General features: G+C 43.9%; 9 protein-coding genes and 1 non-coding gene across 10 annotated transcripts; 5 read left to right on the forward strand and 5 right to left on the reverse strand.

Moving 5' to 3' along the window:
- Positions 1-1,668: 1,668 nt before the first annotated feature.
- Positions 1,669-4,296, reverse strand: LOC130020497 (tripartite motif-containing protein 75-like). The gene is made up of 2 exons (XM_056111094.1): positions 3,100-4,296; positions 1,669-2,007 (listed from the first exon to the last, which is right to left on the reverse strand). Exons 1-2 carry the CDS (start codon positions 4,294-4,296, stop codon positions 1,669-1,671), a joined length of 1,536 nt encoding a protein of 511 aa, XP_055967069.1.
- Positions 4,297-15,380: 11,084 nt separating this feature from the next.
- On the forward strand, positions 15,381-16,781 carry LOC130020498 (tripartite motif-containing protein 60-like). Its single transcript, XM_056111096.1, has one exon. It carries the CDS (start codon positions 15,381-15,383, stop codon positions 16,779-16,781), a length of 1,401 nt encoding a protein of 466 aa, XP_055967071.1.
- A 7,019-nt stretch (positions 16,782-23,800) lies between these two features.
- Positions 23,801-24,247, reverse strand: LOC130020499 (putative tripartite motif-containing protein 61). The gene has a single exon (XM_056111097.1). It carries the CDS (start codon positions 24,245-24,247, stop codon positions 23,801-23,803), a length of 447 nt encoding a protein of 148 aa, XP_055967072.1.
- Positions 24,248-28,050: 3,803 nt separating this feature from the next.
- LOC130020500 (tripartite motif-containing protein 75-like) lies at positions 28,051-37,165 on the forward strand. The gene is made up of 4 exons (XM_056111098.1): positions 28,051-28,087; positions 28,614-28,740; positions 35,735-36,146; positions 36,182-37,165. The coding sequence occupies exons 1-4, from the start codon at positions 28,051-28,053 to the stop codon at positions 37,163-37,165; spliced, it is 1,560 nt and encodes a 519-aa protein (XP_055967073.1).
- Positions 37,166-58,676: 21,511 nt separating this feature from the next.
- Positions 58,677-60,077, forward strand: LOC130020501 (tripartite motif-containing protein 75-like). Its single transcript, XM_056111099.1, has one exon. It carries the CDS (start codon positions 58,677-58,679, stop codon positions 60,075-60,077), a length of 1,401 nt encoding a protein of 466 aa, XP_055967074.1.
- Positions 60,078-79,816: 19,739 nt separating this feature from the next.
- LOC130020523 (small nucleolar RNA SNORA2/SNORA34 family) lies at positions 79,817-79,952 on the forward strand. Its single transcript, XR_008792009.1, has one exon. It is a non-coding gene; the product is annotated as a small nucleolar RNA SNORA2/SNORA34 family (small nucleolar RNA).
- Positions 79,953-89,041: 9,089 nt separating this feature from the next.
- LOC130020502 (tripartite motif-containing protein 75-like) lies at positions 89,042-100,510 on the reverse strand. The gene is made up of 2 exons (XM_056111100.1): positions 100,032-100,510; positions 89,042-89,363 (listed from the first exon to the last, which is right to left on the reverse strand). Exons 1-2 carry the CDS (start codon positions 100,508-100,510, stop codon positions 89,042-89,044), a joined length of 801 nt encoding a protein of 266 aa, XP_055967075.1.
- A 14,934-nt stretch (positions 100,511-115,444) lies between these two features.
- Positions 115,445-124,412, reverse strand: LOC130020503 (tripartite motif-containing protein 75-like). Its single transcript, XM_056111101.1, has 5 exons — positions 124,376-124,412; positions 123,723-123,849; positions 116,456-116,867; positions 115,737-116,420; positions 115,445-115,672 (listed from the first exon to the last, which is right to left on the reverse strand). Exons 1-5 carry the CDS (start codon positions 124,410-124,412, stop codon positions 115,445-115,447), a joined length of 1,488 nt encoding a protein of 495 aa, XP_055967076.1.
- Positions 124,413-128,231: 3,819 nt separating this feature from the next.
- Positions 128,232-128,678, forward strand: LOC130020504 (putative tripartite motif-containing protein 61). The gene has a single exon (XM_056111102.1). The coding sequence runs from the start codon at positions 128,232-128,234 to the stop codon at positions 128,676-128,678; it is 447 nt and encodes a 148-aa protein (XP_055967077.1).
- A 7,019-nt stretch (positions 128,679-135,697) lies between these two features.
- LOC130020506 (tripartite motif-containing protein 60-like) lies at positions 135,698-137,098 on the reverse strand. The gene has a single exon (XM_056111103.1). It carries the CDS (start codon positions 137,096-137,098, stop codon positions 135,698-135,700), a length of 1,401 nt encoding a protein of 466 aa, XP_055967078.1.
- Positions 137,099-143,464: the final 6,366 nt, after the last annotated feature.

Consider the following 143,464-nt stretch of genomic DNA (forward strand, 5'->3'; position numbering starts at 1 on the left):
GAAATTTATATACAAGTGGTACAACATGGAAAGTATCATGCTAAGCAAAATGAGTCAGAAAGAGAGGGATAGATATAGAAAGATTGCATTCATCTGGGGGATATAAAGTAACAAGATATGAGATTAATGACCAAGAATAGCTGAGATCAGCACCAAGAGGATTACTCCATAGCTTAGAGGCCAGCCGGGCATTCTAGGGAAAAGGGCAGCTCAGATAGAGAAGGGAGCACCAAATAAATGGTGTTTGGAGGATCCTCCCAGGAGGGGAGATGCATGTAGAAAGTAGACTATGGACTGAACATGTTTGCTACTCAATGCCTCTTTTGCAGACCACAACACCCAAAAGGAGAGAGAGAACAAAAGGAATGCCCTGGCATAGAGGCAGGGTGGGATGGGGGGGATGGGGGTGGGAGGGATATTATCCATGGTGATGGAAAATGGGCAGTGATGGAGGAATGGGTATTTGATCATTGGATAATCGAAACCCAAGCACAAAAAATTGTAAATCTACAACTATACCTCATGGTGTTTCACTAATTAAAAAAAAATCAGTCCATTGCTGTGGTCTTTCTTGTCAAGAAGAGCCTTAAACTTTTGATGATCAACATTTATGTGCTTCTCACAATTTTAGACATGCTCGGGCACTTTTCCAAGGGTCCAGGATCCTATAGGTCTGTACTGGTGTCAATTAAAGTCTTATCTGCCTTACTTTCTGTGACCAAAAAATGGTTCTGTTCTTTAAAACTTGCTCATTTAGGACTAGTGAAAGTTACTTCTTCAATCTCATCTTGACTATATTAATTCTAAAGAACTCATTGCCAGTATACACCATTCCTCTTTTTTCTAAAAAACATGACAATAGAATGGACCCATAGAATAGCTGGTGGGGTATTTGCTTTGCACACACTGTCCCAGGTTCAATCCCTACGATCCTATCTGGTCCCATGTGCAGTCAGGAGTAATTTCCAAGAATAGAGCCAAAAGTAAGCCCTGAGCATCACCTGCTGTGGCCACAAAAATAAATAAATAAATAAATCACTGTCACTGTCCTCCCATTGTCCATCAATTTGCTCTAGCAGACACAGTAAAGTCTCCATTGTGACACTTGTTACTCTGTTTGGCATATCAAATACGTCGCGGGTAGTTTGCCAAGCTTTTTTTGCAAGCGGGATACTCTCAGTAGCTTGCCGGGCTCTCTGAGAGGTGTGCAGGACCCAAATCGGCCACGTCAGCCGCATGCAAGGCAAATGCCCTACTCACTGTGCTATCGCTCCCAACCTTTACATAACAGTAGGAAACAGAAATTAAAAAAAGAAATGAGCATAAGACTTTTCTCATATTATAAAAGGAAATATGACTCAATCCATGCTCCAGGTGGATGCTAGTCTTCAAGACTGTGCTGTATGCTGTCAGAGGAATAGAACGAACCAGAGCCTCCAGTTCTTTCCTCAACTTTCTGTACATGAATCATTCAGTACCTAACATGACCCAAATTGAGTTGCTCTTTCTGCTGGCAAAGGATTCACAAGTAAAACTTCCTTCTAGGAAGTTGGAGTGAAGGGTGATTATTTACAGGTGTGTTGTGGACATAATACAGGCAAATAGACACGTGGGGGCAGCCATTAATGAGGTTTTCCTCTGAAAAAGAAGTCTACCTAATCACATTCCCTATTGCTGCTCCAAAGCAGGACTATTGAACACCTCTGAGGTGGAAAGACTCAGCACCTTAGAGTGGGAGGGAAAACAACGTGAGCATTTTGGAGCGGTAGTGAACTTGGCCAGGTCAACCAGCCTGCCCAGCTGGGCAATGGCACTGACACTCTTCTCCTGGCGGGGCTGCCCGCAGACAGGGCAATAGTATCTGTCCTGCATGTCCTTTCGTGAGAGGCTTATGCAGCAGTCACAGAAGTTGTGCTCCAAGTCGATGGTGACTGAGTAGTCCAGGTAGATGGGACAGATGAGCTCTGCCTGCATTTTGGCCAGTTTTGCCAACACCTCCATTCTCAGCTGTGGGAAGGGCAGAACTGGAGTTTTATTCCTCACAAGGCAGAGCTCCTTGGGCTCTCTCTTGCCAGGAGGAGAAAAAGGTATTTATATAACAAGGCTCAAATAAATTATTATTATTATTATTATTATTATTATTATTTTTCTTTTGGGGGTCACTCCCGGCAATGCACAGGGGTAACTTCTGGCTCTGCGCTCAGGAATTACTCCTGGCAGTGCTCACAGGGCCATATGGGATGCAGGGAATCGAACTTGGGGCAGCTACGTGCAAGGCAAAAGCCCTACCCGCTATGCAATTGCTCCAGCCCCAAATAAAACATTTCTGAGTGGGGGAACTGCAAAAGTGTGTGACATCTGATTCGTAATTTTGTTTGTAAGTGTAGCAATATATTAATAACAAATTCAGATCTTTGTTTTTATAATTATTTATTTTATTATTTGGTCCTCATCAAACTGGGCAAAGTGGATAATCCTTGATCCATGCTCAGAGGAAACTGCTAAAGTGTTACAGAATTGAGGAAAACTGGTGAAATACACATATTCTCTAAGAATAAACAACCTGTGTTAAAAATAAGCCAAAAGTCCCAGGGACCTCCCACCTCCCAGGTCTAGTAAAACTGGATCAGAAAAGTTTGCAATGTCTTTGACAATAACATGTTGAGGAAAGGAAGTATAACTTATTAACCATTAAATTTTTATTTTATTAGAAATAGATATAAAGATATAAAATAGTTGGCATTAAAAATTACAAAGAGTTACAAAATGGGAACAGTTCTTCACATCAACCTTAACCATCGACACCTAATGCAAAGAATTCCAAATTTACAAGAACACAAGCTGACCACATGATGCATGGGGGAAGCCCAGGATATGCTCACCCATCCTCAGCCCCACCAGGGCCCACAGAGAGAGGGGCGGAGTCGGGCCCCAAGCAGAAGTAGGGCTTGAGCTCTTGAGCAAAGGGCTCGGTGAATGAGTGCAGGTGAGACCCGTCGGGGAAGTTGTAGAAGGAAAGCTGGCCCAGCTCCCAGTCCGGGTAAACGCCGATGGCCGTGGGCTGGTCCCTGAGAGCCAGAGGCACAGCCCCGCACTCACGGCCAGGTAGTCGCCGTCCTGCAGCTGCAGCGTCCAGCATCTCTTGGGAGCCGCCAGAGGCCGCGAGGTCTGTGCCGAAGGGACCACGCTGCACACGCCCACGGCCCACTCGGGCTTGGCACCCACCTGCACCTCCCAGTAGTGGCAGCCAGAGGCGAAGCCCTCCCGGCCCAGGACCACCAGCTGGGCGGTGTCATCCCAGGGCCAGGGGTCGCCATCCCCTTTGGAACTCTCCCTCACGCAGGTCACCGACTGGAGGTCCTGGGACACGCGCAGGTTGGGGTGGGCCGTGTCGGGGTCCAGGCTAATGCGCTCTCGGAATCTCCGGATGATGCTGTTGAGCAGCGGGTGCAGAGGAGGGAGGCTGTAGGCCACGGGCCAAAAGCGCAGGGGCTGCACGGCCGGGGGCTGCAGGCCCGCACAGCACTGCTGCAGGCCCCTCACGCCCCTCAGCACCATCTCCTCAGACATCACACTTCGCTCCGCCACCTCCCGTCTGAGGTCCTTCAGCTCTGAGATGTGGTCCGAGTAGGCCTCCAGGTTGTCCCTGAGCTGCTGCTGCAGGCGTTTGTCCTCTTCTGTCAGCCTGCAGAGCACGGCCTCGTGCTCACGCTCCACAAACTGGGTGAGCTGCTCAAATTCCAAGGCCAGCTGATTCCTGTGCTTTCCCATGTCCTCTCTCAGCTGCAGGATGTTTCTGTCTTGGGCGACTTCTAGCTTCTGCAGCTCTACCAGCTGCTTCTTCAGGGACTTGATGCAGTCACCAAGCCTCTGTCTGTGATGAGCCGCTGCCTCGCCTATGGACCTGACCTGGTGGCCCTGGTGGGTAGGGCCCTGGGCGCACTGGGGACACACCAGCTCCTGGTCATCCTCGCAGAAGAGGCTCACTCCCTGCCTGTGCTCCTCACACCTGCCCTCCTCTGCCACTGCCATCTCGCTGCTCCTGGAGCTGTGCAGGAGCTTGGCCAGGTCCACCAGCCTGCCCAGCTGGGCGTTGGCACTGACGCGCATCTCCTGGCGGGACTGCGGGCACACGGGACAAGGGAATGTGTCCTGCAGTTCCTTCGATGACATGTGGATGCAGGAGTCGCAGAAGCTGTGGCCGCAGTCGATGGTGACAGGGTCATTGATGTAGTCCAGGCAGATGCGACAGATGAGGTCTGGCTGCATTTTGGCCAGGGCTTCCCACACCTCCATCCTTGGGTGTGGGAAAGGGCAAGTCGGGGGTGATTTTCCTCAGAAAGTTGAAACCCTCAGGCTCTCTCCTGCCAGGAAAACAGTTACACACTCAGTCATTGTCCTGAACTCAATATGGGTTTCTAAGGGATGTGTCTCTCTGATGACCAGAACAGTTCTAGACTCAAGGGCTTCTCCAAGTTTACTCTCCTAAGACCAAAGGAACTGCTCGTGCAATAGGGTCCCTCGTGCATTAGGGTCCCCTGTTTCAAGTAATATTGCTCCACAGTTGTCAAGTCTCCGTGAATGGGAAAATGACCCCATTCATATTAGAGGAGGAAAGGGAACTTAATTCTGGGACTCAGTATAAGGAAGATAGACACCAGCTAGTCAGAAAGTTGCCCTCTAGAACCTCACACAGTGAGCACAAAGGAAATTGTGGGAGCTAAGCTCTGGTCCAGCAAGAAACACAACCCCCCTTCCCTCCCCATCCCCACTTTGATCTCTCTGGCCCACCCCTGCTCTACATAAGGCAAAACCCCTGATTGATCACTACTCACCTTGGTCCTGATTCTGGTCCTGCACAGTGCTTGTTGCTGTTGGTGAGCTGCTCTCCTTGGAGGATGCAGACTTCAGTCTGGCAATGCTTGCCCTGCACTCAGCACAGCATTTATATACATCCTAGGGTAGGGCTCAGGAGAACCACCCTCAGATAGGGTGGGGCTGGATTAAAGGATTTTTAGAGAGGGAAGTGATTCCCCAGAGCTCTATTTTGTCACAAGGAATGCCATGTTCAGGGAACTAGCTTTCAGGGGAAGCAAGCCCTTCTTCAATTGTCTTCATGTTCCACATCCCATTCTTGTTGAGGAAAAGTAGAAATGATAAAAAAAAAACTAGAAACGGAGCGCTGTTGGCATCAGAGAGATAGTGGAGGCTGTAAGGTGTTTGCCAGGTGTGATCCTTGAGCCCAGAGGCAGGCAAGTACCCCCAAGCACTGTAGGGTGTGTGTTCCCACCATAAAACAAATAAACAAAGAGAATACTGAAGTGCCAGACAACCAGGAAGGTTTGTTTGTTTTGCTTAGTTTGGGGTCACAAAGAGCTGGGATCAGGATTTAATCTGGGCTCTGTGCTCAGGGTTTTCTCCTGGCAGGGTTTAGTGTACCTACCATTTGTTTCCAGCAGAGTAAACTGGGTCAGCTGTGTGGAAGACAAGAACGTTGTTCTCTATTATATTGCTGAACTCAGAATTTTTTTTAAAGTTTTTTATTAGTGAAACACCATGAGGTACAGTTATAGACTTACAAATTTTTGTGCTTGGGTTTCAGTTAGTGCTGGAGCGATAGCATAGCGGTTGGGCGTTTGCCTTGCAAGCAGCTAACATGGCTGACCTGAGTTCGATAGCTCTGCCCCTCTCGGAGAGCCTGGCAAGCTACTGAGAGTATCTTGCCTGCAGGGCAAAGCCTGGCAAGCTAACCGTGACGTATTCGATATGCCAAACACAGTAACAAGAAGTCTCACGATGGAGACGTTACTGGGCCCTCCTGAGCAAATCAATGAACAACGGGAGGACCGTGACCATGGGTTTCAGTTATACAATGATCAAGTACCCATTCCTCCACCAGTGCCCATCCATCACCACCACGGATCCCAGCATCCCTCCCACCCCCCATCCCCCCATCCCACCCTGCCTCTGTGGCAGGCATTCCCCCTTGTTCTCTCTCTCTTCTTCTGGGTCCTTTGTTTTACAAGAGAGGCATTGAGTGGCAATCATGTTTGGTCTACAGTCTACTTTCAGCATGCTTCTCCCACCCTGGGAGGATCCTCACAACACCCTTTACTTGGTGTTCTTTTCTCTATCTGAGCTTCCTTTTCCCCTAGCACGTGTGACTGGCCTTCAAGTCATGGAGCAAAATTCCTGGTACTAATCTCAGCCACTCCTGGGTGTTAGTCTCCCATTTTGTTGCTTTATGTTCCCCAGATGAATGCATTTTTTTTTATTTAATTTTAAGATCAGTGTGTTTTAAGTTACCCTGAGAGACTTTTGTGTTATTTCTTTTTATACCACTTTTAGCAGTGCTCAGTGCTTATTCTTCAGTTATCACTCCTTATGGTCTTGGGGAACTCTCTGAGGTCCCAAGATTCTATATGTGTAGGTCACATGCATGACAAGTTTTATCAGTCCTTCCTAGTGAGTTTTAATTTTTTCCCAATAAATCACCAATATTTTACAGTGATAAAGCTTTTCTTTTCTTCTTGATCAATAATATTTTAAGACTTATTTTATGTTTAAGAATTGTCACTCATGAAGAACTTTGTAAACCACTGTGTTTATATAAAGTTTGAAAGGAAATTTGGAAAAACTAAGTAAATAAAGTTAAACAAATAGAATCTTGAAAGAGGGAAAAAAAATCTGAGTCGTCTCATACATGAGGAACGTTGTTGAATAACTGCTAATAAACAATGCAAACGTTTTCATCAATTTCCTTGGTAATCTACAATTCTAATTATCATTCCCATTTAATAAAAATAAAAAAAAATATCGCGTGCTAGTGTAGCCCAATGGCATCTGCTCGCTCCAGGAACATGAAGAGCCTCAGACAGACCTGACCATCTCATAAGTGGGCAGTCACTCCATCGTTTGACGTCCCATGGAATCCATTTGGTAACAGCTCTATTCCAGCGGTCCCATGCATGGTCCATTATCCCTAGCCTTTTGAGGATAATCTCTGTGCTCAGATATCAGGTTCGGCTTTTTAGAGAATTATTTAGGATTTTTTTTTTCTTTTTGGGTCACACCCGGTGAAGCTCAGTGGTTACTCCATACGGGATGCTGGGAATCAAACCAGCATCGGGTGCGTGCAAGGCAAATGCCCTACCCGCTGTGCTCGAACCCCTCAGAGAATTACTTAGACTTGCAGCATTCTATGAGCACACAGAGCTTTTTGGTTATCAACAAAATGGTGATTATTTGGTTTCTCTTCAGCCGCTTCTGACATTTTGACATTTCTATTAAAAGGAAGGTTACATAGAAAATGTTCAGGAAACAAAACCAAGTTCTTTCAAAACTCAAAAAAAAAAAAACAAAACAAAACTACAAGTTATTTTCTAACATCGCATTTTTCAGGTTTCACAAATGTGCTTGTAGCATCTACATTTTTCCTACTAGTTTCATTTCTTAGAAATTCTTGAGTTTAGTATGTTACAAGTTCCATGCTTTTCTCACATTGAAAAGAAAGTTCTTATTTTTCCTTTTTTTCCCCATTTTGTTACAAAATGGGGCTGGAGAGATAGTATAGCGGGTAGGGTGTTTGCCTTGCATGCGGCCGACTGGCTGACCAGAGTTCAATTCCTCTGCCCCTCTCAGAGAGCCTGGCAAGCTACAGAGAGTATCTCGCTCACATGGCAAAGCCTGTCAAGCTCCCTGTGATGTATTCGATATGTCAAAAACAGTAACAACAAATCTCACAATGGAGGCGTTACTGGGCCCCCTGGAGCAAATCAATAAACAACGGGAGGACAGTGACAGTGACAGTGATACATATATAATTATTATATAATAACAATTTTTAAGTGCACCATGCGTTTTGGGATAAAAACATTCCAAAAATAAAAGGTTTTAGAAAATATGTCAAGTAATTTTATGAGCTCATGATCAAGAATAATCAACCTCTTACCAAAATATGTTTCTTTTTATGGAGTCAGAGAGAGAAAATACAGTGGGTAGGGCGTTCACCTGCATGAAGCTCACCAACGTTGGTCCCTAGTACCAATTAATCCTATTCCACATATCCCTAGTCCCCATCAAATATGAACCTGAGCACAGTGCCAGAGTTAAGCCTGGAGCACTGCTAATTTGGGGTGAAAGCAATCAAACAAAAAATATATTAAGAAATGAAATAAAATTGATTATTTTTTTATTTGTTTTCTTTTTGGTCCATACCTGGTGATGCTTGAGTGGGCCCAGTAACATCTCCATTGTGAGACTTGTTGTTACTGTTTTTGGCATATAGAATATTTCCATGTGGCAATAGAAGCATGCTGAAAGTAGACTATAGACTGAACATGATTACCACTCAATGCCTCGTTTGTGGGCCTAGTGTCCCTACCAACCAATCAAATTCATGAAATCCCTCCAGCATTTCAACCCCTTCCTACAGTCCATTAGTCATTCCTGGATGAGTCTCTCCAGCTCCACCACTGATGTATATAAACACACCGCTGGGTGAAGAGCGAACAGTGCCCAATGCAAGGCTGAAGTCTGCATCCTGCAAGGAGAGTAGCTCTCCCATAGCCTCAGGCACTGTGCTAGGCCGGTCAGGACCAAGGTGAGTAGGGATCAATTAGGTGTTATGGGGGAACTGGAGTGGGGTATTGAGATTAACCAGATAATACTTTATACTAGAACCCAGAGTTGAGTGAACACTCCTGTGATGTGAATGAGGTCATTTGCTCATCACAGAGAGCTGTGCTGTGAAACAGTATCAGGTGAAACAGGGGACCCTAATTTATGAAGGCCCAGAAGTTGATGTGCTTATTGGTAAATACCATTTGGAGGGTGTCGAGTCCAGACGTACACTAGATTCTCAGAGACCATCCCTGAGTAAATATTAAAAATATGAGGAATGTGGTCTGGAATCAGAAAACAACTTAGTGTCTAGAGAAATTGCCTGAAATGCTGGAGTGCCTGCCTAGCAGGGGAACATAGGGGTTAATTTACTCAGCAACACTTAAAGCTTTGAGCACCCTTAGCAGCAATCCTGAGCAACACATCAAGAGCTAGGAACAAGCACTGAGCACTGGCACTGGGTCTGGTGTGATCCCAAAATTAACAACAACAACAACAAAAAGAAGAAGATAATTATATAGTAAAAATATCCCTAGTAACACAGGTATAGGAATTACCAAAAAGTTTAGAAAAGAACAATCTAGAACTAGAAAACTGGGATGGAAAATTATTTTTGGAGGACTGCTGTCTTGCAAGTTTTCATCCTGTGAACTAAGAATTCCAAGCTTGGCTCTGGTCACCCCGGTGTTTTGCAGTGATGGCAGTTACAGGAAAGGCACTTCCTGAGCACATGGTTTTCTCAGGCAGTTCCTTGTGGCCCAGATCTCTCCCTGGACCCCACACACCCCAGGACCCCTACTTACTGCTGCCAGTCTGCAAAGGACTTGCCCCCAAACCCCGAGCGTCACTCATTTCCACTCCAACTACAGTTCTGATTCTAATCTGACTGTGGGGAAATACATTTTTCCAAAAACTTCCTTCAGGTGGTTAAATAATATTGATTATTATTTTTATCATCATCATCATCATTAGAATCATATTTGTATTATTTTGAAGTGAGGACTGCAGGTGAGAGAGTAGGATAGAGAAGCCCACCTCTCCTTCACCGTACAAGTAGGCCCCAGCTCGGTTTGCTGTCAAATGTCCCCAACAGTCACTTTTCCTGGAGCTGTTCCCATGCCCTAGAGGGTAGGCGTGGGGTTTTGAAGTTGCTTTTACTTTAATTGTATTAGATTTTGAGATTCCAAGCCTGGTTAACCTTAAGCAATATGTATTCTGGCAGGTTTTTGAAAAGAACAGTTATGTGGGAGCTCAAAGGGGAAACTGAGGTAAGGGAAATAGCAAACGATGCTCTAAGCTACTGGTGTGAAATGTTTCACTGTGATGTAGCTTCACATTGAGTCAACAATTATTATTAACCTGTAGTTAAGGAGTAAGCAGATTCATAACCTTTCGAACCTTGTCACTCCTTAGTGCGTGTGTCTGTATATACACATATATGTATATATATATATATATATATATAGTCACGGTCACGGTCATGGTCCTCCCGTTGTTCATCGATTTGCTCGAGCGGGCACAGTAACATCTCCATTGTGACACTTGTTACTGTGTTTGGCATATTGAATATGTCACGGGGAGCTTGCCAGACTTTGCTGTGCAGGCAAGATATTCTTGGTAGCTTGCCGGGCTCTCCGAGAGGGGCAGAGGAATCGAACTCAGGTCGGCCATGTTGGCTGCATGCAAGGCAAGTGCCCTACCTGCTCTGCTATCGCTCCAGCTCTATATAATAGAGTATAATATTATATACCCTAATAATAGTTATAATATATATGCATATATAGAGAGAGAGTTTGGAAGAAATTAAAATCTCTATATATATAGATAAATACATATCTGTCTATCTATACACACACCCAACAATACACACACATATGTAACGGTGTATGTATATGTGTGTGTGTGTCAGATGAAGACGTTTTCTAGTGAAGAGTTATTACCTATTAGATGAACCCTCATTTCAAATGGGTCTAGGCAGGAGAAAACTGCCAATCGTGGACTTGGGTGGAAGTTAGGATTCCAATCAATGCTTCAGTGGTGAAAGAAAGAACATGTCTTTCCAGTGTCTTTGTAAACTAAGAGAACTTGGTGGCACTGAAAGGATTAAGTGAAAATTAAAGGTGCAACGGTTTCTCTAAATCTCCCTTTAGCTCTAGGCCAGTCCACCGGCTGTTTCTTGGAGGTTGGGTCATTGCTCTTTCCTGAGATTGGTTGCCATAGTTGGAAGACCCACCGAGTGGAGACCCACCTAGTGGAGACCCACCCTGGCCTTTAAATGAGCTGGCCAGCTCAGAGACCGCACACTGCTGCCAGGGTGCCCTCACACAGCGTCCAGTAAATCCACTGCAGACTGACCCCAGAGGAACTCAAGACCTTTACAACTGGCCAACCAGGCAAGCATGGGATTGAGACCATGTGGGGAGGCAGAATTTGAAGGGACACGTACTCTGGAGATTTCTAGCCCTGTAGAGACAGAGATCTGCACCTATAAAGGAAACACACCCTCTGTTCAGTTTCCTGGAAAAGATTTTCCATTCATGAGAAATTCCAGTTCCTCTACCTTTCTCTTCTTCATCACATATATTCTTGCTAAACTCAGATAGCAATTTGCACCGTGACATAGATCAGACACAGTGGAGAAATGTGATGGATGGGCTCACTGTGGGAATTGGGGTGCAGAGGGGACGCAGTGACTGACACCTGATATGTGATGAACCATCTGAAGTAGCTGGTGTTAGTCACCATTCTAATCCCGTAGAAACTCTGTGTAAAGAATATCAGACTGGAGGTGACTATGGGGTAGAACTGGACAGTAGTGGGTACTTTGTCATTGAGAACATTCACTTTGTATACCAATTCCATAGCTTTCCACCACTGTCATATTACATTAAGTAAGTAAAGTCCCTCCTGTTGATCATCGATTTGCTCGAGCGGGCCCAATAACATCTCCATTTGAGACTTTTGTTGTTACTGTGTTTGGCATATTGAATACGTCACGGGGAGCTTGCCAGGCTCTGCCGTGCGAGCGAGATACTCTCGGTAGCTTGCCGGGCTCTCCAAGAGGGGCGGAGGAATCGAACTCAGGTCGGCCATGTTGGCTGTGTGCAAGGCAAACGCCCTACCGCTGTGCTATTGCTCCAGTTAATATTACATTAACCTTATTATCTGAAGCATAACATTTTTTGTCTTTAAAGAGAGGGCCATAGAGGCATCACAATTGCCTCATATACATCTAACCATGGTTTGATCCCAGGCTCCACATAAAGTCTCCGTGGCACACACACAAAGAGAGAGACAGAGACAGAGATACAGACAGACAGAGAGAGAGAGAGAGAGAGAGAGAGAGAGAGAGAGAGAGAGAGAGAGAGAGAGAGGAGTACAGTTTTGAATTAAAGTAAAAAAGAAAAGCACTGACATGGAAATTGGCTTGTTAAGTGTGTGGTTAGAAAAACAGTAGTAGTTTTGGTTGGACATACGTAGTTTTTATATCAATTTTTATCCTGATATACCATCACCCGCATTGCATCCTCAGTTAAGTTATGTGGACAATATTGAAGGGTTTGTTTAATTGTGGTTTGTCTATTTCCTTGCTTTGTTTCTTTATACTCCACATATGAATAAAATAATGTTTCTTTTTTCTTTTTTTTTTTAATTGTTCTCTGGCATCGATCTTTACTAAAGGTTTTAAACTGATGTTTGAGCATCTATCTGTGTTCAGGGTTTACTCCTGCCTCTGCGTTCAGGGATTACTCTCAGCTGGGTTCCGGTGACCAATGGGCTTCTGAGGATAAAACCCTCATCAGACACATTCAAGGTTAGTTCCTTACTCACCTTACTCTCTCCCAGCCCAATTGTGATCTTTAAGAGAGCTCCCTCATACGTATTTTTTGCCCTGCTTCTATATTCTTAGGTATGATTTAGCTTTCACTCTTCTATATGATGTGTTTTGAAGTTTTTCTCCTTGAACTTATTCTATTTGGAACTTCTAAAGCTTCCAGTGTGAACGTACAGTGGGAGTAGCATTTTCCTTACATTCAGCTGACCTGTATTCGATCCCCAATATCCTATTCCTAGGTCCCTGAGCCCTGGAGAAATAGTTCCTGAGTGCAGAACCAGGAGTAATCCCTGAGCACCACTGGGCGTGGCCCCAAAACAAAACAAACAAACAAACAAACAAACAAACAGCGTTCAGGATCTGTGTGTGTGATTCAAGCCTTGCCTTGGAGATGTTCTTAGCTTCAATTCTCCCTCCAAAATGTAACACCCTATTCTCTTTTCTTTGAGACCCTTATTATAGGGATATTTCTCTTCATGCCAAACCACCTCTGGTATTTTCTTCTTTTAACATGTTTGCGGTTTTTAAAAATTTTTTTTTCGATCTTGGAATTCATCTTGTTCAAACACTCAGATTTTTTCCCAGCTTCTGTCATTCTGATGTTTATTCATACTGGGTATTTCTCTCCTTCTTTATTATCAAGGTTTAGTCAATCAGGGGGTTATTCATTACTAAATAATTACTAGATTTTTCATGACTAAATTTCTGGTTCTGACCACATGACCACATTGAGTATCTGTCCAGATTTCTGATAGTTCCGCTAGGGAGAGAATGTGTGCATGTTAGTCATATATGAGAAGAGGGGGGATGGTGAGTTGACAACCCTCATTCTACTCTCTGATTCTCTATTTTAACTAGGTCTACTCTCTCTCTCTCTCTCTCTCTCTCTCTCTCTCTCTCTCTCTCTCTCTCTCTCTCTCTCTCTCTCTCTTCCTCCATCCCTCTCGTTACTTCTGAAATCACCTATCAGGCCTGGCAGTAAGCACTCACCCAGGCTTCTCCGCCCAACTCTATGGGTAGAACAGCCAAAAGTGAGAGGCAGGGCTAACTAAGGGAGTGATGTGGTGGCTTTGCTTTGTCACCTTATTGCTCATGAGGCCACTCTCAGTTCCTCCTGCGAGTCTCTCAACAGTGAGGTATGAGCAGCTTGGTTCCCAGTTTAAACTTTTTCATTAGAAACCATATTCAAATGATAAGAGGACAAAAAGGCATATTCTAAACCTAATCAATCTAGCCATACAACATTGTGCCATTTTATCTCTTCTCTAATATCATGAAGCAAATTCCACACTACAGGTGACCTTCGGTGGAAATCCTCCACAATATTCACAGTCACTGTCACTGTCACTGTCCTCCTGTTGTTCATCGATTTTCTCGTGCGGGCCTAGTAACATCTCCATCGTGAGACTTTGTTGTTACTGTGTTTGGCATATCGAAAACATCACGGGTAGCTTGCGAGGCTTTGCCAAGCGGGCAAGATACTCTTGGTAGCTTGCCGGGCTTTCCGAAAGGGGGCAGAGGAATTGAACTCGGGTCAGTGATGTTGGCTGAGTGCAAGGCAAACGCCCTACCCGCTATGCTATCACTCTGTTCTAATATTTAAATCATAATAGCATGATTTGATTATAAGTAAAATCAAATAAGATGCTAAGTTGCATTTGGTTATCATTTTATATGCTCTATATACATATATAGGCTGGAATTATAGCACAGTGGTAGCATTTGACATGCAAGCTACTGCCTGGCTGAGCCGGGTTTGATTCATCGCCCCTCTCAGAGAGCTTGGCTAGTTACCGAGTCTTTTGCCCACACGGCAAAGCCTGGCAAGCTACCCGTGATGTATTTCATATGCCAAACACAGTAACAACAAGTCTCACAATAGAGATTGTACTGGGACCGCTGGAGCAAATCGATGAACAATGGGAGGAAGTAATATATATATATATATATATATATATATGTGCTATATATACATATATGCTATATATATATATATATATATATATGGCTGGAGCGATAGCACAGCGGGTAAGGCGTTCGCCTTACACGCGGCCAACATGGCCGACCCGAGTTCGATTCCTCTGCCACTCTTGGAGAGCCAGTCGGAGAGCCCGGCAAGCTACCAAGAGTATTCGATATGACAGACACAGTAACAACAAAGTCTCCAATGGAGACGTTACTGGGCCCGCTCAAGCAAATCGACGATCAACGGGAGGGCCTATATATATATATATATATATATATATATATATATATATATATCTGTCACTGTCCTCCCGATGTTCATCGATTTGCTCGAGTGGGCCCAGTAACATTTCCATTACAAGACTTGTTACTGTGTTTGGCATATGGAATACGTCACGAGTAGCTTGCCAGGCTCTCCAAGAGGGGCGGATGAATCGAACTCATGTCTGCCATGTTGGCTGCTTGCAAGGCAAACGCCCTACCTGCTGTGCTATATATATTTGTTTCAGACAATTTATACTTTACATTGACCTATCTCCACTTGTCTATATGTATTTTTTTTCTTTTGACAGTATATGGTAAAATTATCAAACTAAAGTTACTTGGATATCCTTGACGTGGCATAATTTCTTCACTTTCTTGATCTTGTGCCTGTTTTGTAAAAAAAAAAAAAAAGGCCAAAATGCCAAGATAACTGAGTGAAGGGGAACAAGACCCCCAGAAATTGTCGACGGTGATCATCTGGCCACACTCTCACTTGGCAGCTGCAAAGATCTCAGGATCTGCAAAGAAGAAATCAAAAACAAGTTTGTGGTAGTGGAACTTCCTGAGAACCTGAAAAGAGGTCAGCTTTCCTCAAAGCGTGAGGGCTAAGAAGAACTTTGCTTCTGACCTTAGAGTGGGTAGAGAACCAGAACATTCTCAAAGGAACTTCTTCAGGTATCCTTATTCCTGACCAATGGAATTTTCAGCTTCCCTGGCTGAGATCCCAGCAGAGGCCATCTGCCCTCACTGTCTGGATTACTTGAGAGACCCAGTGAACCTTGAGTGTGGGCACAACTTCTGTGACTCCTGCATCCACCAGTGCTGGGTTGACCTCCAATACGTCTTCCTGTGTCCTGTCTGCCTCCACCACTGCCCTGACAGGAACCTCAAGAGGAACAACCAATTGTGTCACATCACAGAAATCCTTAAGCAGCTCCCCACTGGAAAGAGCAAAAGGAAATGGCAGGCAGAGGAACCCCTGTGTGAGAAGCACAATGAGGCCCTGGACCTGTTCTGTGAGGAGGACCAGCAGCTGTTGTGTCCTCAGTGTCGAATTTCCACTCACCACCAGGGTCACCACCTGATCCCCACTGACAGAGCTGCAGAGAGTCAAAGGAAGAAGCTCAAAGGATTCATAGAACTTCTGAAAACAAAGATAAGCGATGCTGAAAAGGAGTGTGAAAATCAAATTAAAAGAAGTGTGGAAGGAAGGTGGAAAATACTGTCTTGGAAAGAAGAACTACAAGCTGAATTTGAGCAGTTCAAACTTTCCTTGAGTGAAGAGCAATTTTCCATTCATGCCAGCTTGCTCAACAGAGAGAGAGAGATGGAAGAACAGATAGCGCAGAATAAGAGCCAAGGTTTAAGCAGTATGAACACGGTGAAAATTCTCTTGGGTGACATAACAGAGAAGTGTTTGCAGGCTGACCAGGATTTTCTAGCAACTGCTAAGAACCTTCAGCATAGGTATAAAAACCCACTCTTCCCTACAGTCTCCTCATATGAATTCAAGAATGAGAGCTATACTCTTCCTCCCAATTGTGTTGGTCTGCACAAAATAATGAGCAAATTCCAGGAGAATTTGAAACTGGATCCTGATACTGCCCATCCAAGTCTGACCATCTCCAAAGATAGAAGTAGTGTCCACATTGGATCAAGTCACCCTCACCTGCTTGACCACCGCCATGTTGACAACATTGTTCCTTTCCCAGCTCTCCAGTGCTGTGAGTCTTTTGATGGAGGCAGGCATTTTTGGCAGGTAGAAGTGAGAGGCATAGGCAAATGTTCCCTCGGAGTGTGTAAAGCATCCTTCCATGATCATATTTGGACACTTCCCTTCTCTCAAAGTGACTTATGGCAATCAGATATCACCTTGACTCTCCCTGGTAATATGCGCATTGAAAGGCCAGAACAATTTGTGAGAATGAGAATTGGTGTTTTTCTGGATAATGAAATGGGAGAACTTTCTATTTTTAATATGAATAACAGGTCATGTTTGCATAGGCTCACTGGTACACTCTCAGAAAAAGTGATACCCTATTTTGCTATTGGACCTTTATCAAAATCTCTTACAATGCATATGGTTATAGACTAATGATGTGAGCATACTGGAGGATAATGTGGTCTGTGGTGTGTCTCTTCCCCCTGTTATTGAAGGTTCAATGTAAATAAAGATTTTCACACAACTGCTAAAAGGCTTCTTTGATTTTTTTTTTCCATTTCATCTTTGCCTGGGAAAACGAAAAGACGAGCCTTTCATATCAAGTGAATCTCTGTAGACAAGCAAGTTCCTAGTATTGCTAGAATAATCACCGCATGCCAGCCACTACTCCCTAGAACACCTAAAATACTTGTTTTGGGCAACTTTTCATTTTTGACGACCTACTGTGTATTTTTACCTCATGAGTTTCAAGCTTATCATTATTTTCCCATAGTCATCTCTGCTTCCAAAACTCCTAGACATTTTCTACTTTGTTATTTTGTACAGAATTTGCAGATTTCGCCTCACTCTCAGGAATTACTCCAGCTTTTTATGCTATATCCTCTACCTTGTTACTGAAATTAAGAATAATGTTATGGATTGAGCTTCTTAATGTGTCTCATGTGGATCAAGTGTTTTAACCAGGGATATTTCAAATGTGTGACAATGAAGCTTATTTTAAGTAATGGTATAAGAAGCATGGAAGCTAATATTATTCAGATTGATCTTGGCATATGAGTTTAAATTTTCCTGGAGCAATAGCACAGCAGGTAGGGCATTTTGTGTTGCAAGTGACTGACCTGGGTTCTATTCCTTTGTCCCTCTTGGAGAGTCCAGCAAGCTTCTGAGAGTATCTTGCACACACAGCAGGGCTGGGCAAGCTCCCCATGTTGTATTCAATATGCCAAAAACAGTAACAAGTCCCACAATTGAGACGTTACTGATGCCTTTTTAAGAGTATCTATGAACACTGGGACAAAAGTGCTACAGTGCTATGAATTTAAATTAAATTTGGCAATGAAATTCAAAATATCCTATAAGTATTATCTACCAGGTAAGAGTTCTCTTGTGTCCAGCAGGATAAAACTTTTCCCCAGGCACTGATGTGGCCCTCAGAAGATCTGAGGAGGTGGTTATAAGGCAGAGGGCACAGGCCAGGGGCATACACAGGATGCACTGGGTGAAGTTTTGGAATGAGAAAATTCAAAGATTATTCAAGGAAAGAATTAGGAAATAATTACTTGACGAGGATGACATGTCAATCAAAATATAATTTCCATACTAGACAGAAAACAATTTCACAGGCCCCACACATCCCCGGATATGGTTGTTTTGTGAAGGTAGTGAGATTTGTACAATCACTCACCCTTTCTAATGAGAAATTGATACTTCCTAGTAAAGACTTCCGGATTTCAGTTTGTTCCTAATCAAACATTGAACAAAGATACAAGAAGTCAGGGAAAGCCCTAAAAGTGCAAAGAAGATCAAACATGTCCACAGCCCTGGCTCCAGGACTTCATTATTTTTGTTTTTTTAGTTTTTGGTTTTTCTTTTGGGGTGATACTCAGCTGTGCTCGAGGTGTACTTCTGGCTCTGCCCTAAGCTATCTCTCATGGTGGGCTTTAGGGAACAACTATATGGGCTGGGTGCAAGGCAAATATCTTTCCTGCCTTACTATGCCCTGGCTGCTTCACTTTATTTTGGGAGAGTCCCTCCCTTAAACCTGTATCTTTGTGTGTTCTCTTAGCTCAGCTGGAGGCCAACCTTGCATGCACTCCCTCTGCTGAAGTCTTTGCTGGTTGGAATCTGCATAGTCCCACCCACCTTGTGGAAATTCCTTCATGGTTATCAAAAGATTTCACACTTGCTTTGAGAGGCCTGAATGTTACTATAACCATTAAGGCTGGTTATGCATGCGAACCCATATTCAGTTCCTGTCACCCCAGTATTTTACCATGCATTGTGAAAAGGGATCCCTAAGTACAGAATGCAAAAATAAGCTGTGAACAATGGTGGATGTAACCCCCAAACTACTTTATATTTCATCACTTGATCACTTGACATCCCATTACTCATCGATTTGCTCGACCAGGTTTCAGTGACGTCTTCATTTGCCCTGTTGTGTGCTAGTATAGCCAAATGGCCTCTGCTCGCTCCAGGAACATGAAGAGCCTCAAACCGTTCGGCCAAGGTCTTCACAATGAAGTCTGACCATCTCGTAGGTGGGCAGCCATGCGATCTTTTAACGTCCCGTGGAATCCAGTCAGTAATGGCTCTAGTCCAGCTGTCATCTCCAAATTGCATTACGTGACCAGCTCATCTGATTTTTGATGCCTTGGCAAATGAGACAGCATCCCTGATTCTCGATCATCAATGGAGGTCGGAAGTATGGATTCCTTCTCTCACTTGAGTGAATCTTGATACTCCAAGCATAGCTCTTTGGATTCCTCTTTGGGAAATACTGATAGTGTTCTGATCCTATTTTCGTAGGAGTCCGGTCTCTGAGTAGTATGTAGTGCAGGAAGAAAGGTGGAGTCAAAGAGATGTGCCCAGAGCTGGAGGTTCTTTATCCTCTTATCTGTTTCTTCAATGCTCTTCAAGGCATTTCAAGCAGCTCTCTTCCTCCTGCGCATCTCAGGTGCCAGGTTGTTTTTCATGTTGAGTTCTAGATCTAGGTATACATTACTGCTGCATTCAGAGATCTTCGTTCATTGAGAGTGAATGGAATGTCAGGAGGTAGTCCATTTCTCATAAAAATTGTCTTCATGAGACCCAGCTGCAGTCTGACCTTTCCATACTCATGGTCGAAGTCGGCCAGCATTTGTACTGCTTGGCTAATGTTTGGTGTTATTAGTACAATGTCTAGGGCTATCATGATAGCACAGCAGCTAGTGCATTTGCCTTGCACGCGGCCAATGTTTGTTTGATTCCCAGCATCCCATATGGTCCCCTGAGCATCACCAGGAGAAACTCCTGAGTGCAGAGTCAGGAGTAGCCCCTGAGCACCACCAGCTGTGACCCAAAAATCAAAGCAAAAAAATAAGTCAAAGAATGATGTCAACAGTGAAGCAGAGGTGTTGTAGTTGCCAACTGTCTATCTTCACTCTCATTCCTTCCCATTCCAGTTGTCCTACGATGTTACCAAGGGTGGCTATGCCAGGACTAAGCCAGGAACAACAAGCGTTAATTGAAATACTTTCTTAAACCACTTTCAATTTTTGTTTATATCATTTTCCCCATATCACCATTTTTTTTGCTTGTATTTTAATCACTTATCACTGAACATCCTGTTAGTAGTCAATTTCCTCGAGCGGGCGCCAATAACGTCTCCATTTGTCCCTGCCGTGTGCTAGTGTAGCCCAATGGCATCTGTTCGCTCTGGGAACATAAAGAGCCTCAAACCGATCGTTCATGATCTTGACAAAGAAGTCTGACCATCTGGTAGGTGGGCGGCCACGCGGTCTTTTGACATCCCGTGGAATCCAGTCAGTAACAGCTCTAGTCCAGCGGTCATCTTTAAATCTCATTATGTGACCAGCCCATCTGATTTTTTTTTCATGATATTTTATTTTATTTATTTTTTTTATCATTTTTTTTTATTAGTGAAACACCATGAAGTACACTTATAGACTCACAAATTTTTGTGCTTGGGTTTCAGTTATACAATGATCAATTACCCATCCCTCCACCAGTGCCCATCCTCCCCCACCACGGGTCCTAGCATCCCCCTGTCCCACCCTGCCGCTGTGGCAGGGCATTCCTCCCTGTTCTCTCTCTCTGTCTGATTTTTGACACCTTGGCAAATGAGACAGCATCCCTGATTCTTGATCGTCGATGGAGTTCGTAACTCCGGATTCTTTCTCTCATTTGAGTGAAACGTGATATTCCAAGCATAGCTCTTTCTATTCTTCTTTGGGAGACCTGAATAGCATTCTCATCCTGTTTGCGTAGGGCCGAGGTCTCTGAGGCATAAGTTAACGCAGGAAGAACAGTGGAATCAAAGAGATATGCCCGGAGCCGGAGGTTCTTCATCCTCTTAGCTATTTCTTCGAGGTTCTTGAAGGCGTTCCAAGCCGCTCTCTTCCTCCTGCGTAGCTCAGGTGCCAGGTCATTATCCTCCTGTGCAGCTCGGGTGCCAGGTCATTTGTCATGTTGACTTCTCTACCTAGGTACACATAGCTGTTGCATTCGGAGATGGTCGTTCCGTTGAGAGCGAATGGGGCATCAGGAACAAGGCTGTTTCTCATAAACATTGTCTTCGTAAGATTCAGCTGTAGTCCTACTTTTCCACACTCACGGTCAAAGTCGGCCAGCATTTGTGCCGCTTGGCTGATGTTTGGTGTTATTAAAACAATGTCATCAGCAAAGCGGAGGTGGTGTGGTTGCCGAACATCTATCTTCACTCCCATTCCTTCCCATTCCAGTCATCGCATGATGTTCTAGAGGGTGGAACTGAAGAGTTTCGGTGAAATGGTATCACCCTGCTGTACCCCTCTCTTGACATCAACGATCACTTCTTTGTAGAATGGTGAGATCCTGGTAGTGAATCCGCAATACAGCTCATGAAGGATCTTGATGTATTGGGCTTCAATGCCCTGATTGACTAGGGCTTCAATGACCTCTTCCATCTCAACAGAATCAAAGGCCTTCTTTAAATCAATGAACGTTAATCAGAGCGGCATCTTGAACTCTCGAGAAACCTCAATGAGCTTGGTTATTGTGTGGATATGGTCAATGGTGCTGAATCCTTTGCGGAACCCGGCTTGCTCGCATGGTTGTCCTTCATCTAGTGTTCTGCCAATCCTATTCAGGATGACTCGAGTGAACAACTGGTAGATGACCGACAATAGGCAGATTGGGCGATAGTTGCCAATGTCATGGATGTCTCCCTTCTTGAACAGTAGTACGGTCCTGCTGGTTTTCCTTTGGGACGGAACCTTGCATTCAGACAGGTAGTGAGTGAAGAGCCGAGCCAGTGTATTGATGAGTACTGACGGCAGGTTCTTCAGGTGTTCAAGTCTGACCTTGTCTGGGCCAGGTGCTGTTTGTTTCTTTACCGACGAAATGGCGTGTCAGATTTCGGAAGGGAGAACGTTGGGAACGACATATCCATCCTCTGGAATTTGGTATGTCGGCAAGTGGACATGGCTATTGAAGAGATTTGAGTAGAAGTCATGGATAATCTTCTCCATTGCTGTTCTGGAGGTTGTGATGGATCCTTCAGGATGTCGGAGGGCAGTATAATAGTTGCTTGTATAATAGTTGTATTTAGAGATTACTAGAAATGAAAGAAAGAAAATAACATGCTCAGAGAGAGCATAGTCTCTCCACGATGAGAGCTGAGAGCAATACCTGAGTTGGAGATGCAGGGGAGGAAAGCACTTGCCTTCACAATAACTTTATAGTAGTTTTATAGGTTTTCTCCTCAGCTGCCTGCAGACAACTTTTCTACCTGGCTAAAAGTCTGTTCACTGCTATGGTATTGTCAAAAAGAGCCTGAGGCTTTTTTGTTTGTTTGTTTTTGTTTTTGATTCACATCCAGGGATGCACAGTGGGTACTTTACCCCTAACTCCTGCACTCAGGAATTACTCCTGGTGCTGCGCAGGGGACCAGATGAGATGCTGGGAATTGAACCTGGGTTGGTTGCATGCAAGGCAAATGCCCTACCGGCTATACTATCACTCCAGCCCCGAGCGTGAGACTTTTGATGATCCACCTTCATGAGCTTATCACAACCATTGATCATGCTGGAGCTTCTCTGCAACGGGTCCAGGCCTTCGCAGGGGCCAATTAAAATCTCATCAGACCTTAACTCCTCGGTCTAAAAAATTGGCTCCGACCACATTGAGTATTAAGAATTTCTTTTTTTCCTTTTTTGGTCACACCTGGCGATGCACAGGCATTACACCTGGCAGTGCCTGGGAGACCATATGGAATGCTGGGAATCAAACCCTGGTCACATGCAAGGTAAACGCCCTACCCATTGTACTATTGCTCCAAACCTGACCGTATTGAGTCTTCTATTTTAGAGCTAGTGATAGTAAATTCTTCAGTCCCATCTTAGTTATATTCCTTCCAAGGAACTCATACCCAGTGAGCCCACAAAATACCATTCTTACTTTAAAAAAAAGAAAGAAAATAGTGCTGAAAAGTAAAATGAAAGAAATATTCTCCATGTGTGGAAGTTAACTTAGCATGTTTGGGTTTTTTTTTGAGGTAAATTTGAAAAAAATTAATAAATAGAATATTGAAGAATTATTAGAAAGATTCTAATGAGAGCTTTAAGCCTGCTTATGACAGACATGTCAACAGAAGGAGGAATGGTTACATAGAAAGGTCTTTGACCAATCATTAATGAGTGGGGTAATTATGATGGCATGTGATATTTTAGTTCAAATTCCCTTTGTAAATACAGCAAATATATCAAAACTAAATCCAGAACTGTTTTTCACCTTTTTATTTACTTGTTTTAGTATTTGAACCTGACTGATCAGGGCTTAGGGGATATTCCTTGTTCCATGTATAGAGATCACTACTCCTAGGTTTTATATAATTGAGGGAAATTTGTTGAATGTGCGTACCACCAATAAAATACACTGCAGATATAAATTAATTAGCGGGAACGGATATGAGACCTGTGTAATACCTTTTAAAACATTTTTCTGCTGAAAGGAAGTAAAACGTTTCTTCGCTGTAAAAATGTATTTTATTAACACATGCATATAGATGCAAAATAATCAGAGATATATTACAAAGAGTTACAAGAAGAGATCATCTCCCTCATCTCCCCCGAAATTGAAGACTTATGCAACCAGTCCCATATGTATAAGATAACCCGCGGTCCACACAAGGCAGCGGGAAGCCCAGGCTGTGCTCATCCCTCATCAGCCCTCTTTGCTGCTCCCAGAGCTGGCCAAGCTCCCGTGTCTGTTTATGTTTAGTTTTTCCTCCACCTCTTTCTCTCCCAAAAGCAAACTAACTTGGGTTGAATCTTGCTGTTTTCTCAAGAAAATTTGAATTTTTTCGAATTCAGGTTGCAATTCTTCCTTCCAGTTTTCTATTTGCTTTCTCACTCCAAAAGATTTTAAAACCTGACTATCCAAACTCATTTCAGCCTCTTCCATCTGTTTCTTCACAATCTTTGTGCATCTTCTGAGCTTCTTTCTTGACTCACTGCAGCTCTCTCAGTGGGGATCAGGTGGTGATCCAGGTCCTCCTCTGACTCCAGGTCCTCCTCCGGCTCCAGGTCCTCCTCACAGAACAAATCTGGAATCTCATTGTGTTTCTCACACAGCGGTTCTTCTTCCTGCCAATTCTGCCTAGTGCTTCTGATGGGGAGCTGCTTAATGCTGTCAGTGAGGTTACACAATTGATAGTTCTTCCTGAGTTTCCTGCCACGGCAGTGGTGGAGGCAGATAGGACAGGGGAAGACATCCTCTAAATCTTCCCAGCGCTGGCGGATGCAGGAGTCACAGAAGTTGTGCCCACAGTCAAGAGTCACCGGATCTCTGAAGTAATCCATGCAGAGGGGGCAGCAGGCCTCTGCATGGAGTTCAGCCAGGAAGGCTTCAAATGCCATTGTTCTAGACATGGTGTGATGAAATATTTTTTCAGAAATTCTGATTCTCCAACCACTGTGAGAAGAGAGAAGCAAATTGTTTCAGAGTCTTTATTCTCCTGAGGAGACTGTGGTACTTTTTAGGTTATCAGCAAGCTCCAACCCCAAAAACCCATTTCTCATTACATCCCATCAGGTCAAGAAGCAACTGGCCAGATGATCACTGATCCTCTTACTCTGAATCACTGTTGCCCAAATTGATCCTGATCAGTGGATTCTCTTAGACAAAAACATCTATTATTTTAAGAAAGGATGAAATTCTGCCATATAGAGGATCTCCATAGAATAATTGTTCTGATCACTTCCATTCAAACTGAGAAGGAATCTCTCTCTCTCTCTCTCTCTCTCTCTCTCTCTCTCCACACACATATATGAATATAAAATTAACAAACAAAGTGATATACATACAGGGTATGTATATCAAGGAATTAAATCTCTCTCTCTCTCTCTCTCACTCTCTCTCTCTCCCCCTCTCCACACACACATATATGAATATAAAATTAACAAACAAACTGATATTCATACTGGGTATGTATATCAAGGACTTAAATCTCTCTCTCTCCACACACATATATGAATATAAAATTATCAAAGAAACTGATATACATACAGAGTATGTATATCAGTAAGAAAGACAACTTTATTGATATAAATATATGAATTTTTTTTTGCTTTTTGGGTCACACCCAGTGGTGTTTAGGGGTTGCTCCTGGCTCTGCAGTCAGGAATTACTCCTGGCGATACTTGGGGACCATATGGGATGCCAGGAATTGAACCTGAGTCGGTTGCATGCAAGGCAAATGCCCTGCCCACTGTATTATTGCTCCAGCCCTAATACATGCCTTTTTTTTTTTTTGCTTTTTGGGTCACACCCGGAGATGCACAGGGGTTACTCCTGGCTCTACACTCAGGAATTACCCCTGGTGGTGCTTAGGGGACCATATGGGATGCTGGGAATAGAACCTGGGTCAGCGGCTTGCAAGGCAAAAGCCCCACCGGCTGTGCTATTGCTCCAGCCCTCAATACATACATTTCTTACTCAAAAATTATAAACATTTGGAATGCTAAATAACTCAATAAAATAATTTTATTTATGATGAGCATTATGATATTATGGCTTGGTGTCGGGCATATCTAGTATAGAATTTACACGTGAAAATAGTATACATACAATGCTGGAGAGACAGCATAGTGGGTAGAGCAGTTGCCAGACCCAAGTTTGAGCCCAGATACTCTATAAAGTCACCTGAACCCCATCAGAAGTGATTTTGAGTGCAGAGCCAGAAGCAATCCTTGAGTACACAGGGTGTCACCCAAAAACAAAAAAATAAATTAAATATGCAGCATATATAACTAAACTGCACGTGTCTTGAATTGCTTCATTATACTGAGGAAGAGACAGAAGAGGGCAAAGGTTTGTAAATTAATTCATTTCCTCTATTATTTTGTCGATTACTGTCACCTAATAAAATTAAGTAAACTAATCATTAGTGTTGTGTGCCCCTATTCTAACCACTCCAACTTCTGCCATACTCTTCTTTGTCTCAGCTTTCTTTTTCCCCTCTTTTTTTCCTTTCTCAGGTAATTTATTAGTATATTGCTAATACCCAACAAAGACCTGCAAAACACATTTTCATTAAATTGTTCCATCTGTTAAATTCTAAGTCTTAATCTGAATTTTCCAAAGGAGCTTAGAAGGGTCACTAATTTTTTTTATTACTATAAAAGTATCTCTTATTTACCTTGATTAGTATTTTCTTGAATTCATAAGCCCGGCAAGCTACTGAGAGTATTCGATATGCCAGACACAGTAACAACAAAGTCTCCAATGGAGATGTTACTGGGCCCGCTCGAGCAAATTGACGATCAACGGGAGGGTCTTTACCTTTACCTTTACCATAAGTGAAACAAATGAAGCATAGTCCTTTCTAGTTCTTACACAGCCAATTTTAAAGGCTAAAATAAAGACCCTAAGGTACATAAAAATAGTGTCCCCATCTTTTCAAGGTACTATTTCTCTTTATAGTTTCCCCTGTATGGCTTAACCTGGTATCTCTCCAACTCTTTCTCATTCCTAGTCGTCATTTCTTAAATGTAAATGGCTTATTCTAGTTCAATTGTGTAGAAAATCAAGCAAGACCTACTAGTAGGATTCTACTGACTCATTGTGGAGTAACAGTTGACAATCACCTCTTAAATATCATTTATTCCATTCTCCTCCAAACCTGCAAACATTCACCAGCTCTCAATTTTATGTTCCTTCCAAATTAATGCCATCAATACTCCTCGTAAGTATCTTTCAGCCTCCACAGCCCTCACTGAAACAGTTTGTCTTTTGTTTTGTTTGGCTTTAGTTTGTTTTCATTCTCCCTCTGCCTTTCCCTGGGGCCTGGTCCCTGGCAGAGTTGTATGGACTCCTCTGGCATGGTTAGCATCTCACACACCTAGCTGTCCTGCCGAAAGCTTGCGTCTCATTCTTGATTCCACTCAAGATCAGAGTTCACAGTAAAACTAGTCCCACAGTTATAATGCTTTCATCAATCCACTCTCCAAATATACACAATTAACCCCAGTGTGATATTGTAGAAGACACAGATGGCTTCAGATCCTTACTTAGGATATTACTCTAAACCCTTGTCCACACATCAAACACACACACACACACACACACACACACACACACACACACACACACAGAGTTTCTGGTCAAAGAACAGACAATTGGTATCAGTAACTAACAAGAATTTATGTAAGTTAGGACAAATGTCTTTGAATGACTGGAATGCACAATGAGTGTATATAATCCTGACATTACATAGAAATTGACTATCCTATGAAAATGCAGATCTCTACCCCTGAATGACACAGGAATCCCAAGAAGTGGGGACTCCTCAATGCTCCTGTATCCCTGTTGCCCACACTGGCATTTCCTGCTTACCTTTGATGACAATTCTGGGATGGCTCTTGTTTCCTAAGACTGGTCCATGAGGCAAATGTTTGAATTATGTAAAACCAGTAAGGAAGCGGTTTATGTGATCTCTTAAGGTGACCATGGAGTTTATATAATACTAGCTGGTTGGGGCAATTGAGATCACACCCATGAAAAAAGGGTGGTTCTTCCCTAGGAAAGGAGATTGGGCTTGCCTGGAATGGGGATGGGAGAATTTTTTTTAATGAATCACCTTGAGATGATTCACAGTTACAGATGTACAAACTTTCATGATAATGTTTCAGTCATACAGTGATCACGTACCCATCCCCCCTACCAGTGCTCATTCTCTACCACCAATGTTCCCAGTATCCTTCCGATCCCCCCTCCGCCTCCACACCACCCTCTTCTCTGTGACAGGCCCATTCCCTTTTACTCTCTCTCTTCTTTGGGGTTTTATAGTTCACAATACAGATACTAAGTGGCTATCATATTCAGTCCATAGTCTACTTTCAGCACACATAAGGATGGGAGAGTTTAAGGTTAATTGCCAGACCTCTTAGGAAATTACTGGAAGTGATTTCAGTGGAACTTTAAGCTTTAGTGCCAGATCACTAACTTGATGTATGACAAGAACTAAAAATCAGCTCTTCAAGTCATCCACCTTTAAGTATCCAACCAACAAGAAACAACTATTTAAGTCAACTTTATCAAGATTCAGTTTATCCCTAGTGTATGTCATACAGATAGTGAAATTAATCACACAGTAGTATATAACATATATATTTAGTTTATAGAATGTGTATGTTATACTCAGGAAAAATGTTCATGAAGCATGGAAGTTAAAAGTGCCTATATTGTGGGCTTAAAAGGTGATGAGACATGAATTATTTGAAACTGGAAGAAACTGGAGTTCTATTGCATAGTAGAGAAAATGATAGTGTCCATCTTATGTGTGGAAAACAGCATTTTCCAGTAAAGAACTTGGATATATAGCTGAGATTTCTAAAGAAAATATCGGTGTGTTTGGGTTTTTTTCTAAATTTCATACTTAATTGTTGATGTAAATAAAGAAATTCAACAGCTAAACACGAAGAAATTAGTCCTTACTATTTTTGAGATTATTAAGTAAACCAATTTCAAAAATCAATAAAATGAAGAGAAAGGAATTTAGAACTTAGAATTTAGAATTTAGAATTGTGCACTGGAGAGGTAGCAAGTCAGTGACTTCTCTCTGCTCCTCACCTATGAGGTGTCTCCCATGCTGGTCTGATGAAGGCCTTCACTAAGTTCTCTCTTTACTCCACCAGACATCAGGGCATGGCCACTGACCAGGCAGGGTCTAGAGAGAAGTTTGAGAGCTGTAAGTACTGGTTATTGCAATTCTTGTATTTGCAGTTTACTATGCATTTCAGATTTGGAAACCTCTAGAGGTTTGTCACAGAAGCCACAAGTTGTCACAGAAACTACAAAGAAGACATAACCTCTTCGACTTTCAAGAAGACTATGAAGAGAAGAGGAACAGGTTAGATGGTAGTATTACTTTGGTGTAGCCCAACTGTTAGGAAGACCAAGGTTATGCTAGCTCATAGGAAAATCAAGATTTTTCAATAACCCAGATAAAAGAGGAATTCTTTCCTTAGTAACCAAAGTAAATGGAAGCAAAAGACTTGCTCATAGCAACCACCAAGTGTTAACTGATGTTCAAGGACCATTCTGAATACATATTTGGGGAAAAATAATCCTGTAAATTCCTGAAGATGAATTGGATCTACAGCCTTCATAACTTTCATATATCTAAAGATCAATGTTGCTGGGCCCTGAAACTGAAATTTATACTACTCACCAGTCATGCATAGGAGAACTCTATGTAGTATAGTTCTATACACGTGTATAGCTGTGTGTATTTCTTATGACACCAAATCTCAATTGCACCACTGACTTTCACCTTGTTCCCCTAGTGATTTATGGAGCTCCTGACACTTATCAACATAAGCCTTTACCAGCTGAGAGTGTCTTGTTTACTTTCTTAGCAACTCTGTTCTTAATCATTCCTCAATGAATCTTTTAATAAATCATGGGAATATAATAAGAAAAACAATATAATTATTTTGTATCAATTATGTTTAAGCCTTATTTTACTGAGAAGATATATTTTTCTATGTGAAGAAAGTGTTTGAGTAACACCTATAGGAGTGAGGAAAAAAAGTATCAGTTTTTATTTTGTACTTGTTATAATTGGCAAGTTTTAGTTTTGCTACTCACAGTAAAAATAGATTTCATAGTTGCCCTTTGGATAACATTGAGTTGTCCTTGATCCTCCCACAGGGAACTTTAGATTTATTGACCTATAGCACACCGTGAAGGGCATATGCCTTGCATGTGGCCAACCCGGGTTCGATTCCCCCATCCCTCTCAGAGAGCCTGGCAAGCTACTGAGAGAATTCTGCCCACATGGCTGAGCCTGGCAGCTCCCCGTGGCATATTCAGTATGCCAAAAACAGTAACACCGAGTCTCACAATGGAGATGTTACTGGTGCCCACTCAAGCAAATAGATGAACAATGGGACGACAGTGCTACAGTTTTACTCCCACAATAGTGTCCCTAAGACACACCCAATTTCATCAAGCACTAACAATTCTATATTGCTTTTCTCTTTCCTTTATGTCATTTGCATGGTTGATTTAGCAATGTCCTTTTTGTATAGACACAGGAAGACAGTTCACACTATGCTTTGTAACATGGGAGTTCATTGAGTCCAAATAATATTTTCTCCTGGGCATCCATATTTACTTGACTCAAGCCTCAATTGCCCTTAGTTCCAAGCTTTCCAAAAGCAGGATCCTGACAAAGGGACTAAATGGACCTACAACAAGATAGAAGCTACTCTGGCATTGAAAAGAGACAAGCTAAGTGCCACAAGTATAATAAGTTAAGAGCATGGTCATGAACAAATTCTGTTATGACCCAAGAAGTAGTAACCCATTAAGGACCCTGCTGGGGTAAGGAAAGACTAACTTGGCCTGAGGACTGTGGTCTGGAATATATATCAAGATGTCCCCAGGAAGAGCCAACCTTTAAGCTTAGTATATTTCCTATAGTGTCCATACAAAATGACTAGAAACATAAGAAGTAAATTTATTATAATTAGTTAAATGGACTACTAACTGAGGAAAGGTAACAGCAATACACCCTAGATGGAACCTTGCCCTTGAGCGATCTCCTAATAATCTAGAATTCTGAACCCTCAGCTTAGACTTTGTCTTTGAGTAAATCTCCGGAAGGAGTGGCTTTACGTCTGTTTCTTGTTATGACAATGTGTAACTCCACCTATGCGTACCCCTTCCTTCATGATTGCGATATAACTATGCTGTAAGGGGAGGATGAGAACTGAGACTTTGGAGACTTTGGGACTTCGGGGTCTTTGAGGACTAGAAGGACTAGATGATGACGATGACTGGAAGTAGAGGACTTTAAGACGATGATGAGATGAGGAAGAAAATGTTAACTAGGTGGAGTACTTTAAAGTCTACGAGGAGACTAGGATGATGGAACTATGATGACTGGGACTACGACCAGAACTAAAACTGTGCTGTAAGTGGAGAGATTGGACTACACTGGGGAGGAAAGAGAAATAAACTGACTACCGACAAGCTTGGGGCCTTGGGCCAAGTTTCTCTGTTCCCCAGTCCTTCTTTCATCTATTCATCACTGTGAGCAGGTTGGGGAACATTTCCTGTCCACCAAAAGCTTGAGTGCCCTGTGTGCCAGGCACCCACCCACTTTTTCTTGGAAACTCACAGTTGCCTAATTTGGTATCGTGGCAATGAGGAACCACACAAGACAACAAGATAAATCAATGGACTCAGACCACACAATTCTAATTACCAGAGAGGAGAGGAAAGGGGGAAATATTAGGAGGGGAATGGGGTCAAATGAACTAGGATGCAAAGATATGGATTCTTTGTTGTTGGAGTTGGTGTGCTAACACATACTTTGAAGAGGAATGAAACTATACTATTAAAAGACACCCACAAACACACACCACACTATAGATACTAATAGCATTCAATTTTAAAATGTAGAGAAAGGAAACTAAGGTGAATGTACTTCATCATTTATAGAAAAGTGTTATCACAGATCTGGGGGTTAGTTTTATAAATAGTCTTATTGAAAATTAAAAGAAATAGAGCACATGCAATATAATCAGCTATTTCAATTATGGTTATACTATAATTGTTGACAATATCTCAATAAATATTAAAAGAAGAGCCAGGGAGATAGCACCCCATGTAGGACTTGTATGCAGCTGACCTGGATGTGCCCTGCACCACCCCCTCCCCCCCAAAAAAAGAAAAAAGGAAAGGAATAGCATTTTTTTTTTCGTTTTGGGTCACACCCAGCGTTGCACAGGGGTTACTACTGGCTCTGCACTCAGGAATTACTCCTGGGACCATATGGGATGCTGAGAATCGAACCCGTGTCCGCCGCGTGCAAGGCAAACACCCTACCTGCTGTGCTATCACTCCAGCCCCAGAAGTGGAATTTGTAATAACGGAAAGTCTTTTCCAATAAACTAAACAGAGGCTGCATTTCCTTTGCAGGTGCAGAAATCTTCGAATGTGTGTCCCTTCAATGTTCTGCCTCCTTACATTCCACATTATCTAATTTCTCTGTTTACCTGGATGGTCAGTTGTAAAGGTCTTGAGTTCCTCTGGGGTCAGTTGGCTGCGGATCTCCTAGATGCTCTGTGAGGGCAAGCTGGCAGCTCTGCATGGTCCCTTACTCCCCAAGCTCATTTATAGGCCACTGGGTGGGTCTTCCAGCTCCAGCGACCAATCCCAGGAAATAGAGATGACTCTGCCTCCAAGTAACTGGGGCTAGACTGGCCTGGAGCTAAAGGGATATTTAGAGAAACACTTACACCTTTAATCCTCACTTAATCCTTTCAGTGCCTCCAGGTCTTCTGAGTTTACAAAGAAAATGGAAGGACAGTTCTTTTGTTCACCACTGAAGCATTCACTGGATTCATAACTTCCACCCTAGTACACTGTTGGCAGTTTCCTGCTGTCTGGACCCACTTTAAGTGACTGTTCATCATATAAATATCTCTTGACTAGAAAACTTCCTCATCTAGGGGAAATGTTAAGTCTCCAAATGGGATCTCTGCACTCTCTGTGATTCCCCAAGGGCAGGAGGAGTGATCCCTGAGGGGTAAGCACTGAGCCCTGATGGGTGAGGCTTACAACAAACAGAACTAAAGTCTCTCAAGGTAACGTCTAACGCATTGAACTTAAAAATAAAGTAAAATAAGAATTCTCAGGTCAGCAATATAATAGAGTTTAAGGTCCTGTCTTGACACAAGGATGTTTTCTCTGCAGGAACAGAAATGGTAGGTGCTTCAAACTCTTCGAGGAGCATGGAGTTTCCTCAGAGCCAGGAGTCAGCATTAATCTCAGCTGGGTCTGGCCACAAAGTAAGCAAACAATAAACTTATAAACCGAAAAAACCCTCTTAACTGGCAAAGCTTCTGTGAATAAGCTTCCAGGAACTTCATAATGGCTACAGTGACAGGACCAAAATCAGGGCTGGGGTGGAGGTTTTGTTAGAATACAAGCACACACAACAAAAGCACAGAAAATGTTTCCCTTAAAATGGTCTGAGAAACACAAAATTCCCTATATATCTAGTTAAAAAATAAAAATTCTCTACTGAAAACCTTATACTGTCAGTGGTTGTTTAACAAACACTCTCTAGCACAGAGGATTAATTTCAGGTTTTAAAACATAATAGAAATTGCTCTGCTCTCAGGTTAACAATTTACCGTGGATCAATGTTCTTCATACAGTTATTTATTTGTTTGGGAAGTGGATGGGTGGAAAGAGAGAGAGAGAGAGAGAGAGAGAGAGAGAGAGAGAGAGAGAGAGAGAGAGAGAGAGAAACTAAAGAGAGAACAACTCAGGCTTCTCCAAAGGCAGAAAGAGCCCCACTACATAACCCTGCATTCAAGTATGAAGGTATGAAAAGCACATCTCAAGAAGAGACATGCAGGCAACATGTGTGCTCAAGTGGCACATACATTTGGCCATGACACATAGACAGAAGCAGCACCTGGGCTCATGCAGTGTACGTGCACACTAATATAAAGGTAAAGGTAAAGGCCCTCCCGTTGATAGTTGATTTGCTCGAGCGTGCCCAGTAACGTCTCCATTGGAGACTTTGTTGTTACTGTGTCTGGCATATCGAATACTCTCGGTAGCTTGCCGGGCACACTAATATACTTTTCTTAATTTTGATTTCTTTCAAGGAAATTACCATGGATCCAACCCACGGCTGAAGCTAGTCCTGATCATTTTAGGATTAACAAGACGTGCAGCTACAACCTTCATCTCCCCAATGTGGATTCTCTAGGAGTTGAGTTTTTTAGTTTGGGGTAATTAAAAAAAAATTATCTGGGAACGAGGATCTTTGGACTCATGATTATTATTTCTTTTCTATTCTCTTTTATTTTAATTTGCTTTCTCTCCAACTTGTCTCGTTACTGTCACATTCTCCTATGAGCAGCAAAAATAAATCACATAGCACATTACATTCACTTGAAAATTTCAGCTAAGCATTGAAATTTTCACAGTCAACATAACTATTGGACACTGTTCAGCTAAAGTTTCTACCACTTTAAAGCAAAAATCTCAATTAGACTACCGTAAAATAATACATCTCATATTCTTTTTGTCCCAATAAAAGCTCTTAGAATATCCATATTTCACCCTGGATGTTCCTGAGGATAACACTGAAGTTTAGTAAGAAAACTGAAATTTACATACAAGTGGTACTACATGGAAAGTATGCTAATGACATGAGTCAGAAAGAGAGGACAGACATAGAAAGAGTGCATTCACCTGGGGAATATAAAGTAACAAAATAGGAGACAAACACCCAAGAATAGTTGAGATATGTACCAGGAGGTTCACTCCATGGCTTGGAGATAAGAGCTTTCCAGTGTTCTTTAGGACAAAGCTCTTTCCCTGGCACTGATGTGTCACTAAAGGAGCTGTGAGGAGAAGGTGAGAGAGCAGAGGCAAAGGCCCGAATGTGGCTATTGCAGGAATAGGTTCATGGTACTGAGAACAGGGTTAGCTCTTGGTGGACTTGCTGAGATATTCGAATAAGATAATTTAAGGATGATTCCAACAACTTTCACAAGTACTGATAGAACGTTAGTTAAATAAATGGTGTCTCAATCAGAGAGCTGTGGACACTTATAATATCATTTTAGCTGTGGACACTTATAATATCATTTTAAAAATTATTTTATTTTTTTATTTATTGTTAAAATTTTGGGGCTGGAGCAATACCACATCAGATAGGGTGTTTGCCTTGCCCACAGTCAACATGGTCGACCCGAGTCAATTCCTCTGCCCCTCTCAGGGAGCCCGGCAAGCTGCTGAGAGTATCTTGCACGCACGGCAAAGTCTGGCAAGCTATCCCTGACGCATTGGATATGCCAAACACAGTAACAGCAAGTCTCACAATTTCTTATGAGATGTTACTTGTGCATGCTGGAGAAAATAGCTGAACAACGGGAGGGCAGTGCTATACAGGACTATAATTAGTTTTGTTTTGCCACACCCTACAATAAACAGGGCATTCTGCTGACTCGGTACCACACCTGGCAAACACCTTACAGCCTCCATTATCTCTCTTAACCCAATAACACTTTCCTTCTAATTCATAAACATTTTCTAATTTTTCTCACCGAGAATGGGATAGGGAACACAAAGATGGTTAAGGAAGGGCTTGCTTCCTGTGAATGCTAGTTCCCTAATATGGAGCTCCTAGTGACAGGTTAGAGTTCTGGGGAATCCCATCACTGCTCTGAAAATCCCATCTATCCAGCCCCACCCGACCTCCCGTCAGTCATTCCTGGGTGGGTCTCTCCAGACTCACCCTGTGATGTATATAAACACGGTGCTGAGTGTGGGCACACAATGCCTAGTGCAGCCTGAGTCTGCATCCTTCAAGGGAAGTAGCTCACCAGTAGGACCAAGCACTGCACCAGCCAGAGTCAGGATCAAGGTGAGTTAGCGATCAATCTGGGGTTTGTGGTAACTGGAGGCAGAAACCAGGGACAAGAAATCAATCAGGGAATTTGTGGTTCTTATGGGGCAAGAGCATTATTTCTATAGCTTCCTTAGTGTCTACTGTGTGCAGGCTCTAGAGGGCCTCCGTTTGACCATCTGAGCTCTATTTTCTTTATACTATACCCCAGAGTTGAGTGACCATTCCTCTGCTGTAAAAGGGGTCATTTCCTCATCACAGAAAGTGGTGATCACTTGAAACAGGGGATTCTAATAGACGAAGCCCCAGAGGTTGGTGGGCTTATTTGTGAAAACAGTTTGGAGGGCCTTGAGTCCAGATGGGAGCTGTATTTTCACAGAGAAAAATCACAGAGAAAACCATATTAAATTTCGAACAGAGGCTGAGTTTGTGATTTTTTAATTTTTATTTTTTCTGGCAGGGGAAAAGCTGAGGAGCTCGACCTTGTGAGCAAAAACTTCCTTGTCCTGCCCTTTCCACACCTAAGGATGGAGAAGGTGTCAGCAGCCCTGCCGAAAATGCAGCCGGAGCTCATCTGTCTTGTCTGCCTGGACTACCTCAATGATCCCGTCACCATCGACTATGGCCACAACTTATGTGACGCCTGCATCCGCATGTCATGGAAGGACCTGCAGGACACATTCCCTTGTCCCGTGTGCCGGCAGGCCCGCCAGCAGATGCGCATCAGTGCCAACGCCCAGCTGGGCAGGCTGGTGGACCTGGCCAAGCTCCTGCACAGATCTGAGAGCAGCGAGATGGCGCGGGCAGAGGCGGGCAGGTGTGAGGAGCACAGGCAGGGAGTGAGCCTCTTCTGCGAGGATGACCAGGAGCTGGTATGTCCTCTGTGTGCCCAGGCCCTGCCCACCAGGGCCACCAGGTCAGGTCCGTGGCCGAGGCAGCGGCTCATCACAGACAGAGGCTTGGTGAGTGCATCGAGTCCCTGAAGAAGCAGCTGGTAGAGGTGCAGAAGCGAGAAGTCGCCCAGGACACAAACCTCCTGCAGCTGAGAGCAGACATGGAAAAGCACAGGAGTCAGCTGGCCTCGGAATTTGAGCAGCTCACCCAGTTTGTGGAGCGTGAGCACGAGACTGCGCTCTGCAGGCTGGCAGAAGAGGACAAACGCCTGCAGCAGCAGCTTAGGGACAACCTGGAGGCCTACTCGGACCACATCTGGGAGCTGGAAGACCTCAGACGGGAGGTGGCGGAGCGGAGCGTGATGTCCAAGGAGATGGTGCTGAGGGGGGTGAGGGGACTGCAGCAGCGCTGGGCAGGCCTGCAGCTCCCAGCCGTGCAGCCCCTTTGCTTCAGGCCGGTGGCCTACAGCCTCCCTCCTCTGTGCTCGGCGCTCAGCATCATCCGGAGATTCCGAGAGCGCATCAGTCTGGATCGCGACACGGCCCACCCCAGCCTGTGCGGGTCCCAGGACCTCCAGTGGGTGACCTGCGTGAGGAAGAGGTTCAAAGGATATGGGGACCCCGAATCCTGTGATGACACCGCCCAGCTGGTGGTCCTGGGCCTGGAGGGCTTTGCCTCTGGTCGACACTACTGGGAGGTGCAGATGGGGGCCAAGCCAGAGTGGGCCGTGGGCGTGTGCAGTGTTGCTCATTTGGCCCAGAACTCGCGGTCCCTGGCGGCTCCCAAGAGATGTTGGACGCTGCAGCTGCAGGATGGCGACCACCAGGCAGTGGCCGCGGGGGCCATGCCTCTGGCTCTCAGGGACCACTCCGCGGCCATCGGCGTTTACCTGAACTGGGAGCTGGGCCAGCTTTCCTTCTACATCGCCAACGACAGGTCTCAACTGCACTCGTTCACCGAGCCCTTTGCTCAAGAGCTCAAGCCCTACTTCCGCTAGGGGCCCAACTGCCTCCCTCTCTCTCTGTGGGTGCGGGGAGGGATGGGAAAGGGTGAGTACAGCCTGGGCTTCCCCCCTCCCTCATGTGGACTGCGAGTTACCTTGTTAATATGGGACTGATTGCATAAGTGCTCAATTTCAGGGTAGCTGAGGGAGATGTTCTTTTCTTGCAAATCTTTGTAATATATCTCTGACTATTTTGCACCTATATGCCTGTGTCTAATAAAATACATTTTTACGCCAAAGAAATGTCTCTGCTTCCTTCCAGCAGAAATATGTTTTAAAAAGCATTACACAGATCTCATATCCATTCCCGCTAATTAGTTTATATCTACAGTGTATTTTATTAGCGGTATGCACATTTAACAAATATCCCTCAATTATATAAAACCTAGGAGTAGTGATCTCCATGCATGGAACAAGGAATATCTCCTAAGCCCTACTCAGTCAGGTTCAAATACTAAAATCAGTATATAAGAAAGTGAAAAACAGTTCTGGATTTAGTTTTGATATATTTTCTGTATTTACAAAGAGAACTTGGACTAAAATATCACGTGCCATCATAATTACACCACTCACTAATGACTGGTCTTACACAACTCATTAATGATTGGTCAAAGACCTTTCTATGTAAACATTCCTCCTTCTGTTGACATGTCTGTCATAAGCAGGCATAAAGCTCTCATTAGAATCTTTCTAATAATGATTCAATATTCTATTTATTAATTGTTTTCAAAATTATTCGAAAAAACAAATATGCTAATTTAACTTCCACACATGGAAAATATTTCTTTCATTGTGCTTTTTCATCACTATTTTCATTTTCTTTTATTAAGAATGGTATTTGGTGGGCTCACTGGGTATGAGTTCTTCGAAAGGAATATAACTAAGATGGGATTAAAGAGTTTACTATCACTAGCTCTAAAATAGGAAGACTCTATACAGTCAGGGATGGAGCAATAGTGCAACGGGTACAGCGTTTCCCTTGCATGCAACCTGGGTTTGATACTCAGCATTCCATATGGTCTCCTGAGCACTGCCAGGAGTGATGCCTGTGCATCACCAGGTGTGACAAAAAAAGGAAAAAAAAAAAACCTCTAAATACTCAATATGGTTAGACCCAACTTTGCACGCAACCAACCCAGGTTTGATTCCCAGCATATCACATGAACTCCTGAGCACTGCCAGGAGTAATTCCTGAGTGCATAAGCCAGGACTAAACCCTGTGCATCGCCAGGTGTGACCCAAAAGCCAAAAAAAAAAAAAAAAATGTTCCTGGCTCTTTTTGACAATACCATAACAGTGAAAAGACTTTTAGCCAGATAGAAAAGTTGTCTGCAGGCAGCTTAGGAGAAAACCTATAAAACTACTATAAAATTATTGTGAAGTCAAGTGCTTTCTTCACCTGAATCTCCAACTCAGGTATTGCTCTCAGCTCTCATCTTGGAGAAGACTATGCTCTCTCTGAGCATGTTATTCTCTTTCTTTCATTTCTAGTAATCTCTAAATACAACTATTATACAAGCAAAAAAATGGTGATTTGGGGAAATGATATAAATATAAATTGAAAGTGCGTTAAGAAAATATATCAATTAAAGCTTGTTGTTCCTGGCTTAGTCCGGGATTCTGTTCTTTGGGATCCTTCCTGACAATCCCTGTCATCATTTAAAGTGACAGGGGTCAAACCCAGGTTCTGTGTAAAGCTAGAGCTTTACCCACTATTCTTTCTGTCCAGCTCTTAAAGAGTTTCTTGATGCTACCCTGGAGTCTATGGAATTAACAATTTATAAATCCAGTCGTGATTGTCTCCATTTACCTATTCCTCATATTGTGAGGTTGAGAAAGAACCTCATATGCACCGTGACAGGCTGCATTTCAACAAACGAGCAGTAGGCCTAAGTTTCTGTCCGCCCCCCCCCCCCCCCCCCATCACCCCAAAGAATTTCCTGAGACTGTCCTTGGCGAAGCTAGAGATCCCTTTTGAAAGGCCTATGATAATAGGATGGCTACCCCAGCTTTTTTATGGGAGCTGTTTGCCTGTAGGATTGTTTTCCAGCCTTTGACTCTGAGTCTGTGTTTGCTTTGACTATTGAGATGTGTTTTTTGCAGGCAGCAGAATGTTGGGTTCAATTTTCTAATCCATCCTGCCACTCTATGTCTTTTAATTGGTGTGTTTAGCCCATTGACATTGAGAGAGATTATTGTTATGGGATTTTGTCCCATTATTTTGTTGAAATTTGGTGTATTTGAGGGGCCTTTCTTGCCTTAAAGTAGCCCATTTAGTTGTTCTTGTAACCATGGTTTTGAGTCTATGAAGTTCCTGAGCTGTTGTTTGTCTGTGAAACTGTGTGTTGTTCCTTCTATTATGAATGAGAGTCTCGCTGGGTAAAGTATTTTTGGAGAAGCATTTATTTCATCGAGATTTTTCACTATGTCCCACTACTGTTTTCGGGCCATGAGTGTTTCATCAGAAAAATCAGCTGTGAATTTTAAGGATGCTCCTTTGTAAGAGATTTCTTTCTTCGATCTTGCTGCTTTCAGAATTTTGTCTCTGTCTAAGGTTTTGGTCATTTTGATCAGAATGTGTCTTGAGGTACTTTTATTCGGATTTCTTCTAGCTGATACCCTTTGGGCCTCCTGAATGTGGTCACAAGTTTTCTTCAGCTCTGGAAATGTTGTAGCAATGATGTCTTTGACAGTTTCTTCTTCATCAAGGTTTTCTTCCTGTCCCTCTGGGACTCCAATAATTCTTATGTTAGCCCTCTTGGCTTCGTCACGATCTTCTCTTGGCATCTGATTCCAAATAGTGAGTCTCTTTTCCATTTTCTGCTCTTTCCTGGAGAGTCTCTGAACTTCATCTTCGAGCTCACTGATTCTGTTCTCAGCGGCTGTTACTCTGCTGCTGAGGCCTTCCACTGAGTTTTTCAATTCGCCTACCAGGTTTTTCAGGTCTGACATTTCCGATTGCATTTTCCTCAGTTCTGCCTTCAAATCCTCTTGTCTTTTATTGGCATTGCTTTCCATTGTTTCTTTTAGTTCCCTAAGCATCCTAAGTAGCTCTCTTCTGAATTCCTTGTCAGAGAGGTTGTCTAACACTACAGTACTGTTGATATCTTCTGGGTTAGTCAATTCAATAAGAAAGTTTGGTGGGCTTTTGCGTTGCTTTACTATTGTGACAAGTGTGGTTTAATCCTTCATGTTCACTGTTACTATTCTGATTGATATGCAGTGTGAGTTTAGATGCGCTTATGAGTTATTGGCTACTGAGTACAAAAGCAACCGATGCTGGCGTGGATGTGGCAAGAAAGGGACACTCCTTCACTGTTGGTGGGAATGTCGACTGGTTCAGCCCTTCTGCATAACAGTATGGATGATGCTCAAAAAATTAGAAATTGAGCTCCCATTTGACCCAGCAATACCAGTCCTGGGAATATATCCCATAGAGACAAAAATGTATAGTCGAAGTAACATCTGCACTTGTTTGTTCATTGCAGCACTCTTTACAATATCCAGAAACTGGAAGAAACCTGAATGCCCAAGAACAGATGACTGGTTAAGGAAACTTTGGTACATCTACACAATGGAGTACTATGTAGCTGTTAGAAAAGTTGAAGTCATGAAATTTATGTACAAGTGGTATAACATGGAAAGTATCATGCTAAGTGAAATAAGTCAGAAAGAGAGGGATAGTCATAGAAAAATTGCATTCATCTGAGGAATATAAATTAACAAAATATGAGATTAATATCCAAGAACAGCTGAGATCAGTACCAGGAGGATTACTCCATAGCTTAGACGCCGGCCAGGCATTCTATGGGATACGGCAGCTCAGATAGAGAAGGGAGCACCAAATAAAGGATGTTTGGAGGATCCTCCCAGGAGGGAAGATTCATGTTGAAAGTAGACTATGGACTGACCATGTTTGCCACTCAAAGCCTGTTTGGCAGACCACAACACCCAGAAGGAGAGAGAGAACACAAGGGATCGCCCTGCCACAGAGGCAGGGTGGGATGGGAGGGATGGGGGTGGGAGGGATATTATCCATGGTGGTGAAAAATGGCACTGGTGGAGGGATGTGTATTTGATCATTGTATAATCTAAACCCAAGCACAAAAAATTGTAAATCTAAAGAAAAAAAAAAGAAAATTTTTGTAACTCTGAAAAAAAAAAAGTCCTATGATAAGTAGGATATCTCTGGGCACAGCAGGTGGGAATGACCAGTTAGCTCACAGACTTGTGACTGGTTCCTCGAAATTTGGTAAAACTGCCACCTTTGCTTCTATCACCATATGCGATAAAATGTCCCCTGGAACTAGGGCCTGTCCTTGTCAAGACTCTGCTGCATTGGATTAGGCTTGGGCCCTAGCTGGAGCTAACAATAAAGATTCCTTTGCTTTTGCATTCTCACTTGTGGAACGGGTCTCTCTGTGAACGGGACACCCAGTTCCCGGGTATAACAACATATATTTATTTTCCTCTTTCATATCTGCCTGCAATGTTTTGAGCAGGATGGAATAGCTAATTTTACTGAAGGTCCAGTTACACTGTCTCTGCAGTGAAAACCAATTCAAGAGGTGATGTGATAAGTAGAAAATGAACTTAATTGTCAACAAACTGGCAGGTTGGAAAATGGGAAATCCAGGTCCTTCAAGTTAACATCTTGTCTTCCAGTCATGAGAAAGGGTTTTTGTAAAAAAAATGGCAGGGAGCCACATCATTTTCTAGAAATAATTGTTCAGGTAGGTCAGATTATTAATAAACTCTTTTGGATTTATTAAAACCCCAGTAAGGTGTTGACAGCACCAACAGTTCTCAGCTTGGTACTCAAAGGGTCTTTCTCAGTCCCGACGCACTTCGGCACCACCCCCATTGACCAAAGAAGGTAGAAAGGAAAGTGGCAGAATCCCATATCATGTCTAGTGGCTCTCTTCTCAATCTTCACATAAGTCACTTTCAACAGGTCAAGCTAAAATGGTGATATTAACTAAAAAAAATATATGTAACAAGTGATCATACATATTTTGGGAAATTCGCATAGAAATGTATGGCACAAAGAAACCAAGTAAAGTAGCTACATCTTCTATTAGAGTTTCTTATAATGTGTTTATTAATATAAAGTTATACAAAGGACCTTGAGTTGCTAATTTGATACAAAAAAAATGGATGCATGCTGAAAGTAGACTATAGACCAAACATGATTGCCACTCAATGCCTCTTTTGCAAACCACAACATTCAAAAGGAGAGAGAGAACAAAGGGGAATTCCCTGCCACAGAGGCAGGGTGGGATGGGGGAATGGGGTGTGGGAGGGATACTGGAATCGGTGGTGGTGGGAAATGGGCACTGGTAGAGAGATTGGTATTTGATCATTGTATAATTGAAACCAAGCACAAAATTTGCAAGTCTACAACTGTACCTCATGGTGTCTCACTAATAAAAATTTTTTAAAAAATGGATGTTAGCTAATGCTGAAATTTGAACCTTTTCTCTATTACAGAGGCACAAAGAATAAAACCACTGATTTTATTTCTTTTTTATTAAAAAAAACTATTTAAACTCTGTGGTTTACAAAGTTATGATAAAATAGTTGTTTTTGGCATTCAGTGTTCCAATACCCATCCATCTAACAATGTACATTTCTCAACACTAATGTCCCCAATTTCCACCCCCAATAGAGATCCCCCTTTATTTTCATAAACATAAACAAAATGTTTTTGTTTTGGGGAGCAGGGGTTGTTGAGGTTGGAGTTGGTTGGACCACACCTAGAGGTATCAGGGCTGGCTCCTAGCTTAGAGATCATATGTGGCAGTGCTCAGAAGACCATATAGGACGCCAGGGATACAAAGTACGATGATCATGTCCAAGGAAAATACTCCTCCCACTGTATGCTTGGTTGGCCCCAAATTTTCATGACTCCTTGTAGATCTTAATATTCTGGGGTTTTAAATATGACAGAAATTAATCGCATCAGTATGACACTGTGTGGCGCAGGGTGTGGGTATTTTATTTTCTATAGCCCTGATAACAAAATCTTTGTTATGATAAACGTAAGCAGCTGTGCAGTGTTAGCAAAGATATTTTATAGGCATATAGACATCATTGGAGTGATAGCACAGCGGTAGGGCGTTTGCCTTGCTCGCAGCAAGCCCTGCTGAGCTGGGTTCGATTCCTCCACCCCTCTCAGAGAGCCCAGCAAGCTACCTCGCCCGCAAGGCAAAGCCTGACAAGCTCCCCGTGACGTATTCAATATGCCAAACACAGTAACAACAAAGTCTCACAATGGAGACGTTACTGGGCCTGCACGAGAAAATTGATGAACAACGGGAGGATAGTGACAGTGACAGTGACAGTGACATAGACATCAAAACAGTTGAATATTCATATAATGATGGGTAATTTATAAGAGAATGTACCTGTTTCACAGGAAACATCATAGAGTAAAATATTTTAACTAGACTTGTTTCATCCCATGAGGTCTGTGTAGAACAGGGGTCAAGGTCTGAGAGACAGGAGATATTCCTTGTTCCATGCAGAAATCACTACTCCTAGGTTCTATATAATTAAGGGAAATTTGTTAAGTGTGCATACCGCTAATAAAATACACTGTAGATATAAATTAATTAGTGGGAATGGATATGAGACCTGTGTAATGCCTTTTAAACACTTTTCTGCTGAAAGACAGCAAAACGTTTCTTGGCTGTAAAAATGTATTTTACTAGACACAGGCATATAGATGCAAAATAGTCAGAGATATATTACAAAGATTTGCAAGAAAAGATCATCTCCCTCAGCTACCCTGAAATTGAACACTTATGCAATCAGTCCCATATTTACAAGATAACCCGCTCTCCACATGAGGGAGGGGGGAAGCCCAGGCTGTGCTCACCCCTCCTCTGCCTCCCCGAGCCCACAGAGAGAGGTGTGCAGTCGGGGCCCACGCGGAAGTAGGGCTTGAGCTCTTGAGCAAAGGGCTCGGTGAACGAGTGCAGGTGAGACCTGTCGGCAGCATTGTAGAAGGAAAGCTGGCCCAGCTCCCAGTCCAGGTAAACGCCGATGGCCACAGTGTCATCGGGTCCCTGAGAGCCAGAGGCATGGCCCCCGTGCCCACGGCCAGGTAGTCGCCATCCTGCAGCTGCAGCGTCCAGCATCTCATGGGAGCCGCCAGAGGCCACGAGTTCTGGGCCGAAGGGGCTACACTGCACACGCCGACGGCCCACTCTGTCTTGGCGCCCACCTGCACCTCCCAGTAGTGCGGCCAGAGGTGAAGCCCTTCCCGCCCAGGACCACCAGCGGGGCATAGTCTTCACAGGGCCCGGGGTTCCCATCCCCATTGGGCCTCTCCCTCAAGCATGTCACTGACTGGAGGTCCTGGGACACCCGCAGGCTGGGGTGGGCCGTGTCGGGGTCCAGGCTGATGCTCTCTCGGAATTTCTGGATGATGCTGTTGAGCGCGGAGCACAGAGGAGGGAGGCTGTAGGCCACCGGCCTGACGCAAAGGGGCTGCACGGCCGGGGGCTGCAGGCCCGCCCAGTGCTGCTGCAGTCCCCTCACCCCCCTCAGCAACATCTCCTTGGACATCACTCTCCGCTCCGCCACCTCCCGTCTGAGGTCTTTCAGCGCCCAGATGTGGTCCGAGTAGGCCTCCAGGTTGGCCCTGAGCTGCTGCTGGAGGCGTTTCTCCTCTTCTGCTAGCCTGCTGAGCGCTGCCTCCTGCTCACGCTCCACAAACTGGGTGAGCTGCTCAAATTCCGAGGCCAGCTGACTCCTGTGCTTTTCCATGTCTGCTCTCAGCTGCAGGAGGTTTGTGTCTTGGGCGACATCTTGCTTCTGCACCTTTGCCAGCTGCTTCTTCAGGGACCCGATGCAGCCGCTGAGCCTCTGTCTGTGATGAGCCGCTGCCTCAGCCACGGACCTGACATGGTGGCCCTGGTGGTCAGGGCCCTGGGCACACATAGGACACACCAGCTCCTGGTCATCCTCGCAGAAGAGGTTCACTCACTGCCTGTGATCCTCACACATGTCCTTCTCTGCCGGCGCCATCTCGCTGCTCCCAGAGCTCTGGAGGAGCATGGTCAGGTCCACCAGCCTGCCCAGCTGGGCGTTGGCACTGATATCCATCTCCTGGCGGGACTGCCGGCACACGGGACAAGGGAATGTGTCCTGCAGGTCCTTCCATGACATGCGGATGCAGGAGTCACAGAAGCTGTGGCTGCAGTCGATGGTGACGGGGTCATTGATGTAGTCCAGGCAGATGTGACAGATGAGGTCTGGCTGCAGTTTGGCCTGGGCTGCCGACACCTCCTCCATCCTCGGGTGTGGGAAGGGCAGGTCGGGGGTGATTTTCCTCAGAAAGTTGAAACCCTCAGGCTCTCCCCTGCCAGGAAAACAGTTACACACTCAGTCATTTTTCCTGAGCTCATCTAAGGATGTGTCTCTCTGATGACCAGCACACTTCTAAACTCAAGGGCTTCTCCAAGTGTACTCTCCTAAGACCAATTGCACTGTTCGAGCCTCATGCATTAGGGTCCCCTTTTCAAGTAATATTGCTTCATAGATGCCAACTCTCTGTGAATGGGAAAATGACCCCATTCACATCAGAGAAAAGGGAACTTAATTCTGGGACTCAGTGTAAAGAAAATAGATACCAGATAGTCAAATAGGTGCCCCCTAGAACCTGCACCAAGTGCGCACAAAGGATGCTGTGAAGTTAAGCTCTGGACCAGCAAGAAGCACATCCCCCCCACCCACTGTTTGATCTCTCTGCCCCAGCTCTTCCCCACATAAGGCAATACCCATGATGATCACTACTCACCTTTGTCTTGATTCTGGCCCTGCACACTGCTCTGTGCTGTTGGTGAGCTGCTCTCCTTGCAGGATGCAGACTTCAGCCTGGCACTGCTTGCCCTGCACTCAGCACAGCATTTATATACATCCGAGGGTGGGTCTCTGGAGGACCACCCTGAGATAGGGTGGGGCTGGACTAAAGGGATTTTCAGAGAGGGGAGTGATTTCCCAGAGCTGTATTTTGTCACAAGGAATGCCATGTTCAGGGAACAAGCTTTCTCGGGAAGCAAGCCCTTCTTCAATTGTCTTCATGTTCCACATCCCATCCTTGTTGAGGAAAAGTAGAAATGATAAATAAACTAGAAACTGAGCGCTGTTGGCATCAGAGTGATAGTGGATGCTGTAAGGTGTTTGCCAGGTGTGATCCTTGAGCCCAGAGGCAGGCAAGTACCCCCAAGCACTGTAGGCTGTGTGTTCCCATCATAAAACAAATAAACAAAGAGAATACTGAAGTGCCAGACAACCATGAAGGTTTGTTTTTATTTTTGCTTAGTTTGGGGTCACAAGGAGCTGGGATCAGGACTTACTCTGGGCACTGTGCTCAGGGTTTTCTCCTGGCAGGGTTTAGTGTACCTACCATTTATTTTCCAGCAGAGTAAACTGGATCAGCTGTGTGGAAGACAAGAACCTTAGTCTCTATTATATTGCTGACCTCAGAATTATTTTTTTATTAGTGAAACACCATGAGGTACAGTTATAGACTGTGCTTCGTTTTCAGTTATACAATAATCAAGTACCCATCCCTCCACCAGTGCACATCCTCCACCACCACGGGTCCCAGCATCCCTCCCACACCCCATCCTCCCCATCCCACCCTGCCTCTGTGGCAGGGCATTCCCCCTTGTTCACTCTCTCTTCTTTTGGGTCCTGTGTTTTGCAAGAGAGACATTGAGTGGCAATCATGTTTGGTCTATAGTCTACTTTCAGCATGCTTCTCCCACCCTGGAAAGATCCTCACAACACCCTTTATTTGGTGCTCTCTTCTCTATCTGAGCTTCCTTTTCCCCTAGCACGTGTGGCTAGCCTCCAAGTCATGGAGCAAAATTCCTGGTACTAATTTCAGCCACTCCTGGGTGTTAGTCTCCCATTTTGTTGCTTTATGTTCCCCAGAAGAATGCAATCTTTTTATCTAATTTTAAGATCAGTGTGTTTTAAGTTACCCTGAGGGACTTTTATGTTGTTTCATTTTATGCCACTTCTAGCAGTGCTCAGTGCTTATTCTTCAGTTATCACTCCTTGTGGTCTTGGGAAACTCTTTGAGGTCCCAAGATTCAATCTGTGTAGGTCACATGCATGACAAGTATTATCAGTCCTTCCTACTGATTTTTAATTTTTTCCCAATAAATCACCAATATTTTACAGTAATAAAGCTTTTCATTTCTTCATGATCAATAATATTTTAAGACTTATTTTATGTTAAAGAATGGTCACTCATGAAGAACTTTGTAAACCACAGTGTTTATATAAAATTATAAAGGTAATTTGGAAAAACTAAAGAAATAAATTTAAACAAATGGATTCTTGAAAGAGATAAAAAAAATCTGAGTTGTCTCATACATGAGTAACGTTGTTGAATAATAAACAATGCAAACATTTTTATCTATTTCCTTGGTAATCTACAATTCTAATTAGCATTCACAAGAAAAATAAAAAAAATATCGCGTGCTAGTGTAGCCCAATGGCATCTGCTCACTCCAGGAACATGAAGAGCCTCAAAGAGATCTGACCATCTCATACGTGGGTGGCCACTCCATCTTTTGAGGTCCCATGGAATTAATTTGGTAACAGCTCTAGTCCAGCGGTCCCTAGCCTTTTGAGGATAATCTCTGGGCTCAGATATGAAGTTCGGCTTTTCAGATAATTATTTAGCTTTTTTTTTTTTCTTTTTTGGTCACAGCCGGTGATGCTCAGGGATTACTCCTGACTTTTCACTCAGGAATCACTCCTGGCGGTGTTCGGGGGACCATATGGGATGCTGGGAATCAAACCAAGGTCAGGCGCGTGCAAGGCAAATGCCCTACCCACTGCGCTATTGCTCAAACCCCTCAGAGAATTACTTAGATTGCAGCATTCTATGGGCTGCATGCAACAAAATGGTGATTATTTGGTTTCTCTTCAGCTGCTTCTGACATTTTGATATTTCTATTAAAAGGCAGTTTACATAGAAAATGTTCAGGAAACAAAACAAAGATCTTTTGAAATTCCAAAAAATAAATAAATAAATAAACTACAAGTTACTTTTCAACATTGCATTTTCCAGGTTTCACAAATGTGCTCGTAGCGTCTACATTTTTCCTACTAGTTTCCTTTCTTAGAAATTCTTGAGTTTAGTATGTTACAAGTTCCATGCTTTTCTCACATTGAAAAGAAAGTGCTTATTTTTTTGTTTTTTCCCCCTTTTTGTTACAAAATGGGGCTGGAGCAATAGTATAGCTGGTAGGGTGTCTGCCTTGCATGCAGCCGACCGGCTGACCCGAGTTCGATTCCTCTGCCCCTCTTGGAGATCTTGGCAAGCTACAGAGAGTATCTTGCTCACATGGCAAAGCCTGTCAAGCTCCCCGTGATGTATTCGATATGCCAAAAACAGTAACAACAAATCTCACAATGGAGACGTTACTGGGCCCGCTGGAGCAAATCGATAAACAATGGGAGGACAGTGACAGTGACAGCGATAGAACAGCGGTAGGGCATTTGCCTTACAAGCGGCCAACATGGCCGACCCAAGTTCGATTCCTCCGCCCCTCTTGGAGAGCCGGCAAGCTACCGAGAGTATCTCGCCCGCATGGAAGAGCCTGGCAAGCCACCCGTGATGTATTCGATATGCCAAACACAGTAACAACAAAATCTCCAATGGAGACGTTACTGGGCCCGCTCGAGCTCGAGCAACAATTTTAAGTGCACCATGCTTTTTGGGATAAAAACATTCCAAAAATAAAAGGTTTTAGAAAATACGTCAAGTAATTTTGTGAGCCCATAATCAAGAATAATCAACCTCTTACCAAAATGTGTTTTTTTTAAAGGAGTCAGAGAGAGAGTACAGTGGTTAGGGCATTTACCTGCATGAAGTTCACCAGCTTTGGTTCCTAGTACCAATTATTCCTATTCCACACATCCCTAGTCCCCATCAAACATGAACCTGAGCACAGTGCCAGAGTTAAGCCTTGAGCACTGCTAATTTGGAGTGAAAGCAATCAAACAAAAAAATATACTAAGAAGTGAAATTAAATTGATTACTTTTTATTTGTTTTCTTTTTGGTCCTTACCTGGTGATGCTTGAGTGGGCCCAGTAACATCTCCATTGTGAGACTTGTTGTTACTGTGTTGGGCATATAGAATATTGCAATGTGGCAATAGAAGCATGCTGAAAGTTGACTATAGACCGAACATGATTACCACTCAATGCCTCTTTTGCAAACCACAACACCCAAAAGGAGAGAGAGAACAAAAGGGAATGCCCTGCAACGGAAGCAGGATGGGATTGGAGGAATGGGGGGTGGGAGGGATACTGGGACCCGTGGTGGTGGAAAATGGGCACTGGAGGAGGGATGGGTACTTGATCATTGTATAACTGAAACCCAAGCACAAAAATTTGTACGTCTACAATTGTGCCTCATGGTGTTTCACTAATAAAAATAAGTCACAGTCACAATCACAGCCCTCCCGTTGTTCATCGATTTTGCTCGAGCGGGCCCAGTATCGTCTCCATTGGAGACTTTGTTGTTACTGTGTTTGGCATATTGAATATATCACGGGTAGCTTGCCAGGCTCTGCTGTGTGGGCTAGATACTCTCAGTAGACAGCCAGGCTCTCCGAGAAGGGCGGAGGAATTGAACTTGTGTCGGCCATGTTGGCTGAGTGCAAGGCAAACGCCCTACTGATGTGCTATAAAATAAAAAAAAAAAAGAATATTGCCATGTGGGCAGATTTGGTATATTGAATATGGCACGGAAAGCTTGCAAGGCTTTGTCGTGTGGGCTAGATATTCTCGGTAGCTTGCCGGGATCTCCGAGAGGGATAGAGGAATCGAACACGGATCGCCTCAGTCAGCCATGTGCAAAGCAAACACCCTACCAGCTGGAGCAATAGCACAGCGTGTAAGGCTTTTGCCTTGCACACAGCTGTCCTGGGTTTGATTCCTCCGCCCCTCTCGGAGAGCCCTGCAAGCTACCGAGAGTATCTCGCCCGCACGGCGAAGCCTGGCAAGCTCCCCTTGACGTATTCAATATGCCAATAACAGTAACAACAAGTCTCACAATTTGCTGTGAGATGTTACTGGTCCCCACTCAAGCAAATCGATGAACAACAGGATGACAGTGCTACAGTGCTACATGGCAATTCTCAATATTATTCCAGGCTTTGCATTTAGGAATCACTCATGACAGTGCTCAGGGACTATTTGAGATGTTAGGGATCAAACCTGGGTTGGCTGCATGCAATGTTAGAACCCTCACAGCTGTGGACATGGGCAGGAACATGGCCAAAGCAGGAGCAGTTTCATGCTACTGAGCGCAGGGTTTGCTCTTGGTGGACTGGGTGAAGTTTAGGAATGAGAAAATTCAAAGACAATATTAAGACTTTCACATAGGCAAAGAGGTAAATAAATGGTGGCACAATCACAGAGTGGTGAGGACTAATCAACGTCATTTTAAAAAACAGTTTACTTCATTTGTTGGGCTGGAGCCATGGAACACCAGTAGGGCGTTTGCCTTGCATGCGGCCAACCCAGCCGACCCGGGTTCGATGTCTCTGCCCCTCTCAGACAGCCTGGCAGCTACTGAGAGTATCTTGCCCGCAAGGCAAAGCCTGGCAAGCTACCCAGGACGTATCCGATATGCCAGACACAGTAAAAACAAGTCTCACAATGGACACGTTACTGGGCCTGCTCAAGCAAATCGATGAAAGGGAGGACGGTGACTGTGGCTTCCAATTATGGCACCACAATCTACCAAGGCGTTTGTAGTAGAAATTGTGGCTATGCCATTCTGACACCAGCCCCATCTCCAATTTTATTGGCTGCTCCCAGAGTTAATGTATGCATATTTGAGAAAAAATATTTTCGAAACCTCATTGCAGCACTGCAGACTCTGAAAAGGGGAAATTGTGGGCCTAGTGACCCTTCCCCAGGAAGAGAATCAACCCACGGAATAGTTTGATACTTTGGTATTTTCTTTGTTTTGTCACATGACAACACTACATTGCTGAGGCCATTTTCCTGGCTCTGGTTGAGGGATCACAGCTGGCTGTCACCTTACAGGCTCCACTGTCTCTCTGACTCCAACACTGTTTTGGTTATAGTTTATGGTACATTTCTACTTTTCCTCAAAAAAAAGATGGATTCGGTGTATGAAGTCAAAGAGGAAGGGCTTGATTCACAGTTAAAACTAGATTCCTGAAAGAAAGACAGGTTCCCTCCACACATAATTCTGTGGAGTCAGAATAGAGCTATGGAGAAACCATCATCAACCAATTACTGAACCAACCAATCAAATTGATAAAATCCCTTCAACAGTTCAACCCCTCCCTACACTCCATTAGTCATTCTTGGATGAGTCTCTCCAGCTCCACCACTGATGTATATAAACGCACTGCTGGGTGAAGAGCAAACAGTTCCCAATGCAAGGCTGAAGTCTGCATGCTTCGAGGAGAGTAGCTCTCCAGTAGCCTCAGGCACTGTGCTAGGCCAGTCAGGACCAAGGTGAGTAGGGAACAATTAGGTGTTATGGCAGACCTGAAGGGGTATTGAGATTAACCAGATAATATTTTATACTGAAACCCAGAGTTGAGTGACCACTCCTCTGATGTGAATGAGGTCATTTGCTCATCACAGAGAGTTGTGCTGTGAAACAGTATCAGGTGAAACAGGGGACCCAAATGTATGAAGGCCCAGAAGTTGATTTGCTTATTGGTAAATACCGTTTGGAGGTCGTTGAGTATGGACGTACACTAGATTCTCAGAGACCATCCCTGAGTAAACCAAACTGAGTTCAGAACAGAGGTCTGAATAGGTGATTTTTTTCTGGCTGGAGGAAATGTGGAGCTCTGCCTTGTGAGGAAAAAACACCCTAGTCCTGCCCATCCCACACCTGAAGATGGAGGAGGTGTCGGCAGTCCTGGCCAAAATGCAGCCAGAGCTCATCTGTCACATCTGCCTGGACTACCTCAATGACCCCGGCACCATCGACTGCAGCCACAACTTCTGTGACTCCTGCATCTGCATGTCATGGAAGGACTTGCAGAATACATTCCCTTGTCCCATGTCCCGGCAATCCTGCCAGGAGATGCGCGTCACTGCCAACGCCCAGCTGGACAGGCTGGTGGACCTGGCCAAGCTCCCACACAGCTCTGGGAGCAGAGAGATGGCGCGGGCAGAGGAAGGCAGGTGTGAGGAGCACAGGCAGGGGATGAGCCTCTTCTGTGAGGAGGATCAGGAGCTGGTGTGTCCCTTGTGCGCCCAGGGCCCTGCCCACCAGGTCCACCACGTCAGGTCAGTGGCTGAGGCAGTGGCTCACAGACAGAGGGTCGGCGAGTGCATCAAATCCCTGACGAAACAGCTGGCAGAGGTGCAAAAGTGAGAAGTCACCCATGACTGAAACCTCCTGCAGCTGAGAGCAGATGTGGGAAAGCACAGGACTCGGCTGGCCTTGAAACCTGAGCAGCTCACCCAGTTTGTGGAGTGTGAGCAAGATGCTGCTCTCTGCAGGCTGGCAGAAGGAGACAAGTGCCTGCATACGAGAGAATGCCACACACAGCACCAGGAAAGCGGCATGCTCAGAAAAGCTTGGCAGGTTCCAGAAGGGAAGTTTTCACTTAAAGCAGCATTCTAGACTGAAAGAATTTCTACTTCATCAGTGAAGTCCATTGGCAGAGAGCCAGTGTGATAATGGAGACAGGGCGATTTTTCCAAATGCTTGTTGCATCCAACAGTGACAACAATAAAGCCAGAATACATATTACAAAATGAGGAATGTGGTCTGAAATGAGGAAACAACTTAGTGTCTAGAGAAATTGCCTGAAATGCTGGAGTGCCTGCCTAGCAGGGGAACATAGGGGTTAATTACTCAGGAACACTTAAATATTTGAGCACCCTTAGCACAAATCCTGAGGAACACACCAGGAGCCAGGAACAAGCACTGAGCACTGGCTCTGGGTCTGGTGTGGTCCCAAAATTACCAACAAAAAAAAAAAGAAGAAAATTATATAGTAATATTATCCCTAGTAACACAGGTATAGGAATTACCAACAAGTTTAGAAAAAAGCAATCTAGAACTAGACAACTGGGGTGGAAAATTAATTTTGGAGGACTGCTGTCTTGCAAGTTTTTATCCTGTGAACTAAGAATTGCAAGCTGGGCTCTGTCAACCCAGTGTTTTGCAGTGATGGCAGTTACAGGAAAGGTATTTCTTGAGCACATGGTTTTCTCAGACAGTTCCTTGTGGCCCAGAGCTCTCCCTGGACCCCTAACAACCTAGGACCCCTATTACTACTGCCAGTCTGCAGAGGACTTGCCCCCAAACCCCTAGCATCACTCATTTCCACTCCCACTGCAGTTCTGCTTCCAATATGACTGGCATTTGGGAAAAACATTTTTCCAAAAACTTCCTTCAGGTGGTTAAATAATATTTATTATTATTTTTATCATCATCATCATTAGCATCATATTTGTATTATTTTGAAATGAGGATTGCAGGTGAGAGAGTAGAATAGAGAAGCCCACCTCTCCTTCACTGTACAAGTAGGCCCCAGCTCTATGTGCTGTCAAATGTCCCCAACAGTCACTTTTCCTGGAGCTGTTTCCATGCCCTAGAGGGTAGCCGTGGGGTTTTGAAGATGCTTTTGCTTTAATTGTATTAGAGTTCGAAATCCCAAGCCTGGTTAACCTTAAGCAGTATGTATTCTGGCAGGTTTTTGAAAAGAACAGTTATGTGGGAGCTCAAAGTGGGAACTGATGCCAGGGAAAAGCAAAGGGTGCTTTAAGCTACTGGTGTGAAATGTTTCACTGTGATGTAGCTTCACATTGAGTCATCAATTGTTATTAACCTATAGTTAAGGAGTAAGCAGATTCATAAACTTTTAAACCCTGTCACTCAGTGCGTGTGTCTGTATATACATATATATGTATATATGTATGTATATATATGTATATATATATATATATATATGTATATATATGGTCACGGTCACAGTCACGGTCGTCGCATTGTTCATCGATTTGCTCGAGAGGGCCCAGTAACGGCTCCATTGTGACACTTGTTACTGTGTTTGGCATATCGAATATGTCACGGGGAGCTTGCCAGGCTTTGCTGTGCAGGCAAGATACTCTTGTTAGCTTGCCGCACTCTCCGAGAGGGGCAGAGGAATCGAACTCGGGTTGGCCATGTTCGCTGCTTGCAAGGCAAGTGCCTACCCGCTCTGCTATAGCTCCAGCTTTATATAATAGAGTATAATATTATATAACATAATAATAGTTATTATATATAGAGAGAGAGTTTGGAGATGAAAATCTCTCTATATATAGATAAATACATATCTATCTATGTATACGCACACTCAACAATACACACACATTTGTAACGGTGTATGTATATGTGTGTGTGTGTCAGATGAAGACGTTGTCTAGTGAAGAGTTATTTATTACTTATTAGATGAACCCTCATTTCAAATGCGTCTAGGCAGCAGGAAACTGACCAAAAGTGGACTTGGGTGGAAGTTAGGCATCGAATCAACGCTTAAGTGGTGAAAGAAAGAACATGTCTTACCAATTTCTTTGTAAACTAAGAGAACTTGGTGGCACTGAAAGGAGTAAGTGAGAATTGAAGGTGCAAGGGTTTCTCTAAATCTCCCTTTAGCTCTAGGCCAGTCCACCGGCTGTTTCTTGGAGGTGGGATCATCGCTCTTTCCTGAGATTGGTCGCCATAGTTAGAAGACCCACCCAGTGGAGACCCACCTAGTGGAGACCCACCCAGTGGCCTTTAAATTAGCTGGCCAGCTCAGAGACCGTGCACTGCTGCCAGGCTGCCCTCACACAGCATCCAGGAAATCTTCTGCAGACTGACCCCAGAGGAACTCAAGACCTTTACAACTGGCCAACCAGGTAAGCATGGGATTGAGATGATGTGGGGATGCAGAACTTTGAAGGGACACATACTCTGGCCCTGCAGAGACAGACATCTGTACCTGTAAAGGAAACACACCCTCTGTTAGTTTCCTGGAAAAGATTTTCCATTCATTAAAAATTCCAGTTCCTCAACCTTTCTTTTCTTCATCACATATATTCTTGCTAAATTCAGATAGCAATTTGCACCTGCACCGTGACATAGATCAGAATCAGTAGGGGTATGTGATGGACGGGCTCACTCTGGGACTTGGGGTGCAGAGGGGACGTAGTGACTGACACCTGATGTGTGATGAACCATCTGAGGAAGCTGGTGTTAGTCCCTGGTCGAATCCCCTAGAAACTCTGAGTAAAGGATATCAGACTGGAGGTGACTTTAGGATAGAACTGGACAGTTGTGGGTACTTTGTCAGGGAGAATATTGACTTTGTATACCAATTCCCTAGCTTTCCACAGCTGTAATATTACATTAACCTTATTATCTAGAGCATAACATTTTTGTCTTTAAAGAGAGGGCCATAGAGGTATCACAGTTGCCTCGTATGCATCTAACCATGGTTTGACCTGAGGCTCCACATAAAGTCTTCGTGGCACACACACAAAGAAAGAGACAGACAGAGAGAGAGAGAGAGAGAGAGAGAGAGAGAGAGAGAGAGAGAGAAGATTGGAGTACAGTTTTGAATTAAAGTAAAAAAGAAAAGCACTGACATGGAAATTGGCTTGTCAAGAGTGTGGTTAGAAAAACAGTAGTACTTTTGGTTGGACATACTTATTTTTTATATCAAGTTTTATCCTGATGTACCATCACCCACATTGCATCCTCAGTTAAGTTATGTGGACAATATTGCAGGGTTTGTTTAACTGGGGGTTGTCTATTTCCTTGCTTTGTTTCTATATACTCCACATATGAATGAAATAATGTTCATTTTTTCTTTTTTTTTTAAATTGTTCTCTGGCATCGATCTATGCTAAGGTTTTAAACTGATGTTTGAGCATCTCTCTGTGTTCAGGGTTTACTCCTGCCTCTGCGTTCAGGGATTACTCTCAGCTGGTTTCCTGTGACCAATGGGCTTCTGAGGATAAAACCCTCATCAGACACATTCAAGGTTAGTTCCTTACTCACCTTACTCTCTCCCAGCCCAATTGTGATCTTTAAGAGAGCTCCCTCATACGTATTTTTTTGCCCTGCTTCTCTACTCTTAGGTTTGATTTATCTTTGACTCTTCTTTGTGATGTGTTTTGAAATTTTTCTCCTTGGACTTATTCTATTTGGAACTTCTAAAGCTTCCAGTGTGAACGTACAGTGGGAGTTTCATTTTCCTTACATTCAGTTGAACTGTATTCGACCCCCAATATCCTATTCCTAGGTCCCTGAGCCCTGGAGAAGTAGTTCCTGAGTGCAGAACCAGGAGTAATCCCTGAGCACCACTGGGTGTGGCCCCCAAACAAAACAAACAAACAAACAAACAAACAGCTTTCAGGATCTGAGTTGTATGATTCAAGCCTTGCCTTGGAGATGTTCTTAGCTTCAATTCTCCCTCCAAAATGTAACACCCTATTCTCTTTTCTTTGAGACCCTTGTCATAGGAATATTTTTCTTCATGCCAAAACATCTGTGGTATTTTCTTCTTTTAACCTGTTTGTGGTTTTTTAAAAAATTTTTTTGATCTTGGAATTTATCTTGTTCAAACACTCAGATATTTTCCCAGCTTCTGTCATTCTGATGTTTATTCACAACGGGTACTTCTCTCCTTCTTGATTATCAAGGTTTAGTCAATAAGGGAGTTATTCATTACTAAATAATTACTAAATTTTTCATGACTAAAATTCTGGTTCTGACCACATGAGTATCTGTCCAGATTTCTGATAGTTCCACTAGGGACAGAATGTGTGCATATTAGTCATCTATGAGAAGAGGGGGGATGGGGAGTTCACAACCCTTATTCTGCTCTCTGATTCTCTATTTTAACTAGGTCTACTCTCTCTCTCCCTCTCTCTCTCTCTCTCTCTCTCTCTCTCTCTCTCTCTCTCTCTCTCTCTCTCTTCTTTCCTCCCTCTTGTCTCATCTGAAAACACTTATCATACCTGGCAGTAAGCACTCACTGAGGCTTCTCTGCCCACCTCTATGAGTAGAACAGCCAAAAGTGAGACGCAGGGCTAAAAAAGGGGGTGACTTGGTGACTTTGCTTTGTCACCTTATTGCTCATGAGGCCACTCTCTGTTCCTCCTGGAGTCTCTCAACAGTGAGGTATGAGCAGCTTGGTTCCCAGTTTATACATTTACATTAGAAACCATATTCAAATGATAAGAGGACAAAAAGGCATATTCTAAACCTAATCAATCTAGCTGTAAAACATTGTGCCATTTCATCTCTTCTCTAATATCATGAAGCAAATTCCACACTACAGGTGACTTTCGGTGGAAATCCTCCACAATATTCACAGTCCCTGTCACTGTTACTGTCACTGTTACTGTCACTGTCCTCCCATTGTTCATTGATTGTCTCCTGCGGGCCCAGTAACATCTCCATCATGAGACGTTGTTGTTACTGTGTTTGGCATATCGAATACGTCATGGGTAGCTTGCCAGACTCTGCCGTACGGGCGAGATACTCTCGATATCTTGCTGAGCTCTCTGAGAGAGCCGGAGGAATCAAACTCGGGTTGGCTTTGTTGCCTGAGTGCAAGGCAAACGCCCTACGTGCTATGCTCTCACACTGTTCTAAAATTTAATTTATAATAGCATGATTTTATTATAAGTAAAATCAAATAAGATGCTAAGTTGTATTTGGTTATCATTTTATATGCTCTCTCTATATACATATAGGCTGAAGTGATAGCACAGTGGTAGGGGATTTGCCTTGCAAGCTGCTGCCTAGCTGAGCTGGGTTTGATTCCTCCGCGCCTCTCAGAGATCCCGGCAAGCTACTTAGAGTATTTCGCCCGCACAGCAAAGCCTGGCAAGGTACCCGTAATCTATTTGATAACACAGTAACAAGTCTCATAATGGAGACATTACTGGGCCCACTGGAGCAAATCAATGAACAATGGGAACAAGTGCTATATAAATATATATATATATATTATGCTAAAATATATATTTGTTTCAGACAATTTATACTTTGTATTGACCTATGTACCACTTTTTCTATATGTATCTTTTTTCTTTTGACAGTGTGTGGTGAAATTATCAAACCAAAGTTACTTAGATATCCTCGACTTGACCTAATTTCATCACTTTCTTGATCTTGTGCCTGTTTTGTAACAAAAAAAGGCCAAAATGCCAAGATAACTGAGTGAAGGGAACCCAGAGCCCCAGACATTGTCGATGGTGATCATCTGGCCACACTCTCACGTGGCAGCTGCAAAGATCTCAGGATCTGCAAAGGAGAAATCAAAAACAAGTTTGTGGTAGTAGAACTTGCTGAGAACCTGGAAAGAGGTCAGCTTTCCTCAAAGCGTGAGGGCTAAGAAGAACGTTGCTTCTGACCTTCGAGTGGGTGGAGAACCAGAATATTCTCAAAGGAACTTCTTCAGGTAGCCCTATCCCTGACCAATGGCATTTTCAGCTTCCCTGGATGAGATCCCAGCAGACACCAGCTGCTCTCAATGTCTGGATTACCTGAGAGACCCAGTGACCCTTGAGTGTGGGCACAACTTCTGTGATTCCTGCATCCACCAGTGCTGGGTTGACCTCCAGGACGTCTTCCCGTGTCCCGTCTGCCTCCACCACTGCCCTGACAGGAACTTCAAGAGGAACAAACAATTGCGTCACGTCACAGAAGTCCTTAAGCAGCTCCCCACTGGAAAGAGCAAAAGGAGATGGCAGGCAGAGGAACCCCTGTGTGAGAAGCACAGTGAGGTCGTGGACCTGTTCTGTGAGGAGGACCAGCAGCTGTTGTGTCCTCAGTGTCGAATCTCCACTCACCACCAGGGTCACCACCTGATTCCCACTGACAGAGCTGCAGAGAGTCAAAGGAAGAAGCTCAAAGGATTCATGGAACTTCTGAAGACAAAGATGAGCGATGCTAAGAAGGAGTGTGAAAATCAAATTGCACAAAGTGTGGGAGGGACGTGGAAGATAGAGTCGTGGAAAGAAGAACTACATGCTGAATTTGAGCAGTTCAAACTTTCCTTGAGAGAAGAGCAATTATCAATTCATGCCAGCTTGCTCAATAGAGAGAGAGAGATGGAAGAAAAGATAGCACAGAATAAGAGCCAAAGTTTAAGCAGTATGGACACGGTGAAAATTCTCTTACGTGACATAACAGAGAAGTGTTTGCTGGCTGACCAGGATTTTCTAGCAAGTGTTGAGAACCTTCAGAGTAGGTATGAAAACCCACCCTTCCCTACAGTCTCCTCATATGAATTCAAGAATGAGAGCTACACCCTTTCTCCCAATTATGTTGGTCTGCACAAAATAATGAGCAAATTCCAGGAGAATTTGACACTGGACCCTGATACCGCCCATCCAAGTCTGACCATCTCCAAAGATAGAAGAAGTCTCCACATTGGATCAAGTTACCCTCACCTGCTGGACCACCACCATGTTGACAACATTGTTCCTTTCCTAGCTGTGCAGTGCTGTGAGTCCTTTGACGGAGGCAGGCATTTTTGGCAGGTAGAAGTGAGAGGCATAGGCGAATGTTCCCTCGGACTGTGTAAAGCATCCTTCCGTGATCATATATGGACACATCCCTTCTCCGAAAGTGACTTATGGCAATCAGATATCACCTTGTCTTTCCCTGGTAATATGCACATTGAAAGGCCAGAACAATATGTGACAATGAGAATTGGTGTTTTTCTGGATTATGAAATGGGAGAACTTTCTTTTTTTAATATGACTAACAGGTCATGTTTGCATAGGCTCACCGGTACACTCTCAGAAAAAGTGATACCCTATTTTGCTATTGGACCTTTATCAAAATCTCTTACAATGCATATGGTTATAGACTAATGATGTGAGCATACTGGAGGATAATGTGGTCTGTGGTATATTTCTTCCCCCTGCTATTGAAGGTTCAATGTAAATAAAGCTTTTTACACAACTGTTAAAAGGCTTCATTGATTTTCTTTTTCTCATTTAATCTTTGTCTGGGAAAACTGACAGGAGAGCCTTTCGTATCAAGTGAATCTCTGTAGACAAGCAAGTTCCTAGTAATTCTAGAATAATCTCACATTCCAGCCACTATTCCCTAGAATACCTAAAATACTTGTTTTGGGCAACTTTTCATTTTTTTGGCGACCTACTGTGTATTTTTACCTCATGTGCTTCCAGCTTATCATTATTTGCCCATAGTCATCTCTGCTTCCAAAATTCCTAGACATTTTCTACTTTGTTATTTTGTACAGAATTTGTAGATTTCGCCTCATTCTCAGGAATTACTCCAGTTTTGCATGCTATTTCCTCTACCTTGTTACTGAAATTAAGAATAAAGTTATGGGTTGAGCTTCTTAATGTGTCTTACGGTGATCAAACATGATATCCCAAATGTGTGGCAATGAAGCTTAATTTAAGTAATGGTGTAAGAAGCGAGGAAGCTAGTATTATTCAGATTGATCTTGGCATATGAGTTTAAATTCGCCTGAGCAATAGGACAGCAGGTAGGGCATTTTGTGTTGCAAGTGGCTGACCTGAGTTCTATTCCTTTGTCCCTCTCAGAGAGTCCAGCAAACTTCTGAGAGTATCTTGCACAGACAGCAGGGCCACACAAGCTCCCCATGACATACTCGATACGCCAAAAACAGTAACAAGTCTCACAATGGACATGTTACTGGTGCTCACTTGAGAAAGTCTGTGAACAGTGGGACAAAAGTGCTATAGTTCTATGAATTTAAATTAAAATTGGAAATGAAATTCATAATATCCTTTAAGTATTATCTAGCAGATAAGAGTTCTCTTGTGTCCAACAGAATAAAACTTTTCCCCAGGCACTGATGTGGCCCCCAGGAGATCTGAGGAGGTGGTTACAGGGCAGAGCGCAGAGGCCGGGGGCATGCACAGGATGCACTGGGTGAAGTTTTGGAATGAGAAAATTCAAGAATTCTTCAAGGAAAGAATTAGAAAGTAATTACTTGATGAGGTTGACTTGTCAGTCAAAATATAATTTCCATACTAGACAGAAAACAATTTCACAGGCCCCACACATCCCCGGATATGGTTGTTTTGTGAAGGTAGTGAGATTTGTACAATCACTCACCCTTTCTAATGAGAAATTGATACTTCCTAGTAAAGACTTCCGGATTTCAGTTTGTTCCTAATCAAACATTGAACAAAGATACAAGAAGTCAGGGAAAGCCCTAAAAGTGCAAAGAAGATCAAACATGTCCACAGCCCTGGCTCCAGGACTTCATTATTTTTGTTTTTTTAGTTTTTGGTTTTTCTTTTGGGGTGATACTCAGCTGTGCTCGAGGTGTACTTCTGGCTCTGCCCTAAGCTATCTCTCATGGTGGGCTTGAGGGAACAACTATATGGGGTTGGTGCAAGGCATATATCTTTCCTGCCTTACTATGCCCTGGCTGCTTCACTTTATTTTGGGAGAGTCCCTCCCTTATAACCTGTACCTTTGTGTGTTTTCTCAGCTAAGCTCCAGGCCAACCCTGCATGCACTCCCTCTACTGGAGGAATCTGAGGTCTTTGCTTGTTGGAATCTGCATAGTCCCACCCACCTTGTGGAAATTCCTTCATGGTTATCAAAAGATTTCACACCTGCTTTGGGAGGCCAGAATGTTACTCTAATGATTAAGGCTGGTTATGCATGCGAACCCATATTCAGTTCCTGTCACCCCAGGATTTTACCATACATTGCCAAGAGGGATCCCTAAGTAGAGAATGCAGAAATAAGCCGTGAACAACGGTGGGTGTAACCCCCAAACTACTTTATATTTCATCACTTGATCACTTGACATCCCATTACTCATCGATTTGCTCGACCGGGTGTCAGTGACGTCCCCATTTGTCCCTGTTCCGTGCCAGTGTAGCCCAATGGCCTCTGCTCGCTCCAGGAACATGAAGAGCCTCAAACCGTTTGGTCAGAGTCTTGACGAAGAAGTCTGACCATCTCGTAGGTGAGCGGCCACGCGATCTTTTGACGTCCCATGGAATCCAGTCAGTAATGGCTCTAGTCCAGTTGTCGTCTCCAAATTTCATTACGTGTCCAGCTCATCTGATTTTTGATGCCTTGGCAAATGAGACAGCATCCCGGATTCTCGATCATCAATGGAGGTCGGAACTATGGATTCCTTCTCTCACTTGAGTGAATCTTGATACTCCAAGAATAGCTCTTTTGATTCCTCTTTGGGAGACACTGATAGCGTTCTAATCCTATTTTCGTAGGACTCAGGTCTCTGAGTAGTATGTAGTGCAGAAAGAAAGGTGGAGTCAAAGAGATGTGCTCAGAGCTGGAGGGTCTTTATCCTCTTAGCTGTTTCTTTGATGCTCTTGAAGGCATTTCAAGCGGCTCTCTTCCTCCTGCACAACTCAGGTGCCATGTTGTTCTTCATGTTGATTTCTAGATCTAGGTATACATTACTGCTGCATTCAGAGATGTTCGTTCATTGAGAGTGAATGGAATTTCAGGAGGTAGTCCATTTCTCATAAAAATTGTCTTCATGAGACCCAGCTGCATTCCCATCTTTCCACACTCATGGTCGAAGTCGGCCAGAATTTGTGCTGCTTGGCTAATGTTTGGTGTTATTAGTACAATGTCTAGGGCTATCGTGATAGCACAGTGGCAAGTGCATTTGCCTTGCTCCCGGCTGACCTGGGTTCGATTCCTGGCATCCCATATGGTCCCCTAAGCATAACCAGGAGAAACTCCTGAGTGCATAGTCAGGAGTAGCCCCTGAGCACCACCAGCTGTGACCCAAAAAGCAAAGCCAAAAAAAAAAAGTCAAAGAATGTTGTCAACAGTGAAACAGAGTTGTTGTAGTTGCCAACCGTCTATCTTCACTCCCATTCCATCCCATTCCAGTTGCCATATGACATTCTTGAGGGTGGCATTGAAGAGTTTTGGTGAAGTGGTATCACCTTGCTGAATTCCTCTCTTGATGTCGATGATCACTTCCTTGTAGAATGGTGAGATCCTGGAGGTGTATCCGTAATATAGCTCACGGAGGATCCTGATGTATTGAGTTTGAATGTCCTGTTTTGCTAGGGCTTCGATAACCACTTCAGTCTCAACAGAATCAAAGGCCTTCTTTAAATTGATGAAGATTAGACAGAGTGGCATCTTGAACTCCTGAGAAACCTCAGTGAGCTTGGTTACCATGTGGATATGGTCGATCATGCTGAATCCTTTTCGGAACTCGGTAAGCTTGCTTGGTTATCCTTCATCTAGTGTTCTGCCAGTCCTATTCAGGATGACTCGAGTCAACAGCTTGTAGGTAACGGACAACAGGCAGATCAGGTGATAGTTGTCGATATTGTGGATGTCTCCCTTCTTGTACAATAGAACTGTTCTGCTGTTTTTCTATTGGGATGAACCCTGCATTCAGACATGTAGCGTGTGAAGAGCCAAGCCATTGTATTGATGAGTACTGATGGCATATTCTTCACTACCCAGCCGCCTCCATGCTCCAGGCTGCTTTCCTGACCACTTGGGCCAAGCCTCACGCATGAGTGAAGTTCCACAGAACCAGGCAAAGCAGAACTTTGTGACCTTGGACTCTAGACTTTATATTCATATCATACTCCCCAAATCATCATCCTTTTTTTAAGTTAAATTCCTTCATATAGAGATTATAAAGAATGTAATAAGAGAATAACTCATTCAAGGCAGAAAATGGGCTTCTCTGGAGAAGAGAGCTGGGAGCGCAATCTGAGTTTGGCGATAGAGGGGCAGAGGAGTTTCATAAGATTTTTCCTAAGCTGCCCCCAGACCAAGCTTTATACCTACCTAAAAGTCGATGCATTGCTGTGGCCTTGTCAAGAATAAGAGCTTGAAACTTTTGATGATCCACCTTTATGAGCTTCTCACCCCTTTAGTCCAACTGGAGCATCTTTCCAAAGGGCCAGGATCCTATGGGCCTGTGCTGGTGTCAATTAAAGTCTTATCTGCCCTGACTTCCTGTGGCCAAAAAGTGGGTCTGCCCTTTAATATTTTCCTATTTAGGAGTAGTGACAGTTATTTCTTCAATCTCTTCTTGACTGAATAAAGAACTAAAGAATTCATTACCAATGTCTACCGTTCTTTATTAAAAAATACATGAAAATAGATTGGAAGCATAGTATAGCTGGTAGGGTGTTTGCTTTGCTCACCCTGTACCAGGTTCAATTCCTAGCATCCTGTCTGGTCCCCTGTGCACTGTCAGGAGTAATTTCTGAGGGTAGAGCCAAAAGTCAGCCCTGAGCATCACCTGCTGTGGCTATAAAGCCAAAGATAAATAAAAATATACAAACCACTAAAATAAAATAAATATAACGATGAAGAAACGAACTGAAAGAAATGTTCTTCATGTGTTGATGTTAAACTGGCATTTACGTGTGGAGGGGGTGAGACTGCATTGTGTTGGCCACTCTGCCTGGCAGGGCACAGGGATGATCCCTTCCTCTGTGCTGATGTGTAATTGATAGATGTGTCAGATAGCAAAACTGGGCTGTCCTTATGTGAGTAAAATGCCTTTAACCCGATATTAGCTCTCTAACTGTCTCAAATTAGCAGTCTTAAAAATGTAATCATATAATTTACCTGGCAACATGGAATTTTGAACAACACGGAGAACCTCACCACCCTAATTCCAAACAAAACAATTAGGAAAGCAGGTAATGTTAGATTACTTGAAGCTGATAAACTTCTAACCAATATTCACCTTGAAAAACATGAACATAGAGCAAATCCACGGTGAATATACTATGACGGATGGCAGAGATTGGAAGAGGAATAGAACCTGACCCACAAATAAAAGCATTTTTATATCAGTATGTTCATCCGGAAGAATGAGAGGTTTCACAGAGTTTCACATCACGAGGTGCAGGCTTTGCATAAAGAACACTCAGTTTCGATCCATGGCACTGTGTAGTCTCCCCCTGAGTATGATGAACAGAGATCATCAATAGAGAGTTCTGAGTCCCAAGCCAGGAGTACCATTTTACCACCACCAGGTGTTATTACAAATGACCTTTACTCATATTGTGACACTGAAGCACTGTCTTCCCATTGTTCCTAGATTTGCTCGTGCAGCCACCTGTAATGTCTCCATTGAGAGACTTGTTATTATTGTTTTGGCATATCTAATACGTGGTAGGGAGCTTGCCAGGCCCAGCCGTGCAGTTGGGATACTCTCGGTAACTTGCCAGGCTCTCTGAGAGGGGTGGTGGAATCGAATCCAGTTGGGCCACTTGTAAGGCAAATGCCCTACTCCTGTGCTATTGCTCCAGCCCTGACTCATATTATACCATGAAATTTGCCTTAATCCATGACCAGGTGAATGTCAATACTTGAGGCTGTGCTATATGCTGTCAGAGGAATAGAATGAACCAGAGCCTCCAGTCCTTTCTCAAATTTCTTTCTGTAGATGAATCAGTCAGTACCTAACATGACCCAAATTGAGTTGCTCTTCCTGCTGACAAGAGATTCACAAGTGAAAACTCCTTCTAGGAAGGTGGAGTGAAGGATGATTATTTGCAGGTGTGTTGTGGATAAAATACAGGCAAATAATCATGTGGGGGCAACCATTGATGAGGTTTTCCTCTACTAAATAAGATTACTTAGGGGCTAGAGCGATAGCACAGTGGGTAGGGCTTTTGCCTCTCATGCGGCCAACCTGGGTTCGAATCCAGCATTCGAATTGGTCCCCTGAGCACTGCAAGGAGTAATTCCTAAGTACAGGAGTAACCCATGTGCATCGCCAGGTGTGACCCAGAATCATTAAAAAAAAAAAAAACTACTTAGTCACATTCTCTAATGCTGCCCAAAGCAGGACTGTGGAACATCTCTGAGGCTCTGAGGTGCAAAGACTGAGCACTTTAGGGTGGGAGGGAAAACAATCTGAGCATTTTGGAGCTATGCAGAATCTTGGTCAGGTCCACCAGCCTGCCCAGTTGGGCGTTGGCACTGACGCCCATCCCCTGGCGGGATTACTGGCACAAAGGACAAGGGAATTTGTCCTGCGGGTCCTTCCATGACATGCGGATACAGGAGTCACAGAAGTTGTGGCTACAGTCCACGGTGACGGGGTCATTGAAGTATTCCAGACAGACGGGACAGATAAGCTCTGCCTGCATTTTGGCCAGGGTTGCCAACACTTCCACTCTCAGGTGTGGGAAAGGTAGGACTGGGGTGTTTTTCCTCACAAGGCAGAGCTGCTTGGGCTCTCTTTCCAGAAAGGAGAAAAAGATATGTATGTGACGAGGCTCAATTAAATCATTTCTGAGTGGGGGAACTGCATAAATATGTGACATCAGATTCATAATTCTGTTTGTAAATGTAGTGATATATTCATAACAAATTCAGATCTTTTTTTGTTTTTATAATTGATTGTTTTATTATTTGGTCCTCATCAATCTGAGCTAAGTGGATAATCCTTGCTCCATGCTCAGAGGTCACTGCTGAAGTCTTACAAAATGAGGAAAACTGGCTAAATACAGATATTCTCTAAGAATATGCAAACCCTGCCAAGGACCAAGAAAGATGTCCCAGGGCTAGAGAAAAAGCACCTAGTAAAACTGGACGTGAAAATTTTGCAATGTCTTTGAAAATAACTTTTTAAAGAGGAAGTATAAGTTCTTCGCCAGTAAATTTTTATTTTAATAGAAATGGACATAAAGATATAAAAGTAGTGGTATTATATTACAAAGAGTTAGAAAATGGGAACAGTTCTTCCCCACCAACCTTAAGCATGGACACCTGGTGCAAAGAATTCCAAATTTACAAGACCAGGAGCTGTCCACATGAGGCAGCAGAGAAGCCCAGGGTGTGCTCATCCCTCCTCAGTCCCGCCAGCGCCCACAGAGAGAGGGGCGCAGTCAGGCCCCACGCAGAAGTACCACTTGAGCTCTTGAACAAAGGGCTCAGTGAACGAGTGCAGGTGAGACCTGTCAGCGGCTTTGTAGAAGGAAAGCTGGTCCAGCTGCCAGTCCAGGGAAACGCTGATGGCCGTGGGCAGGTCCCTGAGAGCCAGAGGCATGGCCCCCGCGCTCATGCTTACGGCCAGGTAGTTGCCATCCTGCAACTGCAGCGTCCAGCATCTCTTAGAAGCCTCCATGGGCCGTGAGGTCTGTGCCGAAAGCGAAACGCTGCACACGTCCACGACCCACTCAGGCTTGACGCCCACCTGCACCTCCCAGTAGTGGCGACCAGAGCTGAAGCGCTCCCCGCACAGGACCACCAGTGGGGCGTAGTCATCCCAGGGCCCAGAGTCTCCATCCCCTTTGGGCCTCTCCGTCACATAGGTCACAGAATGGAGGTCCTGGACATGTGCAGGCAGGGGTCGGCCATGTAAGGGTCCAGACTGATGCTCTCTCGGAATCTCCGGATGATGCTGCTGAGCACCGAGCACAGAGGAGGGAGGCTGTAGGCCACCGGCTTGAAGCGAAGGGGCTGCAGGGTCTGGGCTGCAGGGTCTGCTGCTGCAGACCCCTCACCCCCCTCAGCACCATCTTCTCCGACAACAAGCTCCGCTCCACTCCGCCACCTCCCATCTGAGGTCTCTAAGCGCCCTCTAAGCGCCCAGATGTGGTCTGAGTAGGCCTCCAGGTTGGGCCTGAGCTGCTGCTGAAGGCGTTTGTCCTCTTCTGCCAGTTGTGGGAGTTAATGTCCCCTTAGCCCTTCCTGTCACCCCTGAATAATGGTAAATTCCCGGATTAATCGCTACTCAATTTGCTCCTGATTCTGGCTGGCCCAGTTCCTGGTGCTGCTGCTGAGCCACTCCCCTTGCAGGATGCAGAATCAGGCTGGCACCAGCACATTGTGTGCCCTGCACTCAGCACCGTGTTTATATACGTCACAGAGTGGGGTTGGAGAGACCCGGCCAGGAATGACTGATGGGAGGTAAGGGGGGGCTGACCTTTGAAAGGATTTTTAAAGGGGTGATTGATTTCCCCACACTAGTCGGAATATCTGGAACTACACATGCAGGGAACCTGGATTCATTTTACAATCTACTTATTGTATGAAGCAAGTCCTTCCTTTACTGTCATCCTGCTCCCCGATTTCATTCTTTCAGAGAAAAATAGAAATGCTCTATGAAGTAGAAATAAAGCGCTGTTGGATCAGAGACTTGGTAGCGCCGTAAGGTGTTTGCCATGTGATCCCTGCCTTAGTTCCAGAGTCAGGAGTAGACCCCTGAGCACTGCAGGGTATGTCTGCAGAACAAAACAAACAGAATACACAAAGAACCGGACTGTGCTGCTCTCTCTCCCCAGGCAGTATAGCTGCTCCCACTATTTGTTCTTTTCAAAATTGCTGTGCTGCAAATGAGGTCATTGAGAACATTTTCCCTCTAACATGTATGAATTATCTCCCAACTAAATCCAAAATTTCTGGTGGTCGGATCGCTGCTGGAACAGTATATGCTGGAAACTTGACTATAAATAATTTGTAAATCATGGTCTCCTAATAAAGAGCTTAAACAATCAATCAAATAAAGAAATTTTAAAATGACATTCATTACTCTCCCCAGCTCACTGATTGCTACATCGTTCATTTACCTAATTGCTCATCTGCACACGTGAAAATCTTCGGAACTGTCTTTGAATATTCTCATTCCAGAACTTTACCCAGTCAACCAAGAGCAAACCCTGTGCTCAGTACCGTGAAACTTTTCCTGCTGTGACCATGCCCTGGCCTGTGCCCTCTGCCTGCTCCTTACCCTCAGATCTCCTTTGGGGGGTGGATCAGTCTGAGTGGAAAAGCTTTGTTCTGATGAACACTGGAAAGCTGTTGAAAGATAGAAAGGCTGAGGGATGGGCACTTGATCATTGTATAACTGAAACCCAAGCACAAAATTTGTAAGCCTATAACTGTACCTCATGGTGTTTCACTAATAAAAAAAGAAAAAAAAAAGATAGAAAGGCTGAGGCAGCGCCATGAAGAACTGGCTCAGTGAAGAACTTGGCCCGACTAAGCCTAAGTTTTGGTTCCCTAAACTTGCGTTGCACTTTCCCGGAAATACAGTGGCGGGGTCACCAGAAGAACTAATTAAACATGATGACAGCCAGAACATCTAATCTAATCAGACCCACCATGTCGTCACGTAACCTTGCCTCCACCGAAGTAACCTCAGCCTTCACCCAATCAGAAGTTACCAAGTAATAGAAAGTCCCCTAGACCATTGCCAACGGAATGCCCCCACTATGCCACTGTAATGTGTAAAAACCTTTGTTGCTTGGGGCCGCTCGTTCAGAGTAAACTGCTGTGTCAGTGAGCCGGATGGAGGCCGTAGCCCAGGCTAGGTCTAGCTCAAGCTAATCAATAAAGATACTCTTATAGTTGCATCGGAGTCAAATCCTTGTTGGTCTTTTGAGAAACTGAGTCACAGGTTAACACTGTTATCTGTGTGGTAACACTTAAAGGATACTTTTAATCCTATTGCCAAACTTAAGGCCGAATGCCAAGATAATTCTGAATTGCTATCTTCTGGACTTCTTATCATTTTTATCACTTGTCATCCTGTTAATCATCGATTGCTTGAGAGAGGGCATCAGTAACATCTCCATTCGTTCCTGTCGCATGCTAGTGTAGCCCAACGACATCTGCTTGCTCCAGGAACACGAAGAACCTCAAACCAGTTTGTTCAGGGTTTTGATGAAGAATGATCATCTCTTAGGTGGGTGGCCATGCATCCTTTTGCCATCCCGTGGAATTCAGTCAGTAATGGCTCTAGTACAGTGGTAGTCTCTAAATCAAATTACATGTACAGCTCTTCTGAATTTTGACGCCTTGGAAAACGAGAAAGTATCCCTGATTCTTGATCATCAATGAAGGTTGGAACTCTGGATTCCTTCTCTCACTTGAGTGAAATGTGATATTCCAAGCATAGTTCTTTCGACTCCTCCTTGGGAGACACAAATAGCTTTCTCATCCTGTTTTCGTAGGGCCCAGGTCTCTGAGGCTTAAGTTAGTGCAGGAAGAATGGTGGAGTCAAAAAGATGTGCGCGGAGCTGGAGGTTCTTTATCTTCTTAACAACTTCTTTGACGCTCTGGAAGGTGTTCCACATCGCTCTCTTCCTCCTGCGCAATATTGGCACCATGTCATTCCTCATGTTGAGTTCTCGAGCTAGGTACACATAGCTGCTACATTCGGAGATGTTTGTTCCATTGAGAGCAAATGGAACATCAAGGACTAGTTCATTTTTCACAAATATTGTTTTGGTGAGATTCTCTGCAGTCTGACCTTTCCACACTCACGGCTGAAGTTGGTCAGCATTTGTGCCGCTTGGGTAATGTTTGGTGTTATTACAATGATGTCATCAGTGAAGCAGAGGTGTTGTAGTTGCAGACAATTTATCTTCACTCCATTTCTTCCCATTCCAGTCATCGCATGACTTTCTTGAGGGTGGGACTGAAGAGTTTGGGTGAAATGGTATCACCCTGCCAAACCCCTCTCTTGACCTCGTTGATCACTTCCTTGTAGAATGGTGAGATCCTGGTGGTGAATCATTAATACAGCTTGAGGAGGATTCAGATGTACTGAATTTGAATGCCCTGTTTGGCTAGGGCTTCGATGACCGCTTCTGTCTGATTAGAATCAAAGGTCTTCTTTAAATTGATGAACGTTAGACAGCGTGGCATCTTGAAGTCTCGTGAAATATCAATGAGTTTGGTCACTTGTGGATATGATCGATTCTGCTGAATCGGGACTTCTTATACAATTATATAAAATAAGTTTCAGTGTCATACATTTGAATTGAAATGTGAACAATAGTCAAAGGCATCTGTTTTTACTACTGGAGGAGATTTTATGCAAGTAAATGTCCCTTTTCCACCTTTGTTATTTTTTAGACTCTATCTAGCTGTGTTCATTGTCACATGACACAGCCCCCAGAGAACTGTGCAGTGCTGAGATTGAATCTGGGCCTCCCATAAGCATTCACTTAGTTCTTTGATGTATCTCTGCACTGTATCACTGTAGCAATGTCCTTCTGTTGTTCATTGATTTGCTCGAGCGGGCCCAGTAACATGTCCATCGTGAGACTTGTTGTTACTGTGTTTGGTATATCGAATACGTCACGGGTAGCTTACCAGGCTTTGCTGTGCTGGCGAGATACTCTAGGTAGCTTGCTAGGCTCTCAGAGAGCGGCAGGGGAATCGAACTCAGCTTGGCCAGGCTGGCTGCATGCAAGGCAACTACTGCCATATCTGCCTGTTGTCTGTTGTCTACAAGTTATTCACTCAACTCATCCTGAATAGGATTGGCAGAACCCTAGATTGAGGACAATTGTGCAAGCAAGTCGGGTTCCAAAAAGGATTCATCATAATCGTCCATATCCACATGATAACCAAGTTCATTGAGGTTTCTCAGAAGTTCAAGATGCAGCTCTGTCTAATGTTCATTGATCTAAAGAAGGCTTTGATTCTGTTGACTGAAGTGGCATCAAAGCCCTAGCCAAACAGGGCATTCAAACTCAATACATCAGGATCCTCTGTGAGCTGTGTTGCGGATTCACTACCAGGATCTCACCATTCTAGAGGGAGGTGATCATTGACTCAAGAGAGGGATTTTGCAGGGTGATACCATTTCACCAAAACTCTTCAGTGCCACCCTCAAGTACGTCAGGCGACAACTGGAATGGGAAGGAATGGGAGTGAATATAGACAGTCAGCAACTACGCCACCTCCGCTTCGCTGATGACATCATTCTAGTTACACCAAACATCAGCCAAGCAGTACAAATGCTGGCTACTTCGACAGTGAGTGTGGAAAGGTCGGAATACAGATAAATCTCACGAAGACAATGTTTAAGAGAAATGGTCTCGTTCCTGATGTTCCATTCACTCTCAACGGAATGAACAATTCCGAATGCAACAGTTACATGTACCTAGGTCAAGAAGTCAACATGACGAATGACCTGGCACCTGAGTTGCGCAGGAGGAAGAGAGCATCTTGGAGCGCCTATCAGAGTGTCGAAGAAATAACTAAGAGGACGAAGAACCTCCGGCTTTGGGCCCATCTCTTCAATTCCACTGTTCTTCCTGCATTAACATACGTCTCAGAGACCTGGGTTCTATGAAAACAGGATAAGAATGCTATTTGTGTCTCCCAAAGAGGAATCAAAAGAGCTATGCTTGAGGTATCATTCTTCACTCGAATGAGAGAAAGAATCCGGATCCGACCTATATCAACGGTCAAGAATCAGGGATGCTCTCTTGTTTGCCAAGGCATCGAAAGTTAGATCGGCTAGACACACAATGTGATTTGGAGACAACCGCTGACTAGAGCTATTACTGCCTGGATTCCATGGGATATCAAAAGATCGCGTGGTTGCCCACCTATGAGATGGTCAGACTTCTTTGAAAGACCTTGACCGAACGGTTTGAGGCTGCTCATGGTCCTAGAATGAGCCGACAGCATTGGGCTACAGTGGCAACTGACAGCGACAAATGGAGACATTACTGGCGCCCACATGAACAAATCGATGGGTAATGGGATGTAAATTGATCAAGGGATTAAGTGATTCCTGCTCACATTTCAACTCAAATGTGTGACACTGAAGCTTAGCTTAAGTAATTGTATAAGAAACCTCGAAGCTAATATTATTTAGATTTATCTGGGCATATGGCTTTCAATTTAAGTTTGGCAATGTAATTAAAAATACCCTTTCACCCATCGAGAGAGTCTGGGGGTGGGGTGTGGGGTATTGGGGATGGTGGGAGGGAAACTGAGGACATTGGTGGTGGGAAATGTACACTGGTGGAGGAATGGGTGCTGGATCATTGTATGACCGAAACCCAAAACCCAATTATAAACAGCTTTGTAATGGTGTATCTCATGGATATTCAGTTAACAAAATTAAAAGGATAAACAAAAAGTAATGGAGAGTTCATGCCTTCTTCAATTAGCTTAGTCAGTGGCTAAATAGCAGTATACCTACAGAAAAGCAATGTGTATAGGGGGTGGAGTGGTAGCACAGCAGGTAGGGTGATTGCCTTGCACACGGCCGACCCAGGTTTGATTCCCAGAATCCCATACGGTCCAGCACCACCAGGAGTAATTCCTGAGTACATGAGCCAGGAGTAACTCATGTTCATCGACGGGTGTGACCCAAAAAGAAAAAAAAAAAACTATCCTTTAAGTATTATCTACCAGATAAGAGCTTTCCATTGTTCTTAGGACAAAGCTTTTCCCCTGGCACTGATGTGTCCGAAAGGAGCTCTGAGGAGAAAGTGAGAGAGCAGAAGGCAAAGGCCCGAATGTGGCTACAGGAGGAACAAGTTCATGGTACTGAGTACAGGGTTTGCTCTTGGACTGGGTGAGGTTTTCAAATAAGAAAATTCAAGGATGTTTCCAACGACTTTCACACGTGCTGATAGAAAGTTAAATAAATGGTGTCTCAATCAGAGAGCTGTGGACACTTATAATGTCATTTAAATTTTTTTTTTTTATAATTTTAAGGCTAGAGTGATAGCGCAGCCACAGGGCCTTTGCCTTACTCGCAACCAGCCCGGCCGAGCCGGGTTCGATTCCTCCGCCCCCATCGGAGTGCCTGGCAAGCTACCGAGAAAATTCAATATGCCAAACACAGAAACAAGAAGTCTCACAATGGAGACGTTACTGGGCCCAATAGAGCAAACCGATGAACAACGGGAGGACAGGATTTATTGTTTAAAATTTGGGACTGGAGCAATAGTCCCAAACTCAGCAAAAAAAAAAAAAAAATCACAAACTCAGCAACGGAGGTTTAGTTTGTGATTTTTTAATTTTCTTTTTCTGGCAGGAGAAAACCTGAGGAGTTCGACCTTGTGAGCAAAAACGTCCTTGTCCTGCCCTTTCCACACCTAAGGATGGAGGAGGTGTCGGCAGCCCTGGCCTAAATGTATCCAGAACTATTCTGTCTTGTCTGCCTGGACTACCTCAATAACCCCGTCACCATCTACTGCGGCAACAACTTCTGCGACTCCTGCATCCGCATGTCATGGAAGGACCTGCAGGACACATTCCCTTGTCCCGTGTGCCGGCAGTCCCGCCAGGAGATGTGCGTCAGTGCCAACGCCCAGCTGGGCAGGCTGGTGGACCTGGCCAAGCTCCTGCATAGATCTGAGAGCAGCGAGATGGCACGGGCAGAGGAGCGCAGGTGTGAGGAGCACACGCAGGGAGTGAGCCTCTTCTGCGAAGATGACCAGGAGCTGGTGTGTCCCCTGTGGCCCAGGGCCCTGCTCACCAGGGCCACCATGTCAGGTCTGTGGCCGAGGCAGTGGCTCATCACAGACAGAGGCTTGGTGAGTGCATCGAGTCCCTGAAGAAGCAGCTGGTAGAGGTGCAGAAGCGAGAAGTCGCCCAAGACAGACACCTGCTGCAGCTGAGAGCAGACGTGGAAAAGCACAGGAGTCAGCTGGTCTCGGAATTTGAGCAGCTCACCCAGTTTGTGGAGCCTGAGCAGGAGGCGGCGCTCAGCAGGCTGGCAGAAGAGGAGAAACACCTACAGCAGCAGCTCAGGGCCAACCTGGAGGCCTACTCGGACCAATCTGGGCGCTGAAAGGCCTCAGACAGGAGGTGGCAGAGCGGAGAGTGATGTCGGAGGAGATGGTGCTGAGGAGGGTGAGGGGCCTGCAGCAGCGCTGGGCGGGCCTGCAGCCCCTGGCCGTGCAGCCCCTGCACTTCAGGCCAGCGGCCTACAGCCTCCCTCCTCTGTGCTCGGCGCTCAGCAGCAACATCCGGAGATTCCGAGTGCATCAGCCTGGACCCCCACACGGCCCACCCCAGCCTGCGCGTGTCCCAGGACCTCCAGTCGGTGACCTGTGTGAGGGAGATGCTCAACGGGGATGGGGAACCCGGGCCCTGGGATGACTATGCCCCACTGGTGGTCATGGGCTGGGAGGGCTTCGCCTCTGGCCGCCACTACTGGGAGGTGCAGGTGGGCGCCAAGCCCAAGTGGGCCGTGGGTGTGTGCAGCGTCGCCCCTTCGGCCCAGGTCTCGCGTCCCCTGGCGGCTCCCAAGAGATGCTGGATGCTGCAGCTGCAGGACGGCGACTACCTGGCCGCGGGGGCCGTGCCTCTGGCTCTCAGGGACCAGTCCACCGCCATCGGCGTTTACCTAGACTGGGATCTGGGCCAGCTTTCCTTCTACAACGCTGCCAACAGGTCTCACCTGCACTCGTTCACTGAGCCCTTTGCTCAAGAGTTCAAGCCGTCCTTCCGCGCGGTGCCCGACTGTGCCCCTCTCTCCTTGGGGGTGGGGAGGGCTGAGGAGGGGTGAGCACAGCCTGGGCTTCCCCCCTCCCTCATGTGGACTGCAAGTTATCTTGTAAATATGGGACTGATTGCATAAGTGTTCAACTTCAGGGTAGCTGAGGGAGATGATCTCTTCTTTCAAATCTTTGTAATATATCTGACTATTTTGCACCTATATGCCTGTGTTTAATAAAATACATTTTTACAGCAAAGAAATGTCTTCCTTCCTTGCAGCAGAAATATGTTTCAAAAGGCATTACACAGGTCTCATATCCATTCCCTCTAATTACTTTATATCTATAGTGTATTTTATTAGCGGTATGCACATTCAACAAATTTTCCTCAATTATATCAAACCTAGGCATAGTGATCTCCATGCATGGAACAAGTAATATCCCCTATCTCTTAGACCTTGACCCCTGTTCTACACAGAGCTCATGGGATGAAACAAGTCTAATTAAAATCATTTTACTGTATAGTGGTTCCTGTGAATCAGATACAGTCTCTATAAATAACCCATCAGTATATGAAGATTCAGCTGTTTTGATGTCTATATACCTATAAAATATCTTTGCTAACAGTGCACAGCTGCTCACGTTTATCATAACAAAGATTTTGTAATCAGGGCTATAGAAAATAAAATATAGAAAATAAAATATGCAATTGCTCCAGCCCCAAGTAAAACATTTCTGAGTGGGGGAACGACAAAAGTGTGTGACATCTGGTTCATAATTTTGTTTGTAAGTGTAGCAATATATTAAGGACAAATTCAGATCTTTTTTTAAATTTGTTTTTATAATTATTTATTTATTTATTTTATTATTTGGTCCTCATCAAGCTGGGCAAAGTGGATATTCCTTGATCCATACTCAGAGGAAACTGCTAAAGTATTACAGAATTGAGGAAAACTGGTTATATACACATATTCTCTAAGAATATACAACCTCTGTCAAAAATAAGCCAAAAGACCCAGGGACCTCCCACCTCCCAGGTCTACTAAAATTGGACCTGAAAAGTTTGCAATGTCTTTGACAATAACATGTTGAGGAAAGGAAGTATAACTTATTAGCCATTAAATTTTTATTTTATTAGAAATAGACATTAAGATATAAAATAGTTGGTACTAAAAATTACAAAGAGTTACAAAATGGGAACAGTTCTTCACATCAACCTTAACCATCGACACCTGATGAAAAGAATTCCAAATTTACAAGAACACAAGCTGTCCACGTGAAGCAGCGGGGAAGCCCAGGATGTGCTCACCCCTCTCAGCCCTGCCAGTGCTCACAGACAGAGGGGCGCAGTCGGGGCCCCAAACAGAAGTACAGCTTGAGCTGTTGAGCACAGCGCTCGGTGAACGAGTGCAGGTGCGACCTGTTGGCGGCGTTGTAGAAGGAAAGCTGGCCCACTTCCCAGTCCAGGTAAGCACTGATGGCTGTGGGCTGGTCCCTGAGAGCCAGAGGCACGGCCCCTGTGCTCAAGGCTAGGTAGTCGCTGTCCTGCAGCTGCAGTGGCCAGCATCTCTTGGGAGCTGCCAGGGGCCGTGAGGTCTGGACCGAAGGGGCAACGCTGCAAATACCAACGGCCCACTCGGTCTTGGCACCCACCTGCACCTCCCAGTAGTGGTGGCCAGAAGCGGAGCCCTATCGGCCCAGGACCACCAGCTGGGCGGTGTCATCACAGTTTTCTTATACAATTACTCTAACTAAGAGTCAGTGTCACATATTTGAGTTGAAATGTGAGCACGAATCAGTTCTTCACTTGATCACTTGAAATCCTCATTGATTTGCTCAAGTGGGCACCAGTAACAGCTCCATCTGTCCCTGTCGCGTGCTAGTGTAGCCCAATGCCGTCTGCTCATTCTAGGAACATGAACAGCCTCAAACTGGTCATTCAGGGTCTTGACGAAGAAGTCTGACCATCTCAAAGGGTGGCCACGTAATCTTTTGACATCACATGGAATCCAATCGGTAATGGTTCTAGTTCAGCAGTTGTCTCCAAATCTCATTACTTGTCCAGCCCATCTGATTTTGGACGCTGTGGTAAATGAGACAGCATCCCTGATTCTTGACTGTCGACAGAGGTCGGAACTCTGGATTCTTTCTCTCATTTGAATGAAGCGTAATATTCCAAGCATAGCTCTTTCTATTTCTGTTGGGAGACCCGAATAGCAAATAGCGTTCTCATCCTGTTTTCGTAAGGCCCAGGTCTGAGAGGCATATGTTAATGCAGGAAGAACAGTGGACTCGAAGAGATGTACTCTAAACCAGAGGTTCTTCATCCTCTTAGCTATTTCTTTGACACTCTTGAAGGCCTTCCAAGCCACTCTCTTCCTCCTGCGTAACTCGGGTGCAAGGTCATTCATCATTTTGACTTCCCGACCTAGGTAAACTGTTCCATTCAGAAATGTTCATCTCATTGAGAGTGAATGGAACATCAGGAACGAGACTGTTTCTCATAAACATTGTCTTTGTGAGATTTAGCTATATTCCTACCTTTTCACATTCACATTCAAAGTCGTCCAGCATTTGTGCTGCTTGGCTGATGTTTGGTGTAATTAGAAGATGTCATCAGCCAAGCGGAGGTGGTATAATTCCCGACTGTCTATCTTCATTTCCATTCCTTCCCATTCCAGTTATCACATGACGTTCTTGAGGGTGGCAATGAAGAGTTTCAGTGAAATGGTATCACCCTGCAGAAATCCTCTCCTGATGTCAATGATCACCTCCCTGTAGAATGGTGAGATCCTGGTAATGAATCCGTAATACAGCTCACTGACGATTCTGATGTATTCAGGTTGAATGCCCTGTTTGGCTAGGGCTTTGATGACCACTTCTGTCTCAACAGCATCAAAGGCCTTCTTTAAATCAATGAATGTTAGACAGAGCTGCATCTTGAACTCCCGAGAAACCTCATTGAGTTTGATTATCATGTGGATATGGTTGATTGTGCTGAATCCTTTTTGGAAACTGGCTTGCTCACATGGTTGTCCTTCATCTAGTGTTCTGCAAATCCTATTCACTATGACTCGAGTGAACAGCTTGTTGACGACAGACAACAGGCAGATCTGGCGATAGTTACCAATGTCAAGCACAAATCAATGGCATATATTTTTACCACCTATAATTGGAGGAGATTTGTAGTGTATAATTGTCTCAGTTTTATTTTTGGTCCTCACTATATCCAGCTCTGTGTTTGATCACTTCCTGTAGTGCCTCAGTTATCCAGGGATTGAGTCTGGGACTTCTATAAGCAAAGCATGCACTTAGTTCTCTGAAGTGTCTTTGACCTACAGCAATTCAATTGACCTCCTGAATGGAGACGTTACTTGACCTGCTCGAGCTGATATTTCTAGTTAAAATTTCCAAACCATTTATAAACAATTTCTAAATCCCAAAATCTGGGTTTTAGCATTTCTCTCTAGAATATCTCATTCCGACGGAGGTCGGAACTCCGGATTTCTTCTCTCACTTGAGTGAAGCGTAATACTCCAAGCATAGCTCTTTTCATTTCTCTTTGGATGATCCTAATAGCATTCTTGTCCTGTTTTCATAGGGCCCAGGTCTCTGAGGTATATGTTAGTGCAGGAAGAATGCTGGCGTTAAAAGATGCCCAGAGCTGGAGGTTCTTTATCTTCTTAACAACTTCTTTGACGCTCTGGAAGGTGTTCCAGACCACTCTCTTCCTCCTGCCCAGTACTGGCGCCAAGTTGTTCCTCATGTTGAGTTCTTGAGCCAGGTACACATAGCTGCTACATTCAGAGATGTTCCTTCCATTGAAAGCAAGTGGAATATCAAGGACTAGCTCATTTTTCACAAAGATTGTTTTGGTGAGACTCAGCTGCAGTCTGACTTTCCACACTGGCTGAAGTCAGCCAGCATTTGTGCTGCGTGGCTAATGTTTGGTGTTATTCGAATGATGTCATCAGCGACGCTGAGGTGGTATAGTTGCCGACTGTCTGAATTCAGTGTCAACTCTTCCCGGAATATACTGATCATTTTGTGAAGACCAACATAATGTGTAGGGAAAAGCAGTTCTCTTTCTTGATATTCATGTGAAAAGATTGCTGGGAATGTCAGGGTTTCATACCTGTGGTGCGTATTCTCTCTACTTACTAGTAAATCCATGTTGGGCAATAAATACTTCTCTTCTGTTTTACTTAATAGATTCTTTTCTCTATGATTCTCTATGTGGCTTGAACTTTGGATTTTGTTTTTGTTTAGTTGTATTTCTACAATCACCATTTCCACTAGCATTTTTGTATGAACTATATTTTCTTCACTTATCAAGAAAAGCTTCAAATCTTGAAACTCATCCTGTGATCTTCTCTTCACAGTATACGTTATCCATCTGAATCAAAGTGTTTAAGCAGGCCCTGACTGAAGATCAATAGTTACACTCTAGCTGTTGATTTCAAACAAGGGCCCAAAGAACTGTCTTCCTGTCATCTGTTAGCTGTTCTGGAATCTCACCACGAATGGCTATTTCACTTGGAAGAAACAACCCAGACCTGCTCTCATTGGGAAAACCTCATGAATGACTTCTGGCTAAAGAAACCAAATTAAAAAATTTTTTAAGCACATAAAAAATGTTTAAGCAAATAAGCAAAGAAGTGGAAGAACAGTTTTCATGAGTCTACCTTCCTCGCTCCCCACTTTTCAGAGTCACCAGCAGCATCAGGAAGCAGGACCACTTTGTCAGTCTCCCCTCGACAGTTCTCACAGTACCCATACTGTCACATCTCCCTGCTTATGTGGGCGGGCACCTCTACTTTTCTCAGGTTGACCTCTAAGGTGGGTCTTCTACACAGATGTCAGCAGCCAATGCGGCACCAATTTGTTGTGTCTAGTCAAACCAGGGTATTCATATTACAGGTTGAACCCACACCTGGTGAAGTTAGTGTTTCTTCACCAGGAGAGAGGGCTGGGTTGGCCTGGAGTTTAGAGGATGCTCAGGTGAAGAGAGAGAGGACCTCCCAGAGCCCCGACCCCTGTGCTAATACACAGAATCCCAACTGCTCCTCTGTCATCCTCCATTGTTCCTCTCAATTCGTTTATCCCATTTCTTAGAAGAGCAGTGTAATCTGAAAGGCTATGCGAGGCATGTTCATTTTCTCACCACTGAATATTAATATGGCTTTTAAAACTATCTTCAATGTTTGCAGTCTCCAGTGCCACCTAGTGGCCTTTGAAATTACTTTCTGTATAACAAATTTAAAAAATATTTACCAAGGGGCTTGAGAGTTAGCTTAGCAGACTGTGTGCATCCCAGGCATGTAGGAGGCCCGGGTTCAATATCTGGTATCACTAACAATAACATAAATTGAGCTTCGAGATAGGAGTAGCCCCTAAGTGTTGTCAGAGGTTACCTCAAACGTGTGTGTATACAGTTTTCGCGCAATCTTACAAATTATCCCGAACTCCTATTTTTTTTTTTGCTTTTACATCCATGTGATGGAAATAATAATAACATAAAGGTAAAATATAGTGTTTGAACTGAGTTCAAACTCAGTACATCAGGATCCTCCGCAAGCTGTATTATGAATTCTCCACCAGGATCTCACCATTCCACAAGGAAGTGATCACCGACATCAAGATAGGGGTTTGACAGGGTGATACCATTTGATCAAAACTTTTCAGTGCTACCCTTGAGAACGTCATGTACGACTGCAATGGGAAGAAATGACAGTGAAGATAGACGGTCAGCAACTACACCACCTCTACGTCGCTGATGACATCATTCTAATAACACCGAACATTAGCCAAGCAGCACAAATGCTGGCCGACTTCAGACATGAATGTGGAAAGTTCAGACTGCAGCTGAATGTCACCAAAACAATGTTTGTGAAAAATGAACTAGTCCTTGATGTTCCATTTGCTTTCAATGGAACGAAAATCTCCAAATGTAGCAGCCATGGTTGAGCTTCTTTTCGTTTTCTGGCTTGAGAACACAACATGAGGAATGACTTGGCACCAGTACAGTGCAGGAGGAAGGGAGCACACCTTCCATAGTGTCAAAGAAGTTGTTAAGAAGATAAAGAACCCCCAGCTCCGGGCACATCATTTCAACTCCACCATTCTTCCTGTACTAAGCCTCCGAGACCTGGGCCCTACGAAAACAGGAAGAGAACGCTATTTGGATCAACCAAAAAGGAATGAAAAGAGCTATGCTTGGAGTATCACACTTCAGTCAAGTGAGAGAAGAAATCCGGAGTTGATATTCTAGAGAGAAAAGCTAAAACCCAGATTTTGGGATTTACAAATTGTTTTAAAATGGTTTGGCAATTTTAATTAGAGATATCAGCAGATTATTTGAGGAGATGGGGGGGGGGCACCATCAGCAGTGCTCAGAGGTTACACCAGACTAAACTTGGTGCTTACTCCAGGCAGTACTTGAAAGCTTACACGTTTTGTTCATTTTGGATTTTGAGGGACCCACACCAGGAAGTGCTCAGGGCAAACTCCTGGCTCTGTGTTCAGAGCTGGGGGCAGTTTGCAGTATGACCCAAAAGCCTATAAGCTTTATCTTATGAAGCTTTATCTTATATTTATCTTACAAGCTATATCCTTTACCTGGTTATTCAAATTTAACAATAAGTTTATAAATTGAGCTTCTTTTTCTTATATAATGTAAGAGTACTGCTATTTATTTAGCCATTGATTAAGCTGATTGAATTGGGCATGAACTCCACATTGCATTTTCTTTTTTTATTCAGAATGTTAATTTTATTATTTTATTATTATTTCCCCCACCCCCCTTTTTTATTTACTGTGAGATACAGTTACAAAGCTTTCATGTTTGAGCTTCAGTCAAACAATCGTCAAAGACCCATCCCTTCACCAGTACAAATTCATGCTTTCACTAGTACACATTTTCCACCACCAAAATCCTTAGTGTTTTCCCAGACCTACCCCCATTCCATACTTTCTTCTGCCTATGTGGAAGACAATTTCCTGCATACCTTCTCTCTACGTGGGTTACATTCGATATGTTGACACCAGTCTCACCACTCTCAAACCTGCCTAAAAGACAATGCTAGATGATTTCTTTTGTATTGCTTGTTATGGATAGAGTATAATGTGCAGGAAATTCTGTGTTGTTCTCTTTCAGGAGCTTTAGTTTATAGAGTCTGGGTCTTGGCTGTTGATGAGATTACATGGCTTGGAGATTACAGGGCTGGGGATCTCAGTCACAGGTTCCTGTGTACCTGGGTTTGCCTGCTGGTCTGCTCTCCAGTGAGATTCATCCGGTCTTGAGTGAGGCTCGTCTTCTCTTGGGAGAGGTCATCCGAATGTGTGGAGAGTGGCCTTCAACTTGGCGTTGGTTGGGTTCTGGAGGTTTTCAGCTGCCAGGGCACTGCTTGGGGTGGGGAGGGTGACTCAACTAGCTCCCCTCCAAGGTGCCTCAATGAGAACAGCCTGGCGTGGGGTCAGGAGACTCTTTGGGCCCTCTTCTGAGACCTTTAGTATATAGTCTCTGGTTACTGGTGAGGTTACATGGCACCACAGGCGGTTTGTGGGTGACTGCCAAACTACTGGAAAACTGGGGAGCTGTGGGGAGGAGGCCCTTTCCCTATCCAAGTGGGCCTGAAGATCTCAGTCATGGGTTCCTGCCTACCTCCACACTATAGGCCCTAACTGAGTCTTTTGATCTCAATCAAGATTTGTGGGTCTTTGAATAAGGCCAATAAGTGAGCTTATACAGCTGAGCTAGAGGTGGTTTGTGGGTGTGGCTCCCACATACCTAACTTTTGGCCAATTAATTTCTTGGTAAACTTGGCCCAAAGTTGTCTGGGTCTGGCCAAAGGGACAGCAGCAATATTGAGGTCTACATGTCTGAAGGCACCATCAGGCTATTGATGCACTCAACCCGCAGGTACAGGGTGACTGGCTGGTGGCACCATACACCATTGGGTTGAGCTTCTTAATGTGTCTCTTGGGAATTAAGGGTTGCAGACAGTGGTGAAGTACTTGTCCTGCATGAGTGAGGTCCTGTTATTGGATTTTTCACAAAAAATAAATAAACATTTCTTTTAAAATATAATAAAATAATACTTAAAACATAAAATAAATAAAATATAAAATAAATACTTCTACAAATTTATCTTACAAAACATAAAAATAAATATTTCTACAAATTAATCTTTTACAAATGGAGCACTTGACTTCTATTTATTAGGTCCTAGGGCTGATTACAACACTGCATGTTCTCTCAACATCAAGATGGGAGTAGCCCCAGAACACCAGCCTGTGAACCAAAAACCAAAAATTGTCTCAACACACACCTTTCAATGCCTTGCAATGGAATGACTCTTTCGTTTTTGACATTGTCTATGAGGTATGCAGTGAGAGAAGGATTCTCTCCTGTGTCAAATTAATTGTGTCTCTCAGACCTTGACCCCTGTTCTACACAGAGCTCATGGGATAAAACAAGTCTAATTAAAATCATTTTGCTCTATAGTGCTTCCTGTGAAACAGGTACAGTCTCTATAAATAACCCATCATTATATGAAGATTCAGCTGTTTTGATGTCTATATACCTATAAAATATCTTTGTTAACACTGCACAGCTGCTTACGTTTATCATAACAAAGATTTTGTTATCAGAGCTATAGAAAATAAAATACCCACACCCTGTCCCACACAGTGTCATACTGGTGGGATTAGTTTCCATCATATTTAACTCCAGAATATTAAGATCTACAAGGAGTCATGAAAGTTTGGGGCCAGACTAATCATACAGTGGGAAGAGTATTTGCCTTGCATATAATCCTATATGGTCTTCTGAGCACTGCCACATATTATCTCTAAGGTAAGAGCCAGCCTTGATACCTCTAGATGTGGTCCAACCCACTCCAACGTCAACAACCCCTGCTCCCCAAAACATCAACCTTTCGTTTATGTTGATGAATATAAAGGGGGATCTATGTTGGGGGTGGAAACTGGGGACATTATTGTTGAGAAATGTACATTGTTGGATGGATGCGTATTGGAACACTGAATGCCCCAAACAACTATTTTATTATAACTTTGTAAACCACAGTATTTAGTTTTTTTAAATAAAAAAGAAATAAAATTAGTGATTTTGTTCTTTGTGCCTCTGTAATAGAGAAAAGGTTCAAATTTCAGCATTAGCTAACATCCATTTTTTGTATTAAATTGGCAACTCAAGGTCCTTTGTAGAACTTTATCTATATTACTAAACAGTATAATAAACTCTAATCGAAGATGTAGGTACTTTATTTGATATCTTTATGCCATACATTTCTATGCATATTGCCCAAAATAAGTACGAACACTTGTTGCATATAATTTTTAATTTAATATTACCATTTTTAACTTGAACTCTTGAAAGTGACTTATGTGAAGATTGAGAAGAGAACCATTAGCCATCATAAGGGATTCTGCCACTTTCCTTTCTATCTTCTTTGGTCAATGGGGTCGGTGCTGAAGTGAGTTGGAACTAAGTAAGACCTTTGAGTACCAGGCTAAGAACTGTTGGTACTGCCAACACCTCACTGGGGCTTTAATAAACTCAAAAGAGTTTATTGATAATCTGACCCACCTGGACAATTCTTTCCTTTTTTTTTTTTTTTGCTTTTTGGGTCACACCCCATGATGCACAGGGGTTACTCCTGGCTCTGCACTCAGGAATTACTCCTGGCGGTGCTTGGGGGACCATATGGGATGCTGGGAATCAAACCAGGGTCAGCAGCGTTCCACAGAAAGTTCCAGAAGACACTTTATCGCTTATGGTTATAGAAGCAAAGGTGGCGGTTTTCCCAAATTTTGAGGAAACAGTCACAAGTCTGTCAGCTAACTGGTCATGCCCACCTGCTGTGCCCAGAGATATCCTACTTCTCACAGGACTGTCAAAAGGTGCCTAGGGATTTCTAGCTTTGGCCAAGGACAGTTTCAGGAAATTCTTTGGTGTGTTGAGGGGTGGCAGGGGGGACAGAAACTTAGGCCTACTGCTCATTTGTTGAAATGCAGCCTGTCACGGTGCTAATGAGGTTCTTTCTCTACCTCACAATATGAGGAATAGGTAAATGGAGACAAGCATGACTGGATTTATAAATTGTTAATTCCATAGACTCCAGGGTAGCATCAAGATACTCTTTAAGAGCTGGAAAGAAATAATAGTGGGTAAAGCACTAGCTTTACACAGAAACTGGGTTTGAGCCCTTGTGACTTTAAATGATGACAGGGATTGTCAGGAAGGATCCCAAAGAACAGAATCCAGGACTAAGCTAGGAACAACAAGCTTTAATTGATATAGTTTCTTAAACCACTTTCAATTTATGTTTATATCATTTCCCCCAAATCACTATTTTTTGGGTTGTATAATAGTTGTATTTAGAGATTACTAGAAATGAAAGAAAGAGAATAACATGTTCAGAGAGAGCATAGACTTCTCCAAGATGAGAGCTGAGAGCAATACCACAGTTAGAGATTCAGGGGAGGAAAGTACTTGCCTTCACAATAATTTTAGAGTAACTTTATAGGTTTTCTCCTAATCTGTCTACAGACAACTTTTCTACCTGGCTAAAAGTCTGTTCACTGCTATGGTATTGTCAAAAAGAGCCTGAGACTTTTTTTTTTTTTTTTTTTTGCTTTTTGGGTCACACCCGGACAATGCACAGGGTTTACTCCTGGTTTATGTACTCAGGAATTACTCCTGGCAGTGCGCTCAGGGGACCATATGAGATGCTGGAAATCGAATCTGGGTTGGTTGTCTGCAAAGTTGGGTCTGACCATATTAAGTATTAAGAGTTTTTTTTTTTTCCTTTTTTGGTCACACCTGGTGATGCACAGTCATCACTCCTGGCAGTGCTTGGGAGACCATATGGAATGCTGGGAATCAAACCCAGGTCTCATGCAAGGTAAATGCCCTACTTGTTGTAATATTGCTCCAACCCTGAACATATTGAGTCTTCCTAATTTAGAGCTAGTGATAGTAAATTCTTCAATCCCACCTTAGTTGTATTCCTTTCGAGGATTGAGTTTCTCTCTCCCCCCCCAACCCTGAGCAGAGACCCAGCAGCTGAGGACCCCCGGAGCCAGGCACGGCTATGCTGGGACCACTGTCCACATGTCCAGACAGGCTTCATTCATGAAAGAACTGGCAGAGGAACCCAGGCATACGGGTACCCGGGGCTGAAGTCTCCAAGTCTACTCGGATTGGGACTGGGCCTTCTCCACCCAGAACCCCCTCATCTTCCAGTAGGTAGGCGTCACACCCACCAGCTGCCACCAGGGCCAGATTGGTCCCATCAATGGCCAAGACACAGAGACTATAAAACCCAGCTCCCGGAAGTGTGCGGCCTCATTCGTGGCATCTTATTTTTTCTTTTGGAGAACGTGACAGGCTACCAAAAGTATCCTGCCCGCACGGTAGAGTCTGGCAAACTTCCCGGGTCGTACTCAATATGCCAAATACCAGTAACAATGATGGGGCTCATTCTCCTAATCCTGAAAGAGCATTGAAACTGCGCTTTTAAAAATCTCAGGGCTAGGAAGAATTAGACGTTACTGGTGCTTGCATGAGAAAATCAACGAACAACAGGATGATAGTGATCGTGATCCTGATAGTAAATTCTTCAATCCCATCTTCGTTGTATTCCTTTTGAGGAACTCATACACAGTGTGCCCATCAAATACTATTCTTACTAAAGGAAAATGAAAATAGTGATGAAAAAACAAAATGAAGGACATATTTTTCAAGCGTGGAAGTTAGCATATTTGTTTTTTTGAATTAAATTTGAAAACAATTAATAAATACAATATTTAAGAATTATTAGAAAGGTTCTAATGAGGGCTTTAAGCCAGCTTATGACATACATGTCAACAGAAGGAGGAATGTTTACATAGAAATGTCTTTGACCAATCATTAATGAGTGGTGTAATTACACCACTCATTAGTGAGTTATGTAATTATGATGTCATGTGATATTTTAGTCCAAATTCTCTTTGTAAATACAGCAAATATATTAAAACTAAATCCAGAACAGTTTTTCACTTTTTTTATATACTTATTTTAGTATTTGAACCTGACTCAGTAGGGCTTAGGGGATATTCCTTGTTCCATGCATGGAGATCACTACTCCTAGGTTTTATGTAATTGAGGGAAATTTGTTAAATGTGCATACCGCTAATAAAATACACTGTAGATATAAACTAATTAGCGGGAATGGATATGAGATCTGTGTAATGCCTTTTAAAACATATTGCTGCTGCAAGGAAGCAAGACGTTACTATTCAGTAAAAATGTATTTTATTAGACACAGGCATATAGGTGTAAAATAATCAGAGATATATTACAAAGAGTTACAAGAAGAGATCATCTCACTCAGATACCCCAAAATTGAAGACTTACGCAACCAGTCCCATATATGTCAGATAACCCGCAGTCCACATGATGCAGGTGGAAAGCCCAGGCTGTGCTCACCCCTCCTCAGCCCTCCCCGCGCGCGCAGTCAGGCCCCACGCGGAAGTAGGGCTTGAGCTCTTGAGCCAAGGGCTCAGTGAACGAGTGCAGATGAGACCTGTCGGCGGTGTTGTAGAAGGAAAGCTGGCCCAGCTCCCAGTCCAGGTAAATGCCGATGGCTGCGGGCTGATCCCTGAGAGCCAGAGGCGCGGCTCCCGCGCCCACGGCTAGGTAGTCGCTGTCCTGCAGCTGCAGCGTCCAGCATCTCTTGGGAGCCACCAGGGGACGCGAGGCCTGGGCGGAAGGGGTGACACTGCACACGCCCACTGCCCACTCGGGCTTGGTGCCCACCTGCACCTCCCAGTAGTGGCGACCAGAGGCAAAGCCCTCCCGGCCCAGGACCACCAACTGGGCGGTGTCATCACAGGATTCAGGGTCCCCATCCGCTTTGGACCTCTTCCTCACACAGGTAACAGACTGGAGGTCCTGGGACACGCGCAGGCTGGGGTGGGCCGTGTGGGGGTCCAGGCTGATGCTCTCACGGAATCTCTGGATGATGCTGCTGAGCCCTGAGCACAGAGGAGGGAGGCTGTAGGTCACTGGCCTGAAGCGCAGTAGCTGCACGGCCGGGGGCTGCAGGCCCGCCCAGTGCTGCTGCAGGCCCCTCACCCACCTCAGCACCATCTCCTCCGACATCACGCTTCACTCCGCCACCTCCCTTCTGAGGTTCTTCAGCGCCGAGATTTGGTCCGTGTAGGCCTCCAGGTTGGCCCTGAGCTGCTGCTGCAGGCGTTTGTCCTCTTCTGCCAGCCAACAGAGCGCGGCCTCCTGCTCACGCTCCACAAACTGGGTGAGCTGCTCAAATTCTGAGGCCAGCTGATTGCTGTGCTTTCCCATGTCATCTCTCAGCTGCAGGATGTTTCTGTCTTGGGCGACTTCTCGCTTCTTCACCTCTACCAGCTGCTTCTTCAGGGACTCGATGCACTCACCAAGCCTCTTTCTGTGATGAGCCGCTGCCTCGGCCACGGACCTGACATGGTGTCCCTGGTGGGCAGGGCCCTGGGCACACAGAGAACATACCAGCTCCTGGTCATCCTCGCAGAAGAGGCTGACTTCCTGCCTGTGCTCCTCACATCTGCGGTCCTCTGCCTGCGCCATCTCGCTGCTCTCAGATCTGTGCAGGATCGACTAGGTCCACCAGCCTGCCCAGCTGGGCGTTGGCACTGATGCGCATCTCCAAGCGGGACTGCTGGCACATGGGACAAGGGAATGTGTCCTGCAGGTCCTTCCATGACATGCGGATGCAGGAGTCGCAGAAGTTTTGGCTGCAGTCGATGGTGACGGGATCATTGAGATAGTCCAGGCAGACAAGACAGATGAGTTCCGGCTGCATTTTGGCCAGGGCTGCTGACACCTTCTCCATCCTTAGGTGTGGAAAGTGCAGTACACGGATGTTTTTGCTCACAAGGTCGAGTTCCTCAGGTTTTCTCCTGCCAGAAAAAAAAAATTAAAAAATCACAAACTCAGCCTCTGTTCGAAATTTAATATGGTTTTCTCTGTGATTTGTCTCTCTGAAAACCCAGCTCCCATCTGGACTCAAGGCCCTCCAAACTCTTTTCACCAATAAGCCCACCAACCTCCGGGTCTTCATCCATTAGAATCCCCTGTTTCAATTGATCAAAACTTTCTGTGATGAGGAAATGACCCCTTTAACATCAGAGGAATGTCACTCAACTCTGGGGTATAGCATAAAGAAAATAGAGATCAGATGGTCAAGCGGAGACCCTCTAGAGCCTGCACACAGTAGTCACTTAGGAAGCTATAGAAATAATGCTCTTGCCCCATAAGAACCACAAATTCCCTGATTGATTTCTTGTCCCTGGTTTCTGCCTCCAGTTACCACAAACCCCAGATTGATCGCTACCTCACCTTGATCCTGACTCTGGCTGGTGCAGTGCTTGGTCCTGCTGGTGAGCTACTCCCCTTGCAGGATGCAGACTCAGGCTGGCACTAGGGCACTGTGTGCCCTGCACTCAGCACTTTGTTTATATACATCATAGGGTGGGTCTTGAAAGACCCACCCAGGAATGACTGACGGGAGGTCGGGTGGGGCTTTATAGAAGGGATTTTCAGAGCGGTGATGGGATTCCCCAGAGTTCTACACCTGTCACTAGGAGCTCCATGTTTAGGGAACTAGCGTTCACTAGTTGGTTAAGCAAGCCCTTCCTTAACCATCTTTATGTTCCTTATCCCATTCTTGGTGAGAATATGTAGAAAATGTTATATGAATTAGAACGAAAGTGCTGTTGGGGCAAGAGAGATAATGGAGGCTGTAAGGTGTTTGCAAGGTGTGGTACTGAGTCAGCAGAATGCCCTGTTCATTGTAGGGTGTGGCACAACAAAACTAATTATAGCCCTGTATATAACTGTCTTCCCATTGCTCATTGATTTGCTTGAACAGGCACAAGTAACATCTCATTGTGAGACTTGCTACTGTTGTTGTCATATCAAATATGTCATGGTTAGCTTGCCAGGCTTTGCCATGAAGGCACGAAACTCTCAGTAGCTCTCCAAGAGGGATGGAGGAATGGAACCAAGGTCGGCCAGGGTCAGCTGCGTGCAAGGCAATCGCCCTACCTGCTGTGCTATAGCTCCAGCCATATAAAATTAATTAAATACCCAAATACATCAAAGTACCAGGCTGCGTTTGCCCGTTCAGTCTCTCCCCAGGGGAGTGTAACTGGGTTCACAATTTGTCCTTTCCAGAGTCTGCAGTGCTGCATTGAGATTTCAAAAATTGTCGCCAATGACACTGGGGGTGGCACTGGTGCCAGAACAGTGTGGGTGACATATTCTACTATGAGAAGTTTGGTAAATTGCTGTGCCCTAATAAAATTTTAAACTGTAGCACTGTAGCACTGTCCTCTCGTTGTTCATCGATTTGCTCGAGCAGGTACCAGTAACATCTCACACCAAATTGTGATACTTGCTGTTACTTTTTTTTTGCGTATCGAATACATCACTGGGAGCTTGCCAGGTTTTGAGTTGCGGGTGAGATAGTCTCGGTAGCTTGCTGGGCTCTCCAAGAGGGGCGGAGGAATTGAACTCGGGTAGGTTATGTTGGCTGCGTGGAATGCAAACACCCTATCTGCTGTGCTATTGCTCCAGCCCCAAATTTTAAACAATTAATAAAAAAAAAATAAAATGATTTTTAAAATGACATTATAAGTGTCCACAGCTCTCTGATTGAGACACCATATGTTTAACTTTCTATCAGCAAGTGTGAAAGTCGTTGGAATCATCCTTGAATTATCTTATTCGAAAATCTCACCCAGTCCACCAAGAGCAAACCCTGTGCTCAGTACCATGAACCTGTTCCTGCTGTAGTCCCATTCGGGCCTTTGCCTTCTGATCTCTCAACTTCTCCTCAGAGCTCCTTTAGGGTCACATCACTGTCCCTAAGGAAAAGCTTTGTCCTAAGAACACTGGAGAGCTCTTATCTGGTAGATAATACTTAAAGGATAGTTTTTTTTTTCCTCTCTTTGGGTCACACCAGTCGATGCACAGGAGTTACTCCTGGCTCATGTACTCAGGAATTACTCCTGGTGGTGCTGGACCGTATGGGATTCTGGGAATCAAACCTGGGTCGGCCGTGTGCAAGGCAAACACCCTACCTGCTGTGCTATCACTCCACCCCCTATACACATTGCTTTAATGTAGGTATACTGCTATTTATTCAGTCACTGACTAAGCTGATTGAAGCGGGTATGAACTCTATATTACTTTTTGTTTTCTTTTTAATTTTGTTAAATGAATATCAATGAGATACACCATTACAAAACTGTTTATAATTGGGTTTTGGGTTTTGGTCATACAATGATCCAGCATTCATTCCTCCTCCAGTGTATATTTCCCAACACCAGTGTCCCCAGTTTCCCTCCCACCATCGCCAATACCCCACACTCCACCCCCAGTCTCTCTCGATGGGTTAAAGGGTATTTTTAATTACATTGCCAAACTTAAATTGAAAGCCATATGCCAAGATAAATCTAAATAATATTAGCTTCGAGGTTTCTTATACAATTACTTAAGCTAAGCTTCACTGTCACACATTTGAGTTGAAATGTGAGCAGGAATCATTTAATCACTTGATCACTTGACATCCCATTACCCATCGATATGTTCATGTGGGCACCAGTAATGTCTCCATTTGTCCCTGTCAGTTGCCGCTGTAGCCCAATGCTGTCTGCTCATTCTAGCACCATGAGCAGCCTCAAACCGTTCAGTCAAGGTCTTTCAAAGAAGTCTGACCATCTCATAGGTGGGCAGCCACGCAATCTTTTGATATCCCATGGAATCCAGTCAGTAATGGCTCTAGTCAGCGGTTGTCTCCAAATCACATTATGTGTCCAACCCATCTAATTTTTGATGCCTTGGCAAATAATAGAGCATCCCTGATTCTTGACCATCGATAGAGGTTGGAAGTACGGATTCTTTCTCTCATTCGAGTGAAGTATGATACCTCAAGCATAGCTCTTTTGATTCCTGTTTGGGAGACACAAATAGCATTCTCAGCCTGTTTTCATAGGACCCGGGTCTCTGAGACATATGTTAATGCAGGAAGAATAGTGGAATTGAAGAGACAGGCCCGGAGCCGGAGGTTCTTCGTACTCTTAGTTATTTCTTCGACGCTTCGATATGCGTTCCAAGATGCTCTCTTCCTCCTGCGTAACTCAGGTGCCAGGTCATTCGTCATGTTGACTTCTTGACCTAGGTACATGTAACTGTTGCAATCGGAAATGTTCATCTGGTTGAGAGTGAATGGAACATCAAGAACAAGATCGTTTCTCATAAACATTGTCTTCATGAGATTCATCTGTATTCCGAGCTTTCCACACTCATAGTCGAAGTTGCCAGAATTTGTACTGCTTGGCTGATGTTTGGTGTAACTAGAATGATGTCATCAGCGAAGTGGAGGTAATGTAGTTTCTGACTGTCTATATTCACTCTCATTTCTTCCCATTCCAGTTGTCGCCTGACGTTCTCGAGGGTGGTACTGAAGAGTTTTGGTGAAATGGCATCACCCTGCCAAACACCTCTCTTGACTCAATGATCACCTCCCTCTAGAATGGTGAGATCCTGGTAGTGAATCCGCAACACAGCTCACAGAGGATCCTGATGTATTGAGTTCGAATGCCCTGTTTGGCTAGGGCTTCGATGACACTTCAGTCAACAGAATCAAAGCCTTCTTTAAATCAATGAACATTAGACAGAGCTGCATCTTGAACTTCTGAGAAACCTCAATGAAGTTCGTTATCATGTGGATATGGACGATTATACTGAATCCTTTTTGGAACCCGACATGCTTGCATGGTTGTCCTCAATCTAGTGTTCTGCCAATCCTATTCAGGATGACTTGAGTGAATAACTTGTAGACAACAGACAACAGGCAGATAGGGCAATAGTTGCCTTGCACGCAGCCAGCCCGGCCAAGATGAGTTCTATTCCCCTGCCACTCTCTGAGAGCCTGGCAAGCTACCTAGAGTATCTTGCCTGCACAGCAAAGCCTAGCAAGCTACCCATGACATATTCGCTATACCAAACACAGTAACAACAAGTCTCATGATGGAGATGTTACTGGGCCCGCTCGAGCAAATCAATGAAAAACGGAAGTAAAGTGCTACAGTGCTACAGTGCAAAGACACTTCAAAGAACTAAGAAAATGCTTATTGGAGGCCCATATTCAATCTCAGCACTGCACAGTTCTCTGGGGGCTGTGTCATGTGACAATGAACACAGCTAGATAGAGTCTAAAAAATAACAAAGGTGGAAAAGGGACATTTACTTGCATGAAATCTCCTCCAGTAGTAAAAACAGATGCCTTTGACTATTGTTCACATTTAAATTCAAATGTATGACACTGAAACTTATTTTATATAATTGTATAAGGAATCCCGATTCAGCAGAATCGATCATATCCACAAGTGACCAAACTCATGGATATTTCACGAGACTTCAAGATGCCACGCTGTCTAACATTAAAAGAAGACCTTTGATTCTACTGAGACAGAAGCGGTCATCGAAGCCCTAGCCAAACAGGGCATTCAAATTCAGTACATCCGGATCCTCCTCAAGCTGTATTAATGATACAACACCAGGATCTCACCATTCTACAAGGAAGTGATCAACGAGGTCAAGAGAGGGGTTTGGCAGGGTGATACCATTTCACCCAAACTCTTCAGTCCCACCCTCAAGAAAGTCATGCGATGACTAGAATGGGAAGAAATGGAGTGAAGATAAATTGTCTGCAACTACAACACCTCTGCTTCACTGATGACATCATTGTAATAACACCAAACATTACCCACGCGGCACAAATGCTGGTCAACTTCAGCCGTGAGTGTGGAAAGGTCAGACTGCAGTGAATCTCACGAAAACAATCTTTGTGAAAAATGAACTAGTCCTTGATGTTCCATTTGCTCTCAATGGAACAAACATCTCCGAATGTAGCAGCTATGTGTACCTGACTCGAGAACTCAACATGAGGAATGACTTGGTGCCAATATTGCGCAGGAGGAAGAGAGCCATGTAGAACACCTTCCAGAGCGTCAAAGAAGTTGTTAAGAAGATAAAGAACCTCCAGCTCCACGCACATCTTTTCGACTCTACCATTGCTCCTGCACTAACTTAAGCCTCAGAGACCTGGGGCCTATGAAAACAGGATGAGAAAGCTCTTTGTGTCTCCCAAGGAGGAGTCGAAAGAACTATGCTTGAAATATCACATTTCACTCAAGTGAGAGAAGGAGTCCAGAGTTCCAACCTCCATTGATGATCAAGAATCAGGGATGCTTTCTTGTTTGCCAAGGCGTCGAAATTCAGATGAGCTGTACATGTAATTTGATTTAGAGACTACCACTGTACTAGAGCCATTACTGAATGAATTCCACGGGATGGCAAAAGGATGCATGGCCACCCACCTAAGAGATGGTCATACTTCTTCATCAAAATCCAAACAAACTGGTTTGAAGTTCTTCATGTTCCTGGAGCAAGCAGATGTCATTGGGCTACACTAGCACAAGACAGGAACGAATGGAGACGTTACTGATGCCTCCTCTCAAGCAATCCATGATTAACAGGATGACAAGTGATACAAATGATTAGAAGTCCAGAAGATAGCAATTCAGAATTATCTTGGCATTCGGCCTTAAGTTTGGCAATAGGATTAAAAGTATCCTTTAAGTGTTACCACCCAGATAACAGTGTTAACCAGTGACTCAGTTTCTCAAAAGACCACCAAGGAGTTGACTCTGATGCAACTATAAGAGTATCTTTATTGATTAGCTCGAGCTAGGCCTAGCCTGGGCTACGGCCTCCATCCGGCTCACTGACACAGCAGCTTACTCTGAACGAGCGGCCCCAAGCAACAAAGGTTTCTATACATTACAGTGGTATAGTGGGGGCATTCCGTTGCCAGTGATCTAGGGGACTTTCTATTACTTGGTAACTTCTGATTGGGTGAAGGCTGAGGTTACTTCAGTGGAGGCAAGGTTACGTGATGACATGGTGGGTCTGATTAGATTAGATGTTCTGGCTGTCATCATGTTTAATTAGTTCTTCTGGTGACCCCACTACTGTATTTCAGGGAAAGTGCAACGCAAGTTTAGGGAACTAAAACTTAGGCTATGCCGGGCCAAGTTCTTCACTGAGCCAGTTCTTCATGGCCCTGCCTCAGCCTTTCTATCTTTCAACAGCTTTCCAGTGTTCATCAGAACAAAGCTTTTCCACTCAGACTGATCCACCCCCCAAAGGAGATCTGAGGATAAGGAGCAGGCAGAGGGCACAGGCCAGGGCATGGTCACAGCAGGAAAAGTTTCACGGTACTGAGCACAGGGTTTGCTCTTGGTTGACTGGGTAAAGTTCTGGAATGAGAATATTCAAAGACAGTTCCGAAGATTTTCACGTGTGCAGATGGGCAATTAGGTAAATGAACGATGTAGCAATCAGTGAGCTGGGGAGAGTAATGAATGTAATTTTAAAATTTCTTTATTTGATTGATTGTTTAAGCTCTTTATTAGGAGACCATGATTTACAAATTATTTATAGTCAAGTTTCCAGCATATGCTGTTCTAGCAGCGATCCGACCACCAGAAATTTTCGATTTAGTTAGGAGATAATTCATACATGTTAGAGGGAAAATGTTCTCAATGACCTCATTTGCAGCACAGCAAGTTTGAAAAGAACAAATAGTGGGAGCAGCTATACTGCCTGGGGAGAGAGAGCAGCACAGTCTGGTTCTTTGTGTATTCTGTTTGTTTTGTTCTGCAGACATACCCTGCAGTGCTCAGGGGTCTACTCCTGACTCTGGAACTAAGGCAGGGATCACATGGCAAACACCGTACGGCACTACCAAGTCTCTGATCCACCAGCGCTTTATTTCTACTTCATAGAGCATTTCTATTTTTCTCTGAAAGAATGAAATTGGGGCTGAGGATGACATAAAGGAAGGACTTGCTTCATACAATAAGTAGATTGTAAAATGAATCCAGGTTCCCTGCATGTGTAGTTCCAGATATTCCGACTAGTGTGGGGAAATCAATCACTCCTTTAAAAATCCTTTCAAAGGATTCAGTTTAAAACCTTAGCATAGATCGATGCCAGAGAACAATTTAAAAAAAAAAGAAAAAATGAACATTATTTCATTCATATGTGGCGTATATAGAAACAAACCAAGGAAATAGACAACCCCCAGTTAAACAAACCCTGCAATATTGTCCACATAACTTAACTGAGGATGCAATGTGGGTGATCGTACATCAGGATAAAACTTGATATAAAAAATAAGTATGTCCAACCAAAACAAAACTACTACTGTTTTTCTAACCACACTCTTGACAAGCCAATTTCCATGTCAGTGCTTTTCTTTTTTACTTTAATTCAAAACTGTACTCCAATCTTCTCTCTCTCTCTCTCTCTCTCTCTCTCTCTCTCTCTCTCTCTGTCTGTCTCTTTCTTTGTGTGTGTGCCACGAAGACTTTATGTGGAGCCTCAGGTCAAACCATGGTTAGATGCATACGAGGCAACTGTGATACCTCTATGGCCCTCTCTTTAAAGACAAAAATGTTATGCTCTAGATAATAAGGTTAATGTAATATTACAGCTGTGGAAAGCTAGGGAATTGGTATACAAAGTCAATATTCTCCCTGACAAAGTACCCACAACTGTCCAGTTCTATCCTAAAGTCACCTCCAGTCTGATATCCTTTACTCAGAGTTTCTAGGGGATTCGACCAGGGACTAACACCAGCTTCCTCAGATGGTTCATCACACATCAGGTGTCAGTCACTACGTCCCCTCTGCACCCAAAGTCCCAGAGTGAGCCCGTCCATCACATACCCCTACTGATTCTGATCTATGTCACGGTGCAGGTGCAAATTGCTATCTGAATTTAGCAAGAATATATGTGATGAAGAAAAGAAAGGTTGAGGAACTGGAATTTTTAATGAATGGAAAATCTTTTCCAGGAAACTAACAGAGGGTGTGTTTCCTTTACAGGTACAGATGTCTGTCTCTGCAGGGCCAGAGTATGTGTCCCTTCAAAGTTCTGCATCCCCACATCATCTCAATCCCATGCTTACCTGGTTGGCCAGTTGTAAAGGTCTTGAGTTCCTCTGGGGTCAGTCTGCAGAAGATTTCCTGGATGCTGTGTGAGGGCAGCCTGGCAGCAGTGCACGGTCTCTGAGCTGGCCAGCTAATTTAAAGGCCACTGGGTGGGTCTCCACTAGGTGGGTCTCCACTGGGTGGGTCTTCTAACTATGGCGACCAATCTCAGGAAAGAGCGATGATCCCACCTCCAAGAAACAGCCGGTGGACTGGCCTAGAGCTAAAGGGAGATTTAGAGAAACCCTTGCACCTTCAATTCTCACTTACTCCTTTCAGTGCCACCAAGTTCTCTTAGTTTACAAAGAAATTGGTAAGACATGTTCTTTCTTTCACCACTTAAGCGTTGATTCGATGCCTAACTTCCACCCAAGTCCACTTTTGGTCAGTTTCCTGCTGCCTAGACGCATTTGAAATGAGGGTTCATCTAATAAGTAATAAATAACTCTTCACTAGAAAACGTCTTCATCTGACACACACACACATATACATACACCGTTACAAATGTGTGTGTATTGTTGAGTGTGCGTATACATAGATAGATATGTATTTATCTATATATAGAGAGATTTTCATCTCCAAACTCTCTCTCTATATATAATAACTATTATTATGTTATATAATATTATACTCTATTATATAAAGCTGGAGCTATAGCAGAGCGGGTAGGCACTTGCCTTGCAAGCAGCGAACATGGCCAACCCGAGTTCGATTCCTCTGCCCCTCTCGGAGAGTGCGGCAAGCTAACAAGAGTATCTTGCCTGCACAGCAAAGCCTGGCAAGCTCCCCGTGACATATTCGATATGCCAAACACAGTAACAAGTGTCACAATGGAGCCGTTACTGGGCCCGCTCGAGCAAATCGATGAACAATGCGAGGACCGTGACTGTGACCGTGACCATATATATACATATATATATACATATATATATACATATATATACATACATATATACATATATATGTATATACAGACACACGCACTGAGTGACAGGGTTTAAAAGTTTATGAATCTGCTTACTCCTTAACTACAGGTTAATAACAATTGATGACTCAATGTGAAGCTACATCACAGTGAAACATTTCACACCAGTAGCTTAGAGCACCCTTTGCTATTTCCCTTGCCTCAGTTTCCCCTTTGAGCTCCGACATAACTGCTCTTTTTAAAAACCTGCCAGAATACATACTGCTTAAGGTTAACCAGGCTTGGGATTTCGAACTCTAATACAATTAAAGCAAAAGCATCTTAAAAACCCCACGGCTACCCTCTAGGGCATGGAAACAGCTCCAGGAAAAGTGACTGTTGGGGACATTTGACAGCACATAGAGCTGGATCCTACTTGTACAGTGAAGGAGAGGTGGGCTTCTCTATTCTACTCTCTCACCTGCAATCCTCATTTCAAAATAATACAAATATGATGCTAATGATGATGATGATAAAAATAATAATAAATATTATTTAACCACCTGAAGGAAGTTTTTGGAAAAATGTTTTTCCCAAATGCCAGTCATATTGGAAGCAGAACTGCAGTGGGAGTGGAAATGAGTGGCCCTAGGGGTTTGGGGGTAAGTCCTCTGCAGACTGGCAGTAGTAATAGGGGTCCTAGGTTGTTAGGGGTCCAGGGAGAGATCTGGGCCACAAGGAACTGCCTGAGAAAACCATGTGCTCAGGAAGTGCATTTCCTATAACTGCCATTACTGCAAAAACACTGGGGTGACCAGAGCCAATCTTGGAATTCTTAGTTCACAGGATAAAAACTTGCAAGACAGCAGTACTCCAAAATTAATTTTCCATCCCAGTTGTCTAGTTCTAGATTGCTTTTTTCTAAACTTGTTGGTAATTCCTATACCTGTGTTACTAGGGATAATATTACTATATAATTTTCTTCTTTTATTTTGTGGTAATTTTGGGACCACACCAGACCCAGAGCCAGTGCTCAGTGCTTGTTCCTGGCTCCTGGTGTGTTGCTCAGGATTTGTGCTAAGGGTGCTCAAATATTTAAGTGTTCCTGAGTAATTAACCCCTATGTTTCCCTGCTAGGCAGGCACTCCAGCATTTCAGGCAATTTCTCTAGACACTAAGTTGTTTCCTCATTTCAGACCACATTCCTCATTTTGTAATATGTATTCTGGCTTTATTGTTGTCACTGTTGGATGCAACAAGCATTTGGAAAAATTGCCCTGTCTCCATTATCACACTGGCTCTCTGCCAATGGACTTCACTGAAGAAGTAGAAATTCTTTCAGTCTCGAATGCTGCTTTAAGTGAAAACTTCCATTCTGGAACCTGCCAAGCTTTTCTGAGCATGCCGCTTTCCTGGTGCTGTGTGTGGCATTCTCTCGTGTGCAGGCACTTGTCTCCTTCTGCCAGCCTGCAGAGAGCAGCATCTTGCTCACATCCACAAACTGGGTGAGCTGCGCAAGTTTCAAGGCCAGCAGAGTCCTGTGCTTTCCCACATCTGCTCTCAGCTGCAGGAGGTTTCGGTTATGGGTGACTTCTCACTTCTGCACCTCAGCCAGCTGTTTCGTCAGGGATCCGATGCACTCGCCGACCCTCTGTCTGTGAGCCACTGCCTCAGCCACTGACCTGACGTGGTGGCCCTGGTGGGCAGGGCCCTGGGCGCACAAGGGACACACCAGCTCCTGATCCTCCTCACAGAAGAGGCTCATCCCCTGCCTGTGCTCCTCACACCTGCCTTCCTCTGCCCGCGCCATCTTTCTGCTCCCAGAGCTGTGTGGGAGCTTGGCCAGGTCCACCAGCCTGCCCAGCTGGGCGTTGGCAGTGACGCGCATCTCCTGGCAGGATTGCCGGGACATGGGACAAGGGAATGTATTCTGCAAGTCCTTCCATGACATGCAGATGCAGGAGTCACAGAAGTTGTGGCTGCAGTCGATGGTGCCGGGGTCATTGAGGTAGTCCAGGCAGATGTGACAGATGAGCTCTGGCTGCATTTTGGCCAGGGCTGCCGACACCTCCTCCATCTTCAGGTGTGGGATGGGCAGGACTAGGGTGTTTTTTCCTCACAAGGCAGAGCTCCACATTTCCTCCAGCCAGAAAAAAATCACCTATTCAGACCTCTGTTCTGAATTCAATTTGGTGTACTCAGGGATGGTCTCTGAGAATCTAGTGTACGTCCATACTCAATGACCTCCAAACAGTATTTACCAATAAGCAAATCAACTTCTGGGCCTTCATACATTTGGGTCCCCTGTTTCATCTGATACTGTTTCACAGTACAACTCTCTGTGATGAGCAAATGACCTCATTCACATCAGAGGAGTGGTCACTCAACTCTGGGTTTCATTATAAAATATTATCTGGTTAATCTCAATACCCCTTCAGGTCTGCCATAACACCTAATTGATCCCTACTCACCTTGGTCCTGACTGGCCTAGCACAGTGCCTGAGGCTACTGGAGAGCTACTCTCCTCACAGGATGCAGACTTCAGCCTTGCATTGGGCACTGTTTGCTCTTCACCCAGCAGTGCGTTTATATACATCAGTGGTGGAGCTGGAGAGACTCATCCAAGAATGACTAATGGAGTGTAGGGAGGGGTTGAACTGTTGAAGGGATTTTATCAATTTGATTGGTTGGTTCAGTAATTGGTTGATGATGGTTTCTCCATAGCTCTATTCTGACTCCACAGAATTATGTGTGGAGGGAACCTGTCTTTCTTTCAGGAATCTAGTTTTAACTGTGAATCAAGCCCTTCCTCTTTGACTTCATACACCGAATCCATCTTTTTTTTGAGGAAAAGTAGAAATGTACCATAAACTATAACCAAAACAGTGTTGGAGTCAGAGAGACAGTGGAGCCTGTAAGGTGACAGCCAGCTGTGATCCCTCAACCAGAGCCAGGAAAATGGCCTCAGCAATGTAGTGTTGTCATGTGACAAAACAAAGAAAATACCAAAGTATCAAACTATTCCGTGGGTTGATTCTCTTCCTGGGGAAGGGTCACTAGGCCCACAATTTCCCCTTTTCAGAGTCCGCAGTGCTGCAATGAGGTTTCGAAAATATTTTTTCTCAAATATGCATACATTAACTCTGGGAGCAGCCAATAAAATTGGAGATGGGGCTGGTGTCAGAATGGCATAGCCACAATTTCTACTACAAACGCCTTGGTAGATTGTGGTGCCATAATTGGAAGCCACAGTCACCGTCCTCCCTTTCATTGATTTGCTTGAGCAGGCCCAGTAACGTGTCCATTGTGAGACTTGTTTTTACTGTGTCTGGCATATCGGATACGTCCCGGGTAGCTTGCCAGGCTTTGCCTTGCAGGCAAGATACTCTCAGTAGCTGCCAGGCTTTCTGAGAGGAGCAGAGACATCGAACCCGGGTCGGCTGGGTTGGCCGCATGCAAGGCAAATGCCCTACTGGTGTTCCATGGCTCCAGCCCAACAAATGAAGTAAACTGTTTTTTAAAATGACGTTGATTAGTCCTCACCACTCTGTGATTGTGCCACCATTTATTTACCTCTTTGCCTATGTGAAAGTCTTAATATTGTCTTTGAATTTTCTCATTCCTAAACTTCACCCAGTCCACCAAGAGCAAACCCTGCGCTCAGTAGCATGAAACTGCTCCTGCTTTGGCCATGTCCCTGCCCATGTCCACAGCTGTGAGGGTTCTAACATTGCATGCAGCCAACCCAGGTTTGATCCCTAACATCTCAAATAGTCCCTGAGCACTGTCATGAGTGATTCCTAAATGCAAAGCCTGGAATAATATTGAGAATTGCCACGTAGCACTGTAGCACTGTCATCCTGTTGTTCATCGATTTGCTTGAGTGGGGACCAGTAACATCTCACAGCAAATTGTGAGACTTGTTGTTACTGTTATTGGCATATTGAATACGTCAAGGGGAGCTTGCCAGGCTTCGCCGTGTGGGCGAGATACTCTCGGTAGCTTGCAGGGCTCTCCGAGAGGGGCGGAGGAATCAAACCCAGGACAGCTGTGTGCAAGGCAAATGCCTTACCCGCTGTGCTATTGCTCCAGCTGGTAGGGTGTTTGCTTTGCACATGGCTGACTGAGGCGATCCGTGTTCGATTCCTCTATCCCTCTCGGAGATCCCGGCAAGCTACCGAGAGTATCTAGCCCACACAACAAAGCCTTGCAAGCTTTCCGTGACATATTCAATATACCAAATCTGCCCACATGGCAATATTCTTTTTTTTTTTTTATTTTATAGCACATCAGTAGGGCGTTTGCCTTGCACTCAGCCAACATGGCCGACCCAAGTTCAATTCCTCCGCCCCTCTCGGAGAGCCTGGCTAGCTACTGAGAGTATCTAGCCCACACAGCAGAGCCTGGCAAGCTACCCGTGATATATTCAATATGCCAAACACAGTAACAACAAAGTCTCCAATGGAGACACTACTGGGCCCGCTCGAGCAAAATCGATGAACAACGGGAGGGCTGTGATTGTGACTGTGACTTATTTTTATTAGTGAAACACCATGAGGCACAATTGTAGACGTACAAATTTTTGTGCTTGGGTTTCAGTTATACAATGATCAAGTACCCATCCCTCCTCCAGTGCCCATTTTCCACCACCACGGGTCCCAGTATCCCTCCCACCCCCCATTCCTCCAATCCCATCCTGCTTCCGTTGCAGGGCATTCCCTTTTGTTCTCTCTCTCCTTTTGGGTGTTGTGGTTTGCAAAAGAGGCATTGGGTGGTAATCATGTTCGGTCTATAGTCAACTTTCAGCATGCTTCTATTGCCACATTGCAATATTCTATATGCCCAACACAGTAACAACAAGTCTCACAATGGAGATGTTACTGGGCCCACTCAAGCATCACCAGGTAAGGACCAAAAAGAAAACAAATAAAAAGTAATCAATTTAATTTCACTTCTTAGTATATTTTTTTGTTTGATTGCTTTCACTCCAAATTAGCAGTGCTCCAGGCTTAACTCTGGCACTGTGCTCAGGTTCATGTTTGATGGGGACTAGGGATGTGTGGAATAGGAATAATTGGTACTAGGAACCAAAGCTGGTGAACTTCATGCAGGTAAATGCCCTAACCACTGTACTCTCTCTCTGACTCCTTTAAAAAAAACACATTTTGGTAAGAGGTTGATTATTCTTGATTATGGGCTCACAAAATTACTTGACGTATTTTCTAAAACCTTTTATTTTTGGAATGTTTTTATCCCAAAAAGCATGGTGCACTTAAAATTGTTGCTCGAGCTCGAGCGGGCCCAGTAACGTCTCCATTGGAGATTTTGTTGTTACTGTGTTTGGCATATCGAATACATCACGGGTGGCTTGCCAGGCTCTTCCATGCGGGCGAGATACTCTCGGTAGCTTGCCGGGCTCTCCAAGAGGGGCGGAGGAATCGAACTTGGGTCGGCCATGTTGGCCGCTTGTAAGGCAAATGCCCTACCGCTGTTCTATCGCTGTCACTGTCACTGTCCTCCCATTGTTTATCGATTTGCTCCAGCGGGCCCAGTAACGTCTCCATTGTGAGATTTGTTGTTACTGTTTTTGGCATATCGAATACATCACGGGGAGCTTGACAGGCTTTGCCATGTGAGCAAGATACTCTCTGTAGCTTGCCAAGATCTCCAAGAGGGGCAGAGGAATCGAACTCGGGTCAGCCGGTCGGCTGCATGCAAGGCAGACACCCTACCAGCTATACTATTGCTCCAGCCCCATTTTGTAACAAAAAGGGGGAAAAAACAAAAAAATAAGCACTTTCTTTTCAATGTGAGAAAAGCATGGAACTTGTAACATACTAAACTCAAGAATTTCTAAGAAAGGAAACTAGTAGGAAAAATGTAGACGCTACGAGCACATTTGTGAAACCTGGAAAATGCAATGTTGAAAAGTAACTTGTAGTTTATTTATTTATTTATTTATTTATTGGAATTTCAAAAGAACTTTGTTTTGTTTCCTGAACATTTTCTATGTAAACTGCCTTTTAATAGAAATATCAAAATGTCAGAAGCAGCTGAAGAGAAACCAAATAATCACCATTTTGGTGCATGCAGCCCATAGAATGCTGCAATCTAAGTAATTCTCTGAGGGGTTTGAGCAATAGCGCAGTGGGTAGGGCATTTGCCTTGCACGCGCCTGACCTTGGTTTGATTCCCAGCATCCCATATGGTCCCCCGAACACCGCCAGGAGTGATTCCTGAGTTAAAAGTCAGGAGTAATCCCTGAGCATCACCGGCTGTGACCAAAAAAGAAAAAAAAAAGCTAAATAATTATCTGAAAAGCTGAACTTCATATCTGAGCCCAGAGATTATCCTCAAAAGGCTAGGGACCGCTGGACTGAGCTGTTACCAAATTAATTCCATGGGACCTCAAAAGATGGAGTGGCCGCCCACGTATGAGATGGTCAGATCTGTTTGAGGCTCTTCATGTTCCTGGAGTGAGCAGATGCCATTGGGCTACACTAGCACGCGATATTTTTTTTATTTTTCTTGTGAATGCTAATTAGAATTGTAGATTACCAAGGAAATAGATAAAAATGTTTGCATTGTTTATTATTCAACAACGTTACTCATGTATGAGACAACTCAGATTTTTTTTATCTCTTTCAAGAATCCATTTGTTTAAATTTATTTCTTTAGTTTTTCCAAATTTCCTTTAATATTTTATATAAACACTGTGGTTTACAAAGTTCTTCATGAGTGACAATTCTTTAACATAAAATAAGTCTTAAAATATTATTGATCATGAAGAAATGAAAAGCTTTATTGCTGTAAAATATTGGTGATTTATTGGGAAAAAATTAAAAACAGTAGGAAGGACTGATAATACTTGTCATGCATGTGACCTACACAGATTGAATCTTGGGACCTCAAAGAGTTTCCCAAGACCACAAGAAGTGATAACTGAAGAATAAGCACTGAGCACTGCTAGAAGTGGCATAAAATGAAACAACATAAAAGTCCCTCAGGGTAACTTAAAACACACTGATCTTAAAATTAGATAAAAAGATTGCATTCTTCTGGGGAACATAAAGCAACAAAATGGGAGACTAACACCCAGGAGTGGCTGAAATTAGTACCAGGAATTTTGCTCCATGACTTGGAGGCTAGCCACACGTGCTAGGGGAAAAGGAAGCTCAGATAGAGAAGAGAGCACCAAATAAAGGGTGTTGTGAGGATCTTTCCAGGGTGGGAGAAGCATGCTGAAAGTAGACTATTGACCAAACATGATTGCCACTCAATGTCTCTCTTGCAAAACACAGGACCCAAAAGAAGAGAGAGTGAACAAGGGGGAATGCCCTGCCACAGAGGCAGGGTGGGATGGGGAGGATGGGGGGTGGGAGGGATGCTGGGACCCGTGGTGGTGGAGGATGTGCACTGGTGGAGGGATGGGTACTTGATTATTGTATAACTGAAAACGAAGCACAGTCTATAACTGTACCTCATGGTGTTTCACTAATAAAAAAATAATTCTGAGGTCAGCAATATAATAGAGACTAAGGTTCTTGTCTTCCACACAGATGATCCAGTTTACTCTGCTGGAAAACAAATGGTAGGTACACTAAACCCTGCCAGGAGAAAACCCTGAGCACAGTGCCCAGAGTAAGTCCTGATCCCAGCTCCTTGTGACCCCAAACTAAGCAAAAAAAAAAAAAAACAAACCTTCATGGTTGTCTGGCACTTCAGTATTCTCTTTGTTTATTTGTTTTATGATGGGAACACACAGCCTACAGTGCTTGGGGGTACTTGCCTGCCTCTGGGCTCAAGGATCACACCTGGCAAACACCTTACAGCCTCCACTATCACTCTGATGCCAACAGCGCTCAGTTTCTAGTTTATTTATCATTTCTACTTTTCCTCAACAAGGATGGGATGTGGAACATGAAGACAATTGAAGAAGGGCTTGCTTCCCGAGAAAGCTATTTCCCTGAACATGGCATTCCTTGTGACAAAATACAGCTCTGGGGAATCACTCCCCTCTCTGAAAATCCCTTTAGTCCAGCCCCACCCTATCTCAGGGTGGTCCTCCAGAGACCCACCCTCGGATGTATATAAATGCTGTGCTGAGTGCAGGGCAAGCAGTGCCAGGCTGAAGTCTGCATCCTGCAAGAAGAGCAGCTCACCAACAGCACAGAGCAGTGTGCAGGGCCAGAATCAAGACAAAGGTGAGTAGTGATCATCATGGGTATTGCCTTATGTGGGGAAGAGGTGGGGCAGAGAGATCAAACAGTGGGTGGGGGGGATGTGCTTCTTGCTGGGCCAGAGCTTAACTTCACAGCATCCTTTGTGTGCACTTGGTGCAGGTTCTAGGGGGCACCTATTTGACTATCTGGTATCTATTTTCTTTACACTGAGTCCCAGAATTAAGTTCCCTTTTCTCTGATGTGAATGGGGTCATTTTCCCATTCACAGAGAGTTGGCATCTATGAAGCAGTATTACTTGAAAAGGGGACCCTAATGCATGAGGCTCGAACAGTGCAATTGGTCTTAGGAGAGTACACTTGGAGAAGCCCTTGAGTTTAGAAGTGTGCTGGTCATCAGAGAGACACATCCTTAGATGAGCTCAGGACAAATGACTGAGTGTGTAACTGTTTTCCTGGCAAGGGAGAGCCTGAGGGTTTCAACTTTCTGAGGAAAATCACCCCCGACCTGCCCTTCCCACACCCGAGGATGGAGGAGGTGTCGGCAGCCCTGGCCAAACTGCAGCCAGACCTCATCTGTCACATCTGCCTGTACTACATCAATGACCCCGTCACCATCGACTGCAGCCACAGCTTCTGTGACTCCTGCATCCGCATGTCATGGAAGGACCTGCAGGACACATTCCCTTGTCCCGTGTGCCGGCAGTCCCGCCAGGAGATGGATGTCAGTGCCAACGCCCAGCTGGGCAGGCTGGTGGACCTGACCATGCTCCTCCAGAGCTCTGGGAGCAGCGAGATGGCGCCGGCAGAGAAGGACATGTGTGAGGATCACAGGCAGTGAGTGAACCTCTTCTGCGAGGATGACCAGGAGCTGGTGTGTCCTATGTGTGCCCAGGGCCCTGACCACCAGGGCCACCATGTCAGGTCCGTGGCCGAGGCAGCGGCTCATCACAGACAGAGGCTCAGCGGCTGCATCGAGTCCCTGAAGAAGCAGCTGGCAAAGGTGCAGAAGCAAGATGTCGCCCAAGACAGAAACCTCCTGCAGCTGAGAGCAGACATGGAAAAGCACAGGAGTCAGCTGGCCTCAGAATTTGAGCAGCTCACCCAGTTTGTGGAGCGTGAGCAGGAGGCAGCGCTCAGCAGGCTAGCAGAAGAGGAGAAACGCCTCCAGCAGCAGCTCAGGGCCAACCTGGAGGCCTACTCGGACCACATCTCTGTGCTGAAAGACCTCAGAAGGGAGGTGGCGGAGCGGAGAGTGATGTCCAAGGAGATGGTGCTGAGGGGGGTGAGGGGACTGCAGCAGCGCTGGGCGAGCCTGCAGCCCCCGGACGTGCAGCCCCTTTGTGTCAGGCCGGTGGCCTACATCCTCCCTCCTCTGTGCTCCGCGCTCAACAGCATCATCCAGAAATTCCGAGAGAGCATCAGCCTGGACCCCGACACGGCCCACCCCAGCCTGCGGGTGTCCCAGGACCTCCAGTCAGTGACCTGCTTGAGGGAAAGGCCCAATGGGGATGGGAACCCCGGGCCCTGTGAAGGCTATGCCCCGCTGGTGGTCCTGGGCGGGGAGGGCTTCACCTCTGGCCGCACTACTGGGAGGTGCAGGTGGGCGCCAAGACAGAGTGGGCCGTGGGCGTGTGCAGTGTAGCCCCTTCGGCCCAGAACTCGCGGCCTCTGGCGGCTCCCATGAGATGCTGGACGCTGCAGCTGCAGGATGGCGACTACCTGGCCGTGGGCACGGGGGCCGTGCCTCTGGCTCTCAGGGACCAGCCCGCGGCCATCGGCGTTTACCTGGACTGGGAGCTGGGCCAGCTTTCCTTCTACAATGCTGCCGACAGGTCTCACCTGCACTCGTTCACCGAGCCCTTTGCTCAAGAGCTCAAGCCCTACTTCCGCGTGGGCCCCGACTGCACACCTCTCTCTGTGGGCTCGGGGAGGCAGAGGAGGGGTGAGCACAGCCTGGGCTTCACCCCTCCCTCATGTGGACTGCGGGTTATCTTGTAAATATGGGACTGATTGCATAAGTGTTCAATTTCAGGGTAGCTGAGGGAGATGATCTTTTCTTGCAAATCTTTGTAATATATCTCTGACTATTTTGCATCTATATGCCTGTGTCTAGTAAAATACATTTTTACAGCCAAGAAACGTTTTGCTGTCTTTCAGCAGAAAAGTGTTTAAAAGGCATTACACATGTCTCATATCCATTCCCACTAATTAATTTATATCTAGAGTGTATTTTATTAGGGGTATGCACACTTAACAAATTTCCCTTAATTATATAGAACCTAGGAGTAGTGATTTCTGCATGGAACAAGGAATATCTCCTGTCTCTCAGACCTTGACCCCTGTTCTACACAGAGCTCATGGGATGAAACAAGTCTAGTTAAAATATTTTACTCTATGATGTTTCCTGTGAAACAGGTACATTCTCTTATAAATTACCCATCATTATATGAATATTCAACTGTTTTGATGTCTATGTCACTGTCACTGTCACTGTCACTATCCTCCCGTTGTTCATCAATTTTCTCGTGCAGGCCCAGTAACGTCTCCATTGTGAGACTTTGTTGTTACTGTGTTTGGCATATTGAATACGTCACGGGGAGCTTGTCAGGCTTTGCCTTGCGGGCGAGGTAGCTTGCTGGGCTCTCTGAGAGGGGTGGAGGAATCGAACCCAGCTCAGCAGGGCTTGCTGCGAGCAAGGCAAACGCCCTACCGCTGTGCTATCACTCCAATGATGTCTATATGCCTATAAAATATCTTTGCTAACACTGCACAGCTGCTTACGTTTATCATAACAAAGATTTTGTTATCAGGGCTATAGAAAATAAAATACCCACACCCTGCGCCACACAGTGTCATACTGATGCGATTAATTTCCGTCATATTTAACCCAGAATATTAAGATCTACAAGGAGTCATGAAAATTTGGGGCCAACCAAGCATACAGTGGGAGGAGTATTTTCCTTGGACATGATCATCGTACTTTGTATCCCTGGCGTCCTATATGGTCTTCTGAGCACTGCCACATATGATCTCTAAGCTAGGAGCCAGCCCTGATACCTCTAGGTGTGGTCCAACCAACTCCAACCTCAACAACCCCTGCTCCCCAAAACAAAAACATTTTGTTTATGTTTATGAAAATAAAGGGGGATCTCTATTGGGGGTGGAAACTGGGGACATTAGTGTTGAGAAATGTACATTGTTAGATGGATGGGTATTGGAACACTGAATGCCAAAAACAACTATTTTATTATAACTTTGTAAACCACAGAGTTTAAATAGTTTTTTTTAAATAAAAAAGAAATAAAATCAGTGGTTTTATTCTTTGTGCCTCTGTAATAGAGAAAAGGTTCAAATTTCAGCATTAGCTAACATCCATTTTTTTTAAAATTTTTATTAGTGAGACACCATGAGGTACAGTTGTAGACTTACAAATTTTGTGCTTGGTTTCAATTATACAATGATCAAATACCAATCTTTCTACCAGTGCCCATTTCCCACCACCACAGATTCCAGTATCCCTCCCACACCCCATTCCCCCATCCCACCCTGCCTCTGTGGCAGGGAATTCCCCCTTTGTTCTCTCTCTCCATTTGAGTGTTGTGGTTTGCAAAAGAGGCATTGAGTGGCAATCATGTTTGGTCTATAGTCTACTTTCAGCATGCATCCATTTTTTTTTGTATCAAATTAGCAACTCAAGGTCCTTTGTATAACTTTATATTAATAAACACATTATAAGAAACTCTAATAGAAGATGTAGGTACTTTACTTGGTTTCTTTGTGCCATACATTTCTATGCGAATTTCCCAAAATATGTATGATCACTTGTTACATATATTTTTTTTAGTTAATATCACCATTTTAGCTTGACCTGTTGAAAGTGACTTATGTGAATATTGAGAAGAGAGCCACTAGCCATGATATGGGATTCTGCCACTTTCCTTTCTACCTTCTTTGGTCAATGGGGGTGGTGCCGAAGTGCGTCGGGACTGAGAAAGACCCTTTGAGTACCAAGCTGAGAACTGTTGGTGCTGTCAACACCTTACTGGGGTTTTAATGAATCCAAAAGAGTTTATTAATAATCTGACCTACCTGAACAATTATTTCTAGAAAATGATGTGGCTCCCTGCCATTTTTTTTACAAAAACCCTTTCTCATGACTGGAAGACAAGATGTTAACTTGAAGGACCTGGATTTCCCAGTTTCCAACCTGCCAGTTTGTTGACAATTAAGTTCATTTTCTACTTATCACATCACCTCTTGAATTGGTTTTCACTGCAGAGACAGTGTAACTGGACCTTCAGTAAAATTAGCTATTCCATCCTGCTCGAAACATTGCAGGCAGATATGAAAGAGGAAAATAAATATATGTTGTTATACCCGGGTACTGGGTGTCCCGTTCACAGAGAGACCAGTTCCACAAGTGAGAATGCAAAGGCAAAGGAATCTTTATTGTTAGCTCCAGCTAGGGCCCAAGCCTCATCCAATGCAGCAGAGTCTTGACAAGGTCAGGCCCTAGTTCCAGGGGACATTTTATCGCATATGGTGATAGAAGCAAAGGTGGCAGTTTTACCAAATTTCGAGGAACCAGTCACAAGTCTGTGAGCTAACTGGTCATTCCCACCTGCTGTGCCCAGAGATATTCTACTTATCATAGGACTTTTTTTTTTCAGAGTTACAAAAATTTTCTTTTTTTTTCTTTAGATTTACAATTTTTTGTGCTTGGGTTTAGATTATACAATGATCAAATACACATCCCTCCACCAGTGCCATTTTTCACCACCATGGATAATATCCCTCCCACCCCCATCCCTCCCATCCCACCCTGCCTCTGTGGCAGGGCGATCCCTTGTGTTCTCTCTCTCCTTTTGGGTGTTGTGGTCTGCCAAACAGGCTTTGAGTGGCAAACATGGTCAGTCCATAGTCTACTTTCAACATGAATCTTCCCTCCTGGGAGGATCCTCCAAACATCCTTTATTTGGTGCTCCCTTCTCTATCTGAGCTGCCCTATCCCATAGAATGCCTGACCGGCATCTAAGCTATGGAGTAATCCTCCTGGTGCTGATCTCAGCTGTTCTTGGGTATTAATCTCATATTTTGTTAATTTATATTCCTCAGATGAATGCAATCTTTCTATGACTATCCCTCTCTTTCTGACTTATTTCACTTAGCATGATACTTTCCATGTTATACCACTTGTACATAAATTTCATGACTTCAACTTTTCTAACAGCTACATAGTACTCCATTGTGTAGATGTACCAAAGTTTCTTTAACCAGTCATCTGTTCTTGGGCATTCAGGTTTCTTCCAGTTTCTGGATATTGTAAAGAGTGCTGCAATGAACAAACAAGTGCAGATGTCACTTCGACTATACATTTTTGTCTCTATGGGATATATTCCCAGGACTGGTATTGCTGGGTCAAATGGGAGCTCAATTTCTAATTTTTTGAGCATCATCCATACTGTTATGCAGAAGGGCTGAACCAGTCGACATTCCCACCAACAGTGAAGGAGTGTCCCTTTCTTGCCACATCCACGCCAGCATCGGTTGCTTTTGTACTCAGTAGCCAATAACTCATAAGCGCATCTAAACTCACACTGCATATCAATCAGAATAGTAACAGTGAACATGAAGGATTAAACCACACTTGTCACAATGGTAAAGCAACGCAAAAGCCCACCAAACTTTCTTATTGAAGTGACTAACCCAGAAGATATCAACAGTACTGTAGTGTTAGACAACCTCTCTGACAAGGAATTCAGAAGAGAGCTACTTAGGATGCTTAGGGAACTAAAAGAAACAATGGAAAGCAATGCCAATAAAAGACAAGAGGATTTGAAGGCAGAACTGAGGAAAATGCAATCGGAAATGTCAGACCTGAAAAACCTGGTAGGCGAATTGAAAAACTCAGTGGAAGGCCTCAGCAGCAGAGTAACAGCCGCTGAGAACAGAATCAGTGAGCTCGAAGATGAAGTTCAGAGACTCTCCAGGAAAGAGCAGAAAATGGAAAAGAGACTCACTATTTGGAAACAGATGGCAAGAGAAGATCGTGACGAAGCCAAGAGGGCTAACATAAGAATTATTGGAGTCCCAGAGGGACAGGAAGAAAACCTTGATGAAGAAGAAACTGTCAAAGACATCATTGCTACAACATTTCCAGAGCTGAAGAAAACTTGTGACCACATTCAGGAGGCCCAAAGGGTATCAGCTAGAAGAAATCCGAATAAAAGTACCTCAAGACACATTCTGATCAAAATGACCAAAACCTTAGACAGAGACAAAATTCTGAAAGCAGCAAGATCGAAGAAAGAAATCTCTTACAAAGGAGCATCCTTAAAATTCACAGCTGATTTTTCTGATGAAACACTCATGGCCCGAAAACAGTAGTGGGACATAGTGAAAAATCTCGATGAAATAAATGCTTCTCAAAAAATACTTTACCCAGCGAGACTCTCATTCATAATAGAAGGAACAACACACAGTTTCACAGACAAACAACAGCTCAGGAACTTCATAGACTCAAAACCATGGTTACAAGAACAACTAAATGGGCTACTTTAAGGCAAGAAAGGCCCCTCAAATACACCAAATTTCAACAGAATAATGGGACAAAATCCCATAACAATAATCTCTCTCAATGTCAATGGGCTAAACACACCAATTAAAAGACATAGAGTGGCAGGATGGATTAGAAAATTGAACCCAACATTCTGCTGCCTGCAAGAAACACATCTCAATAGTCAAAGCAAACACAGACTCAGAGTCAAAGGCTGGAAAACAATCCTACAGGCAAACAGCTCCCATAAAAAAGCTGGGGTAGCCATCCTATTATCATAGGCCTTTCAAAAGGGATCTCTAGCTTCGCCAAGGACAGTCTCAGGAAATTCTTTGGGGTGATGGTGGAGGCGGGGGGCGGACAGAAACTTAGGCCTACTGCTCGTTTGTTGAAATGCAGCCTGTCACGGTGCATATGAGGTTCTTTCTCAACCTCACAATATGAGGAATAGGTAAATGGAGACAATCACGACTGGATTTATAAATTGTTAATTCCATAGACTCCAGGGTAGCATCAAGAAACTCTTTAAGAGCTGGACAGAAAGAATAGTGGGTAAAGCACTAGCTTTACACAGAACCTGGGTTTGACCCCTGTCACTTTAAATGATGACAGGGATTGTCAGGAAGGATCCCAAAGAACAGAATCCCGGACTAAGCCAGGAACAACAAGCTTTAATTGATATATTTTCTTAACGCACTTTCAATTTATATTTATATCATTTCCCCAAATCACCATTTTTTTGCTTGTATAATAGTTGTATTTAGAGATTACTAGAAATGAAAGAAAGAGAATAACATGCTCAGAGAGAGCATAGTCTTCTCCAAGATGAGAGCTGAGAACAATACCTGAGTTGGAGATTCAGGTGAAGAAAGCACTTGACTTCACAATAATTTTATAGTAGTTTTATAGGTTTTCTCCTAAGCTGCCTGCAGCACAACTTTTCTATCTGGCTAAAAGTCTTTTCACTGTTATGCTATTGTCAAAAAGAGCCAGGAACATTTTTTTTTTTTTGGCTTTTGGGTCACACCTGGCGATGCACAGGGTTTAGTCCTGGCTTATGCACTCAGGAATTACTCCTGGCAGTGCTCAGGAGTTCATGTGATATGCTGGGAATCAAACCTGGGTTGGTTGCGTGCAAAGTTGGGTCTAACCATATTGAGTATTTAGAGGGTTTTTTTTTTCCTTTTTTTGTCACACCTGGTGATGCACAGGCATCACTCCTGGCAGTGCTCAGGAGACCATATGGAATGCTGAGTATCAAACCCAGGTTGCATGCAAGGGAAACGCTGTACCCGTTGCACTATTGCTCCATCCCTGACTGTATAGAGTCTTCCTATTTTAGAGCTAGTGATAGTAAACTCTTTAATCCCATCTTAGTTATATTCCTTTCGAAGAACTCATACCCAGTGAGCCCACCAAATACCATTCTTAATAAAAGAAAATGAAAATAGTGATGAAAAAGCACAATGAAAGAAATATTTTCCATGTGTGGAAGTTAAATTAGCATATTTGTTTTTTCGAATAATTTTGAAAACAATTAATAAATAGAATATTGAATCATTATTAGAAAGATTCTAATGAGAGCTTTATGCCTGCTTATGACAGACATGTCAACAGAAGGAGGAATGTTTACATAGAAAGGTCTTTGACCAATCATTAATGAGTTGTGTAAGACCAGTCATTAGTGAGTGGTGTAATTATGATGGCACGTGATATTTTAGTTCAAGTTCTCTTTGTAAACACAGAAAATATATCAAAACTAAATCCAGAACTGTTTTTCACTTTTTTATATACTTATTTTAGTATTTGAACCTGACTGAGTAGGGCTTAGGAGATATTCCTTGTTCCATGCATGGAGATCACTACTCCTAGGTTTTATATAATTGAGGGATATTTGTTAAATGTGCATACCGCTAATAAAATACACTGTAGATATAAACTAATTAGCGGGAATGGATATGAGATCTGTGTAATGCTTTTTAAAACATATTTCTGCTGGAAGGAAGCAGAGACGTTTCTTTGGCGTAAAAATGTATTTTATTAGACACAGGCATATAGGTGCAAAATAGTCAGAGATATATTACAAAGATTTGCAAGAAAAGAACATCTCCCTCAGCTACCCTGAAATTGAGCACTTATGCAATCAGTCCCATATTAACAAGGTAACTCGCAGTCCACATGAGGGAGGGGGGAAGCCCAGGCTGTACTCACCCCTTCCCATCCCTCCCCGCACCCACAGAGAGAGAGGGAGGCAGTCGGGCCCCTAGCGGAACTAGGGCTTGAGCTCTTGAGCAAAGGGCTCGGTGAACGAGTGCAGTTGAGACCTGTCGTTGGCGATGTAGAAGGAAAGCTGGCCCAGCTCCCAGTTCAGGTAAATGCCGATGGCCGCGGAGTGGTCCCTGAGAGCCAGAGGCATGGCCCCCGCGGCCACTGCCTGGTGGTCGCCATCCTGCAGCTGCAGCGTCCAACATCTCTTGGGAGCCGCCAGGGACTGCGAGTTCTGGGCCAAATGAGCAACACTTGCACACGCCCACTGCCCACTCTGGCTTGGCCCCCATCTGCACCTCCCAGTAGTGTCGACCAGAGGCAAAGCCCTCCAGGCCCAGGACCACCAGCTGGGCGGTGTCATCACAGGATTCGGGGTCCCCATCCCCTTTGGACCTCTTCCTCACGCAGGTCACCGACTGGAGGTCCTGGGACCCGCACAGGCTGGGGTGGGCCGTGTCGCGGTCCAGACTGATGCGCTCTCGGACTCTCCGGATGATGCTGAGCGCCGAGCACAGAGGAGGGAGGCTGTAGGCCACCGGCCTGAAGCAAAGGGGCTGCACGGCTGGGAGCTGCAGGCCCGCCCAGCGCTGCTGCAGTCCCCTCACCCCCCCCAGCACCATCTCCTTGGACATCACGCTCCGCTCCGCCACCTCCCGTCTGAGGTCTTCCAGCTCCCAGATGTGGTCCGAGTAGGCCTCCAGGTTGTCCCTAAGCTGCTGCTGCAGGCGTTTGTCCTCTTCTGCCAGCCTGCAGAGCGCAGTCTCGTGCTCACGCTCCACAAACTGGGTGAGCTGCTCAAATTCCGAGGCCAGCTGACTCCTGTGCTTTTCCATGTCTGCTCTCAGCTGCAGGAGGTTTGTGTCCTGGGCGACTTCTCGCTTCTGCACCTCTACCAGCTGCTTCTTCAGGGACTCGATGCACTCACCAAGCCTCTGTCTGTGATGAGCCGCTGCCTCGGCCACGGACCTGACCTGGTGGCCCTGGTGGGCAGGGCCTGGGCACACAGAGGACATACCAGCTCCTGGTCATCCTCGCAGAAGAGGCTCACTCCCTGCCTGTGCTCCTCACACCTGCCCGCCTCTGCCCGCGCCATCTCGCTGCTCTCAGATCTGTGCAGGAGCTTGGCCAGGTCCACCAGCCTGCCCAGCTGGGCGTTGGCACTGATGCGCATCTGCTGGCGGGCCTGCCGGCACACGGGACAAGGGAATGTGTCCTGCAGGTCCTTCCATGACATGCGGATGCAGGCGTCACATAAGTTGTGGCCACAGTCGATGGTGACGGGATCATTGAGGTAGTCCAGGCAGACAAGACAGATGAGTTCCGGCTGCATTTTCGGCAGGGCTGCTGACACCTTCTCCATCCTTAGGTGTGGAAAGGGCAGGACAAGGAAGTTTTTGCTCACAAGGTCGAGCTCCTCAGCTTTTCCCCTGCCAGAAAAAATAAAAATTAAAAAATCACAAACTCAGCCTCTGTTCGAAATTTAATATGGTTTTCTCTGTGATTTTTCTCTGTGAAAATACAGCTCCCATCTGGACTCAAGGCCCTCCAAACTGTTTTCACCAAGAAGCCCACCAACCTCCGGGGCTTCGTCTATTAGAATCCCCTGTTTCAAGTGATCACCACTTTCTGTGATGAGGAAATGACCCCTTTTACAGCAGAGGAATGGTCACTCAACTCTGGGGTATAGTATAAAGAAAATAGAGCTCAGATGGTCGAACGGAGGCCCTCTAGAGCCTGCACACAGTAGACACTAAGGAAGCTATAGAAATAATGCTCTTGCCCCATAAGAACCACAAATTCCCTGATTGATTTCTTGTCCCTGGTTTCTGCCTCCAGTTACCACAAACCCCAGATTGATCGCTAACTCACCTTTATCCTGATTCTGGCTGGTGCAGTGCTTGGTCCTACTGGTGAGCTACTTCCCTTGAAGGATGCAGACTCAGGCTGCACTAGGCATTGTGTGCCCACACTCAGCACCGTGTTTATATACATCACAGGGTGAGTCTGGAGAGACCCACCCAGGAATGACTGACGGGAGGTCGGGTGGGGCTGGATAGATGGGATTTTCAGAGCAGTGATGGGATTCCCCAGAACTCTAACCTGTCACTAGGAGCTCCATATTAGGGAACTAGCATTCACAGGAAGCAAGCCCTTCCTTAACCATCTTTGTGTTCCCTATCCCATTCTCGGTGAGAAAAATTAGAAAATGTTTATGAATTAGAAGGAAAGTGTTATTGGGTTAAGAGAGATAATGGAGGCTGTAAGGTGTTTGCCAGGTGTGGTACCGAGTCAGCAGAATGCCCTGTTTATTGTAGGGTGTGGCGAAACAAAACTAATTATAGTCCTGTATAGCACTGCCCTCCCGTTGTTCAGCTATTTTCTCCAGCATGCACAAGTAACATCTCATAAGAAATTGTGAGACTTGCTGTTACTGTGTTTGGCATATCCAATGCGTCAGGGATAGCTTGCCAGACTTTGCCGTGCGTGCAAGATACTCTCAGCAGCTTGCCGGGCTCCCTGAGAGGGGCAGAGGAATTGACTCGGGTCGACCATGTTGACTGTGGGCAAGGCAAACACCCTATCTGATGTGGTATTGCTCCAGCCCCAAAATTTTAACAATAAATAAAAAAATAAAATAATTTTTAAAATGATATTATAAGTGTCCACAGCTAAAATGATATTATAAGTGTCCACAGCTCTCTGATTGAGACACCATTTATTTAACTAACGTTCTATCAGTACTTGTGAAAGTTGTTGGAATCATCCTTAAATTATCTTATTCGAATATCTCAGCAAGTCCACCAAGAGCTAACCCTGTTCTCAGTACCATGAACCTATTCCTGCAATAGCCACATTCGGGCCTTTGCCTCTGCTCTCTCACCTTCTCCTCACAGCTCCTTTAGTGACACATCAGTGCCAGGGAAAGAGCTTTGTCCTAAAGAACACTGGAAAGCTCTTATCTCCAAGCCATGGAGTGAACCTCCTGGTACGTATCTCAACTATTCTTGGGTGTTTGTCTCCTATTTTGTTACTTTATATTCCCCAGGTGAATGCACTCTTTCTATGTCTGTCCTCTCTTTCTGACTCATGTCATTAGCATACTTTCCATGTAGTACCACTTGTATGTAAATTTCAATTTTCTTACTAAACTTCAGTGCTATCCTCAGGAACATCCAGGGTGAAATATGGATATTCTAAGAGCTTTTATTGGGACAAAAAGAATATGAGATGTATTATTTTACGGTAGTCTAATTGAGATTTTTGCTTTAAAGTGGTAGAAACTTTAGCTGAACAGTGTCCAATAGTTATGTTGACTGTGAAAATTTCAATGCTTAGCTGAAATTTTCAAGTGAATGTAATGTGCTATGTGATTTATTTTTGCTGCTCATAGGAGAATGTGACAGTAACGAGACAAGTTGGAGAGAAAGCAAATTAAAATAAAAGAGAATAGAAAAGAAATAATAATCATGAGTCCAAAGATCCTCGTTCCCAGATAATTTTTTTTTAATTACCCCAAACTAAAAGACTCAACTCCTAGAGAATCCACATTGGGGAGATGAAGGTTGTAGCTGCACGTCTTGTTAATCCTAAAATGATCAGGACTAGCTTCAGCCGTGGGTTGGATCCATGGTAATTTCCTTGAAAGAAATCAAAATTAAGAAAAGTATATTATTGTGCACGTACACTGCATGAGCCCAGGTGCTGCTTCTGTCTATGTGTCATGGCCAAATGTATGTGCCACTTGAGCACACATGTTGCCTGCATGTCTCTTCTTGAGATGTGCTTTTCATACCTTCATACTTGAATGCAGGGTTATGTAGTGGGGCTCTTTCTGCCTTTGGAGAAGCCTGAGTTGGTCTCTCTTTAGTTTCTCTCTCTCTCTCTCTCTCTCTCTCTCTCTCTCTCTCTCTCTCTCTCTCTCTCTCTTCCACCCATCCACTTCCCAAACAAATAAATAACTGTATGAAGAACATTGATCCACGGTAAATTGTTAACCTGAGAGCAGAGCAATTTCCATTATGTTTTAAAACCTGAAATTAATCCTCTGTGCTAGAGAGTGTTTGTTAAACAACCACTGACAGTATAAGGTTTTCAGTAGAGAATTTTTATTTTTTAACTAGACATATAGGGAATTTTGTGTTTCTCAGACCATTTTAAGGGAAACATTTTCTGTGCTTTTGTTGTGTGTGCTTGTATTCTAACAAAACCTCCACCCCAGCCCTGATTTTGGTCCTGTCACTGTAGCCATTATGAAGTTCCTGGAAGCTTATTCACAGAAGCTTTGCCAGTTAAGAGGGTTTTTTCGGTTTATAAGTTTATTGTTTGCTTACTTTGTGGCCAGACCCAGCTGAGATTAATGCTGACTCCTGGCTCTGAGGAAACTCCATGCTCCTCGAAGAGTTTGAAGCACCTACCATTTCTGTTCCTGCAGAGAAAACATCCTTGTGTCAAGACAGGACCTTAAACTCTATTATATTGCTGACCTGAGAATTCTTATTTTACTTTATTTTTAAGTTCAATGCGTTAGACGTTACCTTGAGAGACTTTAGTTCTGTTTGTTGTAAGCCTCACCCATCAGGGCTCAGTGCTTACCCCTCAGGGATCACTCCTCCTGCCCTTGGGGAATCACAGAGAGTGCAGAGATCCCATTTGGAGACTTAACATTTCCCCTAGATGAGGAAGTTTTCTAGTCAAGAGATATTTATATGATGAACAGTCACTTAAAGTGGGTCCAGGCAGCAGGAGACTGCCAACAGTGTACTAGGGTGGAAGTTATGAATCCAGTGAATGCTTCAGTGGTGAACAAAAGAACTGTCCTTCCAGTTTCTTTGTAAACTCAGAAGACCTGGAGGCACTGAAAGGATTAAGTGAGGATTAAAGGTGTAAGTGTTTCTCTAAATATCCCTTTAGCTCCAGGCCAGTCTAGCCCCAGTTACTTGGAGGCGGAGTCATCTCTATTTCCTGGGATTGGTCGCTGGAGCTGGAAGACCCACCCAGTGACCTATAAATGAGCTTGGGGAGTAAGGGACCATGCAGAGCTGCCAGCTTGCCCTCACAGAGCATCTAGGAGATCCGCAGCCAACTGACCCCAGAGGAACTCAAGACCTTTACAACTGACCATCCAGGTAAACAGAGAAATTAGATAATGTGGAATGTAAGGAGGCAGAACATTGAAGGGACACACATTCGAAGATTTCTGCACCTGCAAAGGAAATGCAGCCTCTGTTTAGTTTATTGGAAAAGACTTTCCGTTATTACAAATTCCACTTCTGGGGCTGGAGTGATAGCACAGCAGGTAGGGTGTTTGCCTTGCACGCGGCGGACACGGGTTCGATTCTCAGCATCCCATATGGTCCCAGGAGTAATTCCTGAGTGCAGAGCCAGTAGTAACCCCTGTGCAACGCTGGGTGTGACCCAAAACGAAAAAAAAATGCTATTCCTTTCCTTTTTTCTTTTTTTTGGGGGGAGGGGGTGGTGCAGGGCACATCCAGGTCAGCTGCATACAAGTCCTACATGGGGTGCTATCTCCCTGGCTCTTCTTTTAATATTTATTGAGATATTGTCAACAATTATAGTATAACCATAATTGAAATAGCTGATTATATTGCATGTGCTCTATTTCTTTTAATTTTCAATAAGACTATTTATAAAACTAACCCCCAGATCTGTGATAACACTTTTCTATAAATGATGAAGTACATTCACCTTAGTTTCCTTTCTCTACATTTTAAAATTGAATGCTATTAGTATCTATAGTGTGGTGTGTGTTTGTGGGTGTCTTTTAATAGTATAGTTTCATTCCTCTTCAAAGTATGTGTTAGCACACCAACTCCAACAACAAAGAATCCATATCTTTGCATCCTAGTTCATTTGACCCCATTCCCCTCCTAATATTTCCCCCTTTCCTCTCCTCTCTGGTAATTAGAATTGTGTGGTCTGAGTCCATTGATTTATCTTGTTGTCTTGTGTGGTTCCTCATTGCCACGATACCAAATTAGGCAACTGTGAGTTTCCAAGAAAAAGTGGGTGGGTGCCTGGCACACAGGGCACTCAAGCTTTTGGTGGACAGGAAATGTTCCCCAACCTGCTCACAGTGATGAATAGATGAAAGAAGGACTGGGGAACAGAGAAACTTGGCCCAAGGCCCCAAGCTTGTCGGTAGTCAGTTTATTTCTCTTTCCTCCCCAGTGTAGTCCAATCTCTCCACTTACAGCACAGTTTTAGTTCTGGTCGTAGTCCCAGTCATCATAGTTCCATCATCCTAGTCTCCTCGTAGACTTTAAAGTACTCCACCTAGTTAACATTTTCTTCCTCATCTCATCATCGTCTTAAAGTCCTCTACTTCCAGTCATCGTCATCATCTAGTCCTTCTAGTCCTCAAAGACCCCGAAGTCCCAAAGTCTCCAAAGTCTCAGTTCTCATCCTCCCCTTACAGCATAGTTATATCGCAATCATGAAGGAAGGGGTACGCATAGGTGGAGTTACACATTGTCATAACAAGAAACAGACGTAAAGCCACTCCTTCCGGAGATTTACTCAAAGACAAAGTCTAAGCTGAGGGTTCAGAATTCTAGATTATTAGGAGATCGCTCAAGGGCAAGGTTCCATCTAGGGTGTATTGCTGTTACCTTTCCTCAGTTAGTAGTCCATTTAACTAATTATAATAAATTTACTTCTTATGTTTCTAGTCATTTTGTATGGACACTATAGGAAATATACTAAGCTTAAAGGTTGGCTCTTCCTGGGGACATCTTGATATATATTCCAGACCACAGTCCTCAGGCCAAGTTAGTCTTTCCTTACCCCAGCAGGGTCCTTAATGGGTTACTACTTCTTGGGTCATAACAGAATTTGTTCATGACCATGCTCTTAACTTATTATACTTGTGGCACTTAGCTTGTCTCTTTTCAATGCCAGAGTAGCTTCTATCTTGTTGTAGGTCCATTTAGTCCCTTTGTCAGGATCCTGCTTTTGGAAAGCTTGGAACTAAGGGCAATTGAGGCTTGAGTCAAGTAAATATGGATGCCCAGGAGAAAATATTATTTGGACTCAATGAACTCCCATGTTACAAAGCATAGTGTGAACTGTCTTCCTGTGTCTATACAAAAAGGACATTGCTAAATCAACCATGCAAATGACATAAAGGAAAGAGAAAAGCAATATAGAATTGTTAGTGCTTGATGAAATTGGGTGTGTCTTAGGGACACTATTGTGGGAGTAAAACTGTAGCACTGTCGTCCCATTGTTCATCTATTTGCTTGAGTGGGCACCAGTAACATCTCCATTGTGAGACTCGGTGTTACTGTTTTTGGCATACTGAATATGCCACGGGGAGCTGCCAGGCTCAGCCATGTGGGCAGAATTCTCTCAGTAGCTTGCCAGGCTCTCTGAGAGGGATGGGGGAATCGAACCCGGGTTGGCCACATGCAAGGCATATGCCCTTCACGGTGTGCTATAGGTCAATAAATCTAAAGTTCCCTGTGGGAGGATCAAGGACAACTCAATGTTATCCAAAGGGCAACTATGAAATCTATTTTTACTGTGAGTAGCAAAACTAAAACTTGCCAATTATAACAAGTACAAAATAAAAACTGATACTTTTTTTCCTCACTCCTATAGGTGTTACTCAAACACTTTCTTCACATAGAAAAATATATCTTCTCAGTAAAATAAGGCTTAAACATAATTGATACAAAATAATTATATTGTTTTTCTTATTATATTCCCATGATTTATTAAAAGATTCATTGAGGAATGATTAAGAACAGAGTTGCTAAGAAAGTAAACAAGACACTCTCAGCTGGTAAAGGCTTATGTTGATAAGTGTCAGGAGCTCCATAAATCACTAGGGGAACAAGGTGAAAGTCAGTGGTGCAATTGAGATTTGGTGTCATAAGAAATACACACAGCTATACACGTGTATAGAACTATACTACATAGAGTTCTCCTATGCATGACTGGTGAGTAGTATAAATTTCAGTTTCAGGGCCCAGCAACATTGATCTTTAGATATATGAAAGTTATGAAGGCTGTAGATCCAATTCATCTTCAGGAATTTACAGGATTATTTTTCCCCAAATATGTATTCAGAATGGTCCTTGAACATCAGTTAACACTTGGTGGTTGCTATGAGCAAGTCTTTTGCTTCCATTTACTTTGGTTACTAAGGAAAGAATTCCTCTTTTATCTGGGTTATTGAAAAATCTTGATTTTCCTATGAGCTAGCATAACCTTGGTCTTCCTAACAGTTGGGCTACACCAAAGTAATACTACCATCTAACCTGTTCCTCTTCTCTTCATAGTCTTCTTGAAAGTCGAAGAGGTTATGTCTTCTTTGTAGTTTCTGTGACAACTTGTGGCTTCTGTGACAAACCTCTAGAGGTTTCCAAATCTGAAATGCATAGTAAACTGCAAATACAAGAATTGCAATAACCAGTACTTACAGCTCTCAAACTTCTCTCTAGACCCTGCCTGGTCAGTGGCCATGCCCTGATGTCTGGTGGAGTAAAGAGAGAACTTAGTGAAGGCCTTCATCAGACCAGCATGGGAGACACCTCATAGGTGAGGAGCAGAGAGAAGTCACTGACTTGCTACCTCTCCAGTGCACAATTCTAAATTCTAAATTCTAAGTTCTAAATTCCTTTCTCTTCATTTTATTGATTTTTGAAATTGGTTTACTTAATAATCTCAAAAATAGTAAGGACTAATTTCTTCGTGTTTAGCTGTTGAATTTCTTTATTTACATCAACAATTAAGTATGAAATTTAGAAAAAAACCCAAACACACCGATATTTTCTTTAGAAATCTCAGCTATATATCCAAGTTCTTTACTGGAAAATGCTGTTTTCCACACATAAGATGGACACTATCATTTTCTCTACTATGCAATAGAACTCCAGTTTCTTCCAGTTTCAAATAATTCATGTCTCATCACCTTTTAAGCCCACAATATAGGCACTTTTAACTTCCATGCTTCATGAACATTTTTCCTGAGTATAACATACACATTCTATAAACTAAATATATATGTTATATACTACTGTGTGATTAATTTCACTATCTGTATGACATACACTAGGGATAAACTGAATCTTGATAAAGTTGACTTAAATAGTTGTTTCTTGTTGGTTGGATACTTAAAGGTGGATGACTTGAAGAGCTGATTTTTAGTTCTTGTCATACATCAAGTTAGTGATCTGGCACTAAAGCTTAAAGTTCCACTGAAATCACTTCCAGTAATTTCCTAAGAGGTCTGGCAATTAACCTTAAACTCTCCCATCCTTATGTGTGCTGAAAGTAGACTATGGACTGAATATGATAGCCACTTAGTATCTGTATTGTGAACTATAAAACCCCAAAGAAGAGAGAGAGTAAAAGGGAATGGGCCTGTCACAGAGAAGAGGGTGGTGTGGAGGCGGAGGGGGGATCGGAAGGATACTGGGAACATTGGTGGTAGAGAATGAGCACTGGTAGGGGGGATGGGTACGTGATCACTGTATGACTGAAACATTATCATGAAAGTTTGTACATCTGTAACTGTGAATCATCTCAAGGTGATTCATTAAAAAAAATTCTCCCATCCCCATTCCAGGCAAGCCCAATCTCCTTTCCTAGGGAAGAACCACCCTTTTTTCATGGGTGTGATCTCAATTGCCCCAACCAGCTAGTATTATATAAACTCCATGGTCACCTTAAGAGATCACATAAACCGCTTCCTTACTGGTTTTACATAATTCAAACATTTGCCTCATGGACCAGTCTTAGGAAACAAGAGCCATCCCAGAATTGTCATCAAAGGTAAGCAGGAAATGCCAGTGTGGGCAACAGGGATACAGGAGCATTGAGGAGTCCCCACTTCTTGGGATTCCTGTGTCATTCAGGGGTAGAGATCTGCATTTTCATAGGATAGTCAATTTCTATGTAATGTCAGGATTATATACACTCATTGTGCATTCCAGTCATTCAAAGACATTTGTCCTAACTTACATAAATTCTTGTTAGTTACTGATACCAATTGTCTGTTCTTTGACCAGAAACTCTGTGTGTGTGTGTGTGTGTGTGTGTGTGTGTGTGTGTGTGTGTGTGTTTGATGTGTGGACAAGGGTTTAGAGTAATATCCTAAGTAAGGATCTGAAGCCATCTGTGTCTTCTACAATATCACACTGGGGTTAATTGTGTATATTTGGAGAGTGGATTGATGAAAGCATTATAACTGTGGGACTAGTTTTACTGTGAACTCTGATCTTGAGTGGAATCAAGAATGAGACGCAAGCTTTCGGCAGGACAGCTAGGTGTGTGAGATGCTAACCATGCCAGAGGAGTCCATACAACTCTGCCAGGGACCAGGCCCCAGGGAAAGGCAGAGGGAGAATGAAAACAAACTAAAGCCAAACAAAACAAAAGACAAACTGTTTCAGTGAGGGCTGTGGAGGCTGAAAGATACTTACGAGGAGTATTGATGGCATTAATTTGGAAGGAACATAAAATTGAGAGCTGGTGAATGTTTGCAGGTTTGGAGGAGAATGGAATAAATGATATTTAAGAGGTGATTGTCAACTGTTACTCCACAATGAGTCAGTAGAATCCTACTAGTAGGTCTTGCTTGATTTTCTACACAATTGAACTAGAATAAGCCATTTACATTTAAGAAATGACGACTAGGAATGAGAAAGAGTTGGAGAGATACCAGGTTAAGCCATACAGGGGAAACTATAAAGAGAAATAGTACCTTGAAAAGATGGGGACACTATTTTTATGTACCTTAGGGTCTTTATTTTAGCCTTTAAAATTGGCTGTGTAAGAACTAGAAAGGACTATGCTTCATTTGTTTCACTTATGGTAAAGGTAAAGGTAAAGACCCTCCCGTTGATCGTCAATTTGCTCGAGCGGGCCCAGTAACATCTCCATTGGAGACTTTGTTGTTACTGTGTCTGGCATATCGAATACTCTCAGTAGCTTGCCGGGCTTATGAATTCAAGAAAATACTAATCAAGGTAAATAAGAGATACTTTTATAGTAATAAAAAAAATTAGTGACCCTTCTAAGCTCCTTTGGAAAATTCAGATTAAGACTTAGAATTTAACAGATGGAACAATTTAATGAAAATGTGTTTTGCAGGTCTTTGTTGGGTATTAGCAATATACTAATAAATTACCTGAGAAAGGAAAAAAAGAGGGGAAAAAGAAAGCTGAGACAAAGAAGAGTATGGCAGAAGTTGGAGTGGTTAGAATAGGGGCACACAACACTAATGATTAGTTTACTTAATTTTATTAGGTGACAGTAATCGACAAAATAATAGAGGAAATGAATTAATTTACAAACCTTTGCCCTCTTCTGTCTCTTCCTCAGTATAATGAAGCAATTCAAGACACGTGCAGTTTAGTTATATATGCTGCATATTTAATTTATTTTTTTGTTTTTGGGTGACACCCTGTGTACTCAAGGATTGCTTCTGGCTCTGCACTCAAAATCACTTCTGATGGGGTTCAGGTGACTTTATAGAGTATCTGGGCTCAAACTTGGGTCTGGCAACTGCTCTACCCACTATGCTGTCTCTCCAGCATTGTATGTATACTATTTTCACGTGTAAATTCTATACTAGATATGCCCGACACCAAGCCATAATATCATAATGCTCATCATAAATAAAATTATTTTATTGAGTTATTTAGCATTCCAAATGTTTATAATTTTTGAGTAAGAAATGTATGTATTGAGGGCTGGAGCAATAGCACAGCCGGTGGGGCTTTTGCCTTGCAAGCCGCTGACCCAGGTTCTATTCCCAGCATCCCATATGGTCCCCTAAGCACCACCAGGGGTAATTCCTGAGTGTAGAGCCAGGAGTAACCCCTGTGCATCTCCGGGTGTGACCCAAAAAGCAAAAAAAAAAAAAGGCGCATGTATTAGGGCTGGAGCGATAATACAGTGGGCAGGGCATTTGCCTTGCATGCAACCGACTCAGGTTCAATTCCTGGCATCCCATATGGTCCCCAAGTATCGCCAGGAGTAATTCCTGACTGCAGAGCCAGGAGCAACCCCTAAACACCACTGGGTGTGACCCAAAAAGCAAAAAAAAATTCATATATTTATATCAATAAAGTTGTCTTTCTTACTGATATACATACTCTGTATGTATATCAGTTTCTTTGATAATTTTATATTCATATATGTGTGTGGAGAGAGAGAGATTTAAGTCCTTGATATACATACCCAGTATGAATATCAGTTTGTTTGTTAATTTTATATTCATATATGTGTGTGTGGAGAGGGGGAGAGAGAGAGAGTGAGAGAGAGAGAGAGAGAGATTTAATTCCTTGATATACATACCCTGTATGTATATCACTTTGTTTGTTAATTTTATATTCATATATGTGTGTGGAGAGAGAGAGAGAGAGAGAGAGAGAGAGAGAGAGAGAGAGAGAGAGAGATTCCTTCTCAGTTTGAATGGAAGTGATCAGAACAATTATTCTATGGAGATCCTCTATATGGCAGAATTTCATCCTTTCTTAAAATAATAGATGTTTTTGTCTAAGAGAATCCACTGATCAGGATCAATTTGGGCAACAGTGATTCAGAGTAAGAGGATCAGTGATCATCTGGCCAGTTGCTTCTTGACCTGATGGGATGTAATGAGAAATGGGTTTTTGGGGTTGGAGCTTGCTGATAACCTAAAAAGTACCACAGTCTCCTCAGGAGAATAAAGACTCTGAAACAATTTGCTTCTCTCTTCTCACAGTGGTTGGAGAATCAGAATTTCTGAAAAAATATTTCATCACACCATGTCTAGAACAATGGCATTTGAAGCCTTCCTGGCTGAACTCCATGCAGAGGCCTGCTGCCCCCTCTGCATGGATTACTTCAGAGATCCGGTGACTCTTGACTGTGGGCACAACTTCTGTGACTCCTGCATCCGCCAGCGCTGGGAAGATTTAGAGGATGTCTTCCCCTGTCCTATCTGCCTCCACCACTGCCGTGGCAGGAAACTCAGGAAGAACTATCAATTGTGTAACCTCACTGACAGCATTAAGCAGCTCCCCATCAGAAGCACTAGGCAGAATTGGCAGGAAGAAGAACCGCTGTGTGAGAAACACAATGAGATTCCAGATTTGTTCTGTGAGGAGGACCTGGAGCCGGAGGAGGACCTGGAGTCAGAGGAGGACCTGGATCACCACCTGATCCCCACTGAGAGAGCTGCAGTGAGTCAAGAAAGAAGCTCAGAAGATGCACAAAGATTGTGAAGAAACAGATGGAAGAGGCTGAAATGAGTTTGGATAGTCAGGTTTTAAAATCTTTTGGAGTGAGAAAGCAAATAGAAAACTGGAAGGAAGAATTGCAACCTGAATTCGAAAAAATTCAAATTTTCTTGAGAAAACAGCAAGATTCAACCCAAGTTAGTTTGCTTTTGGGAGAGAAAGAGGTGGAGGAAAAACTAAACATAAACAGACACGGGAGCTTGGCCAGCTCTGGGAGCAGCAAAGAGGGCTGATGAGGGATGAGCACAGCCTGGGCTTCCCGCTGCCTTGTGTGGACCGCGGGTTATCTTATACATATGGGACTGGTTGCATAAGTCTTCAATTTCGGGGGAGATGAGGGAGATGATCTCTTCTTGTAACTCTTTGTAATATATCTCTGATTATTTTGCATCTATATGCATGTGTTAATAAAATACATTTTTACAGCGAAGAAACGTTTTACTTCCTTTCAGCAGAAAAATGTTTTAAAAGGTATTACACAGGTCTCATATCCGTTCCCGCTAATTAATTTATATCTGCAGTGTATTTTATTGGTGGTACGCACATTCAACAAATTTCCCTCAATTATATAAAACCTAGGAGTAGTGATCTCTATACATGGAACAAGGAATATCCCCTAAGCCCTGATCAGTCAGGTTCAAATACTAAAACAAGTAAATAAAAAGGTGAAAAACAGTTCTGGATTTAGTTTTGATATATTTGCTGTATTTACAAAGGGAATTTGAACTAAAATATCACATGCCATCATAATTACCCCACTCATTAATGATTGGTCAAAGACCTTTCTATGTAACCATTCCTCCTTCTGTTGACATGTCTGTCATAAGCAGGCTTAAAGCTCTCATTAGAATCTTTCTAATAATTCTTCAATATTCTATTTATTAATTTTTTTCAAATTTACCTCAAAAAAAAACCCAAACATGCTAAGTTAACTTCCACACATGGAGAATATTTCTTTCATTTTACTTTTCAGCACTATTTTCTTTCTTTTTTTTAAAGTAAGAATGGTATTTTGTGGGCTCACTGGGTATGAGTTCCTTGGAAGGAATATAACTAAGATGGGACTGAAGAATTTACTATCACTAGCTCTAAAATAGAAGACTCAATACGGTCAGGTTTGGAGCAATAGTACAATGGGTAGGGCGTTTACCTTGCATGTGACCAGGGTTTGATTCCCAGCATTCCATATGGTCTCCCAGGCACTGCCAGGTGTAATGCCTGTGCATCGCCAGGTGTGACCAAAAAAGGAAAAAAAGAAATTCTTAATACTCAATGTGGTCGGAGCCAATTTTTTAGACCGAGGAGTTAAGGTCTGATGAGATTTTAATTGGCCCCTGCGAAGGCCTGGACCCGTTGCAGAGAAGCTCCAGCATGATCAATGGTTGTGATAAGCTCATGAAGGTGGATCATCAAAAGTCTCACGCTCGGGGCTGGAGTGATAGTATAGCCGGTAGGGCATTTGCCTTGCATGCAACCAACCCAGGTTCAATTCCCAGCATCTCATCTGGTCCCCTGCGCAGCACCAGGAGTAATTCCTGAGTGCAGGAGTTAGGGGTAAAGTACCCACTGTGCATCCCTGGATGTGAATCAAAAACAAAAACAAACAAACAAAAAAGCCTCAGGCTCTTTTTGACAATACCATAGCAGTGAACAGACTTTTAGCCAGGTAGAAAAGTTGTCTGCAGGCAGCTGAGGAGAAAACCTATAAAACTACTATAAAGTTATTGTGAAGGCAAGTGCTTTCCTCCCCTGCATCTCCAACTCAGGTATTGCTCTCAGCTCTCATCGTGGAGAGACTATGCTCTCTCTGAGCATGTTATTTTCTTTCTTTCATTTCTAGTAATCTCTAAATACAACTATTATACAAGCAACTATTATACTGCCCTCCGACATCCTGAAGGATCCATCACAACCTCCAGAACAGCAATGGAGAAGATTATCCATGACTTCTACTCAAATCTCTTCAATAGCCATGTCCACTTGCCGACATACCAAATTCCAGAGGATGGATATGTCGTTCCCAACGTTCTCCCTTCCGAAATCTGACACGCCATTTCGTCGGTAAAGAAACAAACAGCACCTGGCCCAGACAAGGTCAGACTTGAACACCTGAAGAACCTGCCGTCAGTACTCATCAATACACTGGCTCGGCTCTTCACTCACTACCTGTCTGAATGCAAGGTTCCGTCCCAAAGGAAAACCAGCAGGACCGTACTACTGTTCAAGAAGGGAGACATCCATGACATTGGCAACTATCGCCCAATCTGCCTATTGTCGGTCATCTACCAGTTGTTCACTCGAGTCATCCTGAATAGGATTGGCAGAACACTAGATGAAGGACAACCATGCGAGCAAGCCGGGTTCCGCAAAGGATTCAGCACCATTGACCATATCCACACAATAACCAAGCTCATTGAGGTTTCTCGAGAGTTCAAGATGCCGCTCTGATTAACGTTCATTGATTTAAAGAAGGCCTTTGATTCTGTTGAGATGGAAGAGGTCATTGAAGCCCTAGTCAATCAGGGCATTGAAGCCCAATACATCAAGATCCTTCATGAGCTGTATTGCGGATTCACTACCAGGATCTCACCATTCTACAAAGAAGTGATCGTTGATGTCAAGAGAGGGGTACAGCAGGGTGATACCATTTCACCGAAACTCTTCAGTTCCACCCTCTAGAACATCATGCGATGACTGGAATGGGAAGGAATGGGAGTGAAGATAGATGTTCGGCAACCACACCACCTCCGCTTTGCTGATGACATTGTTTTAATAACACCAAACATCAGCCAAGCGGCACAAATGCTGGCCGACTTTGACCGTGAGTGTGGAAAAGTAGGACTACAGCTGAATCTTACGAAGACAATGTTTATGAGAAACAGCCTTGTTCCTGATGCCCCATTCGCTCTCAACGGAACGACCATCTCCGAATGCAACAGCTATGTGTACCTAGGTAGAGAAGTCAACATGACAAATGACCTGGCACCCGAGCTGCACAGGAGGATAATGACCTGGCACCTGAGCTACGCAGGAGGAAGAGAGCGGCTTGGAACGCCTTCAAGAACCTCGAAGAAATAGCTAAGAGGATGAAGAACCTCCGGCTCCGGGCATATCTCTTTGATTCCACTGTTCTTCCTGCGTTAACTTATGCCTCAGAGACCTCGGCCCTACGCAAACAGGATGAGAATGCTATTCAGGTCTCCCAAAGAAGAATAGAAAGAGCTATGCTTGGAATATCACGTTTCACTCAAATGAGAGAAAGAATCCGGAGTTACGAACTCCATCGACGATCAAGAATCAGGGATGCTGTCTCATTTGCCAAGGTGTCAAAAATCAGACAGAGAGAGAGAACAGGGAGGAATGCCCTGCCACAGCGGCAGGGTGGGACAGGGGGATGCTAGGACCCGTGGTGGGGGAGGATGGGCACTGGTGGAGGGATGGGTAATTGATCATTGTATAACTGAAACCCAAGCACAAAAATTTGTGAGTCTATAAGTGTACTTCATGGTGTTTCACTAATAAAAAAAAATGATAAAAAAAATAAATAAAATAAAATATCATGAAAAAAAAATCAGATGGGCTGGTCACATAATGAGATTTAAAGATGACCGCTGGACTAGAGCTGTTACTGACTGGATTCCACGGGATGTCAAAAGACCGCGTGGCCGCCCACCTACCAGATGGTCAGACTTCTTTGTCAAGATCATGAACGATCGGTTTGAGGCTCTTTATGTTCCCAGAGCGAACAGATGCCATTGGGCTACACTAGCACACGGCAGGGACAAATGGAGACGTTATTGGCGCCCGCTCGAGGAAATTGACTACTAACAGGATGTTCAGTGATAAGTGATTAAAATACAAGCAAAAAAAATGGTGATATGGGGAAAATGATATAAACAAAAATTGAAAGTGGTTTAAGAAAGTATTTCAATTAACGCTTGTTGTTCCTGGCTTAGTCCTGGCATAGCCACCCTTGGTAACATCGTAGGACAACTGGAATGGGAAGGAATGAGAGTGAAGATAGACAGTTGGCAACTACAACACCTCTGCTTCACTGTTGACATCATTCTTTGACTTATTTTTTTGCTTTGATTTTTGGGTCACAGCTGGTGGTGCTCAGGGGCTACTCCTGACTCTGCACTCAGGAGTTTCTCCTGGTGATGCTCAGGGGACCATATGGGATGCTGGGAATCAAACAAACATTGGCCGCGTGCAAGGCAAATGCACTAGCTGCTGTGCTATCATGATAGCCCTAGACATTGTACTAATAACACCAAACATTAGCCAAGCAGTACAAATGCTGGCCGACTTCGACCATGAGTATGGAAAGGTCAGACTGCAGCTGGGTCTCATGAAGACAATTTTTATGAGAAATGGACTACCTCCTGACATTCCATTCACTCTCAATGAACGAAGATCTCTGAATGCAGCAGTAATGTATACCTAGATCTAGAACTCAACATGAAAAACAACCTGGCACCTGAGATGCGCAGGAGGAAGAGAGCTGCTTGAAATGCCTTGAAGAGCATTGAAGAAACAGATAAGAGGATAAAGAACCTCCAGCTCTGGGCACATCTCTTTGACTCCACCTTTCTTCCTGCACTACATACTACTCAGAGACCGGACTCCTACGAAAATAGGATCAGAACACTATCAGTATTTCCCAAAGAGGAATCCAAAGAGCTATGCTTGGAGTATCAAGATTCACTCAAGTGAGAGAAGGAATCCATACTTCCGACCTCCATTGATGATCGAGAATCAGGGATGCTGTCTCATTTGCCAAGGCATCAAAAATCAGATGAGCTGGTCACGTAATGCAATTTGGAGATGACAGCTGGACTAGAGCCATTACTGACTGGATTCCACGGGACGTTAAAAGATCGCATGGCTGCCCACCTACGAGATGGTCAGACTTCATTGTGAAGACCTTGGCCGAACGGTTTGAGGCTCTTCATGTTCCTGGAGCGAGCAGAGGCCATTTGGCTATACTAGCACACAACAGGGCAAATGAAGACGTCACTGAAACCTGGTCGAGCAAATCGATGAGTAATGGGATGTCAAGTGATCAAGTGATGAAATATAAAGTAGTTTGGGGGTTACATCCACCATTGTTCACAGCTTATTTTTGCATTCTGTACTTAGGGATCCCTTTTCACAATGCATGGTAAAATACTGGGGTGACAGGAACTGAATATGGGTTCGCATGCATAACCAGCCTTAATGGTTATAGTAACATTCAGGCCTCTCAAAGCAAGTGTGAAATCTTTTGATAACCATGAAGGAATTTCCACAAGGTGGGTGGGACTATGCAGATTCCAACCAGCAAAGACTTCAGCAGAGGGAGTGCATGCAAGGTTGGCCTCCAGCTGAGCTAAGAGAACACACAAAGATACAGGTTTAAGGGAGGGACTCTCCCAAAATAAAGTGAAGCAGCCAGGGCATAGTAAGGCAGGAAAGATATTTGCCTTGCACCCAGCCCATATAGTTGTTCCCTAAAGCCCACCATGAGAGATAGCTTAGGGCAGAGCCAGAAGTACACCTCGAGCACAGCTGAGTATCACCCCAAAAGAAAAACCAAAAACTAAAAAAACAAAAATAATGAAGTCCTGGAGCCAGGGCTGTGGACATGTTTGATCTTCTTTGCACTTTTAGGGCTTTCCCTGACTTCTTGTATCTTTGTTCAATGTTTGATTAGGAACAAACTGAAATCCGGAAGTCTTTACTAGGAAGTATCAATTTCTCATTAGAAAGGGTGAGTGATTGTACAAATCTCACTACCTTCACAAAACAACCATATCCGGGGATGTGTGGGGCCTGTGAAATTGTTTTCTGTCTAGTATGGAAATTATATTTTGATTGACATGTCATCCTCGTCAAGTAATTATTTCCTAATTCTTTCCTTGAATAATCTTTGAATTTTCTCATTCCAAAACTTCACCCAGTGCATCCTGTGTATGCCCCTGGCCTGTGCCCTCTGCCTTATAACCACCTCCTCAGATCTTCTGAGGGCCACATCAGTGCCTGGGGAAAAGTTTTATCCTGCTGGACACAAGAGAACTCTTACCTGGTAGATAATACTTATAGGATATTTTGAATTTCATTGCCAAATTTAATTTAAATTCATAGCACTGTAGCACTTTTGTCCCAGTGTTCATAGATACTCTTAAAAAGGCATCAGTAACGTCTCAATTGTGGGACTTGTTACTGTTTTTGGCATATTGAATACAACATGGGGAGCTTGCCCAGCCCTGCTGTGTGTGCAAGATACTCTCAGAAGCTTGCTGGACTCTCCAAGAGGGACAAAGGAATAGAACCCAGGTCAGTCACTTGCAACACAAAATGCCCTACCTGCTGTGCTATTGCTCCAGGAAAATTTAAACTCATATGCCAAGATCAATCTGAATAATATTAGCTTCCATGCTTCTTATACCATTACTTAAAATAAGCTTCATTGTCACACATTTGAAATATCCCTGGTTAAAACACTTGATCCACATGAGACACATTAAGAAGCTCAATCCATAACATTATTCTTAATTTCAGTAACAAGGTAGAGGATATAGCATAAAAAGCTGGAGTAATTCCTGAGAGTGAGGCGAAATCTGCAAATTCTGTACAAAATAACAAAGTAGAAAATGTCTAGGAGTTTTGGAAGCAGAGATGACTATGGGAAAATAATGATAAGCTTGAAACTCATGAGGTAAAAATACACAGTAGGTCGTCAAAAATGAAAAGTTGCCCAAAACAAGTATTTTAGGTGTTCTAGGGAGTAGTGGCTGGCATGCGGTGATTATTCTAGCAATACTAGGAACTTGCTTGTCTACAGAGATTCACTTGATATGAAAGGCTCGTCTTTTCGTTTTCCCAGGCAAAGATGAAATGGAAAAAAAAAATCAAAGAAGCCTTTTAGCAGTTGTGTGAAAATCTTTATTTACATTGAACCTTCAATAACAGGGGGAAGAGACACACCACAGACCACATTATCCTCCAGTATGCTCACATCATTAGTCTATAACCATATGCATTGTAAGAGATTTTGATAAAGGTCCAATAGCAAAATAGGGTATCACTTTTTCTGAGAGTGTACCAGTGAGCCTATGCAAACATGACCTGTTATTCATATTAAAAATAGAAAGTTCTCCCATTTCATTATCCAGAAAAACACCAATTCTCATTCTCACAAATTGTTCTGGCCTTTCAATGCGCATATTACCAGGGAGAGTCAAGGTGATATCTGATTGCCATAAGTCACTTTGAGAGAAGGGAAGTGTCCAAATATGATCATGGAAGGATGCTTTACACACTCCGAGGGAACATTTGCCTATGCCTCTCACTTCTACCTGCCAAAAATGCCTGCCTCCATCAAAAGACTCACAGCACTGGAGAGCTGGGAAAGGAACAATGTTGTCAACATGGCGGTGGTCAAGCAGGTGAGGGTGACTTGATCCAATGTGGACACTACTTCTATCTTTGGAGATGGTCAGACTTGGATGGGCAGTATCAGGATCCAGTTTCAAATTCTCCTGGAATTTGCTCATTATTTTGTGCAGACCAACACAATTGGGAGGAAGAGTATAGCTCTCATTCTTGAATTCATATGAGGAGACTGTAGGGAAGAGTGGGTTTTTATACCTATGCTGAAGGTTCTTAGCAGTTGCTAGAAAATCCTGGTCAGCCTGCAAACACTTCTCTGTTATGTCACCCAAGAGAATTTTCACCGTGTTCATACTGCTTAAACCTTGGCTCTTATTCTGCGCTATCTGTTCTTCCATCTCTCTCTCTCTGTTGAGCAAGCTGGCATGAATGGAAAATTGCTCTTCACTCAAGGAAAGTTTGAACTGCTCAAATTCAGCTTGTAGTTCTTCTTTCCAAGACAGTATTTTCCACCTTCCTTCCACACTTCTTTTAATTTGATTTTCACACTCCTTTTCAGCATCGCTTATCTTTGTTTTCAGAAGTTCTATGAATCCTTTGAGCTTCTTCCTTTGACTCTCTGCAGCTCTGTCAGTGGGGATCAGGTGGTGACCCTGGTGGTGAGTGGAAATTCGACACTGAGGACACAACAGCTGCTGGTCCTCCTCACAGAACAGGTCCAGGGCCTCATTGTGCTTCTCACACAGGGGTTCCTCTGCCTGCCATTTCCTTTTGCTCTTTCCAGTGGGGAGCTGCTTAAGGATTTCTGTGATGTGACACAATTGGTTGTTCCTCTTGAGGTTCCTGTCAGGGCAGTGGTGGAGGCAGACAGGACACAGGAAGACGTATTGGAGGTCAACCCAGCACTGGTGGATGCAGGAGTCACAGAAGTTGTGCCCACACTCAAGGTTCACTGGGTCTCTCAAGTAATCCAGACAGTGAGGGCAGATGGCCTCTGCTGGGATCTCAGCCAGGGAAGCTGAAAATTCCATTGGTCAGGAATAAGGATACCTGAAGAAGTTCCTTTGAGAATGTTCTGGTTCTCTACCCACTCTAAGGTCAGAAGCAAAGTTCTTCTTAGCCCTCACGCTTTGAGGAAAGCTGACCTCTTTTCAGGTTCTCAGGAAGTTCCACTACCACAAACTTGTTTTTGATTTCTTCTTTGCAGATCCTGAGATCTTTGCAGCTGCCAAGTGAGAGTGTGGCCAGATGATCACCGTCGACAATTTCTGGGGGTCTTGTTCCCCTTCACTCAGTTATCTTGGCATTTTGGCCTTTTTTTTTTTTTTTACAAAACAGGCACAAGATCAAGAAAGTGAAGAAATTATGCCACGTCAAGGATATCCAAGTAACTTTAGTTTGATAATTTTACCATATACTGTCAAAAGAAAAAAAATACATATAGACAAGTGGAGATAGGTCAATGTAAAGTATAAATTGTCTGAAACAAATATATATAGCACAGCAGGTAGGGCGTTTGCCTTGCAAGCAGCCAACATGGCAGACATGAGTTCGATTCATCCGCCCCTCTTGGAGAGCCTGGCAAGCTACTCGTGACGTATTCCATATGCCAAACACAGTAACAAGTCTTGTAATGGAAATGTTACTGGGCCCACTCGAGCAAATCGATGAACATCGGGAGGACAGTGACAGATATATATATATATATATATATATATATATATATATAGGCCCTCCCGTTGATCGTCGATTTGCTTGAGCGGGCCCAGTAACGTCTCCATTGGAGACTTTGTTGTTACTGTGTCTGTCATATCGAATACTCTTGGTAGCTTGCCGGGCTCTCCGACTGGCTCTCCAAGAGTGGCAGAGGAATCGAACTCGGGTCGGCCATGTTGGCCGCGTGTAAGGCGAACGCCTTACCCGCTGTGCTATCGCTCCAGCCATATATATATATATATATATATAGCATATATGTATATATAGCACATATATATATATATATATATATATATTACTTCCTCCCATTGTTCATCGATTTGCTCCAGCGGTCCCAGTACAATCTCTATTGTGAGACTTGTTGTTACTGTGTTTGGCATATGAAATACATCACGGGTAGCTTGCCAGGCTTTGCCGTGTGGGCAAAAGACTCGGTAACTAGCCAAGCTCTCTGAGAGGGGCGATGAATCAAACCCGGCTCAGCCAGGCAGTAGCTTGCATGTCAAATGCTACCACTGTGCTATAATTCCAGCCTATATATGTATATAGAGCATATAAAATGATAACCAAATGCAACTTAGCATCTTATTTGATTTTACTTATAATCAAATCATGCTATTATGATTTAAATATTAGAACAGAGTGATAGCATAGCGGGTAGGGCGTTTGCCTTGCACTCAGCCAACATCACTGACCCGAGTTCAATTCCTCTGCCCCCTTTCGGAAAGCCCGGCAAGCTACCAAGAGTATCTTGCCCGCTTGGCAAAGCCTCGCAAGCTACCCGTGATGTTTTCGATATGCCAAACACAGTAACAACAAAGTCTCACGATGGAGATGTTACTAGGCCCGCACGAGAAAATCGATGAACAACAGGAGGACAGTGACAGTGACAGTGACTGTGAATATTGTGGAGGATTTCCACCGAAGGTCACCTGTAGTGTGGAATTTGCTTCATGATATTAGAGAAGAGATAAAATGGCACAATGTTGTATGGCTAGATTGATTAGGTTTAGAATATGCCTTTTTGTCCTCTTATCATTTGAATATGGTTTCTAATGAAAAAGTTTAAACTGGGAACCAAGCTGCTCATACCTCACTGTTGAGAGACTCGCAGGAGGAACTGAGAGTGGCCTCATGAGCAATAAGGTGACAAAGCAAAGCCACCACATCACTCCCTTAGTCAGCCCTGCCTCTCACTTTTGGCTGTTCTACCCATAGAGTTGGGCGGAGAAGCCTGGGTGAGTGCTTACTGCCAGGCCTGATAGGTGATTTCAGAAGTAACGAGAGGGATGGAGGAAGAGAGAGAGAGAGAGAGAGAGAGAGAGAGAGAGAGAGAGAGAGAGAGAGAGTAGACCTAGTTAAAATAGAGAATCAGAGAGTAGAATGAGGGTTGTCAACTCACCATCCCCCCTCTTCTCATATATGACTAACATGCACACATTCTCTCCCTAGCGGAACTATCAGAAATCTGGACAGATACTCAATGTGGTCATGTGGTCAGAACCAGAAATTTAGTCATGAAAAATCTAGTAATTATTTAGTAATGAATAACCCCCTGATTGACTAAACCTTGATAATAAAGAAGGAGAGAAATACCCAGTATGAATAAACATCAGAATGACAGAAGCTGGGAAAAAATCTGAGTGTTTGAACAAGATGAATTCCAAGATCGAAAAAAAAATTTTTAAAAACCGCAAACATGTTAAAAGAAGAAAATACCAGAGGTGGTTTGGCATGAAGAGAAATATCCCTATAATAAGGGTCTCAAAGAAAAGAGAATAGGGTGTTACATTTTGGAGGGAGAATTGAAGCTAAGAACATCTCCAAGGCAAGGCTTGAATCACACACACAGATCCTGAACGCTGTTTGTTTGTTTGTTTGTTTGTTTGTTTTGTTTTGGGGCCACGCCCAGTGGTGCTCAGGGATTACTCCTGGTTCTGCACTCAGGAACTATTTCTCCAGGGCTCAGGGACCTAGGAATAGGATATTGGGGATCGAATACAGGTCAGCTGAATGTAAGGAAAATGCTACTCCCACTGTACGTTCACACTGGAAGCTTTAGAAGTTCCAAATAGAATAAGTTCAAGGAGAAAAACTTCAAAACACATCATATAGAAGAGTGAAAGCTAAATCATACCTAAGAATATAGAAGCAGGGCAAAAAATACGTATGAGGGAGCTCTCTTAAAGATCACAATTGGGCTGGGAGAGAGTAAGGTGAGTAAGGAACTAACCTTGAATGTGTCTGATGAGGGTTTTATCCTCAGAAGCCCATTGGTCACCGGAACCCAGCTGAGAGTAATCCCTGAACGCAGAGGCAGGAGTAAACCCTGAACACAGATAGATGCTCAAACATCAGTTTAAAACCTTTAGTAAAGATCGATGCCAGAGAACAATTAAAAAAAAAAAGAAAAAAGAAACATTATTTTATTCATATGTGGAGTATAAAGAAACAAAGCAAGGAAATAGACAAACCACAATTAAACAAACCCTTCAATATTGTCCACATAACTTAACTGAGGATGCAATGCGGGTGATGGTATATCAGGATAAAAATTGATATAAAAACTACGTATGTCCAACCAAAACTATTACTGTTTTTCTAACCACACACTTAACAAGCCAATTTCCATGTCAGTGCTTTTCTTTTTTACTTTAATTCAAAACTGTACTCCTCTCTCTCTCTCTCTCTCTCTCTCTCTCTCTCTCTCTCTCTCTCTCTCTCTGTCTGTCTGTATCTCTGTCTCTGTCTCTCTCTTTGTGTGTGTGCCACGGAGACTTTATGTGGAGCCTGGGATCAAACCATGGTTAGATGTATATGAGGCAATTGTGATGCCTCTATGGCCCTCTCTTTAAAGACAAAAAATGTTATGCTTCAGATAATAAGGTTAATGTAATATTAACTGGAGCAATAGCACAGCGGTAGGGCGTTTGCCTTGCACACAGCCAACATGGCCGACCTGAGTTCGATTCCTCCGCCCCTCTTGGAGAGCCCGGCAAGCTACCGAGAGTATCTCGCTCGCACGGCAGAGCCTGGCAAGCTCCCCGTGACGTATTCAATATGCCAAACACAGTAACAACAAAAGTCTCAAATGGAGATGTTATTGGGCCCGCTCGAGCAAATCGATGATCAACAGGAGGGACTTTACTTACTTAATGTAATATGACAGTGGTGGAAAGCTATGGAATTGGTATACAAAGTGAATGTTCTCAATGACAAAGTACCCACTACTGTCCAGTTCTACCCCATAGTCACCTCCAGTCTGATATTCTTTACACAGAGTTTCTACGGGATTAGAATGGTGACTAACACCAGCTACTTCAGATGGTTCATCACATATCAGGTGTCAGTCACTGCGTCCCCTCTGCACCCCAATTCCCACAGTGAGCCCATCCATCACATTTCTCCACTGTGTCTGATCTATGTCACGGTGCAAATTGCTATCTGAGTTTAGCAAGAATATATGTGATGAAGAAGAGAAAGGTAGAGGAACTGGAATTTCTCATGAATGGAAAATCTTTTCCAGGAAACTGAACAGAGGGTGTGTTTCCTTTATAGGTGCAGATCTCTGTCTCTACAGGGCTAGAAATCTCCAGAGTACGTGTCCCTTCAAATTCTGCCTCCCCACATGGTCTCAATCCCATGCTTGCCTGGTTGGCCAGTTGTAAAGGTCTTGAGTTCCTCTGGGGTCAGTCTGCAGTGGATTTACTGGACGCTGTGTGAGGGCACCCTGGCAGCAGTGTGCGGTCTCTGAGCTGGCCAGCTCATTTAAAGGCCAGGGTGGGTCTCCACTAGGTGGGTCTCCACTCGGTGGGTCTTCCAACTATGGCAACCAATCTCAGGAAAGAGCAATGACCCAACCTCCAAGAAACAGCCGGTGGACTGGCCTAGAGCTAAAGGGAGATTTAGAGAAACCGTTGCACCTTTAATTTTCACTTAATCCTTTCAGTGCCACCAAGTTCTCTTAGTTTACAAAGACACTGGAAAGACATGTTCTTTCTTTCACCACTGAAGCATTGATTGGAATCCTAACTTCCACCCAAGTCCACGATTGGCAGTTTTCTCCTGCCTAGACCCATTTGAAATGAGGGTTCATCTAATAGGTAATAACTCTTCACTAGAAAACGTCTTCATCTGACACACACACACATATACATACACCGTTACATATGTGTGTGTATTGTTGGGTGTGTGTATAGATAGACAGATATGTATTTATCTATATATATAGAGATTTTAATTTCTTCCAAACTCTCTCTCTATATATGCATATATATTATAACTATTATTAGGGTATATAATATTATACTCTATTATATAGAGCTGGAGCGATAGCAGAGCAGGTAGGGCACTTGCCTTGCATGCAGCCAACATGGCCGACCTGAGTTCGATTCCTCTGCCCCTCTCGGAGAGCCCGGCAAGCTACCAAGAATATCTTGCCTGCACAGCAAAGTCTGGCAAGCTCCCCGTGACATATTCAATATGCCAAACACAGTAACAAGTGTCACAATGGAGATGTTACTGTGCCCGCTCGAGCAAATCGATGAACAACGGGAGGACCATGACCGTGACCGTGACTATATATATATATATATATATATATACATATATGTGTATATACAGACACACGCACTAAGGAGTGACAAGGTTCGAAAGGTTATGAATCTGCTTACTCCTTAACTACAGGTTAATAATAATTGTTGACTCAATGTGAAGCTACATCACAGTGAAACATTTCACACCAGTAGCTTAGAGCATCGTTTGCTATTTCCCTTACCTCAGTTTCCCCTTTGAGCTCCCACATAACTGTTCTTTTCAAAAACCTGCCAGAATACATATTGCTTAAGGTTAACCAGGCTTGGAATCTCAAAATCTAATACAATTAAAGTAAAAGCAACTTCAAAACCCCACGCCTACCCTCTAGGGCATGGGAACAGCTCCAGGAAAAGTGACTGTTGGGGACATTTGACAGCAAACCGAGCTGGGGCCTACTTGTACGGTGAAGGAGAGGTGGGCTTCTCTATCCTACTCTCTCACCTGCAGTCCTCACTTCAAAATAATACAAATATGATTCTAATGATGATGATGATGATAAAAATAATAATCAATATTATTTAACCACCTGAAGGAAGTTTTTGGAAAAATGTATTTCCCCACAGTCAGATTAGAATCAGAACTGTAGTTGGAGTGGAAATGAGTGACGCTCGGGGTTTGGGGGCAAGTCCTTTGCAGACTGGCAGCAGTAAGTAGGGGTCCTGGGGTGTGTGGGGTCCAGGGAGAGATCTGGGCCACAAGGAACTGCCTGAGAAAACCATGTGCTCAGGAAGTGCCTTTCCTGTAACTGCCATCACTGCAAAACACCGGGGTGACCAGAGCCAAGCTTGGAATTCTTAGTTCACAGGATGAAAACTTGCAAGACAGCAGTCCTCCAAAAATAATTTTCCATCCCAGTTTTCTAGTTCTAGATTGTTCTTTTCTAAACTTTTTGGTAATTCCTATACCTGTGTTACTAGGGATATTTTTACTATATAATTATCTTCTTCTTTTTGTTGTTGTTGTTGTTAATTTTGGGATCACACCAGACCCAGTGCCAGTGCTCAGTGCTTGTTCCTAGCTCTTGATGTGTTGCTCAGGATTGCTGCTAAGGGTGCTCAAAGCTTTAAGTGTTGCTGAGTAAATTA

Source organism: Sorex fumeus, unplaced genomic scaffold (genome assembly GCF_029834395.1).
Source record: "Sorex fumeus unplaced genomic scaffold, SorFum_2.1 ptg000012l, whole genome shotgun sequence".
NCBI classification, from domain to species: domain Eukaryota; kingdom Metazoa; phylum Chordata; class Mammalia; order Eulipotyphla; family Soricidae; genus Sorex; species Sorex fumeus.

What these genes read in the sequence shown, in the direction of transcription:
- LOC130020497 (XM_056111094.1), bottom strand. Translation starts at nt 4,296, where the DNA reads ATGGAGGTGTGGGAAGCCCTGGCCAAAATGCAGCCAGACCTCATCTGT. An exon ending in AGGACGGCGACTACCTGGCC is followed by an intron (nt 2,008 to 3,099) that starts GTGAGTGCGGGG and finishes CCCTTCCCACAG; the next exon opens with CTGAGAATGGAGGTGTTGGC.
- LOC130020498 (XM_056111096.1), top strand. Translation starts at nt 15,381, where the DNA reads ATGGAATTTTCAGCTTCCCTGGCTGAGATCCCAGCAGAGGCCATCTGC.
- LOC130020499 (XM_056111097.1), bottom strand. Translation starts at nt 24,247, where the DNA reads ATGGCATTTGAAGCCTTCCTGGCTGAACTCCATGCAGAGGCCTGCTGC.
- LOC130020500 (XM_056111098.1), top strand. Translation starts at nt 28,051, where the DNA reads ATGGAAGTTAAAAGTGCCTATATTGTGGGCTTAAAAG. An exon ending in CTATATTGTGGGCTTAAAAG is followed by an intron (nt 28,088 to 28,613) that starts GTGATGAGACAT and finishes TTGTATTTGCAG; the next exon opens with TTTACTATGCATTTCAGATT. An exon ending in TATGAAGAGAAGAGGAACAG is followed by an intron (nt 28,741 to 35,734) that starts GTTAGATGGTAG and finishes TTTTTCTGGCAG; the next exon opens with GGGAAAAGCTGAGGAGCTCG.
- LOC130020501 (XM_056111099.1), top strand. Translation starts at nt 58,677, where the DNA reads ATGGCATTTTCAGCTTCCCTGGATGAGATCCCAGCAGACACCAGCTGC.
- LOC130020502 (XM_056111100.1), bottom strand. Translation starts at nt 100,510, where the DNA reads ATGGAGGAGGTGTCGGCAGCCCTGGCCAAAATGCAGCCAGAGCTCATC. An exon ending in CAGCTGGCTGAGGTGCAGAA is followed by an intron (nt 89,364 to 100,031) that starts GTGAGAAGTCAC and finishes TTTTTCTGGCAG; the next exon opens with GAGAAAACCTGAGGAACTCG.
- LOC130020503 (XM_056111101.1), bottom strand. Translation starts at nt 124,412, where the DNA reads ATGGAAGTTAAAAGTGCCTATATTGTGGGCTTAAAAG. An exon ending in CTATATTGTGGGCTTAAAAG is followed by an intron (nt 123,850 to 124,375) that starts GTGATGAGACAT and finishes TTGTATTTGCAG; the next exon opens with TTTACTATGCATTTCAGATT. An exon ending in TATGAAGAGAAGAGGAACAG is followed by an intron (nt 116,868 to 123,722) that starts GTTAGATGGTAG and finishes TTTTTCTGGCAG; the next exon opens with GGGAAAAGCTGAGGAGCTCG.
- LOC130020504 (XM_056111102.1), top strand. Translation starts at nt 128,232, where the DNA reads ATGGCATTTGAAGCCTTCCTGGCTGAACTCCATGCAGAGGCCTGCTGC.
- LOC130020506 (XM_056111103.1), bottom strand. Translation starts at nt 137,098, where the DNA reads ATGGAATTTTCAGCTTCCCTGGCTGAGATCCCAGCAGAGGCCATCTGC.